This window comes from Equus caballus, chromosome 15 (assembly GCF_041296265.1).
Source record: "Equus caballus isolate H_3958 breed thoroughbred chromosome 15, TB-T2T, whole genome shotgun sequence".
NCBI lineage: Eukaryota > Metazoa > Chordata > Mammalia > Perissodactyla > Equidae > Equus > Equus caballus.
Window position 1 is genome coordinate 88,231,823 of NC_091698.1, and position 144,179 is coordinate 88,376,001.

The 144,179-nt window shown below is 43.8% G+C and overlaps 2 long non-coding RNA genes across 2 annotated transcripts; both read left to right on the forward strand.

Annotated features, from left to right (window-relative positions):
- Positions 1 to 5,228: 5,228 nt before the first annotated feature.
- LOC138917895 (uncharacterized) lies at positions 5,229 to 84,199 on the forward strand. The gene is made up of 11 exons (XR_011426552.1): positions 5,229 to 5,343; positions 11,743 to 11,953; positions 13,850 to 14,080; positions 46,861 to 46,924; positions 48,252 to 48,490; positions 49,841 to 49,926; positions 57,040 to 57,280; positions 67,403 to 67,457; positions 67,832 to 67,956; positions 71,729 to 71,818; positions 83,820 to 84,199. It is a non-coding gene; the product is annotated as an uncharacterized lncRNA (long non-coding RNA).
- A 41,073-nt stretch (positions 84,200 to 125,272) lies between these two features.
- LOC138917896 (uncharacterized) lies at positions 125,273 to 136,920 on the forward strand. Its single transcript, XR_011426553.1, has 3 exons — positions 125,273 to 125,641; positions 131,143 to 131,303; positions 134,042 to 136,920. It is a non-coding gene; the product is annotated as an uncharacterized lncRNA (long non-coding RNA).
- Positions 136,921 to 144,179: the final 7,259 nt, after the last annotated feature.

Genomic DNA, 144,179 nt, shown 5'->3' on the forward strand with positions numbered 1-144,179 from the left:
AAAGAAACTGTGAGTCCACAGATCCAAAGTAATATATCTCTGATGACAGATTTCCAGACCTTGTGGGAGTCATGGAGTCTCCAGATCAACAATGCGATCTTTGGCTGCAGTAGTAAAGGTACGTGGTCAGACCTTACAAGGGTGACTGTCCTATTGTAGTCTGTACTGGTGGAGCCACATCTGGAGAATTGCACTCAATTCTGGGTACTGCAGTTATAGAGTGCATTGTCCAACTTGAGTGCATGGGGAAGAGTCAAGGAAATCAAGAGGATGTGGAATACAATTCTCCACGTCTCTTGCATTTCTGCCCATCTTCTGAACAACAGGCATTGACACCTTTTTGCGGACTATCTTTTCAAGGGTGTTTACAGCTGCAGCAAACAGCTTTGTAAGATAGAGATATGACATCACTCCAAGGCAGAGGGCAGATCTGTTTCCTGACCAGGATGATAAAGACAGTGCTTCCTGCCACACCATGACGAATAAAGTTCTTTGTCTCTGACCTGAAAGTCTTGGGTCTTTGACTAGCATCTATGAATCTGTGGTAGGCTAGCTTGTTAGCTGGCAAGCAGGGAAAACCTTCGATTCTTCATAGGTCTCAACAATGAGATGACTCAGAATATTATATGAGGAGAATTGATGGAAACTTTTAGCCAAGGAGAGAGGAGTCACAGGGCGATCAAGAGTTGTTTTCAAATATCCGAATAGATCATGTGAAGAAGTGCTTAGACTTCTGTGTGTTCCAGAGAACAGCACTACGACTGGTCGATAGAAACTTCTTGATTAACAATTTGGCTTAACTCAAGGGAATCCTTTCTTGTGGAGATGCACGGCAGAGTTCTGAGATGTTTGTGGGTAGGGAGTGCTCATCAGCACATGTTGGAGACATTTTGGGAGGGAATTTTTTTACTGTGTCTTAGGGTGGAATAAACAATCTGTGAGACCCTCGTTGTGATGTATTTTTGAAAGTCAACGATACTCCTCATGTTTAGAATTTCATCAGCTGAGAGACATTATTTTGGATCTTTGATCTCACAGTGCTACCTCTTCAAGTGAAAATGCTCCTGGAAGCTAGGTGCCCTGTTGTAAAGTTTATGACTTAACATCAGGACTCTTGGCTTGGACCAAAGGGAAGCACAGAGAAGGAAGGAGGGTAGCATAGGCAGATGGTACTGGTAACCATTCCGTGAACAGGGGCCAAGATCTTTGCCTCCTCCAGTCTTTATAAAATTAACTTCTCCCTTCCCTCCAACCCTTCAGATTGGTTTGCCTTCTGATTTTATTATCATCGGCAAATAGTAACTGAGTGCGTAATGTGTGATATTTACAGAAGGAATTAATAAAATACAAAATGTAATCTTTGACTTTTATATAATTTAATTCTTTCATTCATTCTGCAAACTACTACTGAGAACCTACACTGCACTAAAATACAGAAGTGAATAAAACATAGTTCATTCCTTAAAGAATCCACAGTTTATTTGGGAAGACAGGATCAATACACTGGAAAAAATGTCTAAAATACGAGTACATATGATGAGTAGATGGGATACAAATTGATGAGGTCTGCCTGTTCAAAGACATTAGCCTTGCCCCCAGAACTCCAAGAGAATCATGTGGTTGTTACCTCCATGTCCTCCTGGCGGTGAAGCAAGAAAGAAAGCCTCATGGGCTGGGGGAGGGAGGGCAGCTTTCTGGGGAGGGGGTGAAGAGCATGCTGCTGCAGTAGCTTTGGAGTGGGAAGGAAATTGATGAAAGAGAGTTTTAATAAATATTACTGTAAACTATGCTTTTAGAGACCTTTTCATGCCCTTTGAGAGATGTGAGTAGAAAACGAAATTCTTTTTTAATTACTTTGGGTGGGTGAAATTTACTCCTTGAAATCATCCCCACTCTGGGATAAAACTTTCTGGTTACAATTGATGTGGATAATGCTGAAAAGTATTATCATGGTAGACCTCATGGTGGAAATGAACTGGAGCTTGATTTCCAGGGATGGGTGGGAGAAGCCAGGCAGACAGAAGGGTGAAGGCAAGGCCTTACATGGCGGAGGGCTAGGGGATGACGTGTGGAAGACAATAGAGAAAGTGCTGGAGGGGAAAAGCTCAGGGCATCTCCAGAGGCTAGTGGAGGGCCCATGTAAGGAGCGTGTGGGGATGCCAGCCCAGCTCATCCATCTGCTTCTCTGAAAGCTGTCCTTCATCCACCAAGACTTTCTCCTGTATTTCTCAAAGTATGTCGTCTATAGAGAATCAGTCTGCCCAGGGCATGAAGTGATGGTGTGCCCCTTCCTATCTCCCCGGCAGTGTTGTCTCTTCTAATGAAATCCTACTACTCTCTCCTCGAGTTTCTCCAACTGTGGACTTGGCTATAAGAATGCTTGCACCCTGTTTTGACTCATATCAGGCTTCAAGTCTCACAACTAGGGCTATTTCTTAAATGACAAAGACAGAATTCAGAGTCACATAAATGAATAAAATATTTATGATGAACCTGAGAAGTAAGTTTAATCACATACATCTCTTTCCTCTTGTGTATTAATTAATCCTGATGAATCCCGCTACCTCTTTTTTCCCTGGCTACATCTAAATTGCTCAGAAAAGGCATGTTTGTGGAAGACAGGCTGAGGGAGTGTTTTGGGATCATCTTAAAAGAACAAGCCCTAAATATTTCGAATTGAGTCATGAGTATGGCAGATCCATCATCAGAGAATACAATTATGTTGACTTCATGAGAAACATCCATTTTTATGTACTTAAAAACTTCCCTGAACTCACTCTGTTTGGTCTCTGAGACCTTCTTTTATTACAGAAGTCCGGCAGGATGGGTCAGGTTGGAATCCATCATAATGAAACCCTAAGATATCCCATCAGTACCTACTAAGTCATAATCAAATTGTCTGGATATTTTATGCCAGAGGATGAGGACAGAACGGGGAGAGGTGCCAGGAATTATGACCCCCTTTCATAGCTCTGGCAACTGCAATAAATCTTTTTCTATAGTTAGACAATGGATTTTACTCTGAAGATGAAGAAAAGCAACACCAACACCAACACAATCTGTCCACCACTGAGATGAGCGGCTGCAGGTGAATCTTCCAGAACTTAACTTCTGTATTTTCTTCTCATTTTGATTCATAAAATTTCCCATAATTTCCAGGGTAGCTTTTGATTTGGTTTCCTTTTTCTGGTGATTTAACTCTTGTTCAAAGTGAAACATAGTTTTTGATATCCATTTCCAGAAAAAAGATAATCCGATTCAGGAGGCAATATCTTAAGTCTTTTTTGGCTGCTGCAACAAAATACCACAGATTGGGTAGCTTATAAGCAACAGAAATTTGTTTCCCACAGTTCTCCAGACTGGGAAGTCCAAGATCCAGGTACCAAGGTGGTCCCATTTGGTGAGGTCCCTCTTTCCGGTTCATAGCCAGCACCATCTTGCTATGCCCTCACTTGGTGGAAGGGGCTAGGGATTTCTCTGGAGCCTCTTTTATAAGGCACTAATCCCATTCATGAACACTCCACTCACATTATTTAAAAACCTCCCAAAGTTTCCGTCTCCTATTACCATCATCTTTGGGGGTTAGCATTTCAACATACAAATTTTGGGAGGACACAAACATTCAGACTATAAAAGGCAAATAGTGGCCAGAAGACCTCGGGGGAAATAGTAACAACATCCCTAACTTCAGGTTTCTCCAAATGTGATGAAAGAGGTCTGGGGGTGTAGGAAAGCATGTTGTGCAGGAAAAAGGACATCTATTTCAGTACAGCTGGAAAGGTACATGCGTGGAGTGGATGATGGGAGAAATAGCAGGAATGAGGAGCAGGGGCCAGAGCTCAGAAGACATGTTATGCCAGCAGTTCTTAAGTCAGGCTGCTGATGAAAATCTCCTGGGGAGGTTAAAAAAAATACCATTGGGAAGTCCTACTTCAGACTGATGTATTTTTAATAATTTATGCCTTAGAGTGAATTAATTCAATTAGATGGCTTTCCATCTAAACTGTTGCTGAGACCACTGAATAAACAGAACTTTGGGGGAGTTAGTTAACCTTGGAGCATTGATTAATTAATTAATTAAGCAACAATTTGTGTTATTTTTCTACATAGTGTGCTAGAATGAAGAGATAAGGAAGTCCTCGTCCAATACTTTGAAGAACTCACCCATCAGTGGAGAGTATATGTAAATAAACAGATATTTTGCAATAATGCTCAAAAATTGTTCTCTAGTCAGAGGGAACCCTGGTTCCTTCCAGTACAGTGTCTTTTACATTCATCCCTTTGGCTCTCATAATGACCTTTGGACACCAACCATCCCCTTGGGTCTTGAAGAGCTGTGTTCTGGTAAGGTGTGGATGGAGTGAGGGGATGGAGGGTCTTTCCACATGTGAAACACATAGGCAGATACAGGAAGTCATGTTCTGAAGGGGTGATAAGGCTGATCCAAGGAACTTGGTAGAGTTTGACAGCCAAGGTTGGCATCAAAGAGAGTGGAAGAGGCTTGAGAACTAGGTCACTAGTGTATAGGGACAACTGGAAACAGCAGGCCAGAGAGGGCTCGGAGATATGCTGGAAGGATAGTTCTGTTTTAGGGTTTCTCCTAACAGCTGACATGGGCTTGCCAGGTGCATTTAAAGGGCTGAAATAGAAGGGGTACTAATTGCCACATGTATTACATTGTCTCTTTGGGAAAATGCATTCTGTATTAGGAAAGGAAGTAAGGTGGAAACCAAAGACATTTAGACTCATACAAAAATGGTCGCATTATTGAGGCTTTTCTTTTGCTTCATTAAGTAAATGGAATGACAAGGTAGCAATGTGATATGATTACTTGACTTTTCTGCTTATAGGCAAGGAAAGGAGAACTCATTATTTCATTTACCATTGGACATATTTCAAGAATATGTTAATCTACTTTTCTGCCTTGGTAATGGAGTGGAGTGGATATAATGGAATATTTGTTTCCCTTAACCTCAATGGCCTCACTTTTTGATGTTTTAATCATTAATCTCCTGGTATTATTTAATAATTATATCATATATGAATCTTATCTCCTCACTATGGTCTGAATGGCTATATCCCCCCCAAATTCATATGTCGAAATCCTAACCCCCAAGGTAATGGTATTAATAGGTGCAGCCTTTGGGAAGCAATTAGGTCACAAAAGCAGAGCCCCCATCATTGGGATTAGTGCCCTTATAAAAGAGACCCCAGAGAGCTAGCTTTTCCCTCCCACTGTGTGATGGCACAGCAAGATGGCACCATCTATGCATCAGAAAGTGGGTCTCACCAGACAACAAATGTTCTTGTGCCATGATCTTGGACTTCCCAGCCTCCAAAACTGTGAGCAATAAATGTGGTTTATCAGCCATCCAGTTGAGGGTATTTTTGTTACAGAAACCGAATGGACACTCTCCAAAGAGTCTATGAATTCCTTGGGCAGCAGAACATATTTCCTACATCTTGACCTTTCCTGCAAAATCTAGCTCATTGGCTTGGGCATTAGCAGTGGCCCATGAATGGAACTGGAATGACCAAGGAACAGCAATACTGTCACTGTTGTTGTGATCTGAATGTTTATATTCCCCCCGAATTCATGTTGAAATCTTAACCCCCAAAGGTGATGGTCTTCGTAGGTGGGGCCTTTGGGAGCTGATTAGGTCATGAGGGTGGAGTCCTCAAGAATGGGATTAGTGCTCTTATAAAAGAGAACCCACAGAGCTTTTTAGCCCTTTCCACCATGTGAGGACATAAGAAGTCTGCAATCCAGAAGAGGGCCCTCACGCAACCATGCTGGCACCATGATCCTGGGCTTTCAAGCTCCAGAACTGTAAGAAACTAATTTCTGCTGTTTATAAGGCTCCCAGTCTGTGGTATTTTGTTATAGAAGGCCGAACTGACTAAGACAGTTGTTTTAGTTTCCTGACGAGTGAGATGCCATGGATGCTTGCCTAGTGAGAGAGAGTGATCAATGAAAGAGGGTGGAGCTAACACCTTAAGAATAGAAATCCCAGCACATTAAAAATAGAAGTTCCTTGTCAAAGCAAGAGGCAAGCTCCTTAAAAGTAAGTTTATTATCTGATTAAATGTGTGCTTTTCTCTGATTTGAATCCTAGTCTCTGAAATCTGAAGGGAAAGGAACACCTGAGGGCTCCTTGATTTGATGGGTGCATATTGATGACCCTTGGAGACTAGTTGTCGGGCTTCTATGACCCATGTGGGTGGCTCACTTCCTGTCTAGGCAGAGGTTCACCTCCCTGAGCTCCCTCAGTGCCTGGCGAGCCTTCATGCTGGCAGAAGTTAGGTTTAGCAGCTGGGCCGAGACTTGGGAATATTCAGGGGGGAAGATTTGTTGTGGGGAACCATTTTTAAATGTAAATTCAGTATTTTGGCTAAGCATTCTTTTTCTGCTGAAAGGAGACAGGACTAGTGCAATTGACATCTACAAGTGTAATGATTTTATAATTAATTCACACCACCGGCCATCTTGTGTGGGGCACATGGAGTGCAACCTATGTTTGGACTCACACATACGCGCTCACATAACATGTACATGTTCTCTCTAGAGGGAATATGGTGGAGTGATCTTTGGGGCATAGGCAAGAATCACCCTATGGTTTGGGCTTCACTAATCTGTTTCTTTCCTTGAAAGAAAGCTTTAGCTGTTCAATTTAGTTTTGTTTACTTGACATGTTGTGTTTGAAATTTGCCTGCACGCCTAGAGGCTAGAAGGCCATGGAAAATGTGTACATTCTAACTGAACCCAAAAACACAATCTCATGAATTCAGGCACGGACAGCCAGGGACCATCCTTTACTCCAAGAAGGAAATTAGAGTGGAAAAGAAAGCTCTTTCCATCCTTGAAAAGATGAAAAAAAAAAAACCCAAACATGTTTAGAAGTGAAAATTCGTAACACAAAGTCTTCTATCCAAAAATGTAACAAAATTTCCAGCAGGATATTATAAGCAAATTTACTGCTGCATCAGTTCCATTTCAAAACATTGTGTGCCCCTTATAGAGTTGGCTGCTAGTTATAGTTTTTGTCAACTGAAGAATATGCTTTATCCCCATTTGACTTAAGTAATATTAATTGAGGCTTTCAGTTATATTGAATGAAAATTTATTGTGAGAAAAGGAGAGAGGGTACCAAGAGAATCTGTTTGTTAGGAACATTTCAAAGGGTTAGCTCTTCTCTCTCAACGGCAGTGCTTAAAGAATGACCTTCCAGATTAATAAAAATAAAGGATTAGCTCTCTCCTCAAGTATTTCAAATAATTTATAGTTGATGTGAGTACAGATTACTCGGCAAAGAAATCATCTAGTGATTGGAGTTCACAGAGGGAAAAGCTAAAATCTAAAGAAAACTAGGTTTGGGGTTTCCCCAACGTAGAAAATATGGGAAAGACTAAATCCAGTTTTTGAGAGGTCAAGCCAATCAACATAATTAGCATACAAAAGCAACCAGTGATCAAATATCTTATGTTTTACGAGTTTGATACAATGCCCAGCAAAACCAATGTGCTTAATAAATTGTAAATGGTATTAACAACATTCCCTTGCTGCTGGTAGAGAGTTAACGTTGTCACTTTGGGAGCCCTTATTAACCCTTTAAGTATGGTTATTTTCATTGAGTAAAGAGGGGAAAGGGTTCATTGGGCAACAGTGGGGTGGTGGAAATGATGCTTCTTTCCACAATGAACAGATGTCTCGCCTCTCATTGGGATAATCGATTCTAATATTATTAAGCACAACCCCAATAAATCTGCCCTTGTATTTTTCTGATACAAATACAATATACCTACCACTGCTCAATATCTTTCATATGTGAAGTAATAAAACTGATTCAATATGAAATCTTGTACTTTACATGTAAATTGGATTGCTATGGGCCATTAGACTCTTTACATAAACAATATATTTTGTTTAAAAGAAAACGGTGCTCAGTTTAACATTCTGAAAGTTCATAATGTGCAAAACCACATTAGCAGAGTAAATGGTGTTGGGAAGGAATCTGGCATGGCCAACAGAGGCATCAAGGAGAAAGGAGCCTTAACTTCCAGTAAAACAACTTCCTCCCATGGGTGGTTTTAATAAGATGGCTGCCAACAGGTGAAAGCTCACTAATGTCAGGTGTAATTAAAAACCTTAATTCCAGAATCATTCTCTAAAGCATTCAGTGTACTATGTCCAGGGGCTGAGGCAGAGAAGCCTAACCAAGGCAGCAAATTGTTTGCTTCTCCAAGAAGACAGCCATGGCTGCACAGAAAGGTGATGACATATTGAGGCCAAGTCTGGCAATATAATATGATGTCACTGTATCCATTTTTGATATTAGATAATAGCCTTCATTCTGGTAGGTCAGTATCTCATTCCTTGGCTTATTTATCTCCATTATGTACAAAATCTGCAAACCAGAATTCGTAGACAAACCTTACCCAAGTGTATTGCAATATTTGCATCTTGGCCTCCTTTGCAACACTGATCCTTGTGCTCTGCCACAGCTGTCAGAGTAATGGCTTTTTTCCCTTTTTATCTGGGTTGGCTTTATTCCCAGATTCCAAATGAAAGAGACAGCATTTTACTTGACCACCCCATTCCAACCGTTAAATACTGTGCCTTCAGGCTCCGATGCTCTAATGGTCGATTAAAGTTGATAACAGTCTGTCCAATTTCCATTTTTTAACATTCAGCCTGCTGAAATTGTAATATTGTGAAAACCTGAAGTCTATAGGACCTGCCTGAGAATCTGTCTGGATGTCAACACATAATAATAAACAAGGGGAAAAAAGTAATGCCAACAGGCCTCAGCATTTGCAGAGCTTGAGTTAGCTACGTGGCCCAGCCAAGTTTGTGTAGAGTTGAAGTAGGTGATAGATCAACTGGTCTATCAAACAGGATGTAGAGTGGAGCCACTCACACGGTGGTTTACTGCTGTGGAAGGCAAACATCCTCAAAAACTCTAAACCACTGAACAACATATGCCTTCCCTTCCCCACCTGCCTTCCCAGGCACTCAGTCCTTCTCGGTCTTATTAAAAGCCTTCCTTACCTTGTTTGGCAGACACATAACTCATAGCTCCTGGACTTTGTTGTTAGGGCTGAAGGGTCACAAAGGTACAAATCTAATTGAAATATTTTCGTAAATCTGATTTCCCAGGGGATCAGAATAAAACAGTTTGAAATAATCTCTTTTGTAAACTAACAGTGGTCTTTCTTGAGCCTTAGAAAAACAAAACTAAAACCAGAGATTCTGGGATGGATTTGTAGACCAGTAGAATTCTGAGATAAGCAATTTGATCCCTGCCTTCTAAGTGATGGAAAAAACTAATAATCTCGCCTTGGGCCATACTCCCTGCATTGGTAATATGCAGACTCGACTCCGTTCCTGTCGTTGTACTAGTCAGCTTGCCTTTCTTAGACACGCTTGGGTTCTTTCTCTGAACGTGAATGATCTCCCAGAGTTCTCATCTTTCGTAGGCTAGTCTCATTTTTTCCAATCAATTGCTCAGCTCTAGGATGCTTTTTTGTGTTGGGGAAGCAATTGCCCATTTTCTGAGTCTTTGCTGTTAAAGTAAGTGCAGATGAGTCCTTCAGACTCTGAGAAATTTATCACTGTCGATAAATATGACATTTCCGGGATTGTGGCTTCAGTCTCCTAGGCTGCCTGAAATGAGACTGGGGAACTTGAAGGGCCAAATATTTAGTTCTCCAGGTTATTACCACATCACAGAGCCTGTGCTTACTTTTAGACAAATAATCTGTTCATCTAAAAATATGGATCTTATTGCTTAAAAACAAAAAAGGATTCACGCTAACCCTATCCAACAATTTGAACTCTCTCTCTTGTCTACTTTGTCTCTGACACAGGGGGGGTCTTCTCTTCAAGGGAAGGGAGCATTCATATTTTCTCATCTTCAATGAGATAAAAATAAGAGCATGTAGAAATGCAACATCAAAAATTCATGTGACTCCAGAATTTTTCTTTCTCCTGTTTTTGGACCGTGGTGGCATAAAGTCTGCCCCATAGTACGTAAACCCTGAGGATATTTATCTTTATTGTTCTTTTTCTTCAGATTACTAAAGATGTTGGTGCTTAATGTTTATTGCTGAAATGCTTTTGAACTCTGGGAAGCCTATACTTCAGACAATGGGTGTGAATTAAAGTGGAGAGAAATACTCCATCTTCCGGGACTATCTTCATTTCCCAGAATTAGCTATTGATATTTGCCTGGTAGAAGCTTTAGGTCACAAACTTTCTGCCTCAAAAATCCATTTCTATTTACATGTTTGTCATAGTTTCATCAATTTTCTTCCACCTTTCCAGAAACCCATGAAAAATCCTGGCACAATAGATGATGATGATGATCATAGTAATTAATAATAATAATAATAGCAACAGTAATAATAAAGATAGCAACTAACCCTTATATACCATGTTATCATGTGCCAGAGAGTTTTCCAAGTGCTTTACAAGGATTAACTTATTTAATCCATATGACAACTTTGTGAGGTAAGTGCCATTATCCTCTCCATTAAACAGATGAAAAAATTGAGGCACGGACTGGTTACATAACTTGCTCAAGGTCAGATAGCTAGTAAGTGGTCAGATGAGATTTGAACCCAGAAAGGATGACTTGAGAATCTTCTGCTTAATTTATCTTGTGGGATTAATTAATTATTAACTGATTAATTATTGCTTTGGTTGCCAGAACAAAATACACAGACTGGGTGGCTTCAACAACAGAAATTTATTTTTTCAGGCTAGAATTCCAAGATCAAGGTGTTGGCAGGTTTGGTTTCTTCTGAGGTAGACGTCTCTCCTGGGCTTGCAGACTGCCACCTTCTCACTGCGTCCTCAGCCGGTCTTTCCTCTGTGCGTGTGCATCCCTGATGTCTCTGTGTGTGTCCAAATTCCCCCTTCCTACAGGAACATCAGTCAGATTGGATTAGAGGCCACCCTGGTGGCCTCCTCATTTTAACTTCATCAGCTCTTTAAAGGCCCTAAAGCTAATTCAGGCCGTAACCGTGGACTTCTGAAGACCTCTGGTTTTCCTGGCCTTTGAGTCTTCTACCTTGCTTTGTTGTTGGGTATCTCTTTTTGCTCCCTATCTACCTGGCATTCTACTCTGCTTGCTTGCCCAGACGCTCTGCCCACTGAGGCCCTGCCCTGCAGACTCAGTCCCGCCTAAAAACCCAACAAAGCTCCAATTAAGAGCCCATGTCCATTAGCCAGGATGTCTGGAGTGAGGTGCTACCCAGAGCCTGCTGTTGGGATTACTGAGGGATGGGTCTTCTGTATGCCTCCAAGTAGTAGCATTTCCCTGTTTCTGTTGGGTGTGATCAGTTGTGAGATTTTAATCCTCAGTTTTCTGATTATCCCTCCATATTCGTTATAGGATGGGAGCTCTGGCTTCAGTGTAAGCTTTGTGTTCTGCTACTTTGGAAAGTTTAAAATCCCTTAGTCTAGATCCATCTCTGAAGTGCCTTCCATAGTTCTTAAAGGTGATGCTTGATAACGCAAAGTGAGTGGGAAAGAGACACATCACAATAGGAGGTTGGAATAAAATAGAAAATAATTAGAATAATAAAATGAAGAAAGCAAAAAAAAAAAAGTCTGTTGTACAATGTTTCTTCTGGATTGGATAATTTATAGGAAAGTGCTTGAAAAGCCTTCAGTGCTCTCCAGTGAGAGGCGGCGTTATTATTATAATCATTGCATTTGTTTTATTCTTCTCACCTCAGGATTCTGGTTTCTGTCAAAGTTGGACAGAGAAATGAATCAGGAGGTGGATTGGAAATCTGGAAGGCCGGGGTGCTGTTGAACACCCGCAGGAGGGGAAGCTGTCTTCTTGGGCCTCTGCGTGCCCAGTGAGCATCCTGAAGATCAAGGAAACATTCAGCCCAGCTTCCTGGAGCAGCAATTGGAAGCTGAAGGAAAAGGCCTGTTTGTGCTGTAAGTAGGGGAAGGGGAGGGCAATTCCCAAATCAAGGCCATGCAACATTAGTTCAAACCAAAACACGGAACAGTTCCCACCTGGCAAAGCAGTTAGAATCAAACACTCGTACACATAGCAGAGAGAGAGAGGGGAGGCTAGAGGAAAAATAGGCCAAGTAATACGTGTGAAAGGGGATTGAAGCCAGTAATGACTCAAAAACGGCTGAGCTGCCGAACCTATTTAAAAATCCTCTTAAAAACAGAAGCAAAGAAGAAAAGGAACATGGACAGGAGTGGCACAGTGATGACCTTGAAGAATAATTAAACCAAAACCAAGTGAGGGGCTATTTTGCAGCTCAGAGCATAGAGAAATCAGGGTGGGATGGCAGGATTCTGAAGGCATTAAGGGAGCTTGTGCTCTCTAAGCTAATTAGTTCGCACACTTACAGTTATTTTGGGGAAACGTAATAGGGATCTAAGGATGCTAAGAAGAGAAGGGAATATAAAAAGTGGCTTCAATCTGAAACCAAGACAGAAGCCTTATGGAAATGCAGTTCAATACAGCTGATGTCAACATGCAACGGGGGATGTGAAGGAGGGACCCCAGCATCCAGAGGGTAATGGGATCGTTGGCAAGAACTGTGATTGATTTTTTTCAAGAACAAAGCAGGCCCAACAATTGATTTTTTCTTGTGCACAGGAATTGGCCGAATTTTAAAAGATAGCATAAATCTTTGAACTTTACTCACAGGTTTGGCACCAAGGTTCACATCATTTATTTCGAAGCTGGGGTAGCTTGGCTGTGTGGGCCCTTGTCACATGGATGAGTGGCCAGAGGACCAAAGCAAAGGAGGAGGCAGACAGCAGTTTATCCAGCTCCTTGTTGGTGGGGAGCAAATCATTCAGGTTAATGAAACCTTCAGGTGATTCTCAAATGGGGGATTCTGATGATTCCCTGAGAATGTGAAGTCCTGTACAATGAGATTAGGAAATTGTAAGATAAGGTTTGCCTGAGGGCAAAACTAGATACCATCTTAGTAATGTAACTGGGCCTGAAAAGATTCTTGTCTTGGATGGATGACCAGACTACATGAATTCTCATGCTCCTTGTATACTTGGTATTTTACAATTCTAGGAATAGTGGTCCTCATAATTTTTGAATAGTGAAGGGAAGCAGACAGGCAAGCCAATCAGAGGTTAAGTTGGAATCCCAAGGAAATAGGAGTTATCCCAGGGAGGTGAGGGCTACATACGCTTTGATGTTCTTCTTCATCCGTGCTCTGCCTCATTCCAAGGTTGAGTATACTGTTCCTATTGCCCCAGCCATCCTTGAGCCTTGCTGTTTTAATCCCATAACCTATAACTCATCCAATTCCTGAGTACTCCCATTGTTATTCCTCATGAGCCTGAGTCTATTTTAGGGCGAGTTTACACTGTGAAGATGCAGAGTCGGTAAAATGTTAAGGATATACAGGCCAAGAAGAATACATAATCCAGTACTTTTATGGCTTAATTCAGAAATCTTCATGGGCAAAGAGACATAAGTCTTTAAGATTCTGAATGTGTAAAGTGAAAAGGTAATCCGCTTTGATAAAATGAAGGACAGGCAAGGGGCCAGCCCTGCAGTGTAGTGGTTAAGTTTGCACACTCTGCTTTGGTAGCCTAGGGTTTGTGGGTTTGGAGCCTGGGCACGGACCTACACACTGCTCATCCAGCCATGCTGTGGCAGCCTCCCACATACAAGGTAGAGGAAGATTGGCTTGGATGTTAGCTCAAGGCCAATCATCCTCACACAAAAAAAGACAAGCTAATAGATCAGAGAAGGTCCTGGCTCATGATGCTCTTGAAAGCCCTCTTCCTGTATGATTTCATTGCCTTGGAAGCCTCCAGGGCAGGGTCTTTTCCATTTTACAGATGAGAATATTGAAACACAAGTCAAGGGACTTCCAGTTTTAGCTTCTGCATGTAAAGAGCTTGGAAGTCATCACTCCCGCCTTTACAACAAGAAAAAAGCTAACCAGACTGAAAATCAACTGCTTCTCTGGGACCATCAGAGAATGTCACAGAGCAAACCATCACTTCTAAATCAGGAGAACCAGGTGAATACAGAAAAGTCACACAGAACTGTGCTTACCTGGAGCAAAGGTAAAACAAAGTTCTTTATATTTGTCATTCAAAATTGATCTAAAATATAACTGGGAAAGTAATAATAGTAATAATTTATTTGTATGATTACGTGATTGTCTGATTTGGCTTATGGATAAGTAAAACGAACATTAGCAATGTCATAAGGAACAGCAAGGAGGAACTGGGAATTGTAACTCTGTTATAAGGTACTTTCACTAAATATGAAGCAGTATGCTGTTATTTGAAGGTGGGCCTGGATTATGTATATTTTAAACTTCAGGGCAACCACTGAAAAAATTCTTAAAAAGAAGAAAAATCAATATGTTAAGAAAGGTGAGAAAATAGATTCATGTAAAATGCTCAATTAAAACCAGAGAAGTTTCAAAAAGGTGGAAAAAAGAAACAAACAGTAAGTGCAATGAATAGAAACAATTATCAATATAATAGACGTTAATCCAAATATATCAATAATCACTTTAATGTACATGTTCTAAATACGTCAATTAAAAGACAAATTGTCACAGTGAATAAAGAAACGAGAACCAATTATATTTGTCTACAAGAAAACCACTTTAAACATTGACTCAGATATGTTAAAAGTAAAGGGGTGGAGAAAGATATACCACGCTAACCCTAATCCAAAGAAAGCTGGAGTAACTATATTAATTTCAGACAAAGCTGACTTCAGAGCAAGGAAAATTATTGGGAATAAAGAGGTGCATTATAGAATGATAAAGGGGCCAATTTTGCAAGAAGACATAACAATCCTTAATGTACTATATGTAACTAACAAAAGAGTGCCAACACACAGGACTGAAGGAGAACGGAAAAGTCAATTACTATACTTGGAGACTTTAATACCCACCCTTTCAGTAACTAATAGACAAGGCAGGCTGAAAACCGGTAAAGTTATAATTGACCTGAACAGCACTATCAATCACTTGATCTAATTGACATTTATAGAATATTCTATCTAGTAACAACAGAATATACATTATCTCAAGCTCACATGGAAGATGGACTCTGAATGGGGAGATATTGAGATCTTTTTAAAGATGCAGAGCTCCCCTATCCACAATCTGATCCTGGAAAATTGCATGGGCTCATATCTCTGGACCACAGCCCCTGGTTTTAAAGGCCTGCTGCAACTTAAGGTTCTCACTGCTGCTTCTAATGCGTTTCCAGAATAGTGGTGTCCATGGGAAAGATCTCATGACCTGGGAACACCCCTTTGCAGGCTCCTAAGCAGTCCTGGAGGATCAAGAGACACACAAGAAGGGGAAAGTCTTTTCTTCTTTCCTGCTTTCCATCTCTTCTAGATATTTTCTCCTTTCCATACTTTACATACATACTCACACTCAATGTACACTCAGAACAGGAAAAATCTCACCAACTCTGACCCCATTCTCGAATTATTTGCCCCAAAGAAATAGAGAATAGTAGGGACAGAAATTTTAAATTTTAACTATAAAATTAGTGTCTATTAGTTAACTTTGAATTAGTTAACTATGAAAATTAGTAAGCATTCATTATAGAAAAATTAAAAGAAAACTGGAAAGTAAAAGTTTCCACACGTGTGGTTTTTGAAGATTTCACAGAATAGTCAACATTCTCCTCAACATCTTGAACTACAAGCTCTGATTCACCTTCAGAATGATTGTATGATTAGAACATTTCTGGAGAATCATACCAGAAATTGATGACTGTAATTGCTTCTTGGGGTCGAGAAAAACTTACCTTTCATGAGCTTTTATAATGTTCGAACTTTTCGCTCTGAGCATGCACTGCCTTTTAAAAGCTAAGATAAACAAATTAGACAATTAATCAATTGGCTAATTTTTAAAAGTTGTTCTTGTTAAGAAGGCATCAAAACCCAGTCCCTCAAATTAAAGTTCTTTTCTGTTTTAAAGATCTCAAAACAGAGGGTTAAGTCCCAGCCCTTTCCTTAATATGCCACATGACTTGTGTTTCCAATCCATGAACACAGAATATCTTTCCGTTAATTGATTTTCTTTGATTTCTGTCATCAATTTTATAGTTTTCCACATGTAGATCTTATACATATCCTGTTAGATTTATACCTAAGCATTTTGTTTTTTGGTGTTATTGTAAATGGTATTTTTTAATTTCAAATTTGAGTTGTTCATTACTGGTATATAGGACAGCATTTGACTCTTGTATACTAACCTTGCATCCTATGACCTTTCCATACTCACTTATTAGTTCCAGGAGAGTTGTTTGTTTGTTTTTCAATTCTTTGGAACTTTCTACATAGATAATCATGTCATCTGTAAAGAAAGAGTTTTATTTATTTATTTTTTGCCTGATCTGCATAACTTTATTTCCTTTTCTAGTCTTATAGCATTAGCTGGGACTTCAGTATGATATTGAATAGGAGTGGTGAGAGAAGTCATCTTTGGTTTGTTCCCTATTTTAGGGGCTAAGTTTCTCACCATTAAGTATACTGTGGGTTTTTCATAGACATTCTTTATCAAATTGAGGAAATTCCCCTCTAACTCTAGTTTGCTGAGAGTTTTAAATCATGAATTGGTGTTAGATTTTGTCAAATGCTTTTTTCTGTACCAATTTATATTATCTATGATATTTCTTTTTTATCTTTTAATGTGGTGGATTACATTGACTAATTTTCTAATGTTCAACTAGCCTTGCACACCTGGAGTAAATCCTATTTGGTTGTGGTGCTCTTTTCATACAATGTTGGACTCAATTAACTAATAATTTGTTGAGGATTTCTGCTTCTATGTTGATGTAGTTTTCCTTTCTGGTAATGTCTTTATCTGGTTTTGTTTTTAGGGTAATGCTGGCTTCATAGAATGGGTCAAGAAGTTTCCCCTCTGCTTCTATTTTTTTGGAAGAGATTGTTGAAAAGTAGTATCATTTCCTCCTTTAAATGCATGGCATAATCTACCAGTGAAACCGCTTGGAACTGGTACTTTCTTTTCCAGAAAGGTTATTAATTATTGACTTAATTTCTTTAGTAATATAGGGCAATTCATATAATCTATTTATCCATCAGAGAGTTTGGCAGTTTGTGTCTTTCAAGGAATTGATCCATTTAATCTAAGTTATCAATTATAGGCATTAAAGACGGTATTCCTTTCTTATTCTTTTAATGTCCGTGGACTCTGTAATGATGACTGCTCTTTTATTTCTGATTGGAAATTTTGTCTTCTCTTTTTTTTCTTGGTTAGCCTGACTAGATGTTTATCAATTTTAGTGATATTTTCAAAGAACCAAATTTTAGTTTCATTGATTTTTCTCTTTTGTTTTCCTGTTTTTAATTTTGTTATCTACTCTAATTTTTACAAAAGATCTCTCCACCTCCCCATTCAGAGTCTTTTAATGTTCTTCATTCAGTAAAGTCAGTGTGAAGCGAGAAGAGAAATGTGGAGAGCATCAATACGTTCATCCATTCATTGTTATTATCATTGACTCCTGGCCCTGATTAAAACCAACTCTATCATCCTATTTTCCATGTTTCAAATTTTTTCAAATCATCTCAGACATATCACATTTTAGAAAGCAAATTGCTTGCCATTTTAATGAACTTAAAACATCAATCCAATAAGCAGGAGTTTGACATGTGAGAGTGAACAGCATGACGAAACCAGTGCATGACAGTTGTCTTGACCAATGTCATACCTGAGGACTTTCTCCTGGTAGATCCATGTGCTGTGAAGTTGAAGCAAACAAGGAATCTATTCTCTCAGTCATACCACAGGCAGTAGTGTGGGACCCTTGGGCACAGTGGCCCTTTGCTGACGCTGGGGCTGAAGCTAGGCCCAGGGCAAGTGTTTGGAGAAGGAGGGGAGGACATGAGAAATTGGAGAATGGCTTCCTGCTGCCCTGAAGAACTTAAAATTTAGGAAGGGAGGCGGAACACTTGAGCAATCTTAAAAGCATTATTTCAGCATAAACCAAATAACACATCAGTATCAGGGAGTACCTCAAATGATGCAGGAGACTGTGTGGGAGTGGCGATGTGGTTGGAAGATATCATACTTGCCCAGGCATGTCAAGGGGAACCTTTCCACAGATTGGCAGGCTGTCCTCAATTCACTACCTGGAGGCTCTATGTAGCAACATCATGTTCCCAAATTCTCTGCTTTTGGAGTCTAGCAGATGTGGCCACTAGCTTTGCTCAGAATTTTTCAGATGCCCAGTCCTTTAGCTTAGTGACATTTCCCTGTAATGTGGCATCCCATGTCTATATGGCCATGTGCAGCCCACTGATGTGAACTCCCAGGGGAATCCAGTAGTTCTGGGGTTTACCCCTTTTTGGCTTAAAAAACAGCATGTCTCTCTTCCTGGACAATACTGGTTCTCTTCTTTCTAGTGCTTTTGTCTTGGTGAAAATAACATAATTGTTATTTTTGCTTCTCATCATTTCTCAGTGGAGTAATTGTTGTGTTTTCTATGCCCTGCAAAGAATGCCTTGGATTGCTCTGAAAAAGTGTTATCTGAGGCCAGTTGTCCATCAAATCTGCAGATGTGTGCAAGGGCAGGCTGGGTGAGTCAGATGCCTCCTGTCACCAAATGAATCACCTGGAAACCTTATTAGGAACTTTCCACTGACAGGCTCAAATATATTTACCTGACATTACTGGGCTCTTTTGACTTTAGCTTGCACATCTCAGAAAGTAGGAAGGTGATGCTGTTTGCTACCAGCTGTCTTGTGTGTTTTCTCTGGGGAGCTCATAGCTGTGGAAGTGTTAATCCGTTACTGATGCGTTTGAATAGTGTAAAGTTCAGAGTGGTAAGGGAAATGGATGGCGTCTAAACCATTCCGCAGCCTCTGAGTTGGAAGTAGCTCCTTTCTCCCCCTAAAATATTTTTTTTATTTTTTTTTTTATTTTTTTTTTTTTTATTAATGTTATGATAGATTACAACCTTGTGAGATTTCAGTTGTACATTTTTGTTAGTCATGTTGTGGGTACACCACTTCCCCCTCCGTACCCTCCCCCCACCCCCCCTTTTCCCTGGTAACCACCAATCAGATCTCCTTCTCAATATACTAATTTCCACCTATGAGTGGAGTCATATAGAGTTCGTCTTTCTCTGACTGACTTATTTCGCTTAACATAATACCCTCGAGGTCCATCCACATTGTTGTGAATGGGCCAATTTCGTCTTTTTTTATGGCTGAGTAGTATTCCATTGTGTATATATACCACATCTTCTTTATCCAATCATTAGTTTCTGGGCATGTAGGCTGATTCCACGTCTTGGCTATTGTAAATAATGCTGCGATGAACATAGGGGTGCAACGGACTCTTGAGATATCTGATATCAGGTTCTTAGGATAGATACCCAGTAATGGGATGGCTGGGTCATAGGGTATTTCTATTTTTAACTTTTTGAGAAATCTCCATACTGTTTTCCATAGTGGCTGTACCAGTTTGCATTCCCACCAACAGTGTATGAGGGTTCCTCTTTCTCCACAACCTCTCCAACATTTGTCGTTCTTGGTTTTGGATGTTTTTGCCAATCTAACGGGGGTAAGGTGATATCTTAGTGTAGTTTTGATTTGCATTTCCCTGATGATTAGCGATGATGAACATCTTTTCATGTGTCTATTGGCCATATTCATATCTTCTTTTGAGAAATGTCTGTTCATGTCCTCTGCCCATTTTTTGATCGGGTTGTTTTTTTTTTTGTTGTTAAGTAGTGTGAGTTCTTTGTATATTATGGAGATTAACCCTTTGTCGGATAAGTGGCTTGTAAATATTTTTTCCCAATTAGTGAGCTGTTTTTTTGTTTCAATCCTGTTTTCCCTTGCCTTGAAGAAGCTCTTTAGTCTGATGAAGTCCCATTTGTTTATTCTTTCTATTGTTTCCCTCAACTGAGGAGTTACAGTGTCCGAAAAGATTCTTTTGAAACTGATGTCAAAGAGTGTACTGCCTATATTCTCTTCCAAAAGACTTATTGTCTCAGGCCTAATCTTTAGGTCTTTGATCCATTTTGAGTTTATTTTGGTGTGTGGTGAAAAAGACTGGTCAATTTTCAATCTTTTGCATGTGGCTGTCCAGTTTTCCCAGCACCATTTGTTGAAGAGACTTTCTTTTCTCCATTGTAGGCCCTCTGCTCCTTTGTCGAAGATTAGCTGTCCATAGATGTGTGGTTTTATCTCTGGGCTTTCAATTCTGTTCCATTGATCTGTGGACCTGTTTTTGTACCAGTACCATGCTGTTTTGATCACTGTAGCTTTGTAGTATGTTTTGAAATCGGGGATTGTGATTCCGCCGGCTTTGTTTTTCTTGCTCAGGATTGCTTTAGCAATTCGCGGTCTTTTGTTGCCCCATATGAATTTTAGGATTGTTTGTTCAATTTCTGTGAAGAATGTTCTTGGGATTCTGATTGGGATAGCATTGAATCTGTATATTGCTTTAGGTAGTATGGACATTTTAACTATGTTTATTCTTCCAATCCATGTGCAAGGGATGTCTTTCCATCTCTTTATGTCATCGCCTATTTCTTTCAAGAGAGTCTTGTAGTTTTCATTGTATAGATCCTTCACTTCCTTGGTTAAGTTTATCCCAAGGTATTTTATTCTTTTCGTTGCGATTGTGAATGGGATAGAGTGCTTGAGTTCTTTTTCTGTTAGTTTATTGTTAGTGTATAGAAATGCTACTGATTTATGCACGTTAATTTTATACCCTGCTACTTTGCTGTAGTTGTTGATTATTTCTAATAGTTTTTCTGTGGATTCTTTGGGGTTTTCTATGTATAAGATCATGTCGTCTGCAAACAACGAGAGTTTTACTTCTTCGTTACCTATTTGGATTCCTTTTATTTCTTTTTCCTGCCGAATTGCTCTGGCCAGCACCTCCAGAACTATGTTGAATAGGAGTGGTGAAAGTGGGCACCCTTGTCTTGTTCCTGTCCTCAGAGGGATGGCTTTCAGCTTTTGTCCATTGAGTATGATGTTGGCTGTGGGTCTATCATATATGGCCTTTATTATGTTGAGGTACTTTCCATCTATACCCATTTTACTGAGGGTTTTTATCATAAATGGGTGTTGGATCTTGTCGAATGCTTTCTCTGCATCTATTGAGATGATCATGTGGTTTTTGGTTTTCATTTTGTTAATGTAGTGTATCACGTTGATTGACTTGCGGATGTTGAACCATCCCTGTGTCCCTGGTATAAATCCCACTTGATCATGGTGTATAATCTTTTTGATGTATTGCTGTAATCGGTTTGCCAAAATTTTGTTGAGGATTTTTGCATCTATGTTCATCAGTGATATCGGCCTGTAGTTCTCCTTCTTTGTGTTGTCCTTGTCAGGTTTGGGGATCAGAGTGATGTTGGCTTCATAGAACGTGTTAGGGAGTTCTCCATCTTTCTCAATTTTCTGGAACAGTTTGAGGAGAATAGGTATTAAGTCTTCTTTGAATGTTTGGTAGAATTCTCCAGAGAAGCCGTCTGGTCCTGGACTCTTGTTTTTGGGGAGGTTTTTGATTACCGTTTCTATTTCCTTACTTGTGATTGGTCTATTCAGATTCTCCATTTCTTCCTGATGCAGTCTGGGGAGATTGTAGGAGTCTAGGAATTTGTCCATTTCTTCCAGGTTGTTCAATTTGTTGGCATATAGTTTTTCATAGTATTCTCTTATGATCTCTTGTATTTCATTGGTATCTGTTGTGATTTCTCCTCTGTCATTCCTGATTTTATTAATTTGCGATTTCTCTCTTCTTTTCTTGGTGAGTCTGGCTAGGGGTTTGTCAATTTTGTTAATTCTTTCGAAGAACCAACTCTTTGTTTCATTGATCCTTTCTATTGTCTTTTTTGTTTCAATATCGTTTATTTCTGCTCTTATTTTTATTATTTCCCTCCTTCTACTGACTCTGGGCCTTGTTTGTTCTTCTTTTTCTAGTTCTGTTAGGTGTCGTTTGAGGTTGCTTACGTGAGCTTTTTCTTGTTTAGTGAGGTGAGCCTGTATTGCGATGAATTTCCCTCTTAGGACTGCTTTTGCTGCATCCCAAATGATTTGGTATGTCGTGTTCTCATTTTCATTTGTCTCCAGATAATATTTGATTTCTTCTTTAATTTCTTCAATGATCCATTGTTTGTTGAGAAGCGTGTTGTTTAGTCTCCACATTTTTGCACCTTTCTCTGCTTTTTTCTTGTAGTTGATTTCTAGTTTAATAGCGTTATGATCAGAAAAGATGCTTGATATTATTTCAACTCTCTTGTATTTATTGATGTTTGCTTTGGTTCCCAAAATATGGTCAATCCTTGAGAATGTTCCATGTGCACTTGAGAAGAATGTGTAACCTGCTGTTTTTGGATGAAGTGTTCTATATATATCTATTAAGTACATCTGGTCTAATTTTTCATTTAATTCTATTATTTCCTTGTTGATTTTCTGTCTGGATGTTCTGTCCATTGGTGTTAATGGTGTGTTGAGGTCCCCTACTATTATTGTATTGTTGTTGATGTCTTCTTTTAGTTCTATTAAGAGTTGCTTTACAAATTTTGGTGCTCCTGTGTTGGGTGCGTATATATTTATAAGTGTTATGTCTTCTTGGTGGAGAGTCCCTTTTATCATTATATACTGTCCCTCTTTGTCTTTCTTTATCTGTTTTGCTTTGAAATCTACCTTGTCTGATATTAGTATAGCGACACCTGCTTTCTTTTGTTCATTATTAGCTTGGAGTATTGTTCTCCATCCCTTCACTCTGAGTCTGTGTTTGTCTTTGGGGCTGAGGTGTGTTTCCTGGAGGCAGCATATTGTTGGATCTTGTTCTTTGATCCATCCTGCCACTCTGTGTCTTTTGATTGGGGAGTTCAATCCGTTTACATTTAGAGTGATTATTGAGACGTGGGGGCCTACCACTACCATTTTGTGTCTTGTTTTCCGGTTTTCTTCAGTTTCCTTTGTTTCTCGTCCCATGGTTTAATCTGTTCTGATGTAGAGCTGCTACTCTCTGTTGTTGTCCTTCTACTTATCTCCTCTGCTCTTGGTTTTGTAGCCCCTTTCCTTTTTTGGATTTTTCAGGAATGAGGGTTTTCCTGAGGATTTCCTGAAGAGGAGGTTTTGTGGCAATGAACTCCCTTAATTTTTGTTTATCTGGGAAAGTTTTTATTTCTCCATCGTATTTGAAGGATATTTTCGCTGGGTAGAGAATTCTCGGCTGTAGGTTTTTGTCCTTCAGATTTTTGAATATATCATTCCACTCTCTTCTAGCCTGTAAAGTTTCTGCTGAGAAATCTGCTGATAGCCTGATGGGGGTTCCTTTGTAGGTTAGTTTCTTTTGCCTGGCTGTCCTTAATATTTTCTCCTTGTCGTTGACTTTTGCTAGCTTCACTACTATGTGCCGTGGAGTTGGTCTTCTTGCATTGATAAAGTTTGGAGATCTATTGGCTTCTGTCACCTGAAGATCCATCTCCCTCACCAGATTTGGGAAGTTCTCAGCCATTATTTCTTTGAATAGGTTTTCTGCCCCTTTCTCCTTCTCTTCTCCCTCTGGTATACCTATAATCCTTACGTTGCATCTCCTAATTGTGTCTGATAATTCTCGGAGAGTTTCTTCATTTCTTTTAAGTCTTGCTTCTCTCTCCTCCTCTGCCTGCAACAATTCTATATTGCCATCTTCCAAATTGCTAATTCTTTCCTCCATATTATCGGCCCTACTGTTCAGAGCATCTAGAATTTTCTTAATCTCCTCTATTGTGTTCTTCATTTCCAGTATTTCTGTTTGGTTCTTCTTTATCGTATCAAACTCTTTTGTGACATAGCTCCTGAACTCGTTGAGTTGTCGGTCAGAATTCTCTCTTAACTCAGTGAGTATTTTAATGATGGCTGTTTTGAAGTCATCATCATTTAGGTTATATATCTCATTTTCTTTGGGATTGTTTTCTGTGTATTTGTTACTTTCTTTCTGTTCTGGAGATTTAATGTATTTTTTCATATTGCTTGATGATGTTGATTTGTGTCTCCGCATGGAGATAGAGTTTAGTTGCTCCTTTCACTTGTTTCAGCTGCTGCGGTGGGGGGAGCAGCTGTTTATACTTCACCAACCAGGAACCCTGTCCGTAGTTGCTAACTGGGCCTGGGCCCCTCTTCGTAGCCACAGTGGCCCTTTGGATTCCCTCCTCTGCCGTGGGGGCCGTCACAGGGGGCTTCAGGCTGCAGGTGCCTACTGTTGTTGCCCACCTAGATGCACTCTCTCCTTGGGGTCTGCAACGGTGTTATGGGCTTTTCCAGCGGCCAGGGGTGGGATCACTTTTATTTGTCGCTCGGTTGCTGTTGGCACCCACCAAATCTCACTTGTCCTCTATGGGTCGCAGGAGAGCTATTGGCATCTTCTACAGTCTGTGGTTAGTACACCTAGCTATGCTGCTTTTGCCCTGGGGTCTTCCAGCCTTGTGGCTGGCGGCTGGGTGCCTTCTACTGGTGCTGTGCAGAGGCTTTCCCTAAGGCTTCTGTGAGCCTGTAGGGTTTCCCCCTAGGCTACTAAGCTGGGTCTCTGGAACTCTCTCCAGCCCCAGTCCTCTCCGAGATCTCCGGCAATCCCTAGCCTCACCGGGTGGGCAACGGCAGCTGGGGGTCGCCCCGCCCTCTGGGCTTCTCTCCGGGCCTCTGCCAGGAGCTCTGAATGCTCAGCGTGGCCCCTCTGCTACCGGCAGACAGAGAGTTTTGTCTGCTGCCTGGCGGAGCTCCGGCGCTTCCCCTCCGGGTCGCCGGACCCGCCTTTGAAAGTTCCCCCGCCCCGGTCCTCTCCGAGATCTCCGGCAATCCCTAGTCCCACGGGGCGGGCAACGGCAGCTGGGGGACGCCCCGCCCTCTGGGCTTCTGTCCGAGCCTCTGCCGGGAGCCCTGAGTGCTCAGCGTGGCCCCTCTGCTACCGGCAGACAGAGAGTTTTGTCTGCTGCCTGGGGGAGCTCCGGCACTTCCCCTCCGGGTCGCCGATCCGGCCTTTGAAAGTTCCCCCGCCCCGGTCCTCTCCGAGATCTCCGGCAATCCCTAGTCCCACGGGGCGGGCAACGGCAGCTGGGGGTCGCCCCGCCCTCTGGGCTTCTGTCCGGGCCTCTGCCGGGAGCCCTGAGTGCTCAGCGTGGCCCCTCTGCTACCGGCAGACAGAGAGTTTTGTCTGCTGCCTGGCGGAGCTCCGGCGCTTCCCCACCGGGTCGCCGGACCCGCCTTTGAAAGTTCCCCCGCCCCGGTCCTCTCCGAGATCTCCGGCAATCCCTAGTCCCACGGGGCGGGCAACGGCAGCTGGGAGACCTCCGTGCCCTCCGTGTCTCTCTCTGGGACCCTCCGGGCGCCCCGAGCACCAGGCCGGGTCTCCCCGCCAATGGCGGGGAGAGACTCTCCCCGCGGGCTCAGGTGTGCAACTCCAAAGTTTCCCTCTGCGTTTAGGAGTAATTGCGGGGGGTTTAAGTAGGGTTCTGGTCACCTGTTTCCACCGTCGCTCCTCTGTTGTGTTCTCGCTCCTGCCCTAGATGTGTGTGGATCCTCTGGGGGCGTCCGTTGGAAGAAAGCCGCTTGCGGGTACTAGGCTGCCCGTCGGGGTCGGAGAGTTTTCACCTATTTCCACATCCTCCCGGAGGAAAGTCCGTCCGCCTTCCGATGTATAGTCGCGTGGGTGTCTCAGACGTCCTGAGATGCTGTCTGGATATCCTTTGTCAAGCGATAAGTGTCCAAATAATTGTAGACTCGAAGGGCGAGAGACAAAGAGGACTACTCACGGCGCCATCTTGGAATTCCTCCGAAAGTATTTTTGTCTCCCCCTAAAATATTAGACAAAGACTTGTTATTTATCCAGTGCCTGCCTTGTGTCAGGCACAATGTTTTACTAAGCGTTAGACCTCTCCTCTAATCCTTTCACTTAACTCGAATTAAATGAGCCCTCGTCTTATAGATGAGGAAACTGAGGGGATGCTTAAAGAATGCTTACTTAGTTAACTCACCCAGTGTCCCACCGCTAGACTGTGTCAGAACAGTGGAACCACCATGCTGAACTCACTTTGTTACTTTTTGGAAGCCTTCCTGCAGTGTAGATTCATCTCAAAGAGCTCAACTCAGGCTCATTAAATTTAAGGAGGATATGCTGGGTGTGGGGTGCAGACTGCTTAAATCACTGTTGAAGATGTTCGAGGACTAGGGAAGAAGTTCCAATTCACTATTCACTTCTTTTCTTCCTTGAAAAGATCACACAGATTTCACCCACCACCTACAACCCCTCCAAAACATTTGTCACATCCAGTTTCCATTTTTCTCCACTGGTCTAACTCATCTGTAAGCCCATATACAGCTATTCTTTTTGTTTTTTTCAAATTGTACACTTGTTACCTGCCTCCAAACTGGTTATCTTATATGGTTTAGCTTTTTCTGCATGTTATAAGACTACACTGGGAATTTAATTTTTCCCACTCCATGGCATCAATAAAGATAAACTATATTTCAGTATTAATATGAAGAAGAGAGAACTTTGTCATTCCTTCCATAAGATCTTCACTCTTGCACTAGTCTAGTTTGGTAAGGAGGGTTCAGCCCCGTGCCAGCCTTGAACATGTATCTGTCTGAGCCTTAGTTCTATCTCTGTAAAATAGTGAAAGTTATGAATCAGATGCGTCCAACCACCTCAAGACTGTTGTGAGGACAAAAGAGGTTAGTCAAGTGCTCCCAGAGAACTTGGAATATATACAAATGAAATGTCTTATTATGAACAGTAGTGGCATTGATCCCTCTCTCATGGCCCCCTGCCTTCTGTCCTCACCCAAATAGTGTCTCATCTACTTCTGTCTCAGGGGTGTTGTCATGCCTTTCTGAAGTGTTCCATTGCCATACCCGCTGTATTAGTCTTCTAGGGCTGCCATTACAAAGTCTCATAGACTGGGTGGCTTAAACAGCTGACATTTATGTCCTCATAGTTCTGGAGGCTAGAAGTCCAAGAGCAAGGTGTCGTCAGGGTCGGTTTCCTCTGAAGCCCTCACACTTTGCTTTGATGACCATCTTCTCCTGTGTCTTTACATGGTCTTCCCTTTCTATGTGTCTGTGTCCTAATTTTCTCTTCCTATAAAGACACCAGTTATATTGGATTAAAACCTACTCTAGTGACCTCATTTAAACTTAATTACCTCTTTGAATACTTTATCTCCCAGTATAGCCACCTTCAGGGGGACTGGAGGTTAGAACTTCAATATATCAATTTTGGGGTGACCAAATTCAGCTCATAACACTTCGTTACTTTTTCCCATTTTCCATCCTTCCAAGAGGCCCTTCCTGTGTGTATTCACAGCATCCTTTATTTTTCTGTATCACAGCACTTTCCACTGCTGTAATTTCTTATTTACTTGTTTATATTCCACACTAGACTCTAATAAATCTGAGTAGATCTCTGCTTTGTTCTCCTTGTATCCCCAGTTCCTGGAGCAAATAGATTTCTAATTAATCCTTGAATATTTGTTGAATAATTGAGTTTTTGTTACCATTTCTAACTATACAAAATTAGACTAAATATTTATTCCATATTTATGATGTCTCAGATAATTTACATATCTTATTTCATGTAAAAATCACAAGAGCCCCATGAGGTAGATGCCACAGTTAACATCCCTGTTTTATAGGTGAGGAATTTGAGGCATAAAAAGGTCAAGTAATTTACCTAAGGTCAAAGAGCAAGTAATACTGGTGAAGATGAGCCCAGGAAGTATGACTGCAGAGCCCTTCTGGTTATATACACTGTTGAGATGTTTCTTGGTAAAACAACACTGTGGTTTACAGTTACCCCAGCTGCTGGCTTATCCAAGCTCAGCCTAAGGCTCCCCTAATCCATGTCCTAAACTGTGAGTTTTTTTTAATGGTTTTTTCAGAATGGCAAAATGGAGGCGGAGGGAGGTGAGGGCAGAGATTGGCGGGTTTGGATCACAGCACAGGGGTTGTGTTTGGAGCCAGGTCAGGGGGAAGAGAAACAGTGAAGGAGCTGGGAGGGGATGCAGTCTAGACGAGAGAGAATTCACTACATTTTTATCATCTCATCTTACCTTAGCAGTGAACAGCTTACAAGTCTTTACAGTCTTCAAAGTACTCTCCCTTGTATCATCTCATGTGATTTTCAAAATAGTCAGCTGACATAAGCTAAGAAGGTGTTATTATCTGTATTTTATTGGTAAGGAAACAGATTGAGAGTGGTTAAGTGCATTGCCTGACATTACCAAGCTAGTCATTGGAGGCCCCTGAGATTAAATTCTAAGACTTCTGCCTTCCTGTCCCTGGAATTCAGTTTAATATGGAGAAGGAATGAAGAGAGAGCTAAATTTCAGGGGGAACATCTTCAATCAGGAAGGAGGAGGAGAAAGACAGGCCTGAAAAGGAGACTGAAATGGCCTATAGGAAATGTTGAAGGAGAACTACGAAGGTGCTGGTGGCAGGAGTCAAGGGATCAGGGAATCTCCGAGTTGAAGTCATCAAGTGAGATGACTTATATGAATGCTTCATACATATTAATGCTCAGCATTTGGCAATCGGGAGACCACTGAGCATGTGCCAGAACTCATCCAGATGAACTCTTCTTTCTGAATGAAGTTTGTATTTTTTTCTTTAGAATTTCCGTTAGTCAAATAACACTGAATTGCTGGCTACCTTTTCATTTGCTTTTGTTTGTTTTAGCCCTGTCTGCCTGAGGACATGGTCCTCTTTGGTCTTCCCTCAGGATGGGTCCTTTGCAGCGGGTTTGTTTGCAACAGCAAAGTACATGTTTGCTCTTGCCTCCGCCTCCACATACCCAAGGTCACTTTTTTTGTAATGCAAACAAGAATATTATTTTAAAACCACTATCTCTGAGATGTGGCATCTTAATTTTCATCTTGACTTTCTTCCCTTCAATCCTTATGAGGTAAATGAAAAATTAGATACATTTTAGAATTATGTCTAGAATTAGAAATAAGATGTTTTCTCCCTTGTACTTTGAGAGTTCCTCAGCTTTCCTTTCTCCATCTAATCTGTTTTCTGACTCTGTAAATTGTGTTGTGGTGGCTGCTCTATAAGGTAGCCTACCTTGTAATGAGGATGGGACATGCCTAGCTGGAATGGCAAGTCAGCAATGAGGTCATGGAATCCAAGACAGGAAGAAAAATATGTTGTCTAACTTCTAAGAATCCTTATGCACTCTCTATTCTTCTGCCAGAATGAACCCTCACCACCAGATTTCATTATTCACCATGATGAGAGCACAGTAGCTTGAGGAAGAAGTGCTATCCTGGATAACTTCACAGATAACTTTTTGGGAGAGTCATAGAGTGAAAGAATGCTTCGTCTGGATGTTTCTCCATACCTTAGCAGCATATCCCATTGTGGCCAGAAATCTAGAAATTTAATTTTGACAGTGGAAGTCATTCAATTTTTGGCAAAGTGGTTGAATCCAGTACTGATGTACAGACCCTTGAGCATTCATTGCTGCCTCAGCTCCCTCCTTTGATATGGAGAGTTTGGGGACTGTATGTCTTGTATTTAGGTTCTGGGTCATGAATTTGGTTTTGGATAGGCAGTGTTACCCTTTCTAAAACATAATTGACCCATTCCTGCCTCTGAGGCTTTGGTAATTGCTTTGTCCTCAAATGCTTACTGCCATTATTTTTCTGCCTGTGTAAATCCTACCTGCTCTTTGAGTTTGATACGGGTGTTACCTCCTCTCAGAAGACTTCCCTGACATGAAAGTCAACAGTTCACCTCTGTATTCTGTTTGCTCTTTTGTCTCTAGCTGTTATCTAGCATATATCGTTCATTTGTTTTCTTCATGCTTAATCTTTGCCACTAGATTGTAAGCTCTCCAAGGCCAATGGCTCTGCCCTTTTCAAGCTTTGTATGACCAGCATCTTTCTAGCACAGAGATTTGTTTATGGTAGGTGTGAAATAAATGTGTGATATTGGTTGATTTATGAGCATGCTCTCTAACACAAGACATATGGAGTTCATTGGCTTGGTGCTTGAGTGTCGCCACCCCCACCCCCAACCCTTTCTCCAAGTTATCCTCTTGGCCTGGCCCAGCTGAAGCTGTGGAAAATAGATAAATCACCCAGCTCCTAGGTCAGACAGCTCAGAGACAAATGAACACAGCAGGTCGTTGCCACTATAATGATGCAGTGCTGTGCTGTTCGCTGTTTTCTGGACAACAATAGATTGCCTTCCTTCTCTTAACTTTAATTCCATTTCTCATAAGCTTGAAATTGCACTTGCTATTTTCCAACTTCTTTTCACCCCACCCTGCCCTAGTTCATGTCAGTGTTTCCTTAACTAACATTTTTATGGCTTGAAAATCACTTCTGTGCCAGATATAAAGATATACTCTGTCTCCAGCCTTTGTTCTCAGCACCAGCCTCAGCACCCTCCATTAGCCCCTTGCAGTGGCTTCAGACCCTCTTGAGGGTTTCTAGTCTCTGATTCCTTTTTATTTGAACTCTATTTGGATCTGGGTTTACATTTATGAAATATACTTTCTCATGCTCCCTTTTCATTGATTTACTCCCAGATAATGGAATCTTTGGAATTGAAAAGATAGTGACTTGAATAATCCTTGTTAATAGGAAGCCTCACTTATTTTACCTTGTTCGACTTAAAGATTTTGGAAGAAAGGAGAGATTTGTGGGTTAAGGCAGAGAGTGTGGAAGAGACTTTACTGATTCTCAATGGCCAGGTTCAGAGCAGTATTCAAGATCCTTTACAATCTAGATTTATACTACTTCTTTTTTCTTTATGCCAACTACGCTGGTCTTTAAATTCAGCACCATGGACAGAAGAGGCTAGAGCGGGGAAATGGTTGGAGCAGAACTCAGCCTGGGGAAGTTTAGTAGGACACAGTAGGATCACATTCATTCTCAGGGATGGCCTATTAAAGGCACATGCATTTCGAGTTGAGAAGCTCCATAAAGGATACCTTTGCTGCCCTAAATGATCACCTAAACTGAAAGGTTCAGTAAAAAGCATGCGCTTTGAAATTGAAACAATGGAACTTGAATTCTAACTTTTGTATTTACTAAGTATATGACTTTGGGCATGGTGTTTTCTCTGAGAAGGAGTTTCTTTATGTGTAGATTTTGGAAACTTCTACCCTTAGAAAATGTAGAGTAAACTTCTAAGGACTGGATTTGAATCCTGGCTCTATTCTTTACTAACTTGGGCAAATTACATAAACTCTCTGTGGCTGTTTTCTCATCTCTTAAATGGGGATAAAAATGATACTTTTTTCTTGGTGTTGATGGGAGCATTAAATGAGATAATATATGTAAAATTCTTAAAAGTGTACCTGGCATATAATATACTATTATTATGATAATTATTTAATATAACGATGCAAATTAAATGAAATAATACATGTAGAATATTGGACAGAGTCTAGATATGCAATAAATTCTGATTATGCCTTCTTCTCTCCTTACTGATGTTTGAAATCGCTCCCACAGTTCTTTTGAGTTAAGCATTGCACTCTAAGCCTTGTAAGCAACCTTTGAAGGGGATACATACTCAGATACATCTGCGTATGTTTAAATTAGTTCATCATTTCCTGTGGGACAGGGAAGCATGAAGGTTCTCAGTGCCAGAGCTGGGAGAGTGGGCCAGGAAAGAAAAGGTCGGAGCTTGCTGTACTGTTTTCTAGTTTGTTGAAGAGGTGGGTGTGATTTAGAGAATAAGATGATAGGAATCCTCTTCATGATCCTATGCAAAAGGCTCCCCATTCATACATCATGGCTGCAGGCATTTTGTGATTTGCTATGTGAGGCTCTGCAGTTTGGTCCAGAGTGAAAAGGGACTCAGATAATACAAATACAAATCCAGGAGCCCAGCCCAATGGTCTATAGAAATTCAAATTCTGCCTATAAATAGAGGTCATTTTGCTTCATTCATTCACTCATTCATTTATTTATTCAGACGTTCATGCATTTATACATTAATTCATTTATATTCAATAAGCATTTATTGATCATTTACTCTGTCTAGGCATAATGCTAAGGATTATAGCAGAGAAAGATCATTTAGACTGAAGCCTGCCATCAAGGATTAGAGGAAATAAAACATATATGAAAATCATTAATTAAATGAGTCAATGAATATTAAGTACTTAATGTTGTGCCTGGCAAATAGTAGGGATTTAATATTTATTAGCTGGTTTTATTGTAAGGTACTGCTTCTACTGCTATTATTATTATTGCTCATACTCTAGAGTTTGGTGAGTGACTGTCCAGATGTGGTGTTTAGAGGAGGAGTGAGAGATTGCCCTTTTGGGGAGTTACAGGCGGTATCTTCAGAACGGAGGTGGCATTTGAGATGCGCCTTGAGGCATGGGTATAACTTGGTCACAGGCAAATGGAGAGGAAGTGGGTCTCCAGCTGAAAGGTATGGTGTGAACCAGAGAGTGGTAGGGGATCACAGGGGATTAATTATGAGGGAATAGCAAGTACTCTCAAGTGGCAGAAGCATTATGTACAAGTATTGAGAGATGAGACTGGGAAGGGGTTAGAGGTTGATCCTGGTGGCCTTGAATGTCAGACTGTGGACTCCGGGCCTTGTCATGTGAGTCATGCGGCACTCTTTGAAGTTTTGTTTTTCCCTCCAGGAGAATGACCGGGCATTGGTCTGTTTCTATGGTGGCTTTTTTCAAAAGTAATTGACAAAAGTTCCTCTTCTATTTAACTAAATTTCCCTTGAGAATTTCAGATATACAAACTGACCCCATCCAGTCAGTCCAATTTTGGATAGTAATCCTTGATTTTGATTTTCTATTAAGACATTCAGCTGTATCTTCTGAGGCCACAGCAACCAAGCCTGGACCAAAGGCCTTAGGTCCCCACCTATTAGAGGTGTGGCTGGTGGTGATATCTGCTGAATTTGTGCCAAGAGCTTCCTGTTCTTCTGGGAGAAGTAATATTTTACTTCTGTTTCATTCTCTTGTCTTAGAGCTGCCATTACTGAATACACAAGAAACTGAGCTTGTCTCTATCTGATTTCACTCCTCACCATCTGATGCTGATGAAACAGGAATCTATACAGGTGAAGGGGCTGAAGGGTGATGATGTCAAAGAATCTTACGTGCAAGATGAGGAGGTTCTTCATTCCAGTTCCTGTTCTCTCTTCATTCTCTTTCTCTCTCTCCTCTCTTCCTCTCTCCTCCCTCCTCCTTCCCTTTCTCTCTGCCCTTCTCTCAACACACACATACAGTGTGGAGCCTCAGACTGGTGAGCAAAGGCAAGTCTATATGAAAGCCAACTTCAGCTTGCAGTTGGATGTTTCATTTAGTCTCCAGAACCTGGCCCTATAACTGACACAATAGCCTCTCATATCCTTTCATATAAATTAAAGTAGTCTTTATGTTGACTTTAGTTGCGTGGTGCTAGGGATTGTGAGGCGGACTTTAAAAGGATGTGATAACTCAGCTCTCATTGACCAGAGAACATTTGGAGGGTGTGTAGAAATGATTAGGATGAGTAGGTATAAAGCACCACGAGAGAGTGGTTGAATTTGGGGAGGTATTTTGGCAAGGAATTGAGCCAATCCCAGGTACTCCTGAGCTGCTGACTTTATTGATGACAAGTGTGAATTGTCCTTTGTGAAAAGATCATCTCTCTTTGCAAAAGAACACCTTTATTTAGTCAATCAATCAATATTTGGGCACTGACTATGTTCTAGGACTGTGCTGGGACTTAGAGAGACAGCAGTGAACAAGACAGAAATTCCTGTGCTTATGGAGCTCACTTTATGGGACAGATGGGAGGAGTCAACTCTGTTGCTTGGTATCCAGAGATTGCTACTTTCTCATAATTCTCCATAGATTTTAGTGAAACCCTTTGGCCCAGAGATGGGGAGATGAGTTAGCCCTTGTTCCTGTGAAGGGTTCAAAGTTCCAAATTCCAGTCTGCTGATTGGATTGAAGAAGAAGGGCAGGGATGGAGGTCTCTACTCTAGAATGGGTATCTGGGGGAATCTTCCATTGTTTCTTGCCCATTTTGAGTGAAATGGAATACAATGGGAGGCAAAGAGACAGAGAAGCCCAACCGCCAAAAAATTCAAGGAAGGCTTCTTAGGGATAGTGACTTAGTGGATTGTTAGAGAATATAACTTTCTCCCAAGTATGGGATCACAGAGGAGGTCAACATTAGATTGACCAAAAACTCGGCTGACCTTTGAGATGACGCAGAGATGCCTAAGAAAGCCACCAAGAAGGATAAGGATTAAGCCACATTTGCTTGAGATTTGGGAGTCCATAGCCTGTGCCTTTCTCTAGCACTTATTTCTTCCTTTCCAGTCCTGCTTTGGCATCACTATTGGTACAGCCATTGCTATCTTTCTGTACTCCCTTCACTGGCTTGTCTGCTACCAAATGCTGCCAGATTACAGTATAACCCAATATCCACACCTGGCACTCACCTGATACAGTCCTGACTTGTCGCAACAGATGCAACACAGACACTTCTTTCTCTCCCAGAGATTATACCTCAGCCTGAGGCACAGAGCCCTCTGTGGGCAAGCTGTATAGAGCTGGGCTTGATGGCTCTTTTGTTTGCATACAGCATATTTGACACTGGCTATCATTAACAAAATGGAGAGGGGCAGTGCTTACTGAGAAAGTGTGCTTCCTCAGATTTGTGGACATCAGAAATTCTTTAGCCACAATATCTGGCTCTTGATGCCTCAGGAACACATGAAACAGCCTTGGTTAATGTTCTAGAAGATTCCCTTCTCTTTGGACTAATATCTCCGGGGCTGACCTGGTGATGAATCCTTAGGTTCCTTAGTTAGAGGATTTTTAGCTTTGGGATGAATAGGGTTTTCCCTGTTAAAAGGCAAATTCCGCTAGCAAGATCTCACATTACGCAGATCCCAGCCTGTGACACCTTCTTTAGCGTGAATTAAGGGCTGCCAACTTCCTCTAGAAATTAAACACCTAGCCGAGAAGGGCAATATGAGGGAGAGAAAAGACCAGAGAAGGAGTCCCCTTACCTGGAGGCTCCTAAGGATGAGGAGAAGTTCACAGATGGAAGGCAGAGCTGCCAAAGACCAAGTCTGCAGACCTCAAAATTGTGTCTAATGTTGCCTTTGATAGAAACCAAAGTAATTTTTATTCTTGCAATATGATCAACATTATGGTTAGACAGACCTCTTGCCCACCTTTTCTCTTTTCTTCCTTTCCTCTCTCTTCCTCTCTTCTCTTCTTTCCCCACATTGTTGATTTTTTTTTTAAATCTCTCCCTCTTCTTGTCTTATCTCTGTTCTCAATTGTCCAGGATCCAAGTTGCCACCAGTAGCCCACGGGGCAGGTTATCCACGTACTTCTAGGAACTCAAGAACGACTTATGGTGAGATGATTTCTAGAATGGTGGTGTAGGGGCTCCATGGACCCTCTCCCCAACAAGAAAACATAACTGGTGAAAATTATATATATTTAAAAAAAAATTCAGTCTCTAGAAATTGTGTTCAGGACATACAGCAGAGGAAGAAATATTCATTCAAGAAGATTTACTGGATTTGGTAAGAGCAGTAAGAGTCCGTGGCATTTATGCCACAATTCGCTCCTCCCTTCCCTCTCTTCTAGCTCACGGTGATGGACATGCCCTCCAGGCAAATGCAGCCAAGAGCCCAGGCTCCATCTTTACACAGCTGTCAGTTGGAGGCTATGGTGTCTCCTGGGATAGGGTGGGGGGGTGTCTACCAGCACTTCTAATCCTATGCTGCAGTCCCATGTCTGTGTTTCAGAGTCTCTATTCCAGGCAAGAGTGACTGAGAGGTATGGGGCTCTCTTTGTCTACCCAGCCCCAACTTGTAGGCAGAAAATCTACCCCAGGCAAGCCACAAAGACTGGGGGGTGCTGCCCCAACCCAGGGTGACACTAGCAAAGCTCATGGAGCAGGTGTGTGACTCTGAGAGAGGTAGGCCACTATACCCCTCCCCAGCTGTGGAGCAGTGGTAGAGATTTGTTGCTCAAGAAGAAAGGTAGGCCATAAGAATAAAGAGCTCTGAAGCTCTCCCCAGGAGAACTGACTTTATTTGTACCATAGTGTGAGGAAGTTCAAGCCCAGCAGCACTTTTAGAAACAATGGAGATTTTGGTGATAAGCAATTAAGAGGAGATGGGTAGCTCCATTAGAGCAATAAGCTAAACCTTAGACTATCTAGAAGTTTACCAGAGAGAACTATGGAAAGAGATAGCTAAGAAGAACCCTCCTGAGGTTGACACAAACCTCAAAGACTGGCCTCAAAGATTACCCCTGCACAGGGACCCAAATTTAATTGCAGCAGACTGTGGAGCAATTTATGCCCCAGGGCATTGTCAAAAATAATAGAGCAATCAGCTAGCAATTAGTGGAGGTTAATAACTGGACATGATACCGGTGGAGACAGTCAACTTAACAGAGAAATCAGGGAAAGAGACAAGGAGAACATTAATAAAATCACTGCCAACCCTCAGTGATGGTGTGCATCCCCAAGTCTGCACCCTCTGAGCAGTAACATCTGAGGCTGTATTCTTAGGGGAAGTAGACCATTAAAATAATCCAGCCAGCTCATCAAACAAACAGGCAAACAGCAGCAACAAGTGCCAGAGAGAGGAGATCAGCATACATAGTTGCTAAAATATATTATCTAACATGTCTAGATTTCTACAAAAAATTATGAGACATGCAAAGAAATAGAAGAAGGTGACCCATATTGGAAAAAAGCAGGCCATAGAAACTGCCCGTGAAGGGCCCAGATGTCAGACATAGCAGATGAAGACTTCAAAGCAACTATTATAAGTATGTCCAAAGAACTATAGGACACTATGCTTAAAAAAGTAAAGGAAGGAAGATATAATGACAATGTCTCAGAAAGTAGAGAATAACAATAAAGAGAAATGATTAAAAAGAACCTAATGGAAATTATGAAGGTGAAAAGTACAATAACAAATGAAAATTTTACTAGAGGTGCTTAACAGTAGATTTGAGTTGGCAGAAGGAAGAATCAGTGAACTTAAAGATAGATCAATAGAGATTATGCAATCTGAATAACTGAGAGAAAAAAATGAAGAAAAATAAACAGTCTCAGAGAAATGTGGGACATATATGTGTAATGAGAGTATCAGAAGGAGAGGAGAAAAAGGAGCAGGAAAAATATTTGAAGAAATCATGGCTGAAAACTTCCTAAATTTGATGAAAGCCATTAATCTATACAACTAAGAAGCTCAACAAATTTCAAATATGATAAACAGAAAGAGATCCACACCCAGACACATCATAGTAAAAATCTGAAAGATAAAGAAAATTTTGAAAGCAGCAAGAGAAGTTTACTCATCACATAGAGGGAAACCTTGATAATATTGTCAACTAACTTCTCATAAGAAACAATACGGGCCAGAGGTCAGTGGGATGACATATTCAAAGTGCTAGAAAAACAACAACAAAAACCAAACCTGTCAATGAAGGCTCTTATATCCAGGACAACAATCTTTTGAAAATGAAGGTAAAATAAAACCATTCCCATATAAATAAAATCTGAAAGAATTTGTTGCTAGCAGACCTGCAAGAAATACTAAACGAAGTTCCTCAGAATAAAGACAAATGACTTCAGACAGTAATTTGAACATACATGAAAAGAACAAATAGTAAAGATAATTATGTAATTATAAAAGAAAGTATAAAAACATATTTCTTCTCTTAACTGACTTAAAAAGCAATTGTGTTAAACAATATGTATATAATTGCATTGTCAGGCCTTTAACACAGAGAAATGCTATATATTTGACAAAACAAGTGCAAGGAGATAGGTGAAAGAAAAGCTGTGTTGGAATAAGGAAATGATGCTAGTTGGTAAATTGAATTCACAGGAACAAAGAACCAGAAATGGCAAATAAGAAAGTTAACATAACAAACTCTATGAATAAGTACTTGTTCTCCTTTGTTCTTTGAGCTTCTTTAAAAGACATAAAATTATATAAAGTAAAAACTATAACAATGTACTTTTGGTTTTGTGGCATATCTAGATGTGATGCATATACCAATACTAGCACAACAAGGGGAAGAAGGCATGGGATTATATAGCAGCAACATCGCTATGTCTCACTGTAAATTGGTATAAATCTGAAATAGATTCTGATAAATTAATATTTATATGATAAGCCCTAAAGAAATCACTAAGAAAATAACTTCAAAAAATGGTGAAAAAAGTCATTAAAGGAATTAACACATTTCATTGGAAAATGTTTGCTTGATGCAAAAGAAAGCAGTAAAGGAGGAATAGAAGAACAGAAAAGACATGAGACGTATAGAAAACAAAAAGTAAAATAGCAACCATAAAGTCAACTATAACCATAATAGCATTAAATGTGAATGGATTAAACAATCCAATCAAAAGGCAGAGATTGTCAGACTGGATTAAAAAAGAAGTCATGATCCAACTATATGCTGTCTACAGGAGATGCATGGAAATTCAAAGATACAAATAGGATGACAGTAAAAGGATGGAAAAAGATGTATCATGCAAACATCAACCATGAGAAACCAGGAGTGGCTATTACTAATATCAGACAAAGAAAAGGCAAAAAAATGTTAATAGAGATAAAGAGGAACATTTTATAATCATAAAAGCGTCAGTCTGTCATGATGATATAACCATGAACACATGAACACCTGACAACAGAGCCCACAAATACGTGAAGCGCCATGTTAGAACTGCAGGGAGAGACAGACAATGCAAAAATAATAGTTGGAGGCTTTAGAACTCTGCTTTCAATAAGGATAGAACAGCTAGGTGGAAGACTGACAAGGAAGCAGAAGACTTGAACAATACTGTAAACCAAGTAGACCTAGTGGACATCTAAAGAAACAAGAGCCAAACAGACACTCTTCGCAAGTGCACGTGGAACATTCTCCAGGATAGACCACAGGGCAGGCCATGGAAAAAGCCTTGATAAACTTAAAAGAATTAGACTCACACAAAGTATATTGTCTGATCATTGTAGAATGAAATTGCAAATCAATAACCAAAAATAAAAATTCACAAGTATGTGGAAATTAACCCACTCTTAATGCCCAATGGATCAAAGAAACAACTGAAGGGAAATTTGAAAATACTTTGAGATGAATGAAAACGAAGACACACATATCAAAACTTAGAGCAGAGCTTAGAGGGAAATTTATAGTTTTGAATGCATATAGTAATAAAAAAAGAAGAAATCTTAAGTCGATAATCTAATCTTCCATCTTAAGACATTGAAAAAAACACACTAAACCTAAAGCAAATTGAAGGAAGGAAACAATAAAGATTCGAAGAAATTAATGAAAAATAGAATAGGAAAACAATAGAGAATATAAACAAAAGCAGAAGTTGTTTCTTTGAAATTATCAACAAAATTGACAAGTCTTTAGCCGGACTGACCAAGCCAAGAAAAAGAAACAACTTAAATTACCGAAAGCACTATAGTTCACAAAGGTATGGAGGTCCTGGTCGATGAAGTATCACATACAAACAAAGACACACACACACCCGCACACACACACACACAAGTTGATTAAAAAAGGAAGATACAAAACTCCTATCTTTTTATAAAAGCCACTAGAATAAAAAATCTATGAGCAACAATAAGAGAGTGCAGTTGTAAAACCAAATGACATAAAAATGCATAGTGTTCTTCTACATAGGAAGAAATAAACATGAAGACTTAAAAGAAAATAAAAAGCCTTTTGCAATATCCAAAAAAAATCTCTGCAAGATATGTAAGGATTAATCTAATGAAGAATGCATAAAACGCAAATGGAGAAAAATTCTTTTAAAGGACCTATAAGAAGACTTTGAAAAAAGGACAAAAATACTATGTTTGTGAGTGAGGCATTCATGAAGGTAATCCTCCCCAAGCTAATCTATGAACGTGTTAAGTGGCGCTCTCCCCAGACAGCTCAGGAGGTGGGCTGCAGGCAAGGACTGCCCCTCGCAGACCTGGCCTCATTCCTGGGAGCTCCTCATGGTGTCAGGGAGAAGGACAGTGAAAAGAGAAAAGTGGGGAAAGAGGCAAAGGCAGATATCTTACTGACCTCTCAGTTCATAGGGGTCCCAGAGGAGTGTACTGGGCACAAGAACCAGTGGCAGTGAGTGCCAGAGCGATCACCAGCAGGGAGAGGGGGAGACAACATCAGAATTTGGACCTGCCTCTGTCAGTGACTCATGTCTTGCTGAGTGATGCTGATGTTGCAGGATCGCTGTGTACACAGTGAAGGTACCATCCCCACCGCACCCTTCTCATAGCGTGGTTGTGAGGCTCCAGTGACATAGTGGAAGTATTCCTTGAAAAATGTAAGAACAATTGTGTAGCATTTGAGGTGACATTCTGTCTGTCTCGCTGAGACACCCGAAGTGACACTCAGGTTCTGAACGTCAGAAATGCCCAGGTTTCTCATTTCTTATGTCACTCCTCAGTGCTGCAGTGGAGGGCCTTGGTGGGGCTGGGGTAAAGTTGGTAAAATTGGAATCAGTGTCCAATGTAATAATAATTTCAGTAATTTAGGGACCCATACTTAATCTCCAATTTGGTAACACACCTCTGAGGTACTGTCTCTGATCCTCCCTGAGGACAATAGACATGGCTGCTGGCAGCCTGTTGTCTATTAAGCCCAGTTCCATTAAGGGGGGGAACATGCAGCAAACTTGCATTTGCAGCTGGCTGGGCGCTTAGTCAGAAGAAAGTGAACATGAAAGGACTCATCCCCACCAGGAACTTAGGATCCTAATTTTAAGGAGGGCCTGTGTAAAGCTCTTGATGGGAGGGGCCTCCAGCCAGTAGGGCTGAGATCGGAAAAGCCCTTTCTGGGATATAATCTGAACACTCTTTTGATAGTTTTCAGAAACAAGTAGAACCTCTCCTGGGGTCGGATAAAGTCACCCTGATTAAAGAGTTTCATACTAACCATGTCTTACATCTAGAGGTTGAGACCCTTAGAGAAGAGGGGAAGCCAAGAAGATGTATCTGTCTGATTGCCTTATTTTCATTTGTCAATTAATTAACTAAATATTTATTAAATGGCTACTATTTTTTAAAACTTTAAAGTGACTTAATGTTTGGAATCTTAGCTGCCACATCTTTAAAAAATTAGGGAAAAAATCCTACCTCCCTCACTTGGTCAAGCTCTTTTAGGAGTAGAGGGGGCATGATCTTGCCTAAAGTTATGTCTCAGATGTACCAGTTGGCTCTTGTAGTAATGTCGGTCTTGCCTTCTCTAGAAAGCATTGAAAGTGTTCCCAAGATATTGCTTACGTGTCCCTATCCTTACCGACTGGAATGGCTCCAAATTGTCTGGAGGGAATGAGTGGCTGCCTGCTGCCAGTGAAGTTGGTTTAGTATGCAGTGAGAGGGCTGTGGAAGGACCCCCTGGGCGTGCTGCAGCTGACCTTGGGAAGAGTAGCCTGACTCCTTTGGTGGGATGAAAGGCTTCCTCTGGCATGGAGGTCACCAAAGCCTAGTGCAGGATTCTCAATAGTATACACCCACTTCCTGGTAGAAACCCCAAGTCACTGGAAGGCTAATTAACTTTGCTCACTGTCAACCAGGCCCGTGTCATAAAGATTCGGCAGTTGGTAAGAATCCAAGACAGAGGCTGTTGCTGAGTTCGAGTGGGCTGAGTCTTGAAGGCCACGCACCCAAGAAGATAGACCCCACGGGACAGTGATTGTCCAGCTGTGTTTCTTCTTGTTCATCTCAACCTGGTATGATGCCAGGTGGATGTAAAATGTAGTGCAAAAAAATCTGTGTGGAAGAAATAGCAGGAAGCTGTTTCCTGCCCAGAATCCCAGGATGTGTGTGTCCCACCAAATAGCATTGCTGAGCCTAATCGGCTCAGGCGCTGCTTGTGGACAGGAGGTTTGCCTTTCCTGGAGGAGATGTGAAAAAGGCAAGGGTACCCCGTGTTTCCAACAACCATATCCTACCTGATTCCAGCTCCGTCTTCCGTCCCGGCTTCTCCATTTCATAGTTTGGTCAGTTGGGGAATATGTGACGGGGGAGAAGGAGAACGGATCTGCTGGGGGACACGAGTCCTTTATCCCTGGACAGGGGCAGCTCTCTGTCTTTTACTCTTCTGTTCTGAAAGTACTCTGCCGCTGCCCTTGTTTGGCTCTGGGTTTGGAGTGCCCGGGGCACTGGGCTGGTGGTGCTCCCTTCATGCACACTTCTGAAAGCCGTTTCTCATGCTCACTGAGACAAAGAGAAAGAGGGCTCAGAAGCGAGGTCCGTTTTCACTGTAGCTGCTCTGAGTTGTGCTCATGGTGGTCCCGGTGGCATCAGGGAATGGGGTGGAGTGGCTGGGCTGAGGGGTTGTTGGTGCTGATTCTAAGTGAGTAGAAACTGTCAGGCTCTCCCAAGGCAGTGTGGCTTGTACGCCTATGCATGTACTCATTTCTCTGACTAAAATCCCAATTACTTTCTATACAAACCAATCGTGGTAAAGTTATGTTTGCTGGATGGGGTGATCTCGATAGACAGTGACTCTCATGGCTAACAAGTGCTAGAGCGAGAACAGGAAGGCATAGAGACTGTGTAGGTGCGGGGTAGCGATCTGGTGGGATTGAGTGGGTAGCTAGGCTTGGAAAGAAAGACTTGGAGCGAGATGGCAAGGCCTCTTCTATGATTTGACAGAATCGGGTTTGTCAGGAGCTCTTCTGAGGGCCTCCTTCTCTAGGGAGTAGGCCTATAATTTGGGTATATTGCGGTAAACAGAAGTACCTGAGATGTGGCCCCAGGGTCCAAACAGCAGTTTATATACGGGTGTGGGTCAGTGGAGAAGGTTCTTGTGTTTTTGAGTCAGTTAGAACATTTTGCAGGGAGGATTAGAGTCCCAATGTGGCTGTGATCACTCCCTCTCCCTTTTCTGCTTTTGCCTGAGCACAGAGGAGCAGGACAGCCGGGTGAAGAGGACATGGGGAGAATGGTAGGGTCGTTGCATTCTCTGAATTGGCCTACGAGGAAAACAGTCTGCTCGTGGCTAAGGTTTCTGGAAGAGCCTGTGGACAAGCTGCCACAAGGGTCTTTGATGTCAGCCTGGCTTACAATTTGGGAGCTGTCTTGAAAGGACTGTTTTTAAAATAAAGATTTAGGATAAATTAAAAGAAAGTTCTCCGATGAACCATGGAAGTAAAAACCAGGTTAAACAATGAGTAAAAAAGAGTCTGAATTAGTGAGAGAAGTACCAAGCACATCTTGGAATTTTTTAATTTAAAAATGTGCTTTTTTGGGACTATTTACTTCAGCCTTTCAGGTTCAAAACTTGCTGCTTAAAACGTGGCATTTTATTGTGGAGAGTTTTGCTCACACACAAAGGCAGACAGAGTTTTAGGGAACCTCCATGCACTCATCGCCCAGTCCGCATAGTGATACACCCAATCGCAGCCTGCTCCGTCCACACCCCAGGCACACTCCCTCCTCCCATGTTATTTTGAAGGAAATCTCATAAATCATGTAATTTCCTCTATAAATATTTCAGTGTGTTTCTCTAGAAGAGAAAGCATTGTTCCTTTAATAAACCAGATAAACCTTTTGCTCATCCATCCAGGCCTAGGGGAAGATGAATCGTGTGACAGGTGAGGTCATACTTAAGTGATCTTGACTGCCCTTGGGGGCTCCAGGGCCCACCAGCCTCTTGAGTTCCTGACCTAGCAACTTAAACTTGGAACAGAGTAGAAAATGATGCAATGTGTGATAGCCCCCGAGCTGCGAGGGCCACTCAGTGAGTGCAGGACTGTGATTTAGCGGTCAGCTGTGTTCCCAGCCAGGCTGTGTTAACTGGGTCATTTAGCTCCAAGCAGATGTAAGTTACTAACTGCAGAGGAGGGAAAGAGAAATTAGGAGGTTTGGGATGGTCAAGGGAAAAGAGATGGGTTTTCATTTAAGACATACTTGCATAGCCTGAATAGGGCAGGGCGGGCACAATTAGAAGTGGGATACAATGCAGTCAGCACCAACAGGCAGACGTGCTTCCCTGTTTCAGGAACCACACGCAGATGACAGAGCTTGGCTGGAACTTTGTTCTGAAGCTGAAGGGCATCCTGAGTGTGATGGTTAAGTTTATGTGTCAACTTGACTGGCCTGAGGGATGCCCAGACAGCCGGCAAAACATTATTTCTGGCGTGTGTGAGAGTGTTTCTGGAAGCAATCAGAATTTGATTCAGTAGACAGAGTGAAGAACATCCACCCAAATCAACGAAGGTGGGCATCATCCAATCCATTGGGGGCCTGGATGGAACAGAAAGGCAGAGGAAGGGAGAATTCTCCCTCTCTTCTGGAGCTGAGATGTCCATCTTCTCCTGCCCTCGGATGTGAGGGCTCCTGATTCTCCTGTCTTTGGATTCAGACTAAATTCCAACACCAGCTTTCCTGATTTTCCAGCTTGCAGATGGCAGACAGTGGGACTTATTCACCTCCATAACTGTGTGAGCCAATTCCTATAATAAATCTCCTCTTACATCTTTCTCTCTCTATCCTATTGATTCTTTTTCTCTGGGGAACCCTGACCAATGCACTGAGTCCTGGATCCCTGCCTTCCCTCTCACTCTGTCCCTGGGGTCCAAGGTCAGCAGTAAGGATGGAACAGTCAGGGGTATGCCAATCTTCAGGCTTGTCTTCCTAAGATAGGGTGCACTGCATTAACCAGCGCTTGTTCATGCTCTTTTTCTAAGTGGATACTCATAACAAGCCTGTGCACTAACTGTTTTCATTCTCCATTTCACAGTGACTGTGGGGGTGAGCACGCTAGGAGAGCAGGGATCACACAGTGGGAGATGCAATCTAAGGACAAGCCATTGATGGTGCCCTTTGCAGGTTTAACAATTTCAGAAGTGTGGTTCCCTCTCTGATTCTTGAGTTCCAATTACGAGCTGCTTTCCGATGGGGGCATCAGGCAGTGCTGTTCCAGATTGAACCCCTCTTTGGCTTCTAAGTGGAGCCAGCTCCACCATGAATCCATGCCTGGAAAAAGCACGTGTGTCATGCTGCTAATTATGGGATTCAAGTTCCAACTGAGTAGAAGAGACTGGAGGGCCTCCATAGCTCTGGTTCTCTGTGTGAGCAGGGACCTCAGTCATCACAGCTCTTACCTGGGAAACAGAACCACCACCATTTCCCAGACCTATAGGGAATTTGCCACCAGAAAGTTCTCCAAGCCACACACAGAAGAAAAAGCAGATATGAAAGTCAGAAGGCATGCATTTGAGTCCCAGATCTACCACTGGTTAGCTTTTGGACCTTCAATTTCTCGCCTGTGGAAAGTGGCAATTGTAGTATTCTCAAGGTTTTCACGTAAGTCAAATTAGATCATATCATCTTTAAGATTGTTACATGTTTTATTGTTTCTGTTGTTGTCATTGTAATTTAAAAAATCATTGGGGGGCCGGCCCGTTGGCATAGTGGTTAAGTTCGCACCTTCTGCTTCGGCAGCCTGGGGTTAGCAGGTTCGGATCCCAGGCGTGGACCTAGCACCGCTCATCAAGCCATGCTGTGGTGGCATCCCACTTAAAGTGGAGGAAGACTGGCACAGATGTAAGCTCAGCGACAATCTTCCTCAGGCAAAAAGAAGATGATGGGCAACAGATGTTAGCTCAGGGCCAGTCTTCCTCATGCACACACACACACACACAGTCATTGGAGATATTTATCAAATATGACAGTGGTCTACCTCTCTCAGTAGCATGATGATACTACATTCAGTAGCTAAAAAAGGATTATTCCAATCCTGCTGTTGATTGGCTGGTGTAATTTTAATGAAGACCACCACTCCTGCCTCCCTCCCTCTCTTAAAAAATGCATAAAGAATCTTCGTGATAATTAGTTCTAGGAACACCAATGCTAAATTCATTCTCATTTGGATTTCCTGGCGCCAACCCAATTCATCCTGAGTGGGCTGGCTGCAGTTTTTCTTTCCCTGATTTTCTTTTCCCCGAGGACACAGAATATTCACAAGGCACAACATTTTCCTTTAAAAGGATATCCCCTAAAATCCAAGTGTTATTAATGAATCTTCAGTCCCTCCTGGAAGACACTGACCCAAATAAGCAGACACGGTTTAAAAACCATAGTCATGCAACAGCCTTCGAATTAGTACCTGCTTCCCCGCTCAGCTCTTTCTGTTGTCCTTGGCTTCCAGAATGTATTTAGAATGTCACAGAATAGTGTTTGGTAGTATTTGACACTGTATTGTTTTACATTTTCTTGCCAACTTGATGATGGATTAGAAGGGATTGAAGCTCATTTATGAAATCCTCAACTATTCCATAGTAAATAAAGTTTCTGAAAAGTAGGCTTCATTTATTCATTTATTCAACAACCATTTGTTGAGTGTCTGCAATGTGTGAAGCCCTTTGCCAGGCATTGTAGAGAATACAAGGGTGAGAAATTCAGGCTCCTGGCCTCAAGGAGCTTGTGTCGAGGAAGCAGGGAGGAAAACAAGTAGAGAGAGGAAGCATGTCAGAAGACAGAGGAGGGAGTGGCAGATTTTGCCTGGAAGGATGGAGACAGCTTCCTGGCTCAACTCACTTCTTACTGCTCCACCTTCTGCACTGTCACTGTCTTCATCCCCCTGCCTCTGCCAGCTCCTACAGACCTTACTTCTGAGTCTGCTGGCCTAGTCACATCTCATCTGAAGGTGGGCATGGCCACTCCCCATCTTTGGATGTCACACCTCACACTCGCGCTTTCCCTAGTGCAGGGATTGTGTCTTATGTCCTTTGGGTGTCTGTCTGAGGGATTCCAGAGTATTTCCAGAGAAAGAAGGCAGAGGGTTACTGAATCTACCCCATCTCATCTACCCCTTCTCCCTCTCTCTTCTTTCCAGCTGGCAAGTTTGCATGAGCCAGATGCTCAGAGTCCCATTGGTGCTGGAACTTGACTGAAGAAATGTAAGGATGTGGACACAATGGGCTGGTATACTCAGGTCCTCACTGACCACCTAATATGGGCTTCTCTCTGTGGTTAGCCAAACTGAGCCACCCTGGAGGTAGGGCAGAGGAGGTTCCCTAGGGCTGGTAGTGGTCCTGGGGAAGCAGAAATTAGCAGAGCAAACTGTGATGTGCTCGGCACTACACTGGGCCTTGCTGGAATCTGCAGGTGGGGCTGGGGATGGTTGTGGCCTTCCAGGAACCATAGCTATACAGGTTTAATGTGTGGGGTATATAGTTAAGCAGGACAAGTTAGAAATTCCCCAGGCCATGTGTACTCAGAGCCTAAAGAGGTTCAGAGGTTGTGCTCAGAGAAGCAGAGGCTCTCTAGTCTTCAGTGGTCAGAGAATATTCTGGAAAGAGGGTTGGGCAGAGAGGTGGAGTTGGGGGGTCAAAGATTCTGAGTGATTTGATGAGGCTGAGAGGGGATTTCATGATGTCACTTTTGCGTCCCTGGATTACAAAAGGTTCAGAAGTGGTGCTTTGTAATATTAATTGATCCATTCATTCATTTTGGATTGAGTCTAAGACTGGTGTGAATTCTAAAAAGGATCCCTTTTTATTCCACTGCTTTACTTTCTCATTTTATCTCTTTCTTGCCCTAAAAACAGACATTAGACTCTCCCTATGTTTAATTAGATTTCATTTTTTTACAATTCTATGGGTAATCATTCTGAGTGACTCTCCATAGCGAACAGTTCATCTAACCAAGTGTTGGGCATAGTGTATTCTGAACAAATGCTTGAAACTACCACCCTTATGTGAATGATTCTCCATCTAGAACATGACCCTTATCTGTTGCTCATCTCCAGACCTATATACCCAACTGTTCGCTGGGTTTCCACCTGGATATCCCTTAGGCACCTCATAGTTAACATTTCCAAAGCTTTTTGTCATATCTGTCATTTCTCTCCCAACACACACACTCAGCTTGACTCTCCTTCCTCAAAACCACTATAGCCAAAGCCCTAGGGTCATCTCCGACTCTTCCTTCTGCCTTCCTCACCCTCTCCTCAGAGCTGGTGTCTAAGTTCTGCTTCTAGCTACTAAATCATTCTCAATCCCACCCCTTCTCCTCACCCATCACTGTGACTTTAGCCAAAATCCCTTAGCATATTTCCTAGACTATTCGGTAGAATGTGAATTGGTAAGCTTGCCCTGAAATAAGAGTCTGACCAATCAGGTCCTTGCCTAACACCCACCTGTGGGTTTGTCTGCGAGGTGAAAACTAAACTTCTCAGTGTGGCTGATGAAGCCCTTACCTTCTTGCTCCCATCCTCCTTTCTAGCCTTACTCCCTCCTTCCCTCGGCAAACTCCTCATGATCTTGAACAGGCCCACATTTGTGCCTTGCTGTCTGTCTGTGCCCATAAATATGCCTGCTGTCTTACCCTTTCCTCACGTCTACATCTGGGAAAGTTGGCATCCAGGCTCTAACACCACCTCTACCGAAGCTTTCTCGGACTGCTCCAGCCAGGGTCACCCCCCGACAGGGGTTTCTGTGCCACGTGGGCTACCGCATTTTATTGTAAGTATATTTAAATGTGTATTACGATGATCTGTCAGACTGAGAGGGAAGGGATTACTGTCTTAGCCGTCATGGACACTTCATTGCCTAGCTGAATGCTCAGTGTTTGTTAACTGTTAAAATAGAAAGGATCTTAGGTCTTAAAGAGTCTCTCCTAGTTTAATTCCTCTTAAATTCATTTATTTACTCATTCATTCATTCACTCTTTGTACAAACATTTACTGAATACCTACTATGTGGGAACTCCCTCTCTCCCTCCAGGCGACAAAGCCTTGATTAAACAGACATAAAAGAGAAACAGCTGCCAATCCTTCCTCCAGGAAGCTCTGCTCCACAGGCCTTCATTTAAGAATCCTGGAGCTTCAGTTTTCTTTCGTCAGCTTTTTCCTTAATGGCCAAACTCATGGTGGCAGTGACAATGGATTCTGCATTAGTATTAAAAATTTATTCAATAAATAATGGATTAGAACCTCTGTTTAATAATTATTAATGCACTGCAATTTCAGTTGCTCAAATCTCAAGATGTTTTAAACATAACTAATTGAAAACACAATTAACAGCAACTTGCCGAAATAAATCTGAAAGGCGTAACACCCTTGAAAGCCTCAGACTACAAGAGCAAAAATTCAAAAGCAGCCCCCTCCCTACGCGGCCCCAAGATGCAGAGTTCATGCTGGGCTGGGCAGAGACTCTGGGAAGGATGGTGGCACCTGGCATGGTTTGGGATGTGAAAGTTGGTTTAATGGCAGCTTTTCTGCAGGTACTGAAACTTTAGGTGACGACTTCATTATGCTGGGGGCAGGGAGGAGGGTTTGCCTGACCAGTCTGCTGTGCTCAGGCACTTATGTCAGATGGGCCAGTAGAGAGAGGCTGATTCAGTGACCTCATTATGTGCAAACTCAACAAAGCAAAGGCCAGCTCCTGGGGTCTGGCAGCGTGTGGGGTGGGGCCTTGCCTCAAGTGAAGTCATAGGATGAGTGAATGGCAGACCCGTAACTGGGAAACCTGGGCTCCCAGCATCTCACCCACTGGCCCTGGTGCCTCCCATGTTATTTCTGGGGCTGGTTCTGCTTATCCTGACTCAGCCAAAATGGCGTATGTAGGTCTTCGGATCAAGGGCCTAGGACAAGGGCCCCTTGACTTTCTTGTTTCAACAACAGTCAGCAAAGATAGGAAATGCATCGAGGTATTTATAAGATGGGCCCTGGACTGGTTTATGGATTCTAGGATCCTAAAAGTGCAGTTAAGGTTGGTACTGGCTTCTGGGTTGAGTTTAGCATGGATGAGCATGAATGTTTTTCTGTACTTTTCATCTTTTTACATCTGTTCCTGTTCCACTTTCTATCCCAGGAAGGTTCTCTCCTTCAGATTCACTTTTGGACTTGGGTACACTGGTCTCCTAGCTTCCGTCCGTCCTTCATAGGTGTTTTTTTTGGGTGAGTATTCGATCAGACATTGTAGGGAAATTAATCAACAACAGGATTGGCCAGTGGTAGGCGCTCCACACACGTTAATTCCCCTTCCACTCCCAGCCTTGTCCACTGCTCCTGCATGGTTAACCTATACCCAGGCTTCTGAACACTGCTGTGGGCATCCTTTCAACAGAATAATATGGTTATTGGACACATGGATGTTATTTCTGGAGAATAGGAGGTAGCTAAGGGGAAACTTGTCCCATTCTCGGAGTCAGTCTGGAGAGCAGCTTGGCTGGAGCTTAAGGCGTGGATAATAGGACAATGTGACCAGAGACACGGGATGGGAGTGTATTGGAAAGTACTGGAGAATCAGACTTGTGAATTTGATTTTCATCTCAAGAGCAACAATGAAGGATTTTTAAGCCAGAAAGAGGCATGGATTTTATCTTCATCTGTGTATTATGGAACATGATTCTTAAACATCAGTGTGCATCAGGATGACCTGGAAGGCAGGTTAAAACCATTTGCTGGACTTTACCTTCTGAGTTTCTGACCCAGAATTTCTTGGATGGAGCCTGAGAATTTGCATTGCTATCAAGTTTCTAGGTAATGTCGATGCTGCTGGTCCAGAAACTATACTTTGCAAACCACTTGGTTAGAGGATGGCCTGGAGATGGGTAGGTCTGGAGTCATGGAGCTGTTTAGGAAATTCATATAATAACAAAGCTGTAAGATGATGAGAGTCTGATTTGAAACAGGAGCTGAGGCTCTAGAAAGAGGGGGAGATACTACAGAAGGAGAGTCAGCAAAATTTTTTGGCCCAACAGGATGAATGGGAAAAATAGGAGACTCTTCTGAGGTTTTTCGAACTGGAATCCTGAAAGGATGATGCTGTTTCTCACAGGGAAGAGCATGGAACAGAGGCTTCTTGGTCAGGATGGAGGACTGTTGTTTGGCTGGTGGTTCCAAACAATCCCAGATGCAGGTGCAAGGAGAAATCTGAGGGCCAGCAACTGCTTCCAGCCTGGGACCTTGAGTGTGACAGTGGCCGCAGAAGCAATATTTCTAGGAGGGGACCACAGGCCTGGGGTTAGAGTGTGTTAAGTGAAGTGCCTAGCACATAGAATTTAAGGGGATATCACACAGGGTTGTGCAAAGTTTGCCCGACCCTGAATGTGAGTGCCTTGTTAAATGTTGTGCCCCAGGTGACTTGCATGACTCACCCTAGCCCCAAAGTTTGGTGAAGGCATTGCTGTTGCTTCAAGCCTGGAAGGAGCCTGGGGAGGTCAGCAGGGTGAGAGGAGGGCTGTGGATCCCAAGTATGCATTGAATCCCATCATTGTACATGTTGGAACAAAGTCATATGCCATCATGTTTCGCACCTGTCCGTGTACGCCTGTTCATGACTTGTATGGATCCAAGTTTTGTGTCCACAGGACTGTTGAATGGAGCGGAAACAGAGATGCCTAGAAAATTTTACAAATCTGTAGCGCCTTCTGTGGATGATGTGGAGGCGGTCCTAAGACTGTAGTTAGCCGTGCCTGGTATTCCTGCATTCTCTGAGCCTATGAACAGAGCCAGCTGTGCTGTAGAAGGGCAAAGACAGAGTCTTGGAGTGTCTTTCTTGAGCATAAATATACTTTGTTGTTGTTGTTTGTTTGTTTTTATTTCTGTTTTTGTTTTAAGGACTTTAATCTATAGAGCTCCATCATGCAACCAAAACAATCCAAGCTTAATCTCTGAGCATTCATCTTCCAAGTTCAGATTTTTCTTCCATCTTCTCAGCTGGTGCATTCCCCAACTTCTGAATTTCTAAAAATATCCAGCATAGTTCCCTCTACAAAACACCAGCACCCTGCCAGCTGTTAAATAAATAAACTCGAAGCAAAAATGCTATAGTTGTGAAATAAGATATATTTAATTAAATAAAAAAGGAAAAGCAAGTGCTATTACAGGAACATAAAACTGTAAGGCATAAGATAAAAACTAAATTACTACAAGGCAGCTCGATCCAATCTAATCCTTAAAGATAAAGATGAAACCAGAAAATTGCATGTATTGAGAAATCAACATAAGCCCTGAGCAAATATTAACTAGAGATCTATAAACTAGTTGATAATAAACAGTACTATGAACATTAGGATTAGGCAAGGAAATGGAAATGGAACCGCATCAGGGTGTGTGGGACTTGAGTTCATCTCTCCATCCTGCTTGGAGCAAGCGTTCGTGGAATGGTCTAGTTCGAGTGACTTTTCCATTAGCTAATTTCAGTAAATCTGAGCGGAAAAATCGAATGGCGTTGAGGTACCTGGGCGAATTTCTATCTATCATCTTTTGAAAGACACCGAAATTGATGAGATCTCATCTTACCAGGCTATAAAATGGAGCTTGCAGATAAAATGTTTGCCTTTTACTGTGGGTTTCTAACTTAGCTATTGACATGATTTTAACAGTGTCTTTAAGCATGAAGAATGGTCCAATTACATGTTAAGTAGCCTTTTTTTATAGTTCTAATAAAGGTTCATTTAGACATTTATACTGACAACTTAGTTCTTTGGAAGGGCATTTTTCAAGTTGCCTGCTAAAAGAGGACATTTTCTGGCCAAAAAACGAAGCCTGCTATTAGCTAGAGAATGTTGCTCCAGCTTTCAGAGATGCCATTTGTATAGAGGCTGGGTCTTCTGATGGAGAAGTCAGCAGCAGCTGCTGGAAAAATCAAGCTAATTCACAGGTGAAGATGCCCTCTTTGTCACAGTTTCAGGCTCTGGAATAAAGACACTCCTTTGAGAGCATTCATGTGTTTCATACCCCACACAGGGAGCTTCAGAATACATTCTGAATGGGAAACTGACTCGGGAGAGTGAGAGGGATGGCTCTGACAGGCAGGGATGCAGTCCTCCATCAGATCAAGGTCCAGGGACAGCGAGGTCCTTTAAGGGAACCAGAAGGCCCTTTGGGGACAGAGTTAACGTTCTTAGGCCCCTGGGGATGTAAGTGACCTGGGGGTTCTTTTTTTTTATTTCCTCTAGTGAGACTCCAACTAAAGTGTTCCTGGCAGAAAAAGAGATATCTATGTGCTCTTGGCTCTGGGAAAAAAATCTCCACAGCCTCCTGGAGTTAGGACCTAGGTTTGAGTCTTGTCATTAACTCATTTTGAATCTCAGACTCCTTGTGGTCTCCAACTCTTGCTGCTAGCTCCTTAAAGAAAAGAGTTTGTGTTAGTGTGCTAGGACTGCCATAACAACGTACTACAGACTGGCTGGCTTAAACAACAGAACGTATTTTCTCATGGTTCTGGAGTCTGCAAGTCCAAGAGCAAGGTGTCAACAGGGTTGGTTTCTTCTGAGACCTCTCTCCTTGGCTTATACATGCCATCTTCTCCCTGTGCCTTCACACTGTCTTCCCTATGTGTGTGTCTGTGTCCAAATTTCCTCTTCTTATAGGGATACCAGTCATATTGGATTAGGGCCCACCCTAATGATCTCATTTTAACTTAATGACCTTTTTAAAGACTCTATCTCCATCACCTCATGCCTATTGGAATGGCCATCATCAAAAAAGACAAGAGATAAGAAATGCTGATGTGGATGTGGAAAAAAAGGAACGCTTGTGCACGGTTGATGGGACTATAAAGTGGTGCAGCCACTATGGAAAACAGTATGGAGGAGTCTCAAAAAATTAAAAATAGAACCACCATATGATCCAGCAATTCCACTTCTGGGAATATATCCAAAGGAAATGAAAACACTAACTCACGGAGATATCTGCAACCATGTTCATAGCAGCATTATTTACAGTAGCCAAGACATAGAAACAGCCTAAGTGTCCACCAGTGGAGGAATGGGTACAGAAGTTGTGGCATATATATACAGTGAAATATTCAGCTATGAAAAATGAGAAAGTCTACCATTTGTGACAACACGGATGGACTTTGAAGGCATTATGCTGAATGAAATAACTCGACAGAGAACGACAAATACTGTATGATCTCACTTATATTTGGAATCTTAAAAGAAAACACACAGAAAACCAAACTCATAGAAAAAGAGATCAGATCAGATTTGCGGTTTCTAGAGGTGAAGGCTCGGGGGGAGGGGGAACTGGAGGAAGGTGTTAAAAAGGCACAAACTTCCAGTTATAAGATACATAAGTACTAAGGCTGTAATATACAACATGTTGACTATAGCCAACAGTGCTGTATGATATATAGGAAAGTTGTTGAGACAGTAGGGCCTAAGAGTTCTCATCACATGGAGAAAATTTGTTTCTTTTCTTTTTATTGTATTTATATGAGAAGATGAATGTTAGCTAAAGCTATTGTGGTAAAAATTTCACAATATATGTAAGTAAAACCATCATGCTATGGACCTTAAACTTATACAGTTGTGTATATCAATTATTTCTCAAACTGGGGAAAAAAGACCTTGTCTCCAAATACAGTCACGTTCTGACATACTTGGAGTAAGGACTTCAACCTATGAATTTTGGGTGGGGGACACAAATCAGCCCATAACAGGGCTGCATCTTAGTCCTCTTTGTATATCTGGGAAAACAAATGCATCTACTTCTTACCCTGTTTCTGGACAAATTGCTCAATACACTTCGGCGGGGCGGGGGGGGGGGGGGGGCCCAGGTGAAAAATAAACCTCATCTATCCTCCATTCTGTTAACAGAGAGCAAGAGGGAAGCCACCCTAAAAATTTCTGTTGCAAGGTAGGGAAAACTTTACTTTCAAAGCTTCTGCAAGAGTGATTCTCACCCGTGCCTGGGCCTCCTCTCCAGGGCTTCTCATCTAATTGATCTGGGGTAATGTCCAGGCATGGGTAATTTTTCAAAGCTCCCCAGGCGATTCTGCTGTGCAGCCAGGGTTGATAAACCACTGTCGTCGGAGTCTCTGGGTACATAAATGTGACCCTCAAGGGCACATGTTTTGTTCAGTGAGTCATTTCTGATGCATCGGTGGACCCCTGGACATGGTCTGGAAATGGGCGAGAAGACCTCTGGCTGTTTTGCATAATAATGTACAGGGATTTTCATGGTGGTCAGGAAAAAAATCTTTATAGATTTTGTAGCCTTTAGGAAAACGTTTCTCTTTTGGATTTAGACTATGCTGTCTCCTGTATCTGAGAATAACTGTATATTCTTGGGGAGAGTATGTGTGTGTTTGAGAATATCTCAAGAACAATGAAGAGCCAAAGCTTCTCCTGGGTCCGAATGAGGTGAACATGGAGAGCCACCACCCTGGAGCGACTTGCTGAAAGCCCCAGTGGGTTATCCCAGATTGAAGAAGTCTGATCATGGACAGAACAGTGTCTCAAGGATTTCCCTGTTGAGCAGAAGGGTTGGATGAAAGGCTGGGACCAACATCCAGGGGTAAAGTGTGTGGAGGGTCAAAGACTGAAGGGCTGAGGAAGGGCTCTCTTTCAGAGGGCAGGTGTGCTGAGCCGTGCTCCTGAGAGTTTCTCCAGGGAAGAGCTTGTTATTGCTCTTGAAGTTCTGGAAAATCGTATCTCATTTAAACCACACCATCCATACATTATCATTCCTTGTAGTTGCCCACACACCTTCGGTAGAGTCTGTTCATACTCAGCCTTTGCAGAACAAAGGGAAAAGCCAGAAAGGGAAGTGTGGGGGGCTTCCCTCATCCCCCTGGCCTTACCAGGGCAGTAGTGGAGGAGTGCAGTGCAGCAGGTCAACTGGTTGCACATTAGAAACAAGTGGGGCTTTTCAAAACTGCGAATGTCTGGGTCCCAGCTTGACCAGTTAGTCTCTGGGGGTGGGGTGCATGCAGCCAGGAAGGAGAACCAGAGATGCATAGATGGATGGTGGCCCTGGAGCTCCATGTAGTGAGGGCCAAGCCCCAAGGCAATTCTAGGAGAAGCATGATAAAGAGCAGGTGAGATAGGCCTGTGTCCCCGGGTATCCCAGATGAAGGTGAGCCATGATGTGGTGGTGGGAGTGACATCTGGACTACTGTTATACCTTAGAACCTAGTAGAGAGCTTAGCATGTAGGCAAACATGGTTTCTACAGTATTCTTCTGTACACTTGTGTCATACACTCCTCAGGAGGATTGGAATGTCTGCCAAAATGCTGGACAAGTATAATGAAGCAGAAATACACGGGTAGTAAGGCCTTAGAACTGTTCTTATGTTTCACCCACATGTTTCCTATTTCAATCCTCTCCAGTCCCCTCTCAAAATCAACAGGGACTGCCTGGCCCCAATCCTTCGCATAAGTAAATATTTATTGAATATTAACCATGTGCTCAGCACATGGTCTTCCAGGGTGCTTACAATTGACTTGTGAAGATAAAGTGTGTCCACATGAAAATATAAATTTCTACACACATCTCAATACTTTGGGAACAATCTGTTGCATATCTGGGCAGACTCTTAGAGGAAGGATTGCTCCCTGTTGGCTGGAAAGAGGCTGGATCCATGGAGAGTTAGAGACTCGAGCTAGGCCTTGCAGGATGGGGATGTTGATAGGCTGAGTGAAGGGAGAGGGCCTTCTTGGTAGAGGTAGTCACATGGAACCTGACATGATGTATATGACAGGGAGTGGGGAGATAGCGGACAGTGACACGTAAGGGCTGACTGCAGGGTTTGCCATGGAAATGCAGGAGATGCTACATGATAGGACAGGGCTCTTAGGTGCTGGGCAGAAATGCAGAAATGTGGGTGAGTGGTGGGAGGGTGGACGGTTAGTACTGGTTACCTGGTCATGCTGCCCCGCACTCCCCCTCCTCCCACTTCTACAGTTCTTGACAATGAAGACAGGGAGCCACTGAGAAGCTGCCAAACACGTGTCTGTCTGAGGGGATGAACACTAAGTAGACAAGGGTAGAGGTGGGGCCACTGAGTAGAAATCAAGGAGAAAAAGGCTAATGGGAATTGCAATTGTTTTATTTTAATGGCAAAAGAATGAAAAAGTAGATTAGATGTGGATGATTTCATGCCAGACTCAAAGGCTCCTTAAAGTCTTCCTGCCTCTTCAACTGTCTCCTGTTAAAACTATACGGCCACATTCCTGACCTACCTTAAGGAGCCCTATTTTCCAAGTCATTAATTGTTTTCTCGCATTCTTAGAGATTTTTAAGTTCATCCTAATCCCTTTCAAATGTGCATTTCAGAGGAAACCTGGAGAGGCTCAGAGTGCCCTAGAGATGCTGATCAACCTCCAAATACTTCATCTGGTGGAGGAGCTTTTTTTAATCATCCACTCCTACATTTAATTCATGTGTATGCGAGTATCGACACCCATGTGCAGGGGGCAGGAACTGACCGAACACAAAGCAAATAAACTCCAGCCCTCACTTTGTAGAAGAAAAGTGGGCTATACGGGAATTTCTATTAAGTACATCATAAAATCAGGTACGTATTAGTAGGGGAAAAAAGTAACTCTGGTTTATATAGGATGTCATCCTACAGAACTGACAAGCTTTCGAAAAAATCACCCCATATAGAAAAAATAACAGTGACCTAAAATCATATCAGTAAGGCTATGCTATTCACAATAAGTCATAAAATTTAAACAGAAGAAAACTTCTAAAATTGAACATCTAGGTCAAAATCCTGATGAGTCGGTGGCTTTTGTAGAAATCATTCAGCATGATTGTTTGCTGAGTGATAATCTTGTGTCCAAGCGATTCCTTTTTCCCGTGGTTTGAACTTGCTAGCCGCCTCCCCTGGCTCTGCTCAAAGCCCAGTGGACCCTGCAGGGGGTGTCAGAGGCACCGTGGGACAAGGAGAAACAACCCCTGGAACAAGAGCCCACCGTGCAGGGCCCAGGTTAGCCAGGTAGGGACCGGTGGGCTCCAAGCTTGTGCCTGCGGAAACTGTCCCACTCTGTCCTGACTGCTCCTGTATCCCATTAACTGATGGCCTGGGCCTCATTTGGAGCTGTCAGGACATCACAGGGGGTCTGGGTTGCTTGAAGAAGATGAGGAACCAGAACAGAGGGGAAGAGAGGGAGACTCAGGTGCTCCCATGCCTCTTCCAAGTTTGGGTGTACAGATGAGGCAAAGGTGTGATTAAAAGCAGCAATGGCTTTGTGTAAAACCTTGGACAGGAAGCAATGAGTTTCCAGGAGAGGAGCAGGGAGTCAGGAAACACTTAGTGGGGCCCTCTGAGGAGCAGAGGGACAAGGAAGTCGGTGCCCTCTAGGGTCACCTAGTATCAAGCACTCAAAACAAAGGCTCCTTGCTTTGGGGGGCACGATCAGCCTTGGCAGCCAGGAGCAGTTATCACCTGGATGAGGCAGGTCAGGGTGCCCTGAAGTGACTTGTGGGGTGTGGGATGGAGGAGTGTGAGCCAGTCCAGGAGACTGGCTGGGGCTGCCCTGGAGGCTGCTGATCCCAGCGACAGAGGGAAGGTGCTGATGGCAGGTGGAGGCTTCAAGGAACAGGAGAGGTTTCCTCAGCCTTTCCGCCTTCTGCCCAATGGCCAATGTGCCAAGGTTGGCCCAGGCTCTTTGATTCCTCTCTGTGCCTGGGGAGGATGGGTGTGTGTGTGTTTGTGTGCCCACGTGCACATGTATGTGGAGGGTGGGCAGGACCTGGAATGAGTGGGCGGATATGCGAGTCCCCAGAAACCAGCCCACCCCTCACCCATTTTCAGTGTAAGGGAGGCGAGTTAGAGAGACTGAACACTTGGGTGTTATCACTTTCCTTTTGCCCCCATGCTGGGCTGGAGGCCTAGGAGCAGTGGACATAAACAAAGAGAACAAAAAGGTTGAAGAGAGTTTAATGGGGATGTTTTCATTTGCTAGGGCTGCCCTAACAAGGTACCACAAACTGCGCAGCTGAAACAATGGAAATTTATTGCCTTCACGTTCTGGAGGCTAGAAGTCTAAGATCAAGGTGTTGGCAGGGTTGGTTCCTTCTGAGGACTGTGAGGGAGAATCTGTTCCTTGACTCTCTCCTGGCTTCTGGTGGTTTGCTGGCATCTTTGGTCTTCCTTGGCTTGTAGATGCATCACCCCAATCTCTGACTTCATCTTCACACGGCATTCTCTCTGTGCACACATCTGTCTCTTGTCAACATTTCCCCTTTTTATAAGGACATAGGGCCCACCCTAATGACCTCAACTTGATCATCTGCAAAGACCCTAGTTCCAAATAAGGTTACATTCACAGATACTGGGGGTTACAACTTCAACATCTTTTCAGGGGACAGAATTCAACCCATAAGAGGGGGCAAGGGTCCCAGTGGGCTGTGAGGAATACGGGGAAGGATATGAGTTTCAGGAACAGGCTGGCTCGCAGCCCTGCAGCACGGGAGCTGGATGGCTCCTTCGATACTCGCGTTCTTAGCCATAAAATCAGGGTTTCCAGGGGGCTGCTTCCCAGAGCTGGTGGGAGGGTGTTAACGTAGCTAAAGACCTCTTGATTTGTGAAGAGGAGGCACCTATCACTGGTTATGGCAACAACATGCCACCCATATGCTCTCTTACTGAAGAGAGCAGTTATATTCTTAGTCCCCTTGTTTTCTCCACTGTGAAATGGGTTGAATAAATAGTGCATTGCCTGGGCATGTAATCCTACAGTGTGGCAGTTATAAAAATGGGTAGTAATGTATGTGTTGGCAGCAGGCCATGTCTGGGTATGGGGGCAGGGAGTTAAGATCAACAAGGGACAGGAGACCCAGGGGATTTGCTTAGGCCATGAGGAGAAGGGAGGAGGTCCTGAATAGACAGGTCCAGGCAGGGCAGAGAGCGGCAGGTTTTAGATGGTGCAGCACCGAGACAGGAAAGCTTTGCCCTCTGTTGTGTTCCAAACGATGCTAGGACCCTGATTCCAACTAATTCTGGTGTGTAGGTTTTTCCCCCACAGCAAGCAAATCTCTAATACCAGCTGGGCGGCCTACAGTTTATCTCAATTCCAACATATCTACCTGGAGACGACATTAAGTCCCTCAAGTTAAGGGCTCAGTCCTACAAAACGGCCGCCCACCTCCAGTCCCCAGAAACCATTGCAAGTCCAGGTTGTCACCTGTGCTTCTGAAGGATGGGCTATAAACGCAAGGTTCCCTTGGCCCCTTCCTTGGGTTTGATTAATTTGCTAGAACAACTCACAGAACTCAGACCAATATATATTTTCACAATATGTATATCTCACAGATGCTATTTTACAGACACTTGTTAGCCATGGTACATGTCCTAGTTTTGTCCTTAGGTCACATTGCCTGTGACCTCAGAGACCCCTCCCAGAATGGAGGGTCTGTGACTTGCTTCTGGAAAGTCCTAGGACTTCAGCTGCTCAGCAGTGAAGGCCTTCTGTATTAGCTCTCTTAACCAGTTGTGGATTCCTCTCTTTGGTAGCTGTATTATTTATAAATATATACTCACCATTAGTCTTCTAGCCTAAATAAAGGGAGTCATTCTTTGGAGGCCACAGAGGATGACCAGCTCCTCTACCGTGACCTTGATGGTGGAACCATCTCTGTGCCTCACACAGTCTCCCCATGTGCTGGTGGCCTTGCCGGCGGGCCAGGGTTTGCATTTGTGCACATACATGTTAGTCACAGTGCTTTACCCTCGAGATCTCTCCCCTGGCCCCAGTCCTGTCCTTGGTCTTCCCATCCCCATCATTGTTCTGAGATTGACTTCTTATTGCTTAAAGGCTGTAAGCCCACACCTTTCACCACGGCCTGAAAGGGGAGGCAGCTGCTTAACAAAGAAAGCTATGGCTGGTGATTTTTCTCTTACTTCTTGCTCAGTTCTGAAGCTGAAAAAAAATCACGACATACTTCAAACTTGAGCAGTGGCTGTGAATGTATTCACTCTTGAATTCATCTGTGAGGTTATTATACGCAGCTTTGATGTTACAGCGAGACTACCTGGGTCGTTTTGTTCCAATTACTCAGTGCAGAGGAGGAGGACTTCTTGCTGCACGGAGGCGCCCAACTTTGATGTTTTGTCGAGGTTGCCCTTCTCAGGGCTGATGCATTGGGAGCGACCCTGGGCAGCTGGGGCACGTCTAAGTGGTGGGGCCCTAACCCGGAGCAGAGTAGCTGGGTGCTCTCCACACAGCGCTACACAGTCTGGGCCCTGAGCAGCTGGGGGGAGAAGCCATGAGTGGGGGCCTATGGAGCACATCTCCCATTGCATCACAGAGGATTTGGAAATAACCTCATTTTCCTCAATTAGGAAGATGGAGATTGTAATGGCTGTACTTTGCTCTCCTCCGACGTCTTTCATCTCTGCATCGCAAAGTGCTCTGAAAGCATGATTAACGAAGCTGCCCAACTCCGCAGCCGGGCAGGCGCCCCATTGCCTGCTTCTGTCAAGGCTAAATGGTTGAGGCCAGCTTGCTGGGTGAGCTCAGGGTAATGGAAGATCCAGCTGACCCCCATACAGGGCAGGGACAGTTGCTGGAAACCCCACAGGATGAGGGTGGGGAGAGAGCGAGAGGCAGCCTGGAGCAGGGGGAGAGTCTTCGGCTGGGAGGCAGGGGTCTCGGAGTCAGCCCTGGTTATCCCGTTGGCCTATTGTCAGAGTGTGGACCTGTTACCCCTACTGCCACCTGCCCCGAATCCGGGTATCAGAGTCAGTGTGTGAAAAACAGGGAGTGGAATTTGACGATGTCTCAGGTCCCTCCTGACTCTGCCATTCTGAGTCAATGTGGTGATGGATCCGATAGCCAGGGCCTCCCAGGCCGCCCTGGTGTCTTGCCTTGATGACATCCCTGCTCAGAACCTGGGGTGCTCCTTGGTCCTTGTGGTACGCCCATGCCTCCCATCTCCTGGAAGCTCTCCTCATCTGCTGTATCCTCCACCGCTATGCCCATTCACGCGCCCAGGTTCCCACACTCATTTTCCACACATGGCATGGTCAGATTGCCTCCTGTTTAGACCACCCAGGGCCAGTTGGGCCCCACCCTTGCCTCCTTCCTCCAAACACAAATACCTGCTCCCTCTGTGTTTTTGCGAGACTGGGTGGCTCTCCTCTGTCTATTCAGGTTGGACCCCTCCTCCTAGACCCTCCATCTCCTGCAAAAACTTGACTGGGGGCTGTGTGCTCGGGCATGGGCCACCCAGCCGACTGTGCTTTTAGAGCTTTTGTCACCTGCTTTTAGGTTTTCTGTCCGTCCACCTCTCACTGCTACCAGTATTCCTACCTGCCTGCAGTGGTAGTTTCTGTCCCCTTCCCAGTGAGCTGTCCTTATGTGCTGTGGGCTAAGAACTAAACTCACAGGTGATTAAAATGGTACTTGCGGCGCGAGGGAGGAGAGGTTTCCATGTCTCTGCACGGACGGTGGGTGCTCAGCTTTCTTTTTAGGGCCTTTCTTTTCTCAGCTGTGCTCTGGGTGGCTGGGGCTGTAGGCGACTTGAGTTCTGGATGGTGGGACATAATGTAACTGCAGAAACATCCAGAACACACAGAATGAGGCTCCAGAGAAGGGAGGGCAGCAGAAGGTCCATTCCCTTCTACTTGAAGAGGAATTAAAAAGAACCAAAGATACTAGGACTGTTCTTTATTATTACTTATTAATATATGGTTCTAAATAAGGCACTTTGAAAAAAGAATTTGCGATGCTACACAAAAAAGTTTTCCATCAGCCTTTTGGAAATCCCAAGGGTTCCCCAGGTGAGGAAGTTGATGAGGTCAAGTCATGCCTTGGAGGATGGCTTACTAATTGCAAGACCCTTATTCTTGCCCTGCACGTTGTGCCCTGCCTTCCCACTCTCCCATGAGAGGACTCTGCCTGGGAGAGGCGCTCACTTTGGCTCTTGGGAGCTGAGGCCAGGTGCTGTTGTTCTGGAAGGCCGCCTCTGGATGCCCCACTACTGGGTTGCTCTGACCAGCCACAGGAGCAGTTCTGGGAAAGAGCTATTTCTGGGGAAAAGCTGTATTATTTTGTGGTAGAGGTTTTCAAGTGTAAAAAGCCCAGTAAAACTTAATTCTATTCCTTTTCTGGGACAAACAAAAAGAAAATTGTTGAAGTGGAAAATTCAGAATGGGAAATGTAGGATAGCCATTAGTTTGGAGTTTCAAAAATAGGAAAGAATTTCTTTGAGTATTCTATATGTTTTCATGGAGTGGGAACTATCCATTGGTTGGGCAATGGACTTGGGTCTTATGGGCCAAGGACTTGGGTCTTATGGGCCGTTCTGATGTGACTGAGTGGCTTCCCATGGACCCTTCTGTGGGCTTTTCTTTCTTTTGGCCTCATGACCAGTCTCACTTCATTTCAACACCCCATCCCCCACTGCAAGCTGCTCATAAGCAGGTTCACTGAAGCCACCAAACACAGCTCAGTCATTTACAAGTGCTGCAGGGCCCTTCCTGTGGCTCTCCAGGACCCAGAGGCCCAGTCACCCTGCTGTGCTCTCAAGTGTGTCTGCTACTGAGCCTCCTTTGCTGCCATCAAACTTGGGATAAGTGTCCCCAGGGGCAGCCCTTAAGGTACTATCTGTAGGACTTGACTGTATCCTGACTCCTGAGTTTTGCCTTCACAACCTGCCTTCTTCTCCAGTTTCATCAGGCTCAGTGGTTGCCCTGCCTGCCCCTTTGATCAGTGACCAGCATCCTTGCTGGCATCACTCACCAGTGCTCATGTGCTTGGGCTGCAGAGAGGGACAGCCAAGGCACCAAGTGTGGGGAGTAGACAGATCTCTAACGAGGATTTATAGTGGGAGACATTCGAGGGTCAGCGCTGTCAAGTGTCTGTGGCAGCGTGCAACAACAACAGGAGTGGGGAGCAGAGGATGGAAGGGAGGACTCAGTGCCCTGTGCAGGAATGGCTGCAAGGCCACATGTGGAGACGATTGTCAGGCGATCTTTTTCAGATGCTACCTTAACAGAAGGAGGAGACAGGGAATTCTCTTTGTCCTCTCTTTAGGATGTTTGTTTTATCACTTTAATTTGCCTTGTATGGCATACTGCATGCAGTGGTCCATCATTTCACAGATACCTTGGGCGCTCACCCATGCCCTGTTACTATCACATCATTGGCAGAAGTGGTCAGCTAACCACCAAGGGTGTGAGCTCCCCGCCAGAGCACTGAGCTGTTGGTGGCTGTCCAGCAAAACTACATTCACCAGTACCCTTGCATTTAGGTGAGGCCCTGTGACAAGCTGTTGCCAATAGAAATGTGAGTGGAATTGATAAGTGTCACGTCTGAGCCAAGGTAGTTAAAAAGTCTTTCCCCGCCTGTCAGCTGGTTGGAGAAACCTTTGAGGACTTAGAGTGGGCAGAGCCGTGAGCTAGAAGGAGTGTGGGTCCCTGAGTGAGCACATGACAGGTGCCCGACGAGAAGCACCTGAATTGGACTGTGACATGGATAGGAAATAAATTTTCATTGTGTTAAGCCCCTGAGAACTTATGGGAATTTAGGGCTTAACTAGTCCAATAGCTAGTACTACCATAACTGATGCCGATTGGTTTAGACAACCCGAAGCCTTTTTGGTCCTAACCAAGCATTAAGATTAGTGTATGTTTCATCTCCCTCCTCTCTCCCTTCACCCGGGAGTTCAGGAGCTGCTACTGTTGAATGGGAAGGTTTGGAAGAAAGAATTATGTGAGAAGGTGGGTTAGGGTAGTTATTGAAGGAATTTCTTCTCTGGGTCCTGTGAGGATTTTTTTTTTAGTGATTTCTGGGTCTCTGGAATTATGAAAGTAATGGAGTCATGAATATAATTACCTCTATTCTGTAATTACCCGGCAAATATCATATGAATACATAGGGGGTTTGAGTCAGCAGATCTGGCAGCTGCAGAGTTTGATTATGATGATTTAGCTGTTGGGAAATGCCAGGGATTAATTTCAGTCGTCAGTGTAGGAACAACAAGGAGAAATGGCCCCAAATTAGGAAAGGACAAATGCAGGCTGTGTGGTGAGAGCTCTTGGAGACTGGGAGGTCAATTAGACAAAGGAGCCCCGTCTAGGGGAGGCCCACCCCTCCGGAACCCTTCCTGCAGGACCAGGGGTGAACTGCAGATTTTTCTGCAGGCTGCCATTTCCACAGGTGATTGCACTTCGGGAATCTCACAGGTGAGATCGCAGAAGGTAACAGGTGTGTTTGTTTGAGCTCTCTGGCTTTTGCAGTGGCCGGTCCTTTCCATTGTTGCCATGGTACTCCTGTGAGGTGGAGTCAGCACAGCTATCCCCATTTTACAGATGCCAGCATGAGCCCTAGGATGGATCTCTCAGTGGGGCACCGTGAGTGGCACTTTCTACGTTAGACCCAGGTCCCTCATCCCCTTTCTCTTACCTTGAACTGGCTTTGGTGGGGAACATGCTTCCCATTATGATTTTCCAATGGAAAAAGGTGATTTCTTTCATGATTGTCTTTTCAAATGGTTTCCAGGAAAACTTTATGAAAAACATGTTGGGCATGAAAAACTTATTGGGCAAATCAGATCCTAGTGTCCCAGGAAGGAGGTGGAGAAGACTCCCTGAGAGTGGCAGGTCTCCTACAAAAGGCCAAGGATTTCTGTGATCTTAGTGTGGTGTCCTTTCCTAACTTGGGACCGTTTCTCCTTGTTGTTCCTATGCTGATGATTGAAGTTAATCCCTGGCATTTCCCAATAACTAAATCATCATAATCAAACTCTGCAGGTTGATTCTCCTTGCGACGTTCCCAGTCTCTCCTCTGGACAACTCCTGCCCACCACCACAGGAGTCAAGAGGGCTGTGATCTCCAGTGAAGCCAGGGCTGTCCCAGCATTCCCCATTGGTCTGAATTGCTCTTTGCTCTGTTTGTTTTGGGGCTCAGTGCCCACCACTTACTGTCTTGAAACTTTCCTGGAGGCTGAGTTCTTCAGCTCCAAGTCCAGCTGCCTGGGAAAGGGGCTGTGAGTGAAGGACAATCAGGGTTGGTTGGGGTTGGGGCTGTAGTATAGGGGAGGTGGTGTCGTGGGGCGCAGAGGAGCAGCCTCATGGACTGCATCTGTCCAGGCCTGGACCTGTCCCCTACTCCGGATTTGAAGTCATCAGAGCGATTTCTTGTCTTTACTGATGGCATAACCAAGCTTCCTCTACTCACTAAAGCCTGACAGGCCAGTTTAGCCAGGGTTTGGGCATCCCCTCCCTTTCTTGGAGGGATCGGGCTGCTGGTTTGAGAGGAGAAGGTGTGAGCAGGCCAGGGTGAAAGGGCTGGCTCAGCAGTGACTCCCAGGTGGGGAAAGGTCTGAAACCCTGGAGTGCCCCTCGTTTACAGCCACAGGCAACACAGGGACCCAGGGATGAAGCTGCTCTGGGTGGTAGTTGTGTCCACCGGATGCCGTCCAGGTCTGTTGAATGGTCCACACCACATGGAATCCCAGACTCTCATCTGCACCCTGCCAACACACATAAACGTGTCTCATATCTCTACTGAGAACACAGGCTGACCACAGAGCCTTCCCCTGGGCTTTGTCTGTAACCTAAAGGATGACATTTGCTAAGACCTGAATTCAGACCTAAATGCTACTTTGGATTGAAACTCCAAAGCTTTTTCCTGATGCTGACTCGGACTCTGAAAATAACTCTAAACTCTCAATGTTGACCCCAAACCAGATCTCAACAGCTTCTAATACATAACCTAACCTTAAAGTCCAGGTAGAAGCCCAGCCCCGACAGGAACATAGACACCAAGCCTCACTTGAAACAAGGGTCTCCTCCTAACCCATAGCCTAATCCTAACCCTGACCTTGACCCAGATGCAAACCATAACTAAATCTTGCCACTGTAGACTCACACTCTAACGTTAACCCACGCTTCAACCTAACCCAACCGAAAAATGGTTTTAAGATCTGGCTGTTCTGAGGCGGAATTTGGTGCCCTCATCTATCATCTGTAAGGGAGGAAATTTTTCCTCTATCCTCTTATATTCTCTGGCTAGGTCTGCAAAAAACCAAAAAGCAAAAAGCTGACAATGGGCAGGTTAGCAGGAGAAAAGGTATACACACTTATTTATTTATTTGTTATTGCAAGTTTTACATGGCACAGGGGGGCTTCAAAGAAAAAGAGAAAACCCCCAAAGAAACAGCTAGGCTTGGAGGCTTTTATACCATCTGGAAAAAAGAGGATAAATTTAAAGAGAAGCGACAAGACAATGGAAAGGGACCTTGAGCTTCTGGGAGCAGCAAATTGTGGGAAGGCAAATACATGGGGAAGCTAATGGTGGTTAAGGACAAGTTAGTAAGGTCTGTTTGTGGAGACTCTTTCTCGGTGCCGTCTCGTCTCTGGTGTTTGTCATTCCCTTCCTGGTATGGGAAGTGGATGCCGGGATATTCCACAAAGGGGGATTTATGATCTGTTTCCAGGAAAACAGGGGACTGCGGGGAGCTTAGCCTGTGTCTGCTTTTTCTCAATCGCTTGCAGCTCAAAACAGTCGTTATGCCAGACGGTGTATTTTGGGTGCATATTCTGATCTCTTACTCAACCTTCCCTTCTTGCCCTTCCACTCCCATGTCTGTTGCTCTGGGCTCCCGAAGGTGATGACCCCTGTCCCCCAGGCAGGATTTGGAGTCTTGAACTTTTAACTTACATCATTGCTTTTTGATTCCCAAGGCAGAAGACTAGCCGATTTGATGATAGACGAATCTTGGGCAGTGCGTTAACTGAGGTGAGTTGGTTAAGGTGTCACCCCTTTGAGAATCAATTTGCATTAGGAATCTCTGTTATCAAATCCCAGGCACTTGGGGTGGGTGGAGAAAAATTTAAAATATACACAGTGGTGGTGGGGGAGGACCAGAGTATCACTTTTTGCTTGGGTTCATCTTCTCTCTATACCTCCCTTTCCCAAATTGTGAAGTAGGGATACAGTAAAGATGAAATGAGCTAATATAGGAATAGTGCTTAGAGTATTCAATAAATGTTTATTATTGTTATTATCATCATAGTTCTTCAATTTCTTAGGCCCTGAATAGATCTAAAACTATTTACATTTTCACAAAAATAACTTGAAAACGTGAACCCAATTTTTCACTGTCTTTTCAGCAAAAGCTACCATTGGCAACACAAACACTTTTGGTAAAGGTAACCTCTCGGAAGGCCAACTCCAGAAAGCTCCATAGATGACTTTTCTGTTGTGCAGAGAGATCGGTGGAAGATGGTAAAAGAAGGTACATACGTGTGAAGCAGAAATCATCTCTTAGCACGTTTCATTCTCTGTGACACAGGGAAAGTGCAACCTTTGGAGTGAGACACACAGGTTTATTATAGCCAAGCTCCATTGCCTACCAGTTGTGGGCAACTCATTCATTCGCTGATTTGAATCACGTCCTTCTGTGTCTCAATCACTGACAGAGTAGGTGTCGTTCCAGCCTCAGGGAGCTTTCAATCTAGTGACATAGATACTAAACATGCAAATAAACATATGTAATTATAATTTGAGATAACATCTGAGATGTAAAAATGGGGTATAGTGAGAGAGGATAACAGGAGAAGAGGGTCGTCACTTAGTTTGGGGGTCAAGGAAGGGCATTCTGGGGCTAAAGAGTGAGTAGGAGTGACTCAGTGGAAGAATGGGGGAGAGAGCGTGGTTTAGACAACAAGGTTCTTAACTAGAGGGGAATTTGACCTTATTTCACAGTAGTGCTAGTGGTACCTGTGTGGGACTCTGTCACCAACAGAAACCTAGTTGTTCCCTATCATGTTGAAATTAGGGTCGTTACTAGACTCATTGCTGGACTTGTTAGTTCACACCTTGGTAAAGAAGCACGTATATCATTCCTACATCACAAGAGGATTTTTAAATAGACTATTTTTTAGAGCAGCTTTAGGTTCACATCAAAATTGAGCAGAAGCTAAAGAAATTTCCCATATCCCCCTGTCCCCCTATACTCACAGCTCCCCCCCACCACTATCAAAATCTCTCACTAGGATGGTACGTCACAGATGTGTTTTTAAAATAGTACTTTGATAACTGTATTTGATATGACTGGTTCCCATTGTAATCCTATATGTTTTAGTTTTTACATTGAAAAGCATTCTGAGTAGAGTTCCGTAGGCTTTGCCTGACTGCCAAAGCCGTCCAGGGCATGGAAGGAATTGAGGTATCAGGCTGTAGAAGGAGTGACCTGCTGAAGACCTGAGACAGGAAAGGCAGGAAGGCAGCCCCAGTGTAGCAGGAGTAGAGTCAGCCAGGAAGGGAGGGTTGGGATGAGGCTGGAGCGGTCCGAGGGCCAGATATTGAAAAGCCTTGAGGACCACTTTAAGGACTTTGATTTTCTCTTATGGAAAATGGGAAGCAATTGGAGGGTTTTAAGCAGAGATTGACTTCATGATTTGACTTACATTAAAATACCACCACCACCACCAATAGCCTCTTCAATGTTGCACGGGAGAAAAGGAATGTAGGGTTGGTAGACATAAGACACTTGGACTAGAGTGGTAGCAATTGAAATGTAGAAAAGGGAATGGAGTTAAGATATATTTTGGAGGTGAAATTGGAAGCTGGTGGTAATCATTTCAATGTGGGAGGTGAGAGAAAGAGAAGTGTCAAGAATGATCCCATGGTTTCTTACTTAAGTCACTGGCAGATGATGGTGCCATTGTCTGTGATAAAAAAGACTGAGGAGGGGCAGGCAGAAGGGGAGTGTTCAGTTTTAGACATGGCAATTGAGATGCCTGTGAGATGTCCAAATGGATGTGTCAAGTAGGCGATTGGATAAATGAGTCTGGAGCTTAAATGAGATCTGGGTCGGAGATAGGAATTTGGAGATGACAACATATAGATGACATTGAAAATCATGTAGATGAATGAGGCTGCCTTAGGCGAGAGTGAGATGAGAAAAGGACCCAAAACGGCTCTGCGGAACTTCAAAATTTAGAGATGGTGTAATAATGGATTATCATAGTGATAACACAAGGAGCTAGTATTTATGGAGGGCTTACCTCGTGCTAGGCATTGTTCTAAAAGGGCTGCATGTATTTATTCCTTTATTTTCACCAGAACCCAGCAGTAAACTGAGTCATGAGAGGTCAAACATTTTGTCCAAGATCATGGTCAGTAGGTTGAGGAGCTCAGGGTATGAACCCAGCAATGAACCCAACGTCTTCCCTTTTCATCCCTGTGAAGCCCGGGACAGGGTAGCCAGAGGAGGAGACAGAAGGCAAACCAAGAGTGCTTTCCAGAAAGCTAAGAGTAGTATGTTTTAAGGTGGGGGGGTGGTCAACCTGGTCAGATGCCACCTGGGTTCAATAAGATGCACTCCAAAGAGTAGCTATCGAATCTGGCAACTTGCAGGTTGTAGGCAGCATCAGAAAAAGCAATTTTGGTGCAGTGATAGGAGGGTAGGAGTGGGAACCAGCTGGCTTGGCTTGGAGAGACAGAGAGCTGAGGATGTGGAGATGGCATTGCCCTTAACTGTCCCCTGAGGCTAGAACAGTTGCTTTGCAGGGTAGTTATAAAGTTTGGAGAAAGTGTACATAAGGCACACGACACTGTGCTTAGCACACAATAGTCAGGCAATAAACGTTAACGATTTTAATCCATGTCTGCATAAATCCTGAGGTCATAAAGGCCTGTAGTATTGGTGACACAGGGGCAAGAATATGAATGCACAACTTTTGATTCAGCCAGTATATGTATGTCCAGGCACCAGGACATGTTCAATGAGAGTTCAGGATGAAGAAGACAAACTCTACCCCCTTGGTCAATTGACAGGCTGCTACTAGTTGAAAGGCATACCTATAAAAAGGTAAGAAGGCTGCCTAGGACACACCGGACCCCATGAGTAGGCAAATAGCGAGGGTGAAGGAGTTCAGAGGAGAGCTCTCTGGGCTCTGATGGGATGATGTATTGCCCTGGTGAGGAGACAGACAATATTGCCAGTCTCCCGGTTTCTGTATAAGGAATGAGGGACTTGGGCATGGTCGGTGGCTTTGCCCTGAGCCTGCTAGGTTCCAGGCAGATCTATCATTCCCGCACATCTCTCCTCGTGTGGCAATAACACTTCACATTCAGAGGTACCTCTCTCCACAGGGCTGAAAGCAATTTGTAAACAGAACAGAAGGTATCTCATTACTCCTCACCTAGCCTCCCATCCGGCTGTGACTGACAGCTGGGGCTTGTGGGAAAGAGTCAGAGGACAGCGGTGTGACTGAAGACAGCTGGAAGGCTCCCACAGAAGGAACTTGGAGCTCAGAGTCAGAAAGCTGGGTGTGGACATGGGACGTTCCTGGAGTCCCTCAAAGCTGCTCCTCAAATCCTTCCCTAACAGGCAGGCAGGGAAAGCAAGTCTCACCAACCTTGGATCCTTTAACTGCTTCTGCTTCCTCAAGAAAGGGGGATCCAGCCCAGTGCTCCACCCCAACTGTCTGCCCTCAAGGAAGCCTCTGGCATTTTCTCTGCCCCTGAGGCTGTGTGGTTAATGACTGAGAAAAGCTGGGCTTCTTTGTATTCTCACAGAAGACAGCACCCCCTGGACCCCTGCAGCTTTGCTGAGACCCCTGACCTGTGCCCTTGACAGGAATCCTGGGGTGGAGGCTGATGGGGAAGGGCCAAGTGGATCATGGTGGAGGGGCTGCATGACAGAGCTGTGGGGGCCTCAGAAACCAGGGGGAGCCATGTGATACACAGGCACCCAGATCTCTGGGCCGCAAGCCCTGCTCTTGTTTGGGTGCTGTGTGGCTTTCTAGTCATTGAAACTTGCCCCCGTTTTTCTGATATTAGCACATTGCTCTTCAGTAAGTATTCTCCTTCACACAGTTTATTAAAACCATCTGCAAACGGGTGGCGTGCCCTTGGTAGTTCCTGCAGAGTCTCTGAGTGCTGGGTGCAGTCTCTGGAGGGGGTTAAGTGAGGTGAGCCTGGGGCAGACTGTGCAGGAATTTGCAGATGTGCAAGTGTCTGTTGTGTGGAACTAAAGGGAAATTATTCTCTTTTTTCAGTCGTTGTTTTCTTCTGCTCCTAGCCCGCCTGATCCCAGCCATCATTTAAGGCCCACATTAAGTTTCATTTCTTCTAGAAAGCCCTCGTTGGTAAGTATTTTGAAGTTTTCCTTTATTTTATTTTTTATTATTCAGGGAAAATTTACATAGTGTAAAATTAGCCATTTCACTTTAAGCAAAAAATTTAGTGGCATTTAGTACCTTCACAGTCTTTCCAACTACCGCCTCTACTTAGTTCCAGGTGTTGTTATCACCCCAAATGAAGCCCTGAGTCCATTAAGCAGTTCTCTCCTCTACCTGCCTCGCCACCCCCCCCCCCCCCCCCCCACAGCCTGGCATCCACCGTGTGCTTTCTGTCTCAATGGATTTACCTGTTCTGGTGATTTCATGTAAATAGAATCAGACAATATAGGAGTTTTTGTGCCTGGCTTCTTTCAGTTAGCATAATGTTTTCCAGGTTCATCCATGTCATAGCATTGTCAGTAATTTATCCCTTTTTGTGGTTGAATAATATTCCATCATGTGCATATACCCAACTTGATTATCCATTCACTAGTTGATGGACATCCGGGTTATTTCCATTGTTTTACTGTTGTTAATAGTGCTGCTATGAACACTTCTGTACCAGTATTTGTTTCAGTAATTCTTTTTTCATTTATTTTGGGTATATACTTAGAAGTGGAATTGCTGGGTCCTGTGGTAATTCTGTGTTTAGCTTTTTGAGGACCCACCAAATTGTTTTCCACAGTCGCCATACCATTTTGCATTCCCACCAGCAAACTTTGATCATTTTATTTCATAATAGGTCTTCTACAAAGAAAATTATTGTCCTTTTTACCTGTGTTAGATGCCTTCTGAGTTATCTATCTTTGTTTCTATACCATCTTTTAACTTAATCCTAAGCTCTACCACCTCAAGGACAAATCTTCATTATTTATTCATTCATTAATTCATGGAGTCAATTAGTAGTTAGCAGTACAGTTTGGAGGCTAAGAGTCCTGGCTGTGGAATGAAACTACGTGGGTTCAAGTCCTGGGTCTGCCACTTTCTGGGCTATAATTTAGGGCAAGTTATTTCACTTCCCTGCGTCTTAGTTTGTTCAGTTGTAGAAAGAGAATAATGATAGTTGTATTAGTTTCCTATTGCTACTGTAACACTTACCACGCACTTGGTGGCTTAAGACAACACAAGTTTATCATCTTACAGTTCTGGAGGTCAGAAGTCTGAAGTGGATCTCACAGGGCTAAAATCTAGTGTGGCAGGGCTGCCCTGCTGGGGGCACCTAGGGGAGAGTCTGTTTCCTTACCTTCTCCAGCTTCTGGAGGTTGCCCACATTCCTTGGCTCATGGCCCCTTCTATCTTCAAGCAGAAATTGTATCACTCTGACCTTTGCTTCTATTGTCACCTCTTCTTCTCGGACTCTGACCCTCTGCCTCCTTCTTATGAGGATTCTTGTTAATACATTGGGGCCACCCAGATAATCCAGGATAATCTCCTCTTCTCAAGATCTTTAATTTAACTACATCTGCAAAGTCCTTTTTGCCATGTAAGGTAACACATTCACAGGTTCCAGAGTTTAGGTTGTGGACATCTTTGTGGGGGCCATTATTCTTTCTACCATAATCATATTACCTTATAAGATTATTTTGAGGATAAGGGCCGGCCTGGTGGTATAGCGGTTAAATGCACATGTTCTGCTTCTTGGCGGCCCAGGCTTCACCAGTTTGGATCCCAGGTGTGGACAGGGCACCGCTTGGCAAAAGTCACACTGTGGTAGGCGTCCCACGTATAAAGTAGAGGAAGATGGGTATGGATGTTAGCTCAGGGCCAGTCTTCCTCAGCAAAAAGAGGATTGGCAGTAGTTAGCTCAGGGCTAATCTTCCTCATAAAAAGAAAAAAGATTATTCTGAGGATAAAATGAGATATTCCACACAAAGCCCAGGTACTCAAAGATGTTAGACATTATAGCTACTCCTACCAAGGATGGCTGTGCCTGTGGCTACTTCTGGCCAAATACTGTTAGATTTAGTACTTTGAACATAGTGAGGGCCCTCTAGGTATCTGGGGACTGCATGTGTCTGACTCTGAAATTCTGTAGTATTGCCTCCTAAGAATGGACTGCCTTCTCTCAATAAGAATAACTCACTCGTCAAACTCCCCATGTTGAGTCCTCTCCAGCGTTCCACTTGTTCAGGCCCATCTCTTTGGGGATAACAAATTTGAGCTCTAAGGCTCTGGTCTATCCCAGAGGTCTTACATGTTTCTGTGGCCTCTGAATTACAGAATCAAAGTTCTGGGTCACAAAAGATACCTCTGATAAAGGATGGTTACCAAAATACACAGAGAACTCTTAAAACACAACAATAAGAAAATAAATAACCTGATCAAAAAATGGGCCAAAGACCTTAACAGACACCTTACCAAGAAGATATACAGATGGAAAATAAGCATATCAAAATATGTTCCACATCACATGTCATCAGGGAAATGCAAATTAAAACAACAGCAAGATACCGCTACACACCTGTTAGAATGACCAAAATCCAGAACACTGACAGCACCAAGTGCTGGTGAGGATGTGGAGCAGCAGGAACTCTCATTCATTTCTGGTGGGAATGCAAAACGGTATAACCACTTTGGAAGACAGTTTGGCGATTTCTTACAAAACTAAACATACTCTTACCATGTGATCCAGAAATCTCATTCCTTGGTGTTTATCTGAGAGAGAGTTGAAAACTTATGTCCACACAAAAACCTGCACACAGATGTTTCTAGCCTTGTTATTCACAATTGCCAAAACTTACAAGCAACCAAGGTGCTATTCAGTAGATGAATGGATAAATAAATAGATGAAGTGTGGTATATCCGACAATGGAATATTATCCAGCACTAAAAATAAATGGGCTATCAAGCCGTGAGAAGACATGGAGGAAACTTAAATGCATATGACCACATGAAAGCCAATCTGAGAAAGCTACATACTGTATGATTCCAACTCTGTGACATTCTGGAAAAGGCAACACTATGGAGACAGTAAAATGATTAGCAGTGCCAGGGGTTAGAGGGGAGGGATGCATAAGTGGAGCACAGAGCATTTTTAGGACTGCGAAAATACTCCGTATGATACTATAATGGTGGATGCATGTCATAATGCATTTGGCCAAATCCATAGACTATACACCACCAAGAGTGAACCCTAATGGAAACCATGGGCTTTGATTATGTTATGTCAATGTAGGTTCATCCTTGATAAAAAATGTACCACTCTGGTGCAGGATGTTGATAGTGGGGGAGTCTGTGCATGTGTAGGGTCAGGGGGGATATGGAAAATCTTTGTACCTTCCTCTCAATTTTGCTGTGAACCTAAACTATTCTAAAAAAAAAAAAATCTTAAAAAAAAAGTTCTGGGTGCCTGGGAAGACATTGTGAGGCTTAAAAACCCAAAGTTGGGAGATATCTACCTACAAAAAGAAGCAAGCCTGGAGCATGTGTTGAACTGTGAAAGCTTCTGAATTGCTGTCCCTGATGGACTTTTAATCCCTAAGAAAATTCTGCTTTTAAGAGAGGTTCCAACGGCGCCTCCGGTGGAGGGAGGAGCCCTAGAAGCTCCTCACTTTGTGTTGCTCCAGGAGATGGGCCAGAGGATGAAGACAGAATGGGGACAAGAACCTTCAGACAACATGACGCCTGTGTGTAGTCACTTAGTCACTCTGGGGGAGGAGGGAGAAGATTTTGCCATTGCTGTTGTCAGGCAGCCTGGCTAATTGCATTCGCTGTAGCAGCCCCAGTTGGGAGAGGGACAGCTGCTCTCAGATCTCATGGCAGGAGCAGGGATTCCTTCCCTGTGTGTAATTTAGGGGCCTGTGAATGGAGGTCAGGTCCCTGGACGAGGGGGCTGTGGGTGGGGCTGGCGAACAGAGGGTTTGGCTCTAGTGAAGACACTTGAGTTCCTTAATTTTCCCCTCTTGGCCTTGGTCACCCCATCTAACAAAGGTGGGTGGGTTGAAGGTCTTGCACAAGTCCTAGCAGCCTGATTCTAAAATTGTATAGTGTTACACCAAAGAATTTTTAAATAAATACTTCTCAGATGATTCATGTGAAGATCATATGAACAAAGCATAATTCTTGGATTTTGACTCAGTCCGTGGAAACGTCCGGGTCATGCCCTGCCCACTTATGTTGTCTCATCTGCAACACTTAGAGAACCTTGGATCTTCTGAGTTCTGCCTTTTATCCACGCCCTAGTTTTGCCATGACCAATAGACCCCTCGGGGCTTTAAGAGGCTCCAGATTTCCTAGGATGGAGGAGAGAGAATTCTACACTGATGGTCGTGGAATACTTCCCAAGAAACAGAGAAACAAAGGTGCGTTTTTGGCCATTGTGGTTGTGGAAAAAGAAATGGAACGTCCCAAGTCTGAAGCAGGATTTAAATAGCTTCCCCCAGGGGGAGCACTCCCAGGGACCACAGAGAACATGGCACTGAAAACCAGAGTGACATGAGGTAACCTGGAGTTTACAACCTACAGGGAGCAGTCAACTCTTTGGACACTTTCTGGGACCCCTGAACTTGGAAGAGAAGCTGAAGAATTCTAGAATGAAATTGATCTTTCTAATAGTTGGAATGATATTATACTGTAAGAAGAGAAAAGTCAAGCCACATTGGTAAGAGAGGAAGTGGCCCCACCAGGGCCCAGTATGGGGAGAAGGGAGAAGTCAGAAAGATAGAGGAACAGCAGAAGGGGCTGCATGAGCAGAGGTCTAGGTTCAAGGACGATGTGTTTGGGAAGCTACAAGCAGCTGAGTGTTTCTGGAATGTGCGGTGAAGGGTGGGGAGTGATGAGCTGTGGCTGGAGAGGTAGGCAAGGGCAGACCAGAGAGGGCCTTGTGGATGAGGTATGGTGTGTGAACTTGACCTTGAGAGGGGGTGTGGCTGGGGAGCCTTGAAGGGTATCAGGCAGGGACATGACATTATTCGCTAAGGGTTCACTAGCCCTTGTTGCTTGTCATCAGGTGCACGCTCTCTCTGTCTCCTTATTTCCACGGCAGCTGCAGGCTCTTCACTCAAGGAATTGTCACTTCAAGCCAAGAACAACAAACTCTCAAGAGAAATCTGTGCTTTTCCCAAAGTGTTGTTTGCAGAGTGGGAGGAAAGAAACTTAACACAAGATATTTGGGACTTTGGGGACAAACAGTGTATTTTGCACATGGCTGCAGGGTGCGAGGCTGTCCTCTTGATGCTTAATTACATCCTGCATGTTTTCGTGGAAAATGCTGAGGTCACAGCACATTTGCGGCTGCACATTTCAGTGATGTCTGACAGTGCCTTTCCCCTTTCCTAAATATTAACCCTCAAGCAAAGTAGCCTCCATTGCAATCTAAGCAAGGGCTTCAGGAGTAGAATAAAAAGGAAAAGAGTAAGCTCCTCTTTCTCAGTCTTGCTGGACACAGGAGGTGTGGCTGTGATACAGTCTGTAGAGGTGGCCGGAGCGCCACGCATCTGAACTCATCCTGATCAGTGGCTGTGAGGGAAAGCACACCGTGTTGTGGTCAGGTGACTTCTGTTTCAGTCCCTTTGTCCACTGTGTAGCTGTGTGAACTTGTGTCCCATTTTCTTGACATTGGTGTTCCCATCTATAAACTAAGACATTGACCTAGATGCTTTCTTCTTGCTGCCAAATGCTGTGTACGGTCACTGGAAAGCTTATTTCTCCAGCTTGGAGTCCTTCTGCCCATTTATCTTAAACACTTTTTGGTGGTGTTTATTATTTATAACCAGCTATTTCCAAAGCAGGTTTGAGTCTTACAGCAAGAGATGTGGTCACAATGGAATCATTAAGAGGTAATAAATATCAAATGTCATTTAACAGGCAGTGTTGATGGGGTGAAAAATATACCAGAAACCTAGGATGAAAATAGCTTTTTTAAGTGAGTACTAAAGGAGAACTCTGGGCTTCCTGGCTACCAAAGAGAAGGAAAGCCCCCGCCACGCTCTGCTCTGAAGGAGCCCTTCGTCATTGGAGAGCTGGAAGTTTGCTGGCTCCTATGTAAGTGGCGCAGTGAGCATTTGAATAAACAAGACATCATCAGCACTTCTCTAAAGATGCAGGAGACTCAAGATACTCCACATGTGGCTTTGTTTATTTTCCCTCTCTTCAAAATTCCCATTTCCTTTGGTAGAAATGAATAGATGTGTCTAAGAAACTGACGAAGGTTGACAAATTTAAAGTTTGCACGGAGCATTTTTTAGAAAGTGGGAGAAATAAGCAGGGTCTGCTCTTTGTGGGGGTGGAGGTGATGCTTGAGCCTCTCCCTCCGTTGGAGGCGCCAACGCCCGGGCCCTGGAGCACCACATTGCACGAGGGGTTTGAGCCTCTCCTCTGCCCCAGCTCCCCTACCTGACGCCAAGCAGCTGAAGGCAATCCTCTCCCGTCCCCGAGGCAGCCACCCCATGCGCCTCTCTAGGGAGCCAGCACCAGCCTTCTGACAACTCTCTTCTCCTACTGACCTAGAGAAACCTTGTGGAGGGTTTTGCGAGCCTACCTTCCCTATTCTGAAGCTGAGAAAATGTCACGTCCTGAGTAGATATTCTGCACAGCAACCTGTTGAAACCAGAGAAAATAAAAACTTAGCTTGAAAATGAGCAAGTTTTATTTTCTGCAGCTGCCGCATCAGAAATACATGTCTGCTGCCTGAACTGTGGCAGAGACAGAAAACCATCCTTCAAATGACTACGATTCTGACTCTGCATAAATTTGGGAGCTGCTCTGGGAACTGAGGGCTCTGAGACCTACTCTCTCTCCACTGCATGTGTGGGGAGCTTGCATTAAGGATAATATAAGAGACGTGGGCACCCAGACACTAGCAGAATTTAACTCAGCATGGTGGAAGCATTACGTGTGTGTATGTGTTTAACTTCGGGCTGGGGAAAAAAATGCTAAATTAAGAACTCACAGCATTCGTTCTACATCCATCCTTAATACTGCGTGACTTTTAAAGCTGAAAGGGTTCGCTGCTATCTAATCATCCTGCACACAGGATGGGGGCTCAACTGAGAGGCTCCGATGATCCCACACTCAGCATAAAAATTGGTGGGGCTGGAGCTTTGGGCGTCTTCTAATTAGGAAAGCCCAAGAACTCAAATCTTACTAACACCTTCCTTGCTATTCCTCCAAATTTCCTCCTGACAACTGAAGGCTCTTACCCCCATCGTTAATTTCCTTTCCATCTATACTAACTCTGAATCACATTCTCATCTTCTCTCCTCTTCGAAATTTCTCTTGACTACTCAAACCAGCAGTAATTATAGGGCTGTAAACTCAGGGAAGCTCAAGGCTGGTGGGGCCTTGGAAAACACTTCACCTCCCCTCTCCATCAAGGGAAGGGATTCCTTAGAAAGTATTTCTCACTGTTGGTCCTCCAACTTCTGCTTGAACACTGCTCGTGATGGGAAGCTCATTACCTCCTGTATAGTGTATTATTCAGGAACTTGTGCTCTGGGACCAAGTAGCATTCGGTTTGAAATCAGCTCTGCCACTACTAATTAATTGTTCTTTGGCAGTTTTTGCAACCTCTCTGTGTCTAAGTGTCTCTGTCTCGACCATGGAGTTAATAATAGTATCCACTGGATAGCGTTGCCCTACTCTAGGGTTTTGACCAAGGTCGTGTCTTTTAGAGGCTAGCATTTGTAAAAGATACTTTTAGGGAAACTGTCTCATTTCATTACTAAAGAGATCAAGGCTTTTAGCTATCTGAATGGTGAAATTAAGCCAGCACATCTACATAGACATTTACACAGACACGTGTTCCATTCCAGACAGTTGATATTGGGTGTATTAGTGTGCTAAGGCTGCCGTAACAAAGTACCACAAGCTGGGGGGCTTAAACAAAGCAAATTTATTGCCTTGCCGTGTTGGTTCCCGCTGAGGGCTGTGCGGGCAGGATCTGTACAAGGTCTTTCTCCTTGGCCTTCAGATGGCTGTCTTCTCCCTGTCTCTTCACATCGTCTTCCCTCTACATGCATTCTCTGTCCAAACTTCCCCTCCTTATAAGGACAGCAGTGGTCTTGGATGAGAGCCTGCCCTAGTAACCTCATTTTAACTTGATCACCTCCGTGAAGACTCTATCTTCAAATACAGGCATCTTGTGAGCTACTGGAGGTTAGGACTCCAACATATCTTTCTTTGAGGGGGACACAATTCACCCCATAACATTGAGGAATGGACAAGAGAGCAGGCTGGGCATCCAGGGGCCTTGGGATAGGTCCAAGTTCTACCAGTGACTGATTGCATGATTCTGGCTGAGTCTCTGGACCTGCATTTTCCACACTGCGACATGGGAGGGTTGACCTGAACCGCCACTGAGGTCCCTTCTAGCCCGAGAGTGGCTCATTTGTTTTGACAATAGACTGACAGAGATTCAAAGAGAAGAGTCAAAGTGTGGGGTTCAGAGAGTGGGGGGACAGGTGTTTCTGAGTAGGGAGTCTTATGCTGTTCCGTTGCCTTCAGATCACACCATCTGGGTTGCAGCAGAGTTCCATGGTTCTGAAAGAATCCTTTCTCCCTCTCACATCCTGTTTACAATCCTGTTGCTTGGGAATGGCCCTATTTTAGCTACAGTGCCATATTTTGAAGGGCTTAAAAGCTCCATAAAGCAATGATTTGAGGCAAGGTAGCTGAAGAATTCAGTGATTTTAAGAGCATATTTGTAGTATTTTGTAAAAATAAATCAACTTTTACCTTTTATGGGCATAAACATTTTCAGCTGGGAGAGTTGTGTTTTTCTTCCCCTCGACTCTAATTCTTAGAATAGTCTTGCAAAAATGGTACCCAGTAGAGTCCTTTGTGCATTTTTGCCTCTTGACATAGTGTTGAAGTCATTGTAGGATGGTTTTATTTTTGTTAAGTGATAGTGTTTAAATGTTGATCCATTTCAGCAGAACACCGAGGCCATCAACATATAATTGCATTAATATTAATTCTCATTTCAATGAGACAGGCACTTTGTAATCACTTGTTATTTAACCCTGACTGCAACCCTTCTAGAAAAGAAGAGGACAAGTTTACAGATCCACACATGCTCTGAGATGAGCCGTTGTGATCTCTCCATTCAGGAACAGAGTGGAAGAGAATGGCGAGCCCCTCCATCACACAGCATGGTACTGAGCACACATCAAGATTTTTATGAAAGGAAAGGGAGATTGGTGCTTTTTCGCTAGATGTAAGAATCTAGACTTAAGCCTATGCAGGGAAAAGTTGAGAGCTGTTGATGTTTGTCACATGTAACTAGGAGATCCCAACTCAAAACAGATGTACCGAGTCAACTCTCATTTTGACGCGCTTACTGAGGCAGCGATGTGTTTGCCAACATTTTCTCTTGGAGAAAGTAACTCCCTCTTGGGAGCTGAACAGGGCGTCTTCCCTCACAGATCCCTACAGTGAGTGAGAGGGAATGCGGCGCAAGGTCCAAGGCTTCCAGTTAGTGCTCCCTTGGCCAAAAAATCTGTCATTTTGTCACATCTTGCAATAGGAACAAGACGGCCGGCTGACCCCTCCCTCCCAAAGTGGAGAAATGAGTACTAGGGAAATCTGGGGACAGCAGGGAGCTTATGTGAAAGAGCAGTTTTCATCATTCAGAATCTTACAGCCTGGCCCGGCTCTTGAGATGGGGGGAAATTTAGGCTGTATCTGGACATTTCACTTCATTCCTTTGTGAAGAAGTTGCCAGTGGTGTTGTCTTGAGTCTGATCGAGGAGATCTGGGACACTTTTCTGCCAGGAGGGGCCTGAGGAGCTCAGATTGACTCAAGAGCAGCAGGAACCTAGACCTCTGCTGTTCGAGGACCTGGTGAGCCTGGGTCAACATCCTAAATTCCAGACCAAATTACACCTGACTCATTCTGCCTCTCACTGCAGCTTAAAGAGTACTTAATTGATGTATCATGGAAACTTCTAGAAAATATTTTGATCAGGGAAAACAGGTTTTTAGGTACTTACGTGAAATCTTTTAGTAAGTAAAGCATTACAATCAAGGTTGTGAGAATAGTTAAAAATAAGAGGATTTCCTCTTTTTGTGTCTATAACTAGGGAAGTCCCAGGGATGGGGCTTCGTTAAAAAATGCTTCCACATGTGGAGGGGAGCTTGGCTGGCACATGACTCTATGAAGCCTGGCTCCTTTGGGAGCAAGTGTGAATCAGGTTTTGGACCTCTTCCCTGGATTTGGTTTGCGTTAACTCCGCCATTCCTATGGGGGTCAGGAATGGATTATACCTCCACTCTTCTACCTGCTGTGTCTTTTCATTCCTAGGACAGGGCAGTGCCCAGGTCTCTACATCTGCCCCTCTGCTGTCTTCCCACAAAGCTCCCCCCCATTCATCAGATTCTTTCATGGTCCTTACTTGCTCACTGAATAAATGTCTATTTCCCTCTGAAAGCAACCAGCTGTCTTCAGTCATCAGTGGCTCCTTTCCTCACCCCCATCACCATCACTGACTCTGTTCTTTGGATACCAAGTCCTCAGACAGGAGGCCTAAAGGAGTAGGATAATGTTTGGGGCTTCAGCTTTTCAGAGGTTCTATCCTCTGGATAAGCAAAAGGTAGATTAGTATCTAAGAACTTTCCTCTTGAGGGACCAGTCCTCTGCTCCCAGCTGCCCTCTGGGAAGAGGACAATGATGCTATTGACAACATCATGTTAGAGGTCAATGAGAAGAGAAAGCAAGCCCACTCTCCATCATGCTGAGTCCCATTTGGTTGTCCAGCAGGCATTCCCTGAGGGGCCAACATGTTCCAGGCCTTGGGTAACTTGGCCATGAACCCACTGTGCTTCCCACTCTTAGGACCGCAACCTCTTGAAAAAGACAAGATACCCACAGGGAAAGCTGCCTTATGTAATACCTGGGTTAGTTTCTGCCACAATTACTTCACAGCAAGGAATCCATACCTGTTTTGATGAATAATTAAATAAATGAAGTGCCAAATGGCTTCTAGGAAGGAATGTCCAGGAGTGAAAGTGCTCTGAGATCTGGGGAAGTCAACGGCGAATTTTGGAGATGGCTCGGGCAGCCCTGAAAGACCTGCAGGAGTGGACCAGACAGAGAGGAGCAGGAGGGCCTGGAGGGGAGGGAGTGTCCCCAACGCTGGGGAGACTGGAGCAGAACAGAAGTGGAGCTGAATATATATATTTCTTTTAAAAACTTTTTTTTTTAGTTTTCTTTTCCTCCTTTTACTCTTTCCAACTTATTTTTGCTACTGTCCCCCCCAGCCCACGCTGTCTGATTTCCTCTTTGATATTATGTTTTTTTTTTTTTTTAAACAGGCTGGGGAAGCACTGCATTTTAAAGCTTCTCACTCCTGCCAAGTTGTGCTCCCCAGTCCTCTAAGCTCCACATGCAGCCAGAATAACTTTCGGATGAAGCTCATTAATAATGTGCATGGTAAATCACATTCTCTGTAGGAGGCCTGGAGAGGGGGGCTCTGCCCCTGTCATCCAGCTTTCAGAAATGGCAGCTCACACACAGGACGCCCCGTCCCTACAGCCTGAAAGGCTGAAGCTGTCCACACAGGTGTACTGGGGGGAAGTATCTTTGGTGAAATTTCTCCAAACGGATGGGGCCTCAAGTGTAGGAGCTTGGTCTCCTTAAATCCAGTTGCTTCCTTGCCCTGCATCTTTGTTGCATCTTTGTGGATATTCTCAATTGGGGGAAGGGGATTTCCAACAGCATGTCACTTAGCATGAGTACACCCATTAGTTATAATTAAAGAGGCTGCTGTAATGATTACAAATAAATTTAGCACAGAAAGGATTGTGCAGATATTCAGAGCCATAATAGCAGCCTTCAGATGACAAATCAACCAGGCTTTACAGCAGGCTTTGAAGGGGCTCAGGGGAGGGGTCGTCCCCCTGGCGGATGACCACACAGTCTCAAAGGGCAATGCTTCCTGGGAGCAGATGCAGCTCTAATCTATCTCAAGCAACCTCCTCAAGCCCTGGGACCCTGGGAGCATCTTTTTACTTTTCTTAACATTTGTGAACTGTTTTTTCCCCTGCTTCATTCTGAATGCATTTGCATCATCCATCTCTGGCTTCCTTCTAGGAGGCGAGGATGCCCGCTGTTCTCAGCAGGCTTTCCCTGTGATCCGGCCACCTTCAGTGCCGGGGCTCCTGCAGAATCTGGGGGTAAACGAGAGCCTACGTTGACACCTCGACCATTAAGCTGGAAACCTTTTGGTGGTCTTCCTGAGACAGCCATCATCGGGTGAAGCCCAATCCCACCGTGCAGTCACGGTTAACACATCCTGGGTATCAGCTTGGCTGTTTTCTTTAGTGTTCCAAAAGCTGTGCTGTTGTGCCTTTGGCATCCCCTTGACCCCAAGGAGGCAGCGTTTCACTAGACTTCTTGAAACAGGGACACAAAATCTAGGAGGAAAGGAGCATCAAAACCAAAACAAAATAAATTCGGAGAGGAATAATGAACGGCAGGCAGTTTCCCTGAGCAGAATGCAGGGGATCAAGAGGGCCAGCAATTATTCATAATAATGAGACTCAACTCAGAATAAGTGTGACCATGTGCCAATTATTGTGCTAGTCCTTTGCATGAGCACACGTAGGGTGATGGTCAAGAGCATGACCTCAGTGCGTGATAGCCTGGCTTTGTGCTAACTAGCTGGGCGACCTTAGGCAAGTAGCTTAACTTCCCTGTGCCTTAGATTCCCCATCTGTAAATGGGGGCTAATTGTGTTACCTGCTTCATAAGATGGTTGTAACATGAAGTGGGACAATTTATCTGAAATGTACGGAATAAGATCTGTATCACGTGAAGGTTAGTTCTGTGACCTCAATATTTTCCAACATTTAGCCATTATTACCCTCACAATTTTGCTATAGTCATGCACCCATGTATTTACTTAGTATATAAAGACTTTGTAAAACTTTAAAAAAAAATCACAAATATAACAGACATGTTGAAAAATGCACAGCATAAATGTATAAATCAATAAATTATGAAATCTTGAGAAACAGAACAAGGCGAAGACCTTGGAAAGCCTCCTCCCACCTCCCTCCTGCTTCTCCAGAGGTAACCTTATTCCATTCTCACACTCTGTTGTTTAGTTTGTCTGTGTTTGCTCATTATACATACGGATCACACAGTGTGCATGTTTTGTGTGTGTGACTTCTAGAATTCAGCATTATGTTTGAGAGTATACCACTGTATTCCACATAGCTGTGGTTCATTCACTTTCATTGCTGTGTAGTATTTCATTGCGTGAATGCAGCACCATAATTTATTTATTCTGCCGTTCATGGGCATTTGTGCTGTTTCCGGTTTTGGGCTATTGACTAATGGTAGTATGAGCATTTTTGTACATTCTTATGAAACATGTTTATGCTGAGTATATATTTAGGGGTGTAATTGCTGGATTATAAGATATGGGCGTGTTCAGCTTTAGTAGGTAGTGTCAAATAGGCTTTCCAATGGCTGTACCAATTTATAGTCTCAACTATGTAAGTTTCCATTGCTCTCCATCCTTACCAACACTTAGTGTTATCATTGCTTTCATTTAGCCATCCTGGGGATTACGCACGGATACCTTTTTGTGGTCTTGATTTGCATTTCCTTGATTACTAATGAGATAAGGCATCTTTACATATTGTTCTATTTCAATATCTTCTTTTGAGAATGCCTGCTCAAATGTTTCGTCTATTTTTTAATCTTTTTATTGACTTGTAGAAATTCTTTATATATTCTGGATACAAGCCCATTGTTGGTCACATGTGTTGCAAATACCTTTCTCACTCTGTGTAAACTTAGTTTAAACTTTAGATTTATCTTAAGAAGTAATAACTGTGAAATTGAGTTTGCTTTTACTTTTTTCTAGAATATATATCTATATCAGATAAAAGTTTGCCCCTGTTTCAACTAGAATTATTTCCTGTACCACTGATGGTATGCCTTATCACCCTTTAGGAAACACTGCATTATCTCATTTAATCCTCACAAATTTGGCATTGGAGGCACTGAGAGGTTTCATAACTCACCCAAAGCCACACAGTTAAGATGAGGACCCAGGTGTAGCAGCTTCCAGAGCTCAGACTGTTTCCATCATATCAGTGGTCAGCAGGCTATTTTATCCCTTGTTGTACACTCTGGATCCTTGAGAAACCCTCTGCATCCCCACAGAGCCTTGTATGTGGTGGAGCCCTCAGCAACCATTTGGGGGTGGATGGATTGGTGGGTGGATGGATGGATGGATGGATGACATGGAAGGTAAGTGTTTTCACAAAGGCTCTCGTTGGCCTGAGGAGGAGCCTGTTGTCAAGTTGGCCTGAGGTCTGAATCCTGGGCCCCGGCCCCACAGCAGCGCTTCCATGGCCTGTCTCTCCTCAGTGGCCTTCGAGTGGAGAGAGAAAAGACTGGAACTTGAGCTGAGGTGAAGGAACGGCTGTCCCAGCGTTGCCGTTGTTGAGGAGGGTGTAAGCTCATTGTCATCAGTGCAGCGGCTGATTTAGGAACCCTTGCCTGCAGAGGAAGCGGACACTAGTTGTCTGCCTACTACGATAACTGTTAGACCAGCTCTGTCTAAACGTCAGGATGGGGTTGGGATGTGGGCTCTGCTTTGGGATGACTTTCACATCCCCTGGATGGGGGCCATCCTCTGCTCCTTCTCTGGGCAGAGTCCGGAATTAATTCCCATGTTCTTGAGACCCACTCTGTCTGACTTCACCTCACTCGTGCTTTTCTTTGCCCAGTGGAACTCGCCCTGTTCACTCGAGCATTTCCTAGCTGTGTCCCAGGAGCTGATGTGAGTGTTTCTGTAGAAAGGATGGTAAATTGGATTCTGTCTGAAGAGCACTGATGAGGATCCCCACAGGGACAGCTCTGCTACGGACTGGGTGATTACGAACGTCACTGTTCCTGGCTATAACTCTCTCTGGACGTATTTGTTGAAATTTTGTTCATAATAAGTAGCCACCAGCACCTTGTGCCATTCTGAGAGCTGCGACCAGCTGTTCTGGACTCTTTCTGAGCCCTTGCCTGGGAAAGTACTTGTTGTGTTTAATAAATTGCAATGATTTATTGCCTTTATTGATCTGCTGAAGCACTCTGTATCATCAGAGGTGATAGCCTTCTTAGGAAAACATGGACGGTCTCTTCATTAGCATCCATTTTTCTATGAGGCTTTGGAGGGTGAAATACCAAGATGCACGGTGTTCATTCTGGTGATATATTGAACACCATCAGGGTGAACAATGGCTTCGGTATAAATCAGGTGGAAGGAAGGAATCGAGACCATTTGCCACAGGCTTGCCGGAGTTTTTTAGATGAAACGAACAGGCTACTTTTCTTTCTTTCGGTGATGACAAGCTCCTCTCTTAATTTTCCGCAGGAGAGTAGCAATAGGCTGAAGTGGCTCTCCAGGGAGGAGCATACCTCTGCAGCCAGATCAGTCTACGGTGCTCTAGCACATCCCACTTGAGGCTTGTGGTGTGACGGCAGGTAAATCACTTGCCACTTTGCACCCGTGCTTCCTGTCTGTGTTGGTTTGTGCCCTGACCCTTACTGCGACGAGCTTCCTTTCTATCCCTCTGCTTCCCGCCCCAGAGGCGCTGGGCCTGAGACTAGCTCTGGGCCTTCCTGTATGCAGCAGGCCCTGCCTTTCAGGGAGAAGCCCAGATGAAACTAAGAGAGATGCCAGGAACCTAAGGGGCATTGATTCTTGATACTTCCACTGTATCTGGCCAGCCTCCTTCCCAGGCCTTGACTTAGGTTTCACTCTTCCTCCTAGGGAAGGCTCAGCGAGTCTGGTCCCTGCCTTCACCTCCTCACAGAGCATCCTGTGGCCTGAGGAGCTCCATCGCCGGGAGCTTTAGATCCTGACAACTGTAAATCCTTCTGCCTTCCTCGTGGATGTGTCCACTGACCGCTCAAAGCTCCCTGGATCTTTCCCACATCTGTCCAGAAGCAATTCCCTCTCCTTACACACTTAACAGAGGAAAACATGCTTCTACTTCAGGGGACCTCAGACCAGCATCTGTGGGGACCAGGGACAGTTCTAAATTTCAATCTAGTCCCAAGCTGTGTGACCTTGGGCAGATTACTTAGTTTCTCTGAGTTTCAGGTCCCTTATTTGCATGATGGGGATAATAATATCAAACTCAAAAGACTATTGCAAGGGCTAAATGAGTCAATGTTTGCCGAGCGCTTAGCAGAGTCTGACACATAATGCGTGTTCAAACAATGCTAACCATCGTTATTAGCGAAGTTTCTCTAACTGTGCATTAAGCAGGTAGCAGTCCAAGCTGTGGCCAACTGTGTGCCCTGTTCTCTGTAGGCCCTGGGGGTAAAACTGTGAGTGAGACTGTCACGCCCCTGCCTGCAAGGAGCCTATTGTTCGGCGGCTGAGACTGGCAATGAAACAGACAAAACATGGCGTAAGTTCTATGGGTGGTGATACTTGGGCCTGGGACATCTCTGATCATAGGAGGAGCCTGTAGGAGGGACCTCTAATCTAATCTAAGATCTGGTGCCAGTCCTCCTCAGGCTGGGTGGAGCCTCTAGAACTTGACCAGGACAGGACTGGATAAGGAGCAAAGGCAGGGCTGAAGCCTTCTGTTTAAGATGAGCAGTCACTCGTGAAATCCACGTGCCCCCAACCCTGACCAATCCTGGCAAGGAAAAAGCCTTTTACTTCCCGATGTCATTTTGCCCTTTAAAAATTGCGCGTGATCAACCTGATTTCTCTCGGCCATTATTTGAATTATCTGCCCAAGGTCTTTCTTCCCTGCTGAATATGCGCCCTCTACAGGCAGGGCTCCAGGCTGGCTGTCATATCCACAGCACTTTGCACAGGCTATGACACTTTTTCATGCTCAATAACATTAATATATTAACTGAGGTGGAGCCGACTTTGAGCTTTGCCACACTCTGCTTTCAGAAATGCTCCGGGTCTTTGTATATGTCCCTCCTCTTCCGTCCTCCCTGCGAGTTGGTGACTGGCTCACAGTGGGGAGGCGCTGGGCTCTCCTGGCTGCCAGGATTGGAGCTTTGCCTGGAGTTGCATTCAACCCAGCAAAGCAACAGCCGGCATCCCCCTCCCAAAGCTGGTCTCGGCCCCTTGGCTCTGGCAGTGGGCTCCTTGTTCCTCAAGGCTGCCTGGACTTTGTATCTGATAATCAATGCTGCCCTTATCTTCGGGGAAAATGCTGCCAGGGTAGTGATATCACACACTGAATCGATTAAAAGCAGACCTTTGAACTCATCTGTTTGCAGAGGTCTCCGAAGAGTGACTCACTCAGTCCTCCCTTAATGTGGCCCGACGCCAGTCGGAAACGCCGTCTGCAGCGCAGACGCAGCTCCCGTGGCCGGGCTAGAGGGCCCCGCATTTTCACAGATCAGCTCAGGCAGGGGCTGTTCTGTGTATTTATCTACAATGAGGTCACCTTCTTCAGCCTGCCCCCTTTCAGTTTTGGTTTTTAGCTCAGTTCAGGCAGAAAGACCTGAAAATTTTCTCTGCTTTTGCTGCTTTTGTTTTGACTTTATTTTTTAATCCAATGCTTACCATCACTCTACTTTCTTTGCCGAGAAAATCCCCGCCAGATGGATGTTTGTATCCATTTCAATCTTCCTAGCCCTCCCTGAGGTGGAAGGTGGAGGTATGTGAACTGGTCTCTTAATTCAGAAATGAGGCTGGGAAAAGGAGGAGTTCAGGAAGTGTGTGATCAAAGCCTGGGTGCAACTGTGCTATGGACAGTTGGGGATTCAGGAGTCCTGTGGGAAACACGTGTGGCCCAGAAAGACCAAAGAAGACTCTATCAAGGATGTAGAAAGGTCTAGAAGAGGGGAGGGAGGATTTGAAGAGGCAAGGGATGGGATGGGGGTGCTTTTCAGTGGGAAGGGGAGCAGTGGCTTGATAAAGTACCGGGCTAATGGTAAGCATGTGTGCCCAAGGAGAAGGAAGCAGGCACTGCCAGAGGTCTAGGTGGGCAGATTCGCTAAGTGGGATGGCCAGAGATCAGACAGAGTGTGCCAAGTATGATGGTTAATTTATGCATCATCTTGGCTAGACTGTGGTGTCCAGTTGTTGGGTCAAACACCAGTTTAGATGTTGCTGTGAAGGTATTTTTTAGATGTGATTAGAATTGAAATCAGTAGACTTTAAGTAAAGCATAATGAGGTGAGCCACAATGTGGGTGAGCCTCACCCAATCAGTTGAAGGCCTTAAGAGCAAAGACTGAGGTTTTCCAAAGAAGGGATTCTCCTCAAGCCTGCTTACACTTCCAGCCTGCTGCCCTGCAGCATTCAGACTCAAGACGGCCGCATCAACTCTGAATTATCAGCCTACTGGCCTGCCTTATAGATTTTAGACTTGCCAACCCCTTATGACCCCGTGAGCCAATTCCTTAAAATAAATTTCTTTTTCTTGCTGTACGTCTACTTCTATCCTGTTGGTTCCATTTCTCTGGAGAACCCTGGCTACTGCCCTGAACAAAATGGGGTCTTTGCTGAGGGATCGTGGTGTGAGGGCAGCTTCTGAGAGCCAGCTCGCTTTGCAGGATATTTGAAGACCAGGCATTGGTCAAATTCTGCAGCCAAGTTCAACATCCACGAGACTCTGCCCAGAAGAGCCCAATCAAAGGGGGTCCCATGGGCTCTTTAAATTAGACCTTCCCTGCAGACACGCCACAAGCGTGTTGAGTGGAGCCTGGCTCACTCCCAGTGTTTTCCCTTCTTGGGTGGAGCTGGGTTTAATTGACAAGATGTCCTTCTACTTGCGCGCTGTTGTGCAGCAGAGAGATTGCTCTTTTGGTGAGCAAGCCTTGGATTTTTCTGAGGCAGTTGTGTGAGAAACTTCTCTCCTGAAGGCCGCTGTGCGAGTGAGGCCCTGCAGCAGTGTGCCCGGCCGTCAGGTGCTGGGGGAAATGTCTTTAGTGAGAGCAGTCACAGAAGGAGACTTCCCTGCTGCAGCAGGGATGGGCAGAGGGGGTTTCCACAAGGACAGTTCTTAAGAATCTCTGTAAAAATGCATGACTCCATCTGTCTCCTCTCTCTTCCTTGGCTTCAGATGAGCTGAGCCATTTAAAAATTCCCCAACAAGGGACCCGAGGCACCAGAAGAAGTGATGAACAGATTTTCAATTTGGCCCCGATTTGCATGATATTTTTTCTTTTTTCTTTTGCAGTTGAAATCATTGTCTGAACTAGAGGCTGGAGATGGGTAGTGGGTCTAGCTCAGATAAGGCAGATTCTTGGTGGGTCTGTGGTGCTCCTGGGGGCGAGGCTCTGACCTCAGCTGGAGAGAAGGAAGAGATGGCGAAGGGGGAGGCAGGGAGCAAGTGGACCATCAGAGCAGTGCCTGGGGGTCCAGGGAAGGACTTTGCATCCCCACTGGGGAGGCAGAGCCCCCTGGTCTCCCCTCAGAACTGCTGCCCAGGAACTTCCCACGGGCGTCCTCCAGGGGGTGTCTCCTCTTCCACAGCCCTGGCTGATATCTTGTGAAGGGCTGCCTTGTTATTTCTCGCAGGCAGGATAAGGGGGACCTCAGAAAGAGCCTGGGACTCTGCTGCTCTGGGAACTGGAACACGGCCCTTTAGAGGGAGCTGCAGAATTTCTGTGGAGGAGGGGCTCAGGGGAGGCATTCTGGCTGGAAGAGGAGGCCAAAGGATGTGTGTTGAGGCTCTGTGTATACGACAATTTGGAATATCTTTGGTGGTGGTGCTGGGGGTGCCAATAGTGCTTGGGAGGAATATATGATAATAATAGCCAACACTTATTGAGTACTTATTCTGTCCCAGACACTGGCCTAAGGCTTTACTCATAATTCATCATTTAACTGCCACAGCAAGCCTATGAGATGCTCTCACTAGGCTCATTTTCAGATGGGGAAAGATGCTAAGAAATGTGCTTAGCTACCTAGCCAGTAGGCGGTGGCACAGCTAGGCTGGGCCCTGGGTGGTCTGGTTTAGAGGCTGTGTCCCTAACCTCTGCACATGCTAACACTCTCCCCTCAGCTGTCTCTTGGCCTCAACACCATGTCCATTCCACCAGCCCAATGTCCAGGCCAGGCCCCCTGGGCAGTCCTGTAAATGCCGGTAGGGACCTTCCTGGAGGCTGCTGCAGCCCTGTGGTAAGGATCTGCCACCTTAGAAAGGAGTTTCCCTGGAGCCTAGTTCAAACCTTCCATCCGGCCCAGATCCCCTCCAGCTTCCCTCCTCTTGCCAAGTCGGATCCTCCCGTCTGCCCTTCAAGGCCTCAGCTCTGGTCCCACCCATTCGGAGAGACTGTGTGGGGAGGGCTGCCCCCTATGGAGGGGCAATTTGGGCAGAAGTTTGATCTGGCAAGTATCCTGGATTCCCACAGTAGAAACAGCAATCTAAACCTCAAGTCTAGAAAAGATCCAATCCCACAGCCAGGGTGTCTGGGGCCCATGGGAAGACATGGACGGACAGGCAAGAAGTGTCCTTCTCGACTCTTCCTTGCACCTTTGGGAGGACAAATCCACCCTGGGGATCTGGACCTTGTTTAAAGTCCCTCCTATGAGGCGCAGAAAGAAAGGGCCAGCAACTCTGCATCTAGGCAAGAAGGGAGACCGGTGGGTGTAGAGGTGAGTGTGGCTAGGGTGGGGCGGGGGCAGGAAAAGGAACCAGGGAGCCTCAGCACTGTCCCCTGGGAGAAGCAAGAGCCCAGCTTCGGCCTGGCAATGCGGCCCAGCTCTCTGACTCCAGAACCCGCCTCTTAGCCCTCGGGCGGCCAGGCAGCCCGAGCTCCTGCCTCACCAGCCAGCTGCCTCCTCCGCTCAAGAAGTAGCCTTCCCTGTGTGTGCTCTGATGTGAGAAAAAATGACTGAGAGGCCCATAATTAAAGTGGTGTTGACCAGAGAGAATTAAATTATAGAAATGATAAGACCAGCTCCTAATTAGAGCCTGCCGGGCTCCAGGGGCCTGGGCAAGGGCCTGTGGGCAGTTTACAGGAGGGGTCGTGGGATCTCGGCGAGTGGGCAGCGGGCGGCCGGCTGACCAGAGGGACAGCACTTGACAGACTTGGCAGCTGGGCACCGCTCTGCCCCTCATTTTACAAGTGGGGAAACTGAGGTCGTAGACAGGAAAAGTTGCTCATGTCAGGTCTCAGGGGACCTGACCCCTTGCGGCTCAAGCTCCTCCAAGGGTTTCACATGGAAAGACTCTGTTGACACAGGGATGCTGCTGTGTGTCTGGGGCTTGTGATAGCATTCATTCACCCACCCAGTCATTCATTTGTTCAACAAACAATTATAGAGTGCCTTCCAGGGGCCAGAGACTGTTCTAGACATGGGATAGAGCTGTGAACAAAAAAACAAACATCCCTCCCCTCATGGAGCTTTTTTTTTGTTTTTGTGAGAGACAGACATAAATTAAACACACATTAAATAAATAAACATGGCGTCGGAAGGTGGTGAGGAAAATAGAGAAAAATGCAGACAGGAGGGTGCAGGGTCCCCTCTGTGGCCGACCTCAGCTCAGAGCAGCAGGGTCCCTTGAGCGATAGGAACGGTGGTGGCCAACAGCCCCCTCAACAGCCTTCCCCCTTGTGAAGGGGTAGGAGGCAGAGGGGGAGGAGGATGGAGCTGGGACCATCATTCACAAGACCGTATGAGAGGTGGCCATGGGGCAGAGTCCCCCAGAGGACCAGGGAGCGTCCAGGGCAGAGGGGCCAGCTGGCGAGCTTCCTGGTGGAGGCAAGGCTCAGCTGGGCATTGAGGAAGTGGCCTCCCAGGAACTTAGGAAGGGCAGAAGGAGGGCACAAGTAGAACTTCCAGCTGTCTGGGGAGCAGCGTATGGCGGAGGAGGAAGTAAGGGGTGAGACTGGAGGTGTAGTCTAGGAGCAGCCTTGGGAGGCTGTGAAGAACAGGCTAAGAAGGTTTTCTCTCTCAGGCTCCTAGTGGTACACAGCTGGGGGATGCTGTTGGGAAAGCCCACTTTATAAAGGGCTCTCTAGCAGATGCAAGAGGGGTTTCGCTGGAGCGCGAAGTCATCCTCCATCTAGGGCAGTGACTGTGGGGTGGAGAGAGCAGATGGAAACGGGAGAGAGAGGAAGAACCCCAGGGCCTGGTGCCCGAGCTCCATCTCCCTCAGTCCGAGGCTGTTTTTCTGGGGTTTGGCAGGGTCATGAGCCTCCTAGTTTACTGCTCTGCACGTGCGGTGATTTCCAGGACAGAAAGCAGAGAGCTGATTGCCCTGGGACTTTCCCCAGATGTTGAATCTCATGCTACCACTGCCATACACCTCCTCGTCTCTCCTCCCATAGTCTGCCTTCCCTGGGTCTGGCTTGGACTTGGCCAGCCTAAATCAGAGGGACCCTGGGGGACAATCGGCAGGAAAAGCTGGGGTCAGCCCAGGGCTGGAGGAGATGCACGTGATCTCTTCCCAGAAGAGCAGCCAGGAAGGGGACTTGGGGGCCTTCGGTGTGCTGAGTCTAGTTACACTGCAGCGAAGAAGCCCCAGGGCAAGTCTGGGTCCCTGGAATCAACAGGGACAGCTTGGTGAGTGCGTTGTGGGGAGGGTTGGGGCACCAGGGACCGCTCTCGGGGTCTGACTGGTTTGGGTTCCTTGGCTCACTGCAGCCTGACAGGTCCCTTAGGACTTTTGGGTGGACAAGGCCTGACCCAGCGCTCACTGTCCCTGTAACAAGAGTCATCGTCTCCAGCCTGGGGCGAGCACTAGGTCTGGGAGGGGACCTTGCCCTGATTCTAAGCTTACGAATGGCCCTGGTGGGCTCCGGACATATATTTCCAAGGCGACCTCTGGGCAGACCTGGGCTGGCTGCAAGAGGGGCCCTGGGTTCTGCTGGGGTCCTAAGGATCCAGTGCCTGCCAGAGCTGCAGCTGCTATGTGAGGGGTAGCTGCTGAAGCCTTGGGAGCGGCCTCGGCTGGGAGGGCACAACGGGGGATGCGGGCTCAGGTGTAGTGAAGAGTAGCCAGGTGGCCAGGTAAAACAATGGAGACTCAGAGATGGGAAAGGACACCCATTTAGTGGCAGAACAGAGGCTAGAATCCTGGCACCACTCCCAGCACCCTGCCTTGCCCTTGACTCCCTGGGGTCTTGATTGGACGTTGACTGAGACCTCTCAGAGGCCACCATGGGACAGCTGAGTCTGAGAGCCAGCGATTTGCAGTTGGGACTCTGCACTGACGCAGCCAGGCAGGCGTGCTGTGCCCTGGCTGGCTTCCCCACCCTCTCTGTGCAGACTGAGGTGGGCGTGTACTTTGTGCTTAATTATAGTGCTCATAACTGGAGAGGAGCTGCTTGGAAGCACATGTCATTTTGTTTGGGGATAATAGACACGAAGGCTGGAAAATATCTATTAGATCATTCCGTCCTGCCTCTGCCAGAACTGGGATGTTCGGTGTCAGATGACTGTGTTTTCTGCAGCCTGTGACTCAAGCAGGGGGGCCTGTGCTGGGCCTCCTTGGAAGTGACAGTCCCACATGTTTTTCTTGAGCTCTGCTCACATTTTCCTCGTCTGTCTCGGTTTTCTTCGGTGGGTCTGGTTCTGCCTGCCTGGCTCTCCCATGTTCTCCCAGTGAGCTTCGATTCCTCCCGCTCCTGTCGTGGACCCCCCGCTCTGTGGCGGGCCTGTCTGTGCTCAGTTCTGGGGCTTCAGATGGTGGTATCAGCCAGTCCCTGTGCACGGTCAAGAGCAGCGTGAGACATGCCCATGCAGAATTCCAATTTATGGCTCAATGTGGGAGGCTCTGTGCAAGCAGCTCCGATAGAGGTTGGGGAAGGGAGAGGGCTCTGCTTGTCAGGATGGCTTCACGGAGGAGATGGTATCTGAGCTGGGTGAGAGTTCACTCGGTGGAGAAATGGCCGAGGCCCCATAGTGGGAACCTACAGCCTCCTCCTCCTGCTCCACCTGACTGGGCTCCGCTCAATATGCTTTGTCTCCACCTTGCCTTTTTGGCTGAGGATTGACTCCCTCTAAATCTGGCCTTTGCCACCTCATCTCGTCTATTTCCCTCTTCTCCTCCCACCTCTGGCCCATTTTAGATGCAATGGGCAGGCAGATCAGTGCTGAGGCAGTGGCAGGAGTCAAGTGACCAGAGAGCTAGGGCCATAGCGGCCACCAGCCTTCAGCTTCCTTATCTGCAGATTAAGGAGTGAAGGCTAATCTCTGTGAGCCCTTCAAGTCTGATGTTCTAGAAATTTCTAAAGCAGTGAGCCACTCAGCTGATTCAGAGTCCAGAGGTTGAGGCCTCATGTCTGTTTTGTCCTCATCATGACTTCATCCACCAGCAGCAGCCTGGCAGCTCCCAGTTCTGCATCTCCAGCACAAATCCCCACCCCCCCCCCCCCCGCCCCCCCGAGCTACCAAAATACACAGCCCACAGTTCCTGCCTGTGTCTCTGGCAGTGCCTTAACATCAGCACGCCCAAAGAGGAAGTCACTGTATTTCCCACCTCTCTGATTCACCCTGCTGCCAGAATGCACGTGTATAACACACTCCCACGCTTCTGATCGTGTCATTCTCTTCCTTAAAACCACTCCACCAGGGGCTGGCCCCATGGCCAAGGGGTTAAGTTCGCACACTCTGCTTCCGTGGCCCAGGGATTCACCGGTTTGGATCCTGGGCGTGGACACGGCACTGCTCATCAGGCCATGTTGAGGCGGTGTCCCACATAGCACAGCCAGAAGGATCTACAACTAGCCTATACAACTATGTACTGGGGGACTTTGGGGAGAAGAAGAAGAAAAAAGAAAGAAAAAAAGGAGATTGGCAACAGTTGTTAGCTCAGGTGCCAGTCTTAAAAAAAAAATAAAAAACCACTTCACCAGGGTTAAATCCCCTAAAACCCAAGCTTGGTGGGGCATAGGTCTTTTGTGACCTGATCCCGGGATCATCTGTCACAACTCCCCACCTCCCCAGCCACCCTAACTGCTGAATGCACCTTGATATTTCATGTCTATGTTTTTGTGTCTTCTTTCTCCAGTATGGAAGAGCCCTCTCATCCCAGGTTTTCTTGATGAACTCCTATTTACTCATCAAAATCCAGCTTATTTATGACCTCTGTCATGAAACCTTCCCAGACATCACCTGTCCCAGTTAATGAATCATTCCCACTCCTCTTCGTCATCCTTGACCTTGTGAATACAGTTTTTATAGCACTGTTATCAGTTAGTTAGTATCAGTTTACAGGTCTGTGGGCACCCCATCTGCCATCCACCTTTTGGCCCCAGTTTTCTCTAGCACAATGTCCAGTACTTATTAAGTGCTAAGGTCTTGGTTTTATAACTGAAGTGAACTGAGTCCCAATTTTTACCTATGGGTCTCCCAGCCCATTGACGTCTTGGCGCTGCCCAAAGTCAAGAGCACACTTCCAGAGGGCTCTGCATGGGGAGCAGCAGAGGGTCAGTGTGGCCTCAGCTCGGTGATGCCCTGAGGGAGGTGTTAGGTGTTTTCTCTTTTGCAGGCTAGAGTGAGCCCTTGAGCTGACCCAGAAGTTCTGAGCATTTATCATCCAGTGTTGATGACCATGTATTTTGCCTCCACTCTTTATCCTAGAGATGAAGGAAGAAATACAAGCTCATGAACAAAGAGTATTTCCCTGGTTTATCAGCTCTCCCACTCTAAGCTCGAGCGCAGAATGATTTCTCAGTTCTCAGCTTTTATTTCTCTGATCAAAGTGCCCGAGGCAGTGAGCACCAGGAGGCAGGAGCGTTTCTGGCTGAGCCTCATGCTCCCCTCTTCTGGACTGCTTTAAGACCTGTAGCCCAGAGTTCTCCGGTCACAAGGGCCTGGCCTGGCTCTGGAAGGGTCTCCGAGGGCTTATGGGCCTGGCTGCCCTGGGATATTGGGGGCAGCTGCCTCCACTTGGAAGAGATCAAAGCCCCTCGTGTCTTTCCTTGTCCTTCCTCCCTTTCTCGTTCTGTTCACTCAATCGCTCTTTTCTCTCCAATGAATTGAATGCAGAAAATCCATGAGCAGGATTTCTCTCTTCAAAGGATCAAATAACCTTTCTTTCTTCCCCCTTTAAAATTTTTTTTCCCCAAACTGCAAAAGGAAAACATGCAAACAGACTTCAAGTTAAAGGTGAGACAAAGAAAGAAAAGTTGCAGCAAAGTAATTTCATCTTGCGAAGTGGAGCAGTGGAAGCCCAGAAAAAATCGTGCACTCAGCAATATGGTCCTCTCCTACAAATTAATTAACCCAGAGCGCTTGTGTAATTAGCGCGAGGGGCAGGGAATTGAGGAGCTAACAATATCTCTCACCCAGTTTAGAATTATGGTCACAAAAGACTTTCCTTTGCCTTTCCTGAGAGGGAGGAGAGAGTTGCCCCGTTGGTCCAGAATCAGCAGGTGCCTCAGGCTGGAGATATATCTTGGGGTGGGTTGGTCCTCTGAAGAGGTGGTCTTTTGGCTGCACCTCCCTGACTCCCACCTTGCGCATGGCATAGGCATAGGTGGACCTTTGCAGAGTAGGGTAGAGGCCCCTCAGCTCTGCTCCTGGAGAGCTGGACTCCCGGGGGCTTCAGAGACCAGGTCTCCTGGCCTCTCAGTCCTTCCCACTCCCCACTTCCTGCCCCTGTGCTGCATATAAACTTCTTGAGTTTCCTACTTTTGACATGAGTGTGGATAGTTATCACCTCATGAGGCTCTAGGAGAACTCAAGCCTGTGAAGTGCTTGGAGAGCTGCAGTGGGAGACCCTGTGGCTGACAGCATCACAGAAATCTTTGCGGTGGGGGCATGCTGCATGGGGTCATTAGAGAGGGCATCTTAACCATCTTTTCCCTTTTCACTGTAGACCCATTGGACATCTCACGAGGTCCACGGACTTGCTGTGGACTGAATGTTTGTAGCCTCCAAATTCATATGTTGAAACCCTAATCCCCAATGTAGTGATATTTGCAGGTGGGCCTTTGGGAGGTAATTAGGTCATGAGGAGGAAGCCCTTATGAATGGGATTAGGGCCCTAATAGGGAGAGACATGAGAGACGATCTGTCTCTGCCATGTGAACATCTAGCAAGAAGGCAGCTGTCCGCAAGCATGCTCCCACCACCCGCTGAATCAGCCGGCACCTTGATTTTGGACTTCCAGCCTCCAGAACTGTGAGAAATAAAAGTTTATTGCTTAAGTCACCCAGTCTATGATATTTTGTTATAGCAGGCCAAATTAAGACAAGACTCATTCTCAGAATAATGTTTTAAATGCACAAAACAAAATGTATGCTATTACAAAGGAAACTAATTATATTGATATACAGTTATAAAAATATAAATAGGGGCTGGCCCAGTGGCGCAGCAGTTGAGTTCACACGTTCTGCTTCTCGGTGGCCTGGGGTTCACCGGTTCGGATCTTGGGTGCGGACATGGCACCGCTTGGCAAAAGCCATGCTGTGGTAGGTGTCCCATGTATAAAGTAGGGGAAGATGGGCACGAATGTTAGCTCAGACCCAGTCTTCCTCAGCAAAAAGAGGAGGATTGGCAGTAGTTAGCTCAGGGCTAAGCTTCCTCAAAAAAAAAAAAAGTAAGACAGAAATTTGATACAGTCATACATGTGCCTTTTTATTAATTCATTAAAAAGCAAGGTCTAATAGGTCTAATAAATGCCATATGTTTGAAATAAATAATATTTGAGAAATTTTCAACAATTATAATATATTAAAGTATCTGATTTCTATTGTTGACAAATCACAGGCATTGTAAAACTACTGTGGTTTATTGCCCACATTCACAATTGAAGGAAATGTGATAGTTCAGTTAGAGGTTAGTGAAAATAAAGATAGACGTTTTTCCTCTGTAAGTTCATTGACCCTCTGAAGTCTACCCATGGACCCTGGATGAGTCTCCATTGATGAAGAAATTGGTTTCTTATGAATATAACCTAATCGTGTGTGGCTTCTACTGAATCCTTCTATAAGTTCCTCTACTTTCAGGGGGTCTTTGCCCCTCTCTGGGGACTGAAGGATTGATTTCTTGGAGTCGATGAGAGTTGTGTTATTAAGGCGTTGGAGGACAAGAGGACAAAAATGACGAGAGAAACATCAGTACAATATGTGCAAGATGAGAAGCACGAGGTTGTTGGCCTGCTCTGTGAAGAAAGAGGAGCGAGGGCCTGTGCACGGCTGAGGAAGGACGCACGGGCACGGGCTGCACTGTGCTTCCCACACGGCAAAGGCTGGATGCTTAAGGGGTAAGTTGGCCAAGTCATGTGGCAAAAAGGAGGTGACTTGAGACTAGGCAGGGTGTAGAGGGTGGGAGTTGGGGCATCTTGGCAGTTAAAGGTGGGCTCCCTTTGGGCTGCAGGCAGAGTGAGGGCTCTCCCTAGATCATCAGGATACGGGACATATATTGGTGTTGCAAGCACATCGATTCTCAGATACACCTGTTCACATGGTTTGAGTTCCTGCTCTTCCAAATGTTCTCCACGAGGCAGACATCCACATTATTGGGCGTACTTAGAACGTTTTTACCCACTGGTCATTTACCTCCCACACTGCCCCTCCCGGGTTCTCTTAAGCAACAGATTCGGACTTCATGAGCAAACTTCTGTAAGCCAGTTGCTCCTTTGCCATCTATTTAGTGCCCGTTATAACTGAAATAATCTTGGCAAAGGAAAATATTTTTATCCTTCTTAGTTGCTATTCAGAGGGCTGGGGTGGGCAATTGAACTTCTCTGCTTGAGAAAGATAAATTGCTCCAGGTAAGATTTAATTTTACTAAAGAAAAATCCCAAAATGACTTTTCCCCTTAAGTTAGTATTTTTTGTCCTTGAAAACAAAGCCCACACAATACAAGTGAACGATACCTTGAAGTCTTTGTTCTCTGGGCTGAGTCTCAGAGCTGAGTGCATCAGACGGAGCTCTAAAACTTGTAGGCAGAGGTATGGGATCCCCAACTTCTCCCTTTTAACATGAATCCCAGGCTCTTCCAGAGCACTGGGCCAAACCCTAATAAGCGAGGGCCCATGCCAAGACTTGGTGCTGGAACATTAGATGACAATCCCTGTTCAATACCAAAAATTATTAATGTAATATTTTATATTCTTTCTGTCATGCTAAGTCTTAAAAATCCAGGATGCATTTTACACTTACAGCACATGCAATTCAGGCTCGCCTCATTTCAGGTGTTTTGTGGCCACATGTGGCAAGTGGCTACTGTACTGGCTAGTGCTTCCTTCGGACTTGCTCTTCACTGTGATCTGTGCTGCCCCTTGGCTAATCTCCCGTGGAACACAGAAGAGCACTGGAGGCTGGTCTGCTAGGGCAGTTGCTGGGTACAAGGCACTCTGTGATGCGAGGTCACAGGAAGAAGCACAGTGGGGGATTTACCAACGAAACCACAACTTCTTTACGAAAAGGGGCAACCTAAAGATGATCATCCCCTTGAGAAATTAGAGAAGCTCCTCCTGGAGTTTGTCTGTGTTCAGAGAACTGGGAGTCTTGAGAAGGTTGTCACAACCGAGTGTGCAGCAGATGCCTGGAGCACAGGGAAGAGATTTGCTCATTAAGAGACACCGTGGGTGAAGGAGCCACACCCATAAGGCCAAGACCATGGCAAGAAGAGGAGAAAGGAAGTGTCTCCAAGTGTCTCTAGTAGCTCCTGCATCATTGCTGCTCTTGTATTTTGTTGATGATTCCATTATTTATTTTCCTGCATTCCATCGTATTCCTTAAATGGACTAGATGCAGTTTACAAAGACAGCTGGATTATAGCAAGATGACATAAAAAACACGAAAAATGAAGCAGAGATGCAAGAATACGAAAGATGAATGGAACCAGGTATGAGTTTGTTTCAAAAGATGCATCCCTTGATGTCTCACATATTTGCTAGACACGAGCTGTATTGATCTGAGTCTAAGCTTCCCAACAGCCAAGGCAAAGAGGGAAGCACAGTGAGTGACAGGAGTTACAGCACAACCAAATAAAAACAATCAGGTGCTGAATCGGCACAAAGTCCCACTGTGATGCAAGGGAATATGAGGGAGCACAGGGAGAGACATATCAATGACACCAAAATTGGGTCACATCCTCAGAGTAATGTTCCTCCTGGATTCTTCCTCAAAAAGAAACTTCATCAGCGTCTGCATGCCATACTCAGCAGCACCTTGCATACATCGCTGTGAAATGTTCCCCCATCTTCCCGCTCACCCAATGTTTCTCTCTTGTCTCTGTTTAGACTGAGGGCACACCTTCTTGCTGTTCTAAAAAGCTATTCTGGGTCGCTTAAAGAGAGAGCAATACATTTCCACGGCAGGGACGACTGTGAATTCCCGAAAGCCTGTTTCCTTCCCTCCTGGGCATGTGAGTACTTTCCCCAGGCTCCTTTGCAGCCAGGCACGGCCTTGACTCTGAACTTGAATGGAAATGATGTGTCGCTTCTTAGGTGAAGTGGTTGGGAGTGAATGCATTCTCTCCTTGATCCCTTCCCCATCTGCTGGCTGAAAGGAGAAGACTATAAGGACCCAGTGGAGGGTGGAGCCACAGGAAGGAAGAAGACTGGGCCACCGAAGGCCTGAGGGAAGGATACCCAGCCAGCAAACCTTTATGGACTGTGATGTGCACAAGGAACCGACGCTATGGTGTTAGGCCACTGAGGATTCAGGATTTGTCTGCTGGAGGAGCTAGCATTATTTTAACTAAAACAAATCCCCCTTGGGAAATACTCTCTAAACACAATTTCTCTCCACCAAGAGGAACTGAATGTTTGAGCGACGCCAAACTCAAGGTTACATTCCCTGACAACTACCAGGGGTGCAAGTATTCTCTGTTTCAGGGAAGTGGGTAAGTGTAGAGCCTTATGTTTTAACAGTCACCCAAGGTGGGAGTAAGATTAACACACTCTTGTCAAAACTGTGTCACCTTACAAGAACTCCTGCCTGAACAGGAAGCTCTTGTATCTCCTTTTGGAGCTAAGCCAGGATGAAGCTGTGGGTAAGGCCAAGATTCTCCTCAGAAAGTCATTTTGGGTCTGCCTTGACGCATGGAAAAATGGTAATCAAGGCATACAGTTTCATACAATGTAATCTGCTATAACAATTTTAGCCTGAAAAAAATAATAAAACATCTGTAACCCTCTGACTGTAGCAGCCCTTGAAAACAAAACAATACTTGGACGGTGAACTTGGCTGTGTCCCCTTCTCAGCCCCGGCTTTAGTTTCCAGGCATGACGAATGAAAAATGAATGCGATGGGCCCAAACTGCAATTTACAATCTGTGTGTGTGATGCCAAACAAAATCTCTCTAAAGTGCTCATCTGTAGCGTGTCCATAACAGATACACTCCTGATCCTGTTGTTCTTACAAGGTGTCAGTGCCAAGCACCAGCTCAGGTGGCAGAACGGACATTTCCAGGTGCCACACCCACTATACAAAGTGAGATGGTCATCATCTTTATGGCCCAAGTCCTGGGGGCCACAACCAAGACAGAATGGTCTTGCTTGCTTCTCCCAGAGCAGCGCTGTGGGCAGGCCATCGTGCCTCATGGTCCCTGGTGGCTGGGTACCTATGTTGCCATCACATTAGATGTTAGGCTCGGGTCTGTGAGCCTTGTGGGTGTGCAGGGCGCCTTTGCTCCTGATGGGAGTTTGACATCGAGTCTGCTGCAGAGCTTGGTGGCATGCCTGGGAATGAGCTCATTATTTCTCCAGACCCAGTGAACAGACAAGAGCAATAGCATTGAAGAGCCAAGTGACAAGACAGAGTGGGGCTCCCTGCTGGGCCACTGCTCCTGCAGTCTGGCCTGTGCAGCCAATGTCTACCTAAGGGACACAACTACCTTTAACTTCAGACTTCACCAGACCAGGATCCTTTGTCCCTAGAGTGGGTAAGGCCAAATTCTGGCCAAAGGATGAGAAATGCACAGTGAAGAACCCTGATCTGATTTTTCACTCTCATTTGACATCTTAAATCATCCTGGAATTGAGCTCCACAGTTTTCTCTCTCTGGGAGAGTGAGGTGAGAGTGGGATCTGGTGCTCCCCACAGCAGAGGTTGAGTGGTGGGGGTAACTGGCATCCTGGGGGCATCTACAGTCCAAAATGCCTTTTACCCAAACCCAGGTTGTGACCTGGGGATGCTGTGTGAAGGGGGTGCTTTATCACTTGTGCTTCACTGATTGTCCATCCTCCTCAGCTGGCAGGACCTGCAGGAGGCAAGCGCGTCCAATGATGAGGCTGTTCTAGGAAGCCCTTGGGCAGTGCTTCTCAAACTTTAAATGTGCCTACGAATCACCTACGCGTCTGTAAACATGCAGATTCTGAGTCAGCAGGTCTGGGGTGGGGCCTGAGATTCTGTATTTCTAACCAACTTTCAGGTGAGGCCGACGCTGCCCTGAGGACCACACTCTGAGTGGGAGGGTCCAGGGCATCGGGCCCTTTGTGGACTGATGTCGGGACAAGCATTGCATCTGTGCAGCTCACCAGAGCCTGCCATGGAGGCGTGAGGAGTCTGTAATGAGAAGGGTCTGACTGTGGCCTGAGGCTAAGTGGGAAGAGAGTAGCCACGAGATTGGCTGTCCGGGGCCTGTGAAGAATGCCCCTCGTGGGCTTCCTTCCACTTGCCCTAGTTTGCTGCTTTGTGTCATTGCTTTTACAGATTTGGAGGGGCCTCATTGTACCCCATGTCTGAGCTAGGCGTTGAGACCAATCTGAGAATATAAGCAAGCTGGCAAAAAACACCTGATTGAAAGCCTGGCGGGGGCACAGGGGCTCGTACAGGTTCTCAGCTCCTTGCTTCTTACCGGGCATCTCAGGTCAAAGCCCAGCTTGGCTCTGTTCTTCCCACCCTCCTGGGGTGCTGACGAGGAGGACGCCTCCACTCTTGGAGAGGCTTGGCTCCTCGCATCCCGACACGTGCATGTTTTCTGTTTTATAGGAAGAAATGTGTCTTGGCTGGAGGCCCACGTTTCGTTCCAGCACATCCTTTTTACCAAAAGAGCCATCCCCGGAGCTGCCAACAGTGTTTACGAGAAAGCCATCCAACAATGCTTTGGATCTGGGAGCATGGCCTGACCGCAGACGTGGCCTTCCCCACCCGTGAACCATCCATCAGAAAGCCTGGCACACGGTGTTGGTGTCTTTATTTTTACCCCAAAATGTAAGAAATGTAAAGCTGGTTTCTTTCTTTCCTTTTTTTTTTTTTAATTTTTCCAGCTGGGAAAACTCCTGTCAGTGGATGCAGTGTCCTTTCCAGATTCAATATTATGCAAACTGCATATCGACAAAAGGAGTAAACAAATATGTCCACGAAGCTTCCTGATGCACAAGAGATGGTGCTGCCCCAGTACAGAGACGGAGACCTGCGGATCCGCATGGAGCTGCCGAAACTGCTGCTCTGCCCGCTCTGCTGCTGTCTCTTTCCTTCAGAACAGGTGGCCAGAGTCTGAGAGCCTGGGATGATGGGCCACTGTGACGCCCAGCAGCAGGGGACACCTGGCAGTCACCTAGACCGAGGGTGTCTGTAGATCAGATTGGATTCATCACTGACTGGGGTTGGGGCCCATGTCAGTGTCTCAGAGTGAAGCTCAGGACCCAGCTGGTCCTAGGCCTGCTCCCAGCCCCACCCTCTTGAGTCCTACCCCCGCCAGTGAGGCGCCTCTGCCACAGACTGCGGAATTTTTACCGTTCTACTCTCTCTCCCCTGCCTGGCAGTCACGGGCTGGAGGCAGGACCTCACGTGGAGTCTTTCTGGGAGAGAGAACTTGACCGAGTCCCTTTCCCACCTTGGCCCTAGTTTCCAGGCATGCAGAGTGTTAAGTTGGGTGTGATGAACCGAAGGCTGGCTTCAGCTCTGCGATTCTGCAGTCAAAGTGCAGGCTGCTTCTGCGCTATGCTGATCCCAACCTGTTCCCATTGCAATAATCCTGTGAGATTAAGTACCTTTTAAATGTTCCCTTCTAAGCAGATGAGGAAACAGATTTAAGGGGATTAGAGTGTACTGTTGAAAGGTGGGCAGAGAATAAATGGAGAAGCTAGCTTTTAGACCTGGGACTGTCTTTTCAAAAATCTCATACTTTCTTTTTCTGCAAAATGGCATCATGGTTCGCCAAACATGCCTGCATTCAGGAAACAAACTAATAAACGAAACAAAGGGACAAGGAACATCCAAAGGGTACGTCTTCAAAGCCTGAAATGAAATTTTCATCCTTCTGTCCTCCGTGTACCACCTCGCCTATGCTGGCTGGCTTGAATGTTTTTTTCTTGTAGCTTCTGTCCCCTTTGTCTGTGACAGGGTAGGGGATGGAGGGGTGGGGTGGAGAATTTGCCCATCTGCCCTTCGGGAGAGCCGTATGCCCCTACATGCTTGTTTCTTTGGACAAACAGAAATTGACGCATCCTCTGCTGGTTTACGATAAGGCAAGTCCCTTCTCACCATCAGCAGCCTCGTGGTTTTCCAGAAGCGGTTGCTCAAGCAGAGTGGGTCCGGTTACTACCAAATATACTGGAAGTCTCAGAATTACTGAGAGCAAATATTTGCAGCCATGCCAGCTGGATCCCTGATAAATTGGGCATGTCTGTCCTTATTGTTTTAGAGGGGAGATGAGTTCTGAGGTGTCAAGAGGAAATGGCCCTCGACCCAGTTTCACGTCCTGACCGGCGTCCCTGGTGCCTGAGATGCCGTATTGCTGAGCAGATGGCAGTGTCATGGGTGTGCTTCTGGTGGAGAAAAGACTGAGGGGAAACTGCACATCCCCCTTATGCTGACAGCTTTGGAGAGTCTCTGCCAGCTCTTAGAGGGGACGCGCTGGGACGGGAGGTTAGTTAGGCCACAGGAGGAACAACCGAGGCCAAAGCTTCACGTGTTCCGTGGTTAGACACATTTTTGTGGAGGTTGCTGATGAACTGAATGACTCTGATCCGATTTTTAGCGCGTAGCGTATATGTGATATTTCACGTAGGTTTTTGATTATCGAATTGTGGAAATTTTCAGATCTCTCCTCTTTTAGGATCTCACCGACTCCATTCATCCTGGTGGGAGCATGGGAAATCAATCAACCAGAATATTCTTTGACCAATCACTGTGCCCGCTCAATGCTCAGATCCCTTTGCCAATCAGATCCGCCAAGAATATCGCAGGTAATACATTTTGAGGGTTATTGTCAGCCTTGCTTATTTGCCTCCCCTTCTCTCACCCTCAACACCTCCAAAGTACGTGATAGGGACTCTCACAACAGAGTTATACCAATGAATTTATTTACAAGAAACAACACTAATTAAGTGGTTAATATGTGCAGTTGGCAAATTTATTTTCCTCATTGCACTGCCAAAATTCGTGGTCTTTTGCATCTTTTTTTTCTTTTTGGGTGAGGAAAATGAGCCCTGAGCTTACATTGGTTGCCGATCTTCCTCTTTTTTTGCTTGAGGAAGATGAGCCCTGAGCTAACATTGGTACCAATCTCCCTCCACCTTGTATGTGGGATGCCTCCACTTCATGGCTGATGAGTGGAGCAGGTCCACGCCCTGGATTTGAACCTGAGAACCCCTGCCGCTGAAGTGGAGCATGCAGAATTTTAACCACTTGGCCACTGGGCAACACTTTTGCATCTTTAATTTGGCTTACCATGGCAGAATATGTGGTGAATGTGTTTGTGTCTCACACGGCTGCATGTTTGCTCCATAGGGATGGCTTTTCAACTGTGTTTCCATGTCGCTCCCATCCAGACACCATGTGGCAGACAGACTCTGAGGTGACCCTCTAAGGTCCCTATCTCCTGTTCACCTCCTGCACAGTCCCCCTCCCTGGAGTATGGGTGGGCCCTGACTTACTTCTAACCAACTGAATATGGCAAGTGATGAGACACCCCTCCTGTGATTACAGCTCATTATATGAGACTCTGTCTTACTAGCAGATTCACTCCAGACACTCTTGCTGTCTCGGTGACGTAAGCAGGCAGGTAGGGAAGGCCCATGTGGGCCTCTATAGTGGCAGGTGCCTCTAGGAGCTGAGGGAGCCTCCACCTGTGAGCCAGCAAGAAGCTGGGGCCCTCAGTCCTACAACCACAAGGAAATGAATTCTGCCACCAACTTGAATGAGTTTGAAAGTAGGTTCTTCCCAGGTCAAGCTGTTAGCTGATGAGTATAGTGACTTGCACAATGACAGGTGAGAGACACACCTAGGTACAGACCAGTGTTCTTCTCAGAGAAATTTGGTTCTTCCCCAAACTGTGGGCAAAGGAGAAACTAAAGCCATTTAAAACTATTTATTTATATAAATGTCTTACATTTTATGTACAATTGATTCTTAAATATAGTGTACATTTTATGGACACTTGGAATTTATTTTCCCATGATATTCTCTAACTGGCTAAGGCTGGCATAGAAAGTAGTCATTAATTTCTAAATAATTATTTTTAAAAATGTCTAATAGCTTCTCATCTAAAAGTCACCTACTCCTCAAACAACAATAATTGAACCTTCTTATTTCTTGTGGTTAAAGAGTTTTTTCTTTTCTTTTACCTTGTTACACTGACTAGAAGAACACGGTTGAACAGAAATGTAACACCAGTCGCATATGTAATTTAGAATTTTCTAGTAGCCATGGTAAAAGAAAGTAAAAAGAAACACACGTAATTAGTTCAATATTATACTTTTATTTAACCCAATGTATTAGAAATATTGTGTTGACATAAATCAATATATTATTAACTAGATATTTTACATTATGTTTTAAAATACTAAGTCTTCAAACTCTAGTGTGTATTTTATGCTTACAGTGCATCTCAAGTCAGATGAACCACATCTCAGCTGCTCAGTAGCCACGTACGGCTCGTGGCTGTCATTTTGGACAACACAGGTCTAGAATCTAGAATGTTGTAAATAATGACCGTGATTGCAAGTGGCCTTGTCTTATTATTTTCTGACAGTGGGAACACCACTTATTTTTAATTAACAATTATTGACATTTGGCTTGGGACAGGTTTTAATTTTGTATCCAGCAAGGAGCAATCTTCTGCTCCTAGTTTATGAAATATTTTTGTTGTGGTGGTTATTGTTATAAATTAGGAAAGCACGTTGAAGTCACCCCCTCATCCTTTAAGAAGATGCAGTATTTTTTTCTCCTTTGCCTTAGTGATACGATGTTTTAAGATTTTCCTTCATGTTTAACTATCTGTGCATTCCCGGAATAATCTTTCCTTAGTTACGGAGCACTACTCTTCTGACTTTGCATGATTTAATTTGCTATTGTTTCATTTCATGAGGTCACGTTTCATTTCACAAGGTCAGATTTTCCCCTGAAGCTAATAAGACTGGTGCCAGACTGGAGTCGGCAGGCCTTGGACTGAGTGAGGTCAGGACGGCTTTTTCTCCTGAGGGCCAAGAGGCTGAGAGAGAGGGGCAGGATGTCAGGTCAGAGTGCGCAGCTGAGTCTGGAACCTTGTGGACTCGATCACCTTGGCATGGTGCAAGCACCTTAGGGAAAATGGTCAAGCGTGTGAGGGAAGTGCTGTGACAGGGAAAGGTGGCCTCAGGAGCTCAGACCTGGGATCACGTGGAACCACCACGTACAGGCATCACTCGGAGAGAGCTGAGTCCTCTCCCTTCTCTGCATCGTCAGAACTTCTGTAGGATGAACCTGGACAGGGTGTGCCTCAAGTGCTCCAATGTTTGTGACGTGTGCCCCAGGAGCCCTGGACCACCTCATGCTGGGGTCTGGGCCGTTGATAAGCTTTGATCCATAGACAAGGATGACCCCTGTTTCTGGGTCACATGCGTTCAACAGATACCATGTGTGTGGTGCAAGAATTAAATAGCAGCCATACACTTGGCTCTCTGGTGGACTGGTCAGATTTTCTAGCTCTTCCTTTTACAGAACTAGTAACCAGTACCGACTGTTTGCCCAAAGTAAATGTCCTTGAGATTCTTGAAATTTTTGTGAAAGTGGTGCCCAGAGGGAAGGAAAAGAGATGTTGTTATGATGGTGGGATGAGTGTTAGCAGTTATTTAAACTTGAATATTAAAATGTGGCTGTATTAATTACTAGGGCTGCCACGACAAAGTACCACAGACTGGGTGATGTAAGTAGCAGAAGCTGATTTTCTCCCAGTTCTCAAGCCTGGAAGTCTGAGATCACGGTAATGGCAGCATCGTTTTTTTCTGAGGCCTCTCTCGCTGGCTTGTCGGTGGCTGCTTCTTCACCACGTCCTCACACGGTCCGTCCCCTGTGCATGTCTGTGTCCAGATTTCTCCTTCTTCTAAGGACACCAGTCATAGCATATCAGGGCACCTCCTTGTAACCTTATTTTAACTTAATCATCTCTTTAAAGACCCTGTCTCCAAACACAGTCACACTCCGAGGCACTCGGGGTCAGGATGTCAACATATGAATTTCGGGGGGCACATCAGCTATAACAAGGACCATATTTTTATCAAGTCAAAAAAATGAAAAATATCATTTATCTAAGCTTTTTGCTTCTATAGTCAAATGAAATCAGACTGCCATTTTCTTTTTGACTGAACTCTCTTTTGTCAGATTTTAGATCAGGGTTAACTAACTTCTTAAAATAGTTGAGAAAATTTTCCTCTTTTTTCTATGCTCTGTAACAGTTCACACAGGTCCACAATGCCTGTTCTGAAACCCTTGGGACCAGACAGATTTCAGAATTCAGAGCCGTGGGTTTTTGGACAGGTAATAAAGAACATACACGGTGCATCACATACCTCACCCAGTGGGATCTGGGGCAACCGTGCATAATAAAATGGGTTACTATTTCACACCGTGACATGAAAACACTAATTGGAATAACTATAACTATATATATATATATATATATATGTATTAATTCGGGTCAAATTTTACTGCTAAGTGAGTTCCAGTCAGGTTTTGTCTTCAAATGTTTTAAGAAACAGTGTTTGCAGAGTGTTTGGGATTTTAAAACTGTGAATAAGAGATTGTGGGTCTGGGTATCACTGGGATTATAAAAGTTTCACCTGGGTATGGCTTGCTTAAAAAACAAACAGACAAACATATACATATGTTATACATAAATTATATGTGTAAATTATATGTATAAATACATAAATTATATATATACGCATATGTATATGTAAATATATATGTTTATGTATATAGACTGTTGAACTCTTTAGGGTTTGCCTATGATTATTGAAATTCTTAGGTTGTTTAGTTCATGAATCAATTTTGATTTATAGATTTTCTAGAAACTTTCTTTTCCTAGTGATTTTCAAGTTTACTAGCAGTGTTGAAATAGTACTCATTTAGTTCTTAAAAGGTAAACTTCATATCTGTGGTTAAGTCACATTTTTATCCTTAATCTTTTTTTCCCTTAATTATATCAACTATTTATTTTTTTGCTTCTTCAAAAAGTCAATCCTTGGAATTATTTATCCATTTCTGCAGATTTCTTTCTTAAAAAGCATTCATTTGGAATGTTGTCTTTATTCCTTTCTTTTAAAAGATTTCCTCATATAATTGTGCTCTTTTTCTGGCGTCTTGAGGTAGATGCTCAGTTTCTTTATTTCATTCCTTTTCGAAGCAATAAAATGGTCTCCGAATTTTTCCCTGAGTGCTGCTTCTATCTCATTCTGTAAGTTTGGTGTGTAGTTGATAAATTGCTGGCTAATTAAATCTAAAGCCAGAGGCTCCACACTTTCCTGACCCCACCTCTTCCTTACAACTTCAGAACTGTCACCTTCAAAACTCGCCACTACCAATTTCCCTTTTCTTTCTTGCTTGTTCAGCCTCTTCCTTGATAGTAATCCTTTCCGTTGGCTTTCTTTTTATGAAATCCCATTCTTTCCTATTAAAAACCCAAAAAAGCAAAAGCCTTCTCTTGCACCTGCCCTCCCCCCTTTCACCTGAAACGTTTAGAGAGCTGAGGTGCACTGCTTGACTTAGTCGCTCTTGGAGGTAGGACAGTTTTGGAGATAACGAGGTCCAGTGAGTGATAATGGCTGTGGGTGGCTGACACGGGGAGAAGTCAATGAATAGGAAGAAATTGAGACGAAGAAACGAAGGGACCAAGAGCCCAAGGTGTTGGATCAGGATCCTGGACTGATGCAGAATGATGGAAGGACTCAGAGTCAGGGAAGGACCTGTGGGTGGCACCACCCTTGATGAGGAAGAGAAGAAGGTGGTGAATGGCAGCACCAAGAGGGAGAGGCTGGGGCACTGCAAGATCGTCAGAAGAGCGGTGGGTGTTTGGGTTTGGGTTTGTCATTTAGGAAAGCATGCTTTGTCTTAATTCTGCTATCTGCTTTTTCTATTTCCCCTTGTCTATGCCTCTTTTTTTCTTTAGGGAGAGGTTATTTTGCTGTTTTCTTTCTTATTGGATGTAGTCTGTTTTCTGATTTCCTTTTTGGCAATTTCTGTGGAATAGAAACCCTTGTAAACTTTATTAATACTTACATTAAATTAAAAATATTTTAGCTTGCATATCACTTACGATCAATGCCAAGTATCTGTTGACTCTCTGTGATCTGAGAGGTGGAGATATGCTTATTTCTACCTCTCCCCTCCACCCCTCTATTCTCCCTGTGCCTGACCCTTTGTCCCCACCCTGGACTGTGTGTTGATAAACTGCTACTTTTGACTTAACTTCTTACTGGTCTTTTTTACATTGTGTATATTCTACCAGAAGGCTTCTCTATGACATTTGCATTTTGTTTTGTGACCACATTCATAACAATTATGTAGAATTATTTTTTAGTGTAAATGCTTTTCGTGCTTCCATTAGAAAGCTGAGGAGGAAAGAGGTGGTGAGACAAGCATTAGATGACATTCTGGTCAAGAGATCTTGGCTCCAGCTTCGGGTTAAGCCCCTTAGGTGCCGCATGGTGACTTGGGAAAGGACTTTTTTCATCTTATTGCCCATCCTTGGCCACATCACTTACTCCATCTACAATGATAGCGGAACTGCCTGTAGGACTAGAAACCAAAAATGACACCAATGTCAGCCTTTCCTGGATTTTAGCCACCACCCATCTTATCTGAGAGGCAGAGCCCTGTGGGAAGTCTCTGGCTTCCTTGCCCGGGGTTTTCTTCCTGCTCATTTTTGTTGTTGTTCTATATGACCCATAAGACCCTTCCAAGGTAGCTTTGATGTGGATTTTTGGCTTACGAGTATAGTTTATCAAGAGTGAAACATCCTCCTGGGAGCATTCTAGGTATTTTTCTGGGCTTATATATATATATATATTGTTTTTTTTTTTTTTGTTCCACCTCTCTTTGGGTTGATATACATTTGAGAAATTTCCTGGAAACAATTTTCAGAAATTGACAGTGCTCCCGGGTGGGGACTTCAGGAGTGTGGACATCTGGACATACCACAGAACTGATGGTGAGCACTCCTGGGATGTTTCCATCCCAGTGGTACCCTGGCTGGCTACAGTGCTTATAGGGGACATAGCAAATGTCTGGATGCACCAAATGCCACAGATGCTCCAGATGTTTCCCTGGGATGCCATTGGGGGTCTCCATCTGAGTGTGACTATGTCAATGAACTCCTCTCATTCAGGCTTGTAGACTCCCTGGGTAAGACAGCGCTTGGTTCTTCTCCAGGGAACAAACTTGAGCCACAGGACGAAACTTGAGTTCGGATTCAGATTTGGCCTGCAACATGTTAATGTTAGAGCTGTTTTCAAGAGTTTAAGAAAACCTCTAGGCTTGGATCTCTTGGAATTTATTTACTAGTTTGGGGTTCCTTTTTTTACTCTTTTTTTAAAAAGTGTGTGTGTGTATTTGTGTATGTGTGTGTTTCTGGTCCATGGATTCATGCATGCTTTTAAACTTTGGAGTTGGTGACTGCATCTGACAGCAATGCACCTTTAGGTATGGTCCAGAGACGAGCAGCATCGGCATCATTTAGGAGCTGGTTTGACACGCATGTTCTCAGGCCCCATTCCACACCTACCGAATTGGAAACTGAGGGTGAGACCTAGCGACTGTATGCTAACAGGTCCTCCAGGGAATTCCGGTGCACATTAAAGAATGAGAGCTATTGTTTTAGAGATCATCCAGTCTGCCCTTCTCAACCTGCACGTGAGGTACTAAGATGCCCCCAGAGGGGAAGTGATTTGCCCAAGATCGCGTATGTGGTCAGTGGCAGACCAGGGATTAGAACCAGGTGTTACACGTGAAAACAGCTGACATCACCTCTGGAATATAGCGAGTATTCAATAAATTAACTTTCCTTCCTCTTGCTTCGCCCCTCTCCGGGAGCAGCCAGCATAATCAGCTAGGGACACTGCTGACTCTCAATGCTCTTCTCTCTTTCTCCCCTCAGTTCGAACAAAACCCACAGAAAGATCCCAGGCACGTGCAGGTAAGTCACTGTATATCCGGCAGCTAGCCACTTTGCCTGTATCCTCACTGTGATGATGAAGAAATGAAGGGTTGGCCTGCCTCTCTAACATCCCTTCCAATTCTGATTTTCTGAGGCTCCACGGCAGGCTCTGACACACACGTTTCCACGGTCGGCTATCAGCGGCCATCTGGCAATTAGCAGTCTCTGAGGCAGCTAATCCCACTCTGAGCTGGATTAAAGCTGAAGTTTAAAACATGGAGATAGGCAGGTGATTTATGTTTGAGTCTTTGGGTCCTGCTGTCCCTGGCAGCCTGGTGATGGAGGACAGAAAAGCTGATTTCCTCTCTTATCTATCTTGGGAGGCTCAGTGGAGCGGGATCAGCTTTCCAGCGGGACATCCTGTGCTGGGAGACATGCTGGCTGCAGGAGGTGCCTGGGGAGCTCCCGGAGCCTGGCCCCAGCCCTCCAGGACACGGCTGGGCTGGCCAGAGGAGAACGGAGGGAGCCAAGTTCTGTGTCCAGAGCTGCATCGCCAGAAGCAGGTGCGATGGGGCAACATGGGGGATAAAGGCCAGATCATTTTGGACCACAGCTCCCAGATGCCATCAAGGGCCCTGGGGGGGGGGGGGTGCAGCTGACAAGCCCTGCAGCTCCTCTGGGGTGTCCTCTCATTAGGCAACATGGTCAGAAATCAAACTCCTGTGTTTGTTCATAGCCTGAGGAGATAATTAACTTATCTCCACGGAGGGACTTGATTACATTCCTAGCATGATCAGAATGAGAAGCCTGAACCTGGAAACACTGGTGGTGGTGGGGAGGTATTTGCAACGGTTGGCTGAGGAGCCATTTGTTCAGAAATTGGGCAAGTAATAGACAAATGCCTCTTTCCCTAATTGTTGATAAAAATCAGCCATTATGGCAGAGCCAGGGACTCACTCCTGAGACAGCACATTACTTAAGGTGAGCGTGCATCTGAATATGTTAGGACGATCTGAAAACATTGCACACAGTTTAAGGACCAGTTGTGCTCACTGTGAATTTGGTGTAGAGCTGGGCACAGGGGAGCATGATCAATGCCTGCATTTCATGGCTGGCTTGTTACTGCTGTTGGGAACCACTTGTCACAAATATTTACTGTGGTTAGATATCTTATTGAACACCTACTATGTGCAGCTCTGTGCTAGGTGCCATGGGGCCGAAGCAGCCAGATTCTCTATTCTCTATCCCTGAGATTACTGCTTGTCCTAAAAGAAAAGTTCTGTAAAATATCCTTGAACCCTGAATTGTGAGGTATATTCTGTGACGGCCACAGATGTTCAACTGATGGAGAAGTCAGAGTGGACCAGAAGGTCACAGCTAATGCTTCTTGAGAGCTCAGCTGTACCAAGCACGCTGCTAAGCATTATCCCACTCAATTCTCACATGATTTTATGAAGTAGCTGCTATTATCATTCCTGTTTTATATAGGAGAAAGCTGTGGCACAGAGGGCTCAAAGTACCTCCACAACGATGGCAAGAGGCACACCCAAGAGGTGCACCCAGGTCTGTGGACTCAAAACCCGTGCTCTTAATGCTGAGGCTGCAGACAGCGTGACTTATGAAGGCTGAACCTCCCTGTCCCTTCTGCTCGCCTTAGCCACACGGGCCTCTTGTAGCTGCTTGAGCACACTGAGTTTGCTTCTTGCCTTTGGGTTTTTAACTCTGCTTCAAATGCTCTTGTCATCTCTGCATAGCCTTCTGCTTCTCATTATTTGGGTCTCTGATTAAATATCCATTTCTTACAGACATCTCCTTTGGCCATCTAAAATAACCCGCCCCACTTTCATTCTTGAATCTCTTACTCTATTTTGTTTTCATAGCGATTACCATTATCTGAAATTAAATTCCATATTTACTCACTTGTTTATGGTCTGCTTATCTTACCATATGGTAGGATGATAAGGAGTCTTCGGATCTTGTGGCTTTTGAAGCACTTTCCTACTGGGTTTTCCAACAATTTGGTGGGATAGGCAGTTTAGGTGCCCTTATTCCCAGTTTTGACGAGGATGATAAGGGTGAGAGAGTAGAATTGATTTGTTCCAGGTCATGCACCTAGTCTACGGCAGAGATAGAATTACACCATGGATGGACCTTCTGGATGGCTTCATGGATGGGTTCAGCTCTTTCACCTGCACCAAGAAGGACTCATTTCATGTGCCAAACAATAACCAATCTCATTATTTAAGGGTCCTAGAAGGCGTAAAGTCACTGAATTAACCATTGGCACTGACTTAAATTTCCCCTGAGTTCTTTCACCACCCCCATCCTCCAACATGTCATTTCAAGTAGAACAAAAGAAGATAGCCCTAGTTGGCAAGAAATTTGACTTCTGGAGATTTGAGACAGAGCAACTGATGGAACAAAGAAAGCATAGGCTATTTTATTAATTAGTTTGTATGCCTATCTTGGTCCCTAAAGTTTCAATTTGGCTACAAAAATACCTAATGAAATAAGTTGCATAAATAAGAAATTAGAGCAAAAGAAGAAAGAAAAACTAGCTGGAAGCATTAAATGGTCCAGAAATGACACCAAAAATGCAAACTTAAAAGACCTGTCACTATGAACTGAACAGTTCAGGCTCTAAGTTTTCTAGTAGGTGTTTTCAGAAGGAAAAACTTGGTTGGTTACCTAATTCAAAATGTCTTTACACAAAAACAGAACAACTATGTAGGAGAAAAACAGCCATTCCATTTTCTAAACTGGAGGTTAATTTCTCTTGAAAGAAAAGCATCTAGTACAGTGTTTCTCAACTTTCCTAAACCCATGACATTTTTGATAGCAACGAAAACCTCACCCTTCCATTGAGAATTACTGATGCACAGAAAATGGATTCTGTGTTCTATATAGTTCCATTAACTAGGACAATTTTGTAGATCTTTACTTTCTATAGATTATAGTAAAAATAGGTATTGCTTTATTTTCCAGGTCAAAAATTAAATCCTCTGATCCCTCAGAGATACTGGTGCATCCCTTCCATGGAGCATGGCATCCCTTCTCATTTGGCAACCATCATGGTAATGACTGATTTAGGCAAGAGTCATCAATAGATGCTGACACTATTGGGTAAAAGAAAATCTGATGAGGAACAGGATATTTGCTTAAACTCAAATATCTCCACGTATTAATTACAAAAGGAAAAATGGTAATCTTATGAGGGACACCACTTTAACAAAGTGATCAAGTTATCACCATTGATGGGACAGATCAACATAGGCCTCCTGGTATGATACACGAGAAAGACATTCACCTCTGTGGCATTCCTGCCAAAAATGTGTAATCCGATTACAATCATGAGGACATATCAGACAAAACCACATTCTTCTACAAAATAATGGGCTTATACACTTCAAAAAGTCAAGGTCAGAAAAAACAAACGAACTGAAGTGCTATTCCAGATTAAGGGAGACCAAAGAGACGCGTGATCCTGGATTGGATCCTGGACTAGAATTTTCTTTTGATTTTTCCTCCTTTTTTAGTTTTCCTATTTTTAAAAAACATAAGGGCTGTTGTTGGGACAACTGGCAAAATTTGAATAAAATCTATAGATTAGATAATATAATATTCTTGATGTTGATTATGTTACTCTAGTTATCTAAGAGAGTACTCCAAAATACACACTGAAGTTTTAGGGGTAAATGGGTATCATAAATCAGCAACTTACTCTCAAATGATCAAATATATGTATATATTTAATTATATATAATTTGAATATATAATTTAAATGTATATGATTTAAATATATAATAATTTAAATATATATATGAGAGAATGTGGTAAAATTTTAACAGTTGAATCTGGAAGAAGGGTATCTGGAGTTCTTTCTATTATTCTTGCAAATTGTACATTTGAAACAATTTTAAAGTAAATACAACTAACAAAGATTGACAGATCTAATTAGCTGGTTTTAAGGGGTCCTTGGCTAACAGGCTGCAACTCCACTTGTAGGTGGGAGGAGCCTCTGTTTAGTCAAGAGAAACTTGTATCAAATGTTGGGCAGCACTTTCACAGACCATATTTGCCATTTCCAGGGCACTTTCTTTTTAATTGACTTACTTTGTAGACTCATTCTATCTCACTAGTAAAGTCCTGTCTTCAAATTTTATTGTGATAGAATTCCTTGTTAGCATAGAGAAAAGAATGACGTTCTAAAAGGCTTTAAGTATTTCTCACCTTAAAATACCCTAGTTAAATATCAGCACTTTCCGCTGCCTCCACATTACTGGTATTTATATCTCACTGGGAGGATTTCCGCAGCATCTTTCTGTTGCCTTTCATCACTTCTTTTTGATATATTTTCTTTTCCTCTGCTTTTTCCTTCCAGTTTTTGTATTTTATTTTATGCCGACAGTTTTATAAGAAATGGTTTTAATAGGTACATGCTGTAAAATGGAAATATTTTATTAGGATATTACATAAAATACACAGGAGAAGCTAGGATATAAATTATATTTTTATCGTAAGATTTTACTGCAAATAAGTTCGCATATACAATCTTTTATTTATGATAAGAGCAAATTCTTTTTACTTATAGCTGCTTTTGATTTTGGTGCTTCAGTAAGGAAGCTTATGTGTAGCTACATAAAAGCAGGTTCTATTTTGATGAGAAATGAATCTCTTATTTCGGGAGTATTATTCTTCCTGTTGACTTACGGAGGTAGGGAAAGGAGGAGGTGGTGGTTGCTGAGGGATGGAGGGAAGCATCAGTCTCTGATTGCAGGAAAAGGCTGTGCTATTCCTTTACACTTGCAAAGGGGTGTATGTGGTCAGCCCTCAACTGGGCCTCAATACCATGGTAGCCCCAACCTACCCTCTCAAGCTCCAGCCTTTCTCTTCACCTTTGGAAAATCTGCTCATGGCCTGAGACCCTGGGATATCTCCACTGGACAAGTTTTTCCTTCCTATGGAGGCAAATGGGAATAAAGCATACGAATATTATCAATTGTTTCTAAACAGTAATGCAATGATCTGTGAGTCTCTCCCCAGAGATGAAGAGTTATCTTTCATGAAGATGCAATTCTGCCATAAGCAAGATTGTAAAATGATTCCAAATTTCTTGCTTGGAATTATTCCTTGTTTGGAAATTATCTTCTTAACTTTTTATATTTTCTTTGAAACATATGAATAATTCTGAGCCTTGGGGTCCCAAGTAATAATTGAGTGCCACAGTGCACCCATCCTTTCTGCTTTCAGGGAAACAATACAAGGGTTCAGACCCTTCATATGAGGAATAGTCTTGGTTTTGCTCAGATTGGCTCAGGTCTTTTGCAAGAAAACTCCTTTTCATCTGCACCCAACATATTTTGAACTAGAGAGGCCCGGATTACTCAGACAACTGAGAGATGCCCTCATCATCAGTCATGCTTAGGCGGAAAGCAAGAGCAGTAGAGGTCTATCCTGGCTGTTTCTGGGCCCTGCATTTGCTTGGGAATATAAGACTAAGGAAACTGTATAGCCTCTGTTTCTTGCTGACTTGCAATTTCTATCTTATTGAAATAGGAAATTAACTGAAATGTAGTATTGCCCCTTGAGAGGAGATGTTCCTAATTTTGGCAGGCCGTGAAAAATGTCCCATTGGAAACTGACACTCAACAAATGAGACACTTTCATTTAATGGTCTATACACAAACACTTATTGCGTCCTCTTTACAGGCTTGTATTCCTTCCCAAAGAACCTCTTCTTGATTTCCCATTTCTGTTAACGGCACCATCATTTTTCCTATTCCTCAGGTGAAATTAAACAACAGCACATTCGGAAATGCAAAACTTCAGGGAAAGATTCTTAAGAAAACCAATGGGTAGATTTATTTGAGTTTTAATTGGCCTCTTTTTTTTTCTTTGCCAAGTCACAAATTATTTTTTTCTCTTTTTTTCTTTTTCTCTCCTTTTATGTCCTTTTCCTTGCCTTGCTCTCCTACTCTTTCAATACACTCTTTGCATAAGGTGGAGAGCTTACTTAGAGATCTCTCTCTGGAACGCATGTCTATAAATGGTAGTGAGAAGTTATGGTTTTGTTTATTTTTCACGCAGAATTAAGGTTTTCTGCAAGACCTCTTTATGTACGGCAACTCTGCACAAAAGGAAACTGGCATTTTTTTCTCCTTTTCACTTATCCATTTTTCTGGATGATGTGCATACAGTTTCCACCAGGAATATTCAGTAGCTAACCAGTTAGGACTTCTGGTTTCTGGGTTCCTCTAGTCATTTGATACCTTGATGATCGTAGGAGCTGTGATGGTGGAACAGTGCTGAGCTAGCCTCGTAAACAAAAGTCTTGGTGAGCAATTTAAGAATACTGGGTAAGAATAAAATCAATTTAAAAATTGCCAGGAGTCTGTTTCTGTAATAAATTGACATTTGCTTTGTCAGGCTCCCATGCAGTCTTTGTCAAATATGCATACATAGTTTTTATTGGGTTGTAATCAGTATGTAGATACATTTTTGCATTCTGCTTTTATTCTATCTGTTGTAAACACTTATCCATATTGCCACATAATTGTATTTTTAGAACAATTATTGAGCACCTATTATGTGTCAGCTACTATGTTAGAAAAGAGAATGAGACAGTGTGGTGGCTAGACACTGGAATCCAATAGACCTGCACTCAATTCTTGACTATGCCATTTGCTTACTTTGTGCCTTGAGCAAGTTACTTAAGTTCTTTGACCCTCATTTTCCTCATATTTTAAGTTAAGACTAATTAACAACATACTTTATTAGAGTGGTAAAATTTTAATGTTATATGGAGATAAAATGCAAAATGCATAGCACAGTTCTTGGCATATAATAAGCATTAAGTAAATGCTAGTGAATAAAACGCTGATATGATTGGTTATGATAATGTACCTATGTCCTCAAGGAGTTTAATAGAGGGAGACATATATAAAAATATATGCAATAAAAAACAACAGGAGCTATGATCACAATCTGTACAGAGTTTGTTGGAGGCCCCAAGAAAAGCATGGGTGATTTCACCTGGGAAAGGAGGTGTAGAAAATCAAGAAAATATTTACAAAGAGGCACTAAGTACGCTCAATCTTCAGGGCAAACTGGCATTTGTTACACAGATAAGGACTCACTAATTCTAAAGATATGTGAACAAAGCCTAGCTAGCATTTTCAGCTGGATTGTGAAGGATGAGAAGGATTTTACCAAATGGAGATGAAGGAAAGATATTCCAAGAAGAGGCTACAATGTAAGCAAGGACATTGAATTCTGGATGTTTATTCAGGAAATGAATGTGTTTATGTTGTCTTTAGTGCAGAAGGAATAGAGGCCTCTCTGTAGGGCCAGTCCAAGAAATAAAGCTGGACAGGCCCGTGAAACAAAACTCGCAGAGGCCCTAGGGGCGTAAGAAATTGGAACTCCACCGCAGGAAGGTGATGAGAGCATCACATTCACAACACCCATCTGGTGGCGGGGTGGAGCCTGGGCTGGAGAGGACAAAGCTGGAAACAAGCAACAAGTCTATTGCAGTGGTCTAGACCAGAAAGGATAAGGACTGAGCTAACCGTATAATGTTCTACCATGTTAATGTTCCCTATAACGTAAACATCCTCTTGTTTGTGAGCACTTAAACTAATTTTAAACTTTCACTGTTCTGAATATTGCAATGGTTTGCATCTTTATACATATAAATATATTTCTTTCAGATATTTTCTTTAAGAATAAGGGCATAAACATCTGCATGACTCTTTCTTTCTTTTTTTTTTTTCTGCTTTATCTCCCCAAATCCCCCCTGGTACATCGTTGTATATCTTAGTTGCAGGTCCTTCTAGTTGTGGCACGTGACTCTTGACAATTACAGGTAAATTTGTTTCAAATGATTTTCCAAATTATATTTTCACCGGGGTCCGTTTGTGTGCGTGTTTCACAGCACCCCTGGTAACATTGGGTGCTGCTGTTCTTTTCTTTGTTATTTTAGAAGGCATCAAACAGTTGTTTTAATTTGCCTTTCCTTGATATCTACAGAAATAAAATGTTTTCCCCATTTGTCTTCTAATTATGTGTCCTCACTTGTGAATTGCATGTCCTGTCCTTTGCCCATTTGATAAGCAATTGTGTTAAATCCTTTTTTGGCTGGCCTCTCTTCTGGCAACACTCCACATACACATTTCCCCACAGGCTCTCTTTCTAATTTCTTTTCTCTTTGATCTATTGAAACCAAATCCTTTTTCTAACTCAATATTACAATAGACATAACAATTCTAATTGCTCTATTGATCCATGGCCACTACAGTCATGGGCACATTAGGAAGAACAAGACTTTGCTATCAGAGACCAGTGTTTAAAAGCCTGACTTCATGTTTCTAGCTTTGTGCTTTGGTGTAAGCATCTTAATCTCCCTGAACTCGTTTGCTTATCTGTGAAATGGGAGCAGTAGTATATGTCAGGATCGATTAGGATCATATTTGGCCATTGGTAGCAGAGACCCAATCACAATGGCTTTAAAAAGCACTAGTTTATTCTTTTATGTTAAATAACATATTTTTTGAAGTTATTTAACTTCTGTACCAGGGCTGGTATGAAAGTTCCATGAGGGCTTCCCCCTGCCTATAGTCCGGCTGTGGGATTAGAGTTGGGCAGCTTTATTCTTTAAAGACCAGGGAAGCAATTGGATAGTGTTGGATAGCGGCAAAGCTGAACCAATTCACTTATCATTGTAAAAACATTTGTTAAGTACCTACTGTATGCAGAGCTCCAAGATTTTCTCCAGTGGGAAATATACACTCTAAGTTAAATGAGAGGATCTTGGTTATTACATTGATGTCTAAATCATGGAGAATGACTATTTTCTTCTTTAGGAAGACCCAGACTTGGAATCTCTGACTTCCAAGCTGACTCTGTGGCCTTCTACCTACTTGCCAAGGTATCTTTACAATAATCTCTCATCCCAGAAAAGACATTCCTGTAAACTAAACAAATGCAGGCTCATAAATAGGCTCTCAGGGTTATTCAAGAGGAGAGTCCATATCCTCATCACCAGATCAAGTCAGTAATGGATATTTGCTTTCTGGATCTATGCATTCTGGTCTGTTGTTTAGAAGAATCAGCCTTGTGATTTTCTAGTCACACTATTTACACAGATGCCTCTGGAGCATCACAAGATCACGTCATAGACAGAGGGTCTCATGGATCCTCTGCCAGCGTAGAGAACATAGAATCTTTTAGTTCCCTTGATATGGTTTATTATTATTATTACCAGAAGAATCATCATAATTCTACTTCTGTCAAAATGTATTCATTACAAATGAAATTTCTGTTCAGATCTCGTAGTTCATGCCTGAAAGCAAAGATATTAGAATTAATGAGCATTTTGCTGATGAGAAGAAAAATCACTGAAGGGTGATCAGACTTTAGCCTTTTAATGGGTCTGATATTCCTCTTTCATTAGGGTTGACAAGGGCGTATCTGGCTCCCTTATGCTGTGTGCCATGGTTTAAGAAGATACTTTCTGTGACATGAAGCGAGCTTTTCTTTGACAATAAAAAAGCTCAGTAATCGTGCATAGTACATGAACAGAGCTCCATTGAATGGTGAGTCTGGGTAGAGGGAGGGTGACAGCATTGACCTGGTTAGCAGGTGTGGGAGGGCTTTGATTGGTTTATTAAAATGTCAGTGTAATTTGAGGCCAATATTTCTTTCCTGCAGTGGGCAACAAGGATTTACAAAGAGCAAGCCCACTCAGGGAACCGGGTAGCAACTCTGAAAGAACTGCAGATAGGCCTTGACGACAACCATGGCAGTGTTGGTAAGCAGGGCGTACAGACTCAGACATGTTTTACCTGGGGTTCAAATGGATGTGGATGTGTATTGGAACGTGTTGTAACAGAGGGGCCAAAGGTTGACTCAAGAGAAACATAATTCGAAGCCTTCAGGTCCTTGGGAGCTTGGGCAATCTTATGAATGGGTTTGGGGAGAGTTTTCATACTGAGGATAGCCATTCATGTTTATTATTTTTTTTAATAATATATTTTATTTAACCCCATATAGCCAAAATATCATTACAACATATAATAAATATAATATTATTAATGAATTATTGTACATTGTTACATCTCAATTCAGACTAGTCATATTTCAAGTACTCAATAATCACATGTGGTTAGCAGCTAACACATTGCACAGGGAAAGTTGAGGCTGTCCTATTTATTGAGACAGTAATACCAGACAGAGGATGGCTAGAGGGGAAATGTGAGAATCCTCTGGTCCTTTATAGTCCATTATAGCAACAGGGCCCTTTCTTTTTTTTGCCATTCATGTTTTTATATCCCAAGGCCATGAAATTACAGAAACCAGGGAGAAGAATTGAGGTATCAATGCCGACAGACTCTATCTGTCACCATTCTGTGGATGTACTATTCAGATGGATGGGATGTGGGCTCATAAGGGCATAGTTTGAGGTATGGTGCCTCTTAGGTTGGCTAGCATATTTCTATCAGAGGGCTGCAGACTCCCATATGAACCTCATTGGTCTCTCTGAACTGTTTTTACTCACACTCTGGCACCAAATGGGTGGATTTTTTCCCCACATCAACCAATTCTGCAACTCTCTGGACATCAACAGAGTGGCGTACAATTCAATTTAATCTGACACTAAATACCCAGAGTTAGCACAGGCCCCACGGGTTAAGGGCTCAGTCCCAGGAGACTGCCCCCACACCAGTTGCAAATCTTAGGTTTGCCACCTGTACTTCTGACCAACTGGCTGTAAATTGGGAGTTCCCATGATCCCCTCTTTAGGTTTGATAACTGGCTAGAATAGCTCACAAAACCGGTGGAAACACTTTACTTATGTTTACTGGCTTATTAGAAACGATATTATAAAGGATACAAATGAACAGCCAAATGGAGAGGTACATAGGCTGAGCTCAGAAGGGTCCCCAGTGCAGAAGCTTCTGTCCTGTGGAATTGGGGTGCACCACCCTCCCATCATGAGGACGCATTTACCAACCAGAAGCTCGCTAAACCCTGTTGTTCAGGGGGTTTAATGGAGGTTGCTTTATATAGGTATAATTAGTTAAATTGGTGGCCATCCATGACTGAACTCAATCTCTGGTCCATCTCCCCTCCCCGGAAGTTGGGGGTTGGGGCTGAAAGTTCCAGGTTTCTAATCAAGACTGATTTCTCTGGTGATCAGACCCTATCCTGAAGCTACCTGAGGACCCCAGCCACCAGTCATCTCTTTAGCATGCAAAAGACACTAATCACCCTGGAATTCTAGGTGCTGTGTGTCAGGCCCAGGACAAAGACCAAATATTTATTTTTTATATATCACAGCCTTATTGGCCAAGGGTCTGGGGAAAGTGGGGCTGCGGTGAGGAGTCACCTGGGGAAGACACGATCTGCAGCTGAACACAAGGTCACGGACTAGGCTATGATGCTGGGAGAAGACTGTCACCCTCATGTCCTTGCCTTCTTTCACAATCAGTATCTAGCTTCTGCTATGTGCCGAACATGTTCTCGAATGATGTGATGGATATATTGGTCAGCTAGACATTGTTCACACTACCAAGGAGCTCATAATACTAAAGGAAATGGCATGTGAGCAACCGCACATGACACATGGTGAAAAGCTGTATTCAGAGGCTTGTAAAAGTGCCATGGGAACACAGAAGAGAGAGCGATTAATTACACCAGGAGTTTCCGGTAAGTTGTCACAGGGGACATAACATTTTCAGCTGGGCTGTGAAAGATGAGAGGGGTATTACCAAGTGGAGAGGAAGGAAGTATATTCCAGGTAGATGGTACAACACAAGCAAAGACATTGAGTCATAGGTGTTTATTCCGGAAACAGTGAACTGATCAGCATGGTTATAGCATAAGGTGTCTAACCAGGAACAATCATAATGGTCAATGTTAATCAAGCATTTATTTTATGCTAGGAACTTTTTTGTGCATATTAACTTATTTAATCCTAAAATCAATCCTATGAGATAGTTACCAATATTCTCTCTATTTTACAGAAGAAGACATAGAGGCTTAGGGAGGTTAAGGAAATTTCCTAAGGTTGTAACCTACGGCCTGGAGCCAGGATTAGGGAGCAAACAGGCTGACTATGAGAGCCTAGAAAGACAAAGAGTACAGGGCTTTATAGCTCAAGCCCTGAGCTTATTCTTAATCTTTGACCCTCCCAGAATCCTCTGGTGCAGTGTGTACAACATGATCCATTTAGATGTAGAAAGAATATTCTTGAATTTTCTAATTGTTTTTGTCTCATATTTTTTATGATTATACTTAATGTGTTTCATAATGTACTCACTATGTTAGTGCATCTGACCATGCATATAATTTATAAATAAATAGGCATACGTATATCAGGGATTTGTACTCAACGTTTTTCCTGGAAGAACTGTAAATCAAACAAGTTTAAAGATTAATGGTCTAGGCCAGTAATCTTCAAGTGTGGTTTCCTGACCAGCAGCATTGGCATCCTCTGGTAACTGGTTAGAAATGCAAATTTTAAGGCCCCACCACAGACTTACTGGGTCAGATACTCTGGGAGTGGGGCCCATCAATCTGTGTTTGAACCAATCACCCAGGTGAGACTCACTGATCTAGAAAACACAACTTTTAAGGTGGTAAATGAGATGGTTTAATCTGAGTTCTAGAAAGATAATTCTAGTTGGATTGAAAAAAAATGAGATACTAGAGCCCAGGACAGTCTTTAAAAGCTCACTAAAATGGGCATGGCAAGAATTGAGCAGGGTGTGAGTTAAGTGAGAGAAGTTGATTTCAGCAATACTTAAAGGGACAAATTAATATGACTGAATTTGAGGGTGAGGGAGAGAGAGTTAACTCCAGATATGGCACCAAAGATTCTAACGTACAGAATTGCTGTCACCGTGTGTGCCTAGGTGTCAGTGTAAGTCAGAGCATTTGACGGCGGGAATTGGTCATGAATGATCCTGTTTAATTCCAAGTGTGGGAGGGATATTCAAGATGAGTAGACAGTTGGATACTTATACTTTCCAACTCAGAAGAGACATGAGGTTTGGGAGACATATATCAGAAAGGTAACAGAATTATACGTAGCAACAGAAACATCGGACACAGACAAAATGAAGAAGGTGTATCTTCTCTACCTGTGAAGAATGAGGGGCTGGAAGTGAGACAGGAGCCTAAGACAGCGGCTGATATTCGGAGCAATTAACGTGGGGAACAGAAGAGGAAGCAAAGCATGAGAGAAAACTAATGTATTGGCATGTCGACCTCTGCGACGACATGGGGCCCATGGCGAGTGCTCAACATGTGCGGGCTGGCCGGAGAGTCAAAAGAGCTAAGAGCTATGGTGTGGGCTAAAAATCAGGGGTTTTTAACCTTTGGTGCCATGGATCCCTTTGGTAGTCTGGAGAAGCCTATGGATCCGTTCTCAGAATAATGTTTTTAAATGCCTAAATTAAAACATATAGCATTAAAAAGGAAGCCAATTATGGTAAAACACAATTATCAAAACATCCAAAGCAAATCTGTGCTATAGTAAGATATATATTATAATATATATATATATATCTTCATTAATGCATTAAATCAGAGCTCTATCAGTGAGATTAATAACCTCAGATTCAAAGTTGTGATGAGTGTAAATGATAATTTGAGATATCTGCTACAACTGTTACGTGATATGAAAATATTGGTGATTTCTACTGGTGACAAAAATCACAGGTACTGCTAATATTTTTCTGGTTTGCTACCTGCATTCATAATTGAAGTTAATGCTAAATTCAGTTAAAACTTAGGGAAAATAGGTAAGTAATTTTTTCCCATGAAAGTACATGAACCCCTGAATTCTGTGTATGGGCTCCTTGAGGGTACATAGATTCTGAGTTAAGAACCCCTGTGCTAAATGAGTAGACAGAAGTGCATGCATTTACCCACATAAACACAGTCAACGATTGTTTGCAGACAGGAATTACTCTTCTGGATCAGTTTGCATACGCCTTGTTCAAGGGAAATTTTGTTGAAAGACTTAGATGTTTTGCTAGAAAGTACTTGGGGTGCGTTTAGCTAACCTATCCCTATGGAGAGTCATTGAGGAGAAATCACTTTGTTTCTATAAAACCATTAATTTTACTAAACTATCTTCAGCCAGAATGGTGGTTAGTTTGTATTAACCAACCCAGTGTTTCAACTGTGGTTTAGATGTTTTAGTCAGAAGTGGCATAATTTGTAATGTTTACTATCTAAAGATGACTTCATAAGTAAGATTATGTCAGTTTAATAAAAATAGTTATGCGTTACATGCTAATTTTGTTAAAATTAGAAGAAACTTAGAGATATGAGTCAAATCTCACATTTTGTTTGTGAGGAAACTGAGATCCAGAAAGAGAAAGAGACCTTGTTCTGGTTATCTCCTGCCACATAATAAATTTTCCCCAAACTTGGCAGCTCAAACAACAAAATTGTTTTATTTTTTCTCACAATACTGTGGGTCAGAAATTCAGGCAGGGCTTAGCTGGGCAATTCTTTTATTCTACGTGACATTGACCAAGGTCACTCTGTAATATTCTACTGGTGGATGGGCTGGTCCAGAAGGTCCAAGAGTGCTTTGTGCTGTGTCTGGTCCTCCATGCAGACAGCTGGAGGGCTGTGCTAAGTCCACACGTCAACGGGAGTGCCTACATGTGTCCTCTGCAGCATGGTGGCTCATGGCTCCCGGACAGTGTTGCAAGAGGCCCAGGAGAATTTCAAGGCCTTTTATGATCTAGTCTCAAAACTCTGAGAATGTCAATTCTACTGCATTCTATTGGTCAAACAAGTCAACAAGGCCAGCTCAGATTAGAGAGGAGGAATATTAGACTCCACCCTTCAAGGGGAGGAGGATCAGAGCAATTGTGACCATCTATCATCTGTCACAGTCCACCTTTTGAGCAGAAACCATTTATATTTCCCCCACGTGCACATATATTTACCACCTCCCGGGATCCTCAAAATTCTCATCCCATTCTAGCATTGGGCTCAAGCTGAGGTCCAGGATTTTGTCACGTAAATAAGTCTAGAAGCTAATGACAGACCTCAGGGGTGGTTCTTTGAGTGTGGCTCCTCTTGATGTGAAGACATGTTAAATAAAAAGACAAGATATCTGCCCCCTTCACAGCCAACACACATGGTGATACACGGATAGGACAAGCATAATAGACACTCTCATCTAAACAGGTGAAAATAAGAGGCACGTAGCAGTCACTCATCTAGTCCAATTCAGAAATCCAGCTGATTGTTAAACAGAGCTGGGCACATGTTGCCACATCCTATATTGGGCCCAGTCTTCCTCCCTGAGATGATTCTCCGTGGCTCCTATCTCTGTTCTTGGGCTCTTGGTTTTACCCTCTGAGCATCATTTCTATTTATTTATTTATGTTTTTGGTGAGGATTTGCTCTGAGCTAACATCTCTTCCCAATCTGCCTCTTTTTTTTTCTGCTTGAGGAAGATTAGTCCTGAGCTAACATCTGTGCCAGTCTTCCTCTATTTTGTGTTTGGGTTACCACCACAGCATGGCTTGACAAGGGGTGCAGGTCTGCTCCCAGGACCCGAACCTGGGCCACCAAGGTGGAGTGCACTGGGCCTAACCACTACGCCACGGGGCCAGCCCCAGAGCTGTTTCTTTTATATGAGGAATAGCCTGGGCTGCCCCGGTGGCACAGTGGTTAAGTGCGCACGTTCTGCTTTGGCAGCCTGGGGTTTGCCGGTTCAGATCCTGGGTGCGGACATGGCATCCCTTGGCAAGCCATGCTATGGCAGGCGTCCCACATATAAAGTAGAGGAAGATGGGCACGGATGTTAGCTCAGGGTCAGTCTTCCTCAGCAAAAAGGAGGATTGGCAGCAGATGTTAGCTCAGGGCTAATCTTCCTCAAAAAAAAAAAAAAAGAAAAGAGAAATGGCCTATGTTTGCACTGAGTGGTTCTCTCAGTCCCTTTCCTTTGTGGGTACAAAGGTCTCTTTTCATTTTGTACTGTTTCTATCCAGCTAACTGCTTCTGTAGGACAGATCTCTTAAAAACTTTGTGTGTTTGCATGACTCTGTTTTGGATTAATTCCATTAGATAAAAGTCACACTCACAATTATCTTCCAGATAAGCTCCTCTCTGGCTTGTTGCGACACAGGGCGCTTTGGGACAAAGACTTCGAGATTCTTGAAGTTTTTTCTCTAGATAAAAGATTTTATAATATTTTACCGTTAAGATTCTTAAGGGCCCCTTCCCTACCAAAGAGGGTCCCTTTGGCATATCCTTAAGATTCTTAGAAGTCCTACTAGGCACACCCCTAAATCTCTGTGAGTCTCAGCAAAGGTCATATGGCAACATCTTGAAGATATTTACTCTGAGACCATTTCTTACTTTGAGATTATTTTACCATCCAGAGATGCTGGAATGGGAAAGATTTTTGTTTTTGGAAACAGCAAGTCCTGGCTTCATTATATTCCTCCTAAATTCAGCTTGAAAATGGTACATTTTCTGTCTAACATCATTTCTCTCTATCAGTATTTTATTACATAGAATCAAAAGAAACTAGTTGCTATTTTTGATATTCTGTCTGGAAATCTCTTTAGCCAGATATAACAGTTCATTAGACACTCTTTCTATTTTCTACATGACTACAGGCAGCAGTTTCACTAAACTTTTCACCACTACACCTTTTCTCCCAGCTCCCCATTTTTCCCATTGTCCTTCAACACTTTACCAATAGTCTCCTTCAGGCTCCTATATCTTTCACCCACTTCTTGGCTCCAAAGCCAATGCCACATGCTTTAGGGTTCTGTTATAATAGCACTCCACTTCCAGGACAAAATTCAGTTTCAATTATCTATTATTGTGCAACAAATTACTCCTAAATTTAGTAGCTTAAAATGGCAACTATTTTATTATATCTAGCAATGTTGTGCTTCCAAAATTCCAGAAGGGCTCAGCTGAGTGATTCTTCTGTTCCGCATGATATCAACCGGTCACCCCCACCTGTGGTGTTTAGCTGACAGAAATGCTGGTCTGGAGGGTCTATGAGAAACTTACTCGAGCGGGTTAGCGGAATGGTCGAGGATAGAAACAGATCTTCCAGTTCCTACGACAGAGATTTTTTCTTCCACACCAGGTGGTCAAGTCTGTCTTTTAATTTTTCTTTGTAGTAAGATTTCTTATGCTTTTATTCAAACCTTTAGGAGAGAGAGGAGGTGCAGTTTTCCTTCATGGACAGGGAATCATCCTTGACGTCCTTGAATCTGTACGTGTGGATTCGTTCATGGGGTGTTCCCGGGATGTTTTGGATTGCCGTGCTCCTCTGATGCTCCTTGCGTGCTGGTAGCACACTTGGGAATAATATGTAAGTATGATGCTGTTTTTTCTTATTTTGTCCTCACTGTCTGATCAACAAGGCATTCAATTATAACTTACCTTTAATTCACTAAGCTTTGCTCTGCCTAACCTGCCTTTTTGATGGCCAGGAAAGCTTCCTGCGTCCATGTTTCTCTAACTGTTATACCTGGGGCTCCTCGGTAAGGAACTATAATCCTTGTCTCTATAAACAAGGTTTCTAATCAGGAGGATGTCAAGGCTTCAACATTGGTGGAACCTGACGGTAAATCACGTCCTGACCTTGTCCCGAGATGGGTGGAGCTCCTAAGCCCCTCCTTACTCAGTTGACCAAGTCTACAGCCTTGCTCTCAGCATCTGTGTTGGCGTTCACTTTTGGTTCATTTTGCCTATGTCTGTTTCTATATGATTGGAGTCCATCTTGCTCTCATTCCATCAGATAGAATATGGGGATTATTTAAAAATAGTGATAAAAGCACATCAGAAATCTTTCAGTGGGAAGGATTAATGTGAATTCTAGGGAAAAAGTCAGTTTGCTTCTTTGCTAAAAAACATAATGAGTAGAAGAAAAATGAATCAGAAGAATAAAAAAGACAAAGGACATTATCTCAAGCAAAATGGACATGAAAAACAAACTACAAAGCAAATACTGTGCACAATTATTGACCAAAAAGAAGACAGGCTGAGATTTGGAAAACAAATATTTTTCAACACAGACACATATGGAGCCAGAAGGCATTTTAATGTTTTGTGTTTTTTATATCATCTATGCCAAGAGAATTTATGATCAGAACATTTCTTCATGATTTTTGCAATTAATAATACAAAAAAGGAGTTTGGCACTTTAAATGAGGATTCTGTTTTCCACAATGCATTCAGCAATAGATACCTCAGAATGTTCCAATTAGCACAGAGGAAACTGAGGCTCAGAAATCTCCATATTTAGACTTCTAACAGCCTATGGGCTTGGATAAGCACATTTGCATGACCTATTTAGAGTTTAAGTGGTCAAATTACTCAAATTTTGATGCAGAATAAGCTATTTATAAGAATTCTAGCTACTCTTCAAAGCAGAGTAATTTTTTTTCCTTAGGAAAAATGATTTTCTGAGGTCACAGTATATAATACAGTATATGTGTACATACCACATATATCCATAACTAGACCATCACATTGAAGGGGAAGACTGGAGAAGTGCCAGACCAAAGAGCGCCTCATTTGTTTTGTTCCTGTGGAAGATTAGCCCTGAGCTAATGTCTGTTGCCGGACTTCCTCTTTTTTTCCTTTGCTTGAGGAAGATTAGCCCTGAGCTAACATCTGTGCCAGGCTTCCTCTACCTTATATGTGGGTTGCCACCACACCATGGCTGATGAGGGGTGTAGGTCCATGCCTGGGATCCGAACCCATGAACCTGGGCAGCCGAAGCAGAGTACACCGAATCTAACTATTACACCATGAGGCTGGCCCCTCATTTTTATTTTTTGATCCAAAGGTACAGAAAATATCTTCAACTGACCAGATTACTATATTATCCTGTCTCATCTGAGAATTTGAGAGTGTTCCATAAGATCATGGAATGAAGTGCTAGAAGGCCTCTACTTCATTGGTGACAATATGGGATTCAGAGAGGTCAAGAGACCTGTCCAAAGTCATGGAACCTGCCAGTGTTAGAGCTGAGGCTGAATCCATTCTCTGCATTCCTAAATTTGGATTTTCAAAGCTGGACCACATCCTATATATGTAAACACAGTTTCTGTATTCGCTGTTTTAAAATTTGATGTGTCTCTTGACTTTTTGGGTTTTTTAATTCATATGGCTTTTGATTTTTATTACCTCTCATTTACTCATTTGTTTATTCAATCAGCAAATAATTGAATAGCTATAATGTGCTGGGCATGTTCTGTGCTCAGGGTGATACAGTTATGTAGACTTTATATTCCACTGGGGAAAGGCAGACAATAAATGAAATGGGCAAATGAATGAATGAATGAATGAATGAATGAAGAGCCAAAGGTAACTATTTCCTATGGAATGGACAGACAGACAACTTCTCTAACATAAGGTGACTTTGGAACAGAGACATAAAGGAAGCAAGGAGCCAGGCAGGGCAGGCTTTGTGGGTGTACTACCTATGTAGTCACACAGGGCGCCACACTTAGTTTAATGCTCTGCCTGTCACCATCTTGAGATTCTTAATGATTTTTTAACAGAAGAAATTTTCATTTTATACTGGGGCCAACTAATTCTGCAGCTGGTCCTGGACAGGTACAGGCCAGTCAGCTGGAGTGGGGCAGGTGAGAAGGGAGAGTGGCAGAAGGGGACATCAGAGAGAGGGGAGGGTGCCACAGATGGGCCCTGGTAAGGACTTTTGCTGTCACTCTGAGGGAGATGTCAAAGGGCATTGACCAGAGAAGTGACATGATTTGACTTTCATTTTAAAACAATTATTTTGGATTTGAGTTATTTCGTTATCACAAGAGTTTAGTGTAAGATTTACCAATTTCCCAAAATAGGCTAACAGCAATTTTACCAAAATTAGCTACATAACTTATAGAGAAGCCTTTTAATTTTGTTTAAAAGTTCAAAATCTTAAACAAATATATTAAAACCTTCAAGAAAGTGACAAATGATCAACTCTCTATGGTTATACAGACTAAGCCTTTTTAAAAATTTATTCCGTTCCTAGATAGTTTTGATTTTTAGATTCTTACAGCTATAATTTCTAACCAAAAATGTTTCTGTTCACAGAAATATCCTTTTCCTTATCTAGTTTTACTAGAAGGGACCATACATATCCTCGAGAATGTTTAATCTCCTGCTATACTTCAATTTCCTCCCTTGAGAGAGAGAAGAAAAAAAATCATGCTCCATTGTTGAATAACACCTCTGTTTCATGAAAGAAGATGTTTCTGCCAAACGTCCAAAGGAAGGAATCTTATTCAATTCTATTGCTGGTTAGAGCATTTCTTTTTGAAAAAATAAAAATTGTAAGTTTCTGAAATGACATCTGAAGATTATCCAGCGTTAAATATATGGAATTTAAAAAAAAGAAATATGATATAAGAGCATGAAAAGAAAATTTGAAGTTGCCAAAGGATATTCAAGAGTAAAAGAGAGAAGCACTGGGTGCACAAAATATATAAGAGCTTTATATCTGTAGTTATGGAAGTAGCTTTGTAATGTGGGGTCCAAGCGTGTCTGTCAAAGTTCATGGGAGCTTCTTGAAGAGGAAAGTGTTCGCTTAGTGATGTCCTGTGTGTGTATAATCCTTTCAGCACTTTGAAAGTGTTTTTGTATCTTTTATCTCACTTTTTCCTCACCATTCCTGAAATGAGTAAGCTGGGTTTTATTTCTAACATGTAGATGAAGAGATGGGACCCTAGAGAATTTAAATGATAAGATCATGGTTGATAGCAAATCAATGACAAAACAGAAATCTAGACGTGAAAAAGAAATATAAATTAGACTTCTTCACAATTAAAAACTTCTGCTTTGCAACAGATGCTGTTAAGAAAACGAAAAGACAAGCTATGGACTGAAAGAAAGTATTGGCAAATAGAAAACACTTGCATCCAGAGTATATAAATTGCTCTGCAAATTCAACAATGAGAAAACGTCCAACCCAATTAAATAAGAAAAAAATATTTGAACAAATATTTCACCCAAAAACATGGATGGCAAATAAGCCCATGAAATGTTGCTCATCTTCCTTGGTCATCAAAAAAAGGCAAATTAAATCACAAGTAGATATGGCCACACACCTAAAACAAAGGCTAACATACAAATATCAGACAATACTAGGAGCTAATGAGCATGTGAAGCTACTAGAATTCTTATATGTTGCAGGTGAGAATGCAAAATGTACAGCTATTTGGTAGTTTCATACAAGTCACTGTGCAACCCAGAACTGCCACTCCTAGATATTTCCCCAAGAGAAATGAGGACGTATGGTCACACAAAAGCCTGTACCTGAATGTTTATAACAGCTTTATTTGCAATTTCACTAAACTGAAAACAACTCAAATTTACTTACGGTAATAAATGGATAAACAAACTGTGGCACATCCATGTCAAGGAATACTATTCCGCAATAAAAAGGAATAAAGTGCAGATGCATGTGACACCCTGGATGAATCTCAATGCATTCTGGTAAATGAAAGAAGCCAGACTCAAAGGGCTGCATACCGTATGATTCTGTTTACATGATATTCTGCAAAACGCAAAACAGATTGGCAGTTGCCAGGGGCTGAAAACAGGTGGAGAGGTTGACTGCCCAGGGGTATAAGGAAGTTTTTGAAGGTGATGGAACAGTTCTACAGCTTGATTCTTCTAGTAGCTGTCACTTTACTTGTAACCTGATCTATCAAACTCATAGAACTGCACATCAAAAATGGTCACTGTTATAGTTAAATTATGCCACTCTTTTTTTTTTAAAAAAAGGAATATAAAAACATGAAATCTAGTTGAAACCAAACGTATATCTAGTTGGTATGAAAAGAAAAAATAAGCCAGATGATAAGAAAAACATAGATCGTCCAGAGTGGTCCAGATTTGACAGCAAACTTAAAGGAGGAGTTGAAATTTCCAATTACTGTCTTTGAAGGTGAAAATTAGAAGACATCTGATTGGGGTAGAGTTCATGTTCAGCTTTAAAAACTATATATTAATGATAATCATAAAATGAAGTTGAGTCATGAGTGATCCAAATAGCTATTTGGTATAATCCTTAACATGAAATAATTAACTGAAAAGCTTTTATTTACTAATTTACTCAGCCATACAGAAATAATCTTAATAATCAAGCCTCCAGGATGTAAACCCCAAATCTTTACTCAGCAAAGGCAAATAAACGCGAGGGCCACCCTTCAAGTGGGCAAAAGGCATTGATGTTCTGTGCGCCCTGGGAACCAGGTCAACATTAGGCCTTAGTATCGCGTGTGACTATTGCTTATACTTGCCTTCAGTATTTGATACTTAAGTATTTGATAAGGTGCCAATATGGTAGGTTTGCCTTCACGACCCTGTCAGTCGTTTTCATATTTCAGTTCTAGTACCTTTCACGATCTAGTCGTCCTGATCGAAAAGCCTGATCATTTTGTGGAATCTATTTCCTTGTCTTGATCTTTGAGGCAATCTCTGCTCTCTTATTGAAAATGCAAAGACCTCAAGTCTAGTAACATAGTCAGGCTTTTCCACAGGTAAAGAAGCACTGCTTTGTTTTGGGCAATCAGAATTTAAAAGTAAAAATGGGAGAATCAAAGAAGTACAAATGAAAGTAACCTTGAAATACCTCTTTCACATCTACTGAAATAGCAACAGGAAACAAACAACAGCAGTTCTCAGTCCTGTTGATATGATGAGAGTGGTACATTCGTTTTTGCTAAAATGGCCATATAAATTTCTAAAATCATCTGTGATAACAAAATGGAAGTACAGCACGAGATCTTAAAAATGTACATTTTGATTAAATAATTCTCCATTTAGGAATTTGTCCAAAGGAAATAATTTGATGGGAAGAAAATGATGCCTGACCCATATATCATCCCAGAATGAGCTAAAGTAGCATTAAAATAGAAAGCTAATTAAATGTACACCATTAGGGGAATTGAATAGAAAAGAAAAGAAATTTAGTGGGATACAGACAATGGGGACCTCTTGGCGGCATGAGAATTAGTTTTAGCTACCTGTGGTCAGCACCTGCGTTTGAACATCCCCTGCTTCCTGTCTGGATTACTCCAACAATAGTGCTAAGCATCTTTTAGCAAACTATACATTTTGTTTATGTCCTTCATTATCTGTCCCCTTTAACTCGAACAAAAGCCCCCCCGCGAATGTAGGGATTCTCGCCTGTTTACTTCACTGTCATAAATTTTTTTCTGTGCCTAGAGCAGTTCCTGGCACATAGTGGACACTAAATAAATATTCATTAAAAAATAATGAAAAATGAATGAAAAATTACTCAGTAAGGACTTTTTAGTGGCGTGATTTTGGTTCTTCTGTTTTTGCTTTTTATTCATCCATTTGTTCATTTGTTCATTCAGCAAATATTTTCTAGGTCCTACTCTGAGCCAGACATCACCATAGGTGCGCATTCATAGATGTGGATTAGACAGTCGTGATCATCAGTGTTATGGAGCTCACAGTCTGATGGGAAAGACGGCCACTGGAGCAATAATCCCGAGGGAGAAGAAAGGGGAGTGGGGGATGCTATGGGGAGGGCTACCGCTGGAAACTCACGTCTTTAGGGATCAAAGCCTTGAGTGAGGAGGAGGAGCTCACCAGGAGAGAATGTTCCAGGCCTGGTGGACACACATGTGAAGGACCAGAGCTGTGAGCCTGGCGCTTCTCAGGACAGAGGAAGCGCAAAGTCGCTGTGGTTGGGGGCGTGACCATTGCAGGGGAGCACAGGGCACAATTAGGACCTGGAGGCAGACAACTGGAATGTGAAGGCCCTGGAAACCCCTCTTTAGGACTTGAGTCTCTATCTCAAAGGTGATAGGAAGCAAAGGGCAAAATATAGATGTAAACAGGGGCGTGATCTGGTCATATTCGAAGTTCGCAGAGATGGCGGGGAAGGGGCGGGTAACACAAGTTTGGCTGGAGGCTGAAGTCCTGGGTCCAATCCCTGTTCTGCTCCCTGATCTCCACAGATAAAGGAGCTCTCTATTCTGTTTGCTTCACTGAGTGGTTATGAGAAGTGCTGTCAGTGTGAGGTGCATTGTGTACTCTTCATCTGACCTGGAAAAGGAGGGCATCAGAATGAAGAGAAGGCCCGTATTTTCTCAGTACTCATACGTGAGCTGAGAAATGGGCTTATTCTCAGCCATAGTCCATCTGAAAAAAATACGGAGATATTTGTGCGAATTATACCTTCAGTTCCTTTGATCACTTATCGCAAGCTTGAGGATGGGGCACATGCAACGATTTATGTTTCCCTGCTTTCACCATATAGATTAATTTGGTAGCAGAAACAGAGGGTTGCTATGGAATCATGAAGAAGCTAATGCTTGCAAGGTTCTTCCCGCTGTCCCACAAACAGGCCTGGGCCCCGGCAGCAGGCCCCTAGGGGGGCGGTTTCCCTGTGGAGAGCCCAAACGCACAGGGGTGATGCTGGCTGCTGGTTGCCCCGTTCTCCATTTCTAATCAATTCCTAGCCTGCTGGGCTTGGGGCCCAGCCTTTCAATTATTCAAGAATCTGAAAGTATTTGTTGCCTGATGCAGGATTTGCTTTTATTCAACAGAACAAAAACCTGGTAGGTGAGATTCGACACCCAGGGCAGCCAGGTCTCTAGATGCAGGCAGATTGCCCACAGAGGGGCAGTTGCTCTGGCAAGGGGTCCGGTTTAAACAGCATAGAGAGTGGATGGAGAAAGGGAAAAAAGACAGAGAGATTAATAGGGAACATCCTAATTTCACCTTCTATCTGTCCAGCTAGAAAGCGAGAGCGTGCTGAAGCAACAGAAACCTCAGGCTACGGTTGAGTTAAGAGGCAGCTTTGCAGGGAGCAGCCTCAGCGGGTGGTGAGAGCGCAGACTCTGCTGCTAACCTGCTACGGTCTCTTCACCTGTGAAATGAGGACGGTGGATTGATTATATGATCTCTAAGATTCCTTGGCATCTCTCTCTCCTAATTTCAGGTCTTGGTGCCAGCTGTCACTAGGTCCTCGGCTTAGGATGGAGCTGGTATTGTTATAATCTCTTCTGTACCTTGTGATCCATTCAATCTTTTATTCTTTCTTTTGACAAATATTGAGCACTTTCTGTATACCTGGGGGAACCCCTTCAGAGGATCCCAGACTATGGGTCTTGTGTGATGCAGCCAGATTATAAAGGGCAAGTTGAGCATCACTTCTACCGTGGTTTTCTTACTAGGTTCTGAAGACTGGGTTAGTTCTAGAAGCCACGAGGACCATTCATCTATACATCTATTCATTCAACATTTACTGAACATAAACCATAAGCCAGGGGGTAGGTAAGAGAAAATCAAAGATGAATCAGGTAAAGGGTTTGCCCTCAAGTTCTTATGGTCTTGTTGATGAGGCTGGTATATAATGGGAAAACTATAATGCAGAGAGAGAAGTGCAAAAAGAGTTATATGCACAGGGAATTATGAGAACATAGAGGAGAAGTGTCATTGAACAGTGACTGGAAAGCCAAGGAGGCCTTCTCAGAGGGCTGGAATCTGAGTTGGGAGTTATTTTCAAATAGTTATATTACTTTATTCTGACTATGAAAGGTATATACAGACATATATATGTGTATATAGTATTATATTATACATACAATATATAATAAATTAAAACAAATGTATATATAATTAAGTATTATGATATATTATAAAATTCATATAACACATTTCATAAAATATTATGAATGTTATATACACACATATATATATAATATGTGTAATATATATAATTATGGGATACATTTCCATGAAATGAAAGAAAATAAAGATTAGCAGTTCCCATAATTCAGAGATAATAGTTTAAAAAAAGGATTTTAAGAAGCTATATAATTTTGGTATATATCTTTGAGATATTTTTTGATGTCTTTTCTTTCTTCTTTCCTTTCATTCTTTTGTTTTGACAAAAACAATCACACTATAAATACTGCCCTGTAAGTTGCATTTTCATTTGATTACACATTATCGACTTTTTTGTATCAATAAATAAAAGTCTACTCATTACTTTTGAGAGCTGTGTATCATATTCTACTGTATAGATGCCCTTTTATTCTTTTGACTAATGCCTTATTGATGGATTTGGGTTATTCCAATTTTTCAATGTTATAACAACATTGTGATAAACATGCTTCTCCTTAGGACAAATTCTTAGAAGTTAGATATCTAGGCCAAAGGGTATCTTGAATATTGAGACACATTACCAGATTGTGCTTTAGTTTAAAAGCAGAATTATAATTGTGAGTGTGTGTGTGCGCACTCACACATGCATATATGTTTGCTTTAGCTAATATTGAGTACTTACTATGCTCCAGATATTAGACTAAGCACTTTATATACATTATCTGATTTACTTATTGTAATTATTGCAACATGTATATCCATATACTTGTTATAGCAGATGCATCAAGAAAAATAACCCAGAAACACATTTTATTCACCACCCCAAGAAACTTACTGGTATTTGTAGGCAGAAGAGTAAACATATAAAATATGAAAGGAATAATAAAATCTTTGTTTTAGCCTTGCTAAGATGTCATTCTATGCTATTGGCCAGAGTCCATAACCTGTAAATTTAAATCCAAATGGAGAAGTTGCCCAACAGGAATCATGGAGAACATCCAGCCTTGCAATCGTCCACTACATTTTTAGTTCTCTATACAAGCTGATGTTGCTGAAGGTTTTCCTAGGAATAGGGAGAACTTAGGTCTTGATTTTCCTAAAACAGTCCTGGTCTGTGCCTAATGTCTTGAAGTAATTATTGATATTGTACTCGTTCATTCTCAAAAGTGTTCCGCTATTGGACAGTAATTTATTTTGAGGAAGCCTGTCACAGAGTGGGCAGGGACTGCTGGTGAGCCCAAGGCAAGTGTGAGCAGTGAGATGGCCAACTGCCGCCCCTTCCCTTATACTTACGGCGGGCAACTCTGTCCCGAACTTTCTAAGGAACCTTCCCTCCCCTATCATTCACCAGGATATCTGGTCACCGGGCTTTTCTAAACAATTGCTGAGAATCAGAGAAAAAGCAAAAATATGCATGTAGTAAGAATTCGTGGGTCCTGTAATAAAATTCTTGCCCTTGTCTATGGGAAAAATTCTTATTCAAAGCCTGTCTTTTCTTCTTTTACTCACAGACCCCAAAACGCTTGAGTATCTTATTTCCTACCCACAGGTGATTAAGAGGATAGGTTAGAAAAGAGAAAGAATGCTTAAGGCAAACACTTTGGCATGAACAAAAGAGAGTGAAAGCAGCTTATATGAAAGGGAAAAAGACAGAAAGCTTAAAAGGAAATGCAAGAGCTGCCATTGCAGGTAGAAACTACTCAGCCCACCATAATGGACCCTGAGAGAATCAATGCAAGGGCAGTAATGGGTGTTCATAATGTTGACCTTGAATTATCAAGAAGGTGTTTCATTGCATTTGGTAGGCTGCATTTAAGAAGGTAGGGTAGCATGAAACATTTTAGATGAGAACTCTATCCAACATATTTCATATTGCTTAAATTAGACTTATGAGAGATAAGTCTTCAGCAAGCTGAGCACCTTGATTATATAGAATGACTTAACCTTCTGAGAGTCCTGGGCAGCTCAGAATTTAATATATAAGGAAAGGCATTGAAGTCATCTTTCCTACACAATGACATCAAATTTTTGTTGATAAAATAAGTTTCACCCTTCGTAGGTGTCTTCGCATTTTAATAAAGAACTTAAAAGACCAAAATGCCTTATAATACCCAGGAGTCAAGTTCCAATTATATGATTCTAGGCACTGAGAACACAGGAGGAAAATTTTAGGGGCCAAGGGATTTTTCTGATTATCTGCACAGAAAGCGTTAGCTTTTCTTTGAGTGAAGATAGTCCTGTAGAAAAGGGAGGCCTTCTTAGCTGCTCATGTCCTTTGGAGTCATGAACTCCTACCTCTGAGGGGCCCTCTGCTCCTGAAATATGCCCATAACACACAGAGCAGATTGAGTCAAACATGCTCATGGTCAAGCAGAAGGCTAAGGGGTCCCCAGAGCCACTAAGGTACTACTCAGTACTAATCAGAAACAAAATTATGTATCGTTTAAGTGACAAGTGGTCCTAAGCTCTCAGAGTCAAGACCGTTGGGGTTCTGAGAATTCTGGCTGAATATCCAGTAGGCTCTCCTCATTAATTCCATCCATGGCAATGGTTGAAGTGTAATGAAAACTCAGTGCAAAAATGAGAAGGCTTGGAGGTTTTCATAAGTATCCTCAGGACACACAGCCCTAAGACAGAGGATGGAGGGCACTGGAAGCAGAGAGAGGGATGAGGCCCTCTCCGCTGCATGGTTGCTCTCCTCACAGCGCCCGCACAGGAAACTCAGCCTAGGCACTGGAGAGGCTCCGTAGCTGGATAAAGACTCCAGATGGGAGGAGAGCCCCTCCCCCTTTAGAGGGTCAATCCATACCTTGACCCAAATCCTCTGCTCAATAGAGTAGCTCTGAGGTCAGGGACAGTCACTTAAATCTGCTGAACTGTGATGCATTCTTACATGTCATTCCCCAAAGTAATTCAGATCTACATTTCCCTGACAGAGGCTTAGTCCCCTCCCAGAATGTCACTAACCCAATACTTACTCTTTCTCTGGGAGGTAGAACCCGGGTCTCTGACATTCAGGTGGGAAAAACAGCCATTCAGCTCCAAACAGCTCTCTGTTGACTCTACTTGGCATTTTCTATGTTTTTGGAATGCTGCTTTCTCACTCTTTTCTGCTGGAGAAAAAAAGAGCGGTAAGGCCATTAGTGGCTGATTCAGATGTGCAGGGAGCAAATCAAGCTCATCATCCCAGCCGTGGGCTGAGGCAGAGAGTGGCTGCTTCCTGTATGAGATCTCAGAGGCACATGGACATCTTTTTTATCCTAAACAATATCCATTTTCTGTGGTTAATATCTATGTTTCCATTATTAGAGGCTTATTCCCCCGTGGCTTGTGTGGGTTTACCTTCTATGCTTCATCAATCATTGCAACTCTCACGTGATGAATGAAGATGTGCAGAGGGAGGGGTCCAAGGGATGATGGGGACCCTTGCACCTAAGAACTGGGACGTGCACTCCAGCACAAGAGGAATGCTGATGATGGCAAGGATACATTTCACTTCTCAATCCCTGGTGCTTACCTCACACAGCTTCTGTTCCTCTGCCTGACGTGTTATGAGCCGAATTGTGTCCCCCCAGATTCATGTGGTGAAGTCCTATCGCTGAGTTTGGTTTAGCTTATGCCACCTGACCACAATGTACGACTTTGAGATGTGAGAAAATCCTATCTGCTGCTCTACTTGGAAAAGCCAAACTTAAAATATTTTAGGTTTCATCTAATTGAGAGATTGAAAAGTCAGTTGCTGTGAAGAGTAAGAAGGAAGCTCAGGAAATTAAGGGGAGAGAGGCTAACCCCAGAGTGGAGGCTCCAGAAACAGATTTTGATATTTCCTAAAGAGGCATTAACCACCATCCCTAGGCCAGAGAAAACCCTCAGTGTAGACCCGGGATGTAGGGGGCTGTAGAGTCCCCAGGATGGGCCAAAGTTGGTTAGATCCCTTGCCCAGCTCCAAAGGGAAGCAGGGTGTACAATCCCCCAGGGAGAGCCCAGGCTGAGACTATAAGCCCCGAGGGATGGGCACTGGGGCTCAACGTACCCACACACGCGTACGTCAGATAGACTGGCGCCTGTCAGAACAAAAGGATTTCACGAGGGAAAAGGATGCCCTCAGTCAAAGGAGGGTTCAAAACGAGGGCTGGGAAATAGGAGTCAGAGAAAAACAAAATAATCAGCTTAAGTTTACTCCCCAAAGCCGGGTGTTGCTCTGAGCTAGTACAGCCAGCAATCAAAGAGGCCCCGTCCCCCTGTCACATCCCGTCTTCCCCAAGGTGCGAACCAGGACAGCCCACCTCTTGGCGTAACTCATTTCCACATCATCTACACTTTCCAATAAGCTCTGATTCTATTAGATTGCTTCCTGGAAGAGCTAAATATTAAAAATCGCTGGTCACTCAGTTCTTTATTCTGTTAGTCACCAAACTGATTTTTTAAGCTCAGAACCAATAAAGCTGTGACGGCGAAGAACGGATATGGATTTCTCGTTCTCACACACTCATATATAATAATAATAAAACTTTATTAAACAAGAGACATGTTGTTTCAGGGAATTTTTCTTTGCCTTCTCCAGTGCCCTGAGGCTAAAATA